Source organism: Callithrix jacchus, chromosome 7 (genome assembly GCF_049354715.1).
Source record: "Callithrix jacchus isolate 240 chromosome 7, calJac240_pri, whole genome shotgun sequence".
Classification (NCBI taxonomy): domain Eukaryota; kingdom Metazoa; phylum Chordata; class Mammalia; order Primates; family Cebidae; genus Callithrix; species Callithrix jacchus.
In genome coordinates this window covers 93,340,091-93,484,269 of record NC_133508.1, presented here as the reverse complement: position 1 = coordinate 93,484,269, position 144,179 = coordinate 93,340,091, and the positions used below count along the sequence as shown (strand labels likewise).

At 40.2% G+C, this 144,179-nt stretch overlaps 1 long non-coding RNA gene across 2 annotated transcripts; it reads left to right on the top strand.

Moving 5' to 3' along the window:
* The first annotated feature begins 26,302 nt into the window (after positions 1-26,302).
* Positions 26,303-136,236, top strand: LOC118142952 (uncharacterized). 2 transcript variants are annotated; one of them, XR_013520397.1, is made up of 4 exons: positions 26,303-26,385; positions 63,188-63,280; positions 125,623-125,754; positions 136,093-136,236. It is a non-coding gene; the product is annotated as an uncharacterized LOC118142952 (long non-coding RNA). The 2 variants fall into 2 exon arrangements; XR_004726942.3 differs by lacking the exon at positions 136,093-136,236 and adding an exon at positions 125,858-127,550.
* The last annotated feature ends 7,943 nt before the right edge of the window (positions 136,237-144,179 follow it).

Sequence of the window (144,179 nt, the reverse complement as noted above, 5' to 3'; positions counted from 1 at the left end):
TTGATCCTACAACTTCTTGTTAAGATAAAGACCTGGCTGGTATATTAACTCTATCCAGCTGGGGTACAGATTCACAGAGAAATAATTAAACATTCCCTGCCTAAGAAAGTCAGGGTCTCAGAGAAAACATGGCCTGGATCTGATGGGAAAGGGGAGAAGGATGATCCCTTAACCCTGTACCAAGAATCGTTTCCTGAGACCCTAAAGCTGGTGGGCCTTTTCCTGTCCAGAAGAACTTTCTTCCTCTCCTCTCCACATATCTGGATCTAATCTGAAAGTGCATCCTAGAATATTAGATTTGATTTATTCAACAAATATTTATTGCATACCTACTGTGTGCCAGAGACTTTGCTGGGCTTGGGGTGGGGATGGGAGTACTTAGAGGACCTCCTGGTCATTAATACCAAGTTATATAGGAAGAGACTGGGGCCCCAAGGAAAGAAGTCACATATCTGGGACAACAGGTTTAGCGAGGATGTGGACCCACTCTCACTCCCATAAAATGCTTCCCCCTCCCCTTCCCGGTTCTCTCCTAGGAGTTTGACTCTCCTTAGGGCACCTCTGAGTTTTAGCTGCAGGATTGCCAGTCTCCTGAAGGTGGAACATGCCTGTCACCTCTTGATTGGCCTTTCAAGCCACTCGGGAATCTCAGTATCTGCATTGACTCATTCAAAAATATTCAAATACATATTCAAACACAAATTTTAGTTCAAAGGCTCAATGCCTGGAAGTCAGTAATAATTTAATGACTGAATAATTCATAGTAATTGATATTAATAACAATAACTAATCTTTAGTCAGCCTTCTAGTATGAAAAATATTTTCACACATATCTGCACATTCACTCTCATGATTGCCCTGGCATTATTATTATTTCCTTTTTTTTTTAAGGTGAGGAACTTGAGACTCAGAAAGGACTTCCTTAAATTCTTTTAGCAAATAGTGGAATGGAGACTTGAATACTGAGTGTCAACCTTGTGACCATCCTACTGTATTACACTACTGTGCACAAATAAAATCCAAAAAGTGTGATGCAGGTGTGCAGGTAAACCATCTATTAAAATAGTTGGAATTTGATGAAAGACCTCAGGCAAGAGGCAGGATTTAAATTGTCTTAGAGATTCCTGCACTCATGTTTATGATAGCACTAGTCACAATAGCAAAGATATGGAATCAACCTAAGTGTCCACCTGTGGATGACTGTATACAGAAAATGTGGTTTACATACATAGTAGAACACTATTCAACCATAAAAATGAACAAAATTACATCTTTTGCAGCAAAAGATGGATGGAACTGGAAGCCATTATCTTAAGTGAGACAAATCAGACACAGAAAGCCAGATACCTTATGTTCTCATTTGTAAATGGGAGATAAATAATGTAGACACATGGACATAGACTGTGGAATGATGGACATTGGAAACTGGAAGGATCTGAAGGTGGGAGTGGGGTGGATGATGAGAAATTACTTAATGGGTACTGATATGGTTTGGCTCTCGGTCCCCACCCAAATCTTACCTTGAATTGTAATAATTGTGCACAGTAGTGTAATACAGTAGGATGGTCACAAGGTTGACGTGGTGGGAGGTAATTGAATCATGAATCATGGGGGTGGTTTCCCCCATGCTGTTCTTGTGGTATTGAATAAGTCTCATGAGATCTGATGGTTTTATAAAGGGGAATTCCTCTGCACATGCCCTCTTGCCTGCCGCCATGTAAGATGTGACTTTGCTTCTCCTTTGCTTTCTGCCATGATTGTGAGGCTTCCCTAACCCTGTGGAACTGTGAGTCAATAAACCTCTTTCTTTTATAAATTACCCAGTGTTGAGTATGTCTTTATTAGCAGTGTGAGAACAGGCTAATAAATGTACAATTTACATTACTCGGGTGATGAATGGCCTGAAGGCCTCGACTTGACCACACTACATGATCTATGCATGTAACAAAATTGCACTTGTACTCCATAAATTTATACAAATAAAAAATAAAATAAAACACAATGAGATACCATTGTACCTTAGCATGGTTAAAAATAAAAAGACTAATAATACCAAGTGTTGGCAGAAATGTAGAACCTGGAATTTCCATGCATTGCTAGTGCTAATGGAGAATGGTACAGCACTTTGGAAACTATTTGTCGGTTTCTTTGAAAATTAAACATACCTTACCATATGACCTAGCAAGCCTAGTCCTGAGCTTTTACTCAGAGAAAAATGAAAGCATAGAAAAATAACACCTGTGTATGAGTGCTCATGGCAGCTTTACTCACAACAGCTCAAAAGTGGAAACAACTCAAATCCCCATCACCTGGTGAATGGTTAAATAAATTGTAGTGCATCCATACAATGGGGAAGATGGCCTTTTAATTAAATGGTGCTGGAACAACTGAATAACAATTTTAATGCGATAAAAAGGAAGGAACTGCTGCTACTTGTAACAGCATTGGTGAATCACAAAAACATTATGTTAGGTGAAGGCAACCAGATATAAAATGATTCCAATGACAGTGAACTTCTGGAAAAGGAAAAACTATAGCAGCTGAAATTGGCCAATGGTTGCCCAGGGCAGGCTTTGGTAGGGAATTGAATGTAAGAGAGTATCGATGTTAGTTTGGAGGAAGAGGAAAGCGTGCTATATCTTATTTGTGTTGGTGGTTGTGTTATTGTACATATTTGTCAAAGCTCATTGAATTGTATATAAAATCGGTGAATTTTATTGCATTAAATTATATATCATAAAGCTAATTTAAAAATAAATAAATGTCTTAGAAGGAGGAACAGTGTTCAGAATAGAGGTTAATTAAATATGGGTATGTATATGTGTGTGTGGGTGCACATGCATGTGTGTAGAGAGGAAAGGTGTGTGTGTGTGCCTGTGTGTGTGTTTAGGCCATTCAAAAGGAGATAATAACCAAAGTGGGTCTTGGGTGAAGCATGGTATGTTTATCGAATGGTGGGTTGAAGTCCTAAGCTGGAAGGTGTATTCATGAGGCTGACCAGTGAACAGGAAGGAGGAAAGAGATGGGCCCAGGGGTGGTTTGTGTGGGGAGCATAGAATCCAAATCTTCATTCAGTAATTTACTAGCTGTTTAATTTTGGGCAAGTTATTTATCTCAGCTTGTTTCCTCTTCTTTAAAATGAGCATAATACTTAGGAAGGTGGTTGCAAGGATTAAATGTAACTCTGCATGTCAACAGCATAGTTGGCCCATTCCCAGATTATTTTAGGTGTTCAAGATAAATTAGTACTCACTTTTCAACCATAAAAGGGGCTTTGTGATGCAAAATCTATAAGGAAGCTTAGCGTCCGATATGAAGCATAAAGGCATGTCAATAGTGTCCCTGAATCAGGACAGGTTGGTTGGTTGCCAGACGTAAACAAGTAATTTTCATGTTTACTTTCGTTTGTCAATTTGTTTTAGAAAATTGTGGTCAGGATAGGTAATAAATCAGAGTCTGGAGGCAGACCAGATTGGAGTACTTGAAGGACATACATGAGAAGAGAAATTATTGTGATGTAGTAGGAGAAGAATGAAGGGGAAAGGTGGAGACAGGGCATGAAACAACAACCATCAGCATTTATTATTTCTTATGTGCCAGGCATTGTTCTAAGTGCATTACGTGTCAGATGAATTAACTTGTCCAGTATTCACATCGCACCTGAGGTGGAAGCTGCTTTTACCTGTATTTGGAAGTAAGAAAACTGAAGCACAGCTTGGTGAAGGTGCAAACAATGCATGCATCTATCCCAATTTACTTTTAAAATGAATTAAAATCATTCTTAAAGAAACATGCTCACAATATAGAAAATTAAAAAAGATTTCCATCTCTGCCGCTCTCCTCCATTTGATGTATCTTGGTGTGCTTTCTTTGAGAATGTTTTAGATAATTTTACTCTACTTACATGTAATTGCTATCATGGTGTGCATTTATGTATGCCAGGTGCATATTGCTTCTCATCTTCATGACTCTAGTTTTAAATGGTGGTTTAATATTTCATTGAGTGGGTATACTAGAACTATTTTTTTTTCTGCTAATATGATCACCTTGGGACACAAATCTTTGACAGCAACTCTTATGTTTTGAAGATACATTTCCTGAAGTTGAATAACTGAGTGAAATAGAGCGGCCAATTTCATGGCTCTTCATTCATATTGCCAATGCTTTTCCCACAGGGTTGAATGTATTTATAATATCTTGAACAACATAGGAGGCTATCAATTTAATTACATCCTTGCCAGCATTGTGTGATTTTATTTTTATTTTTTGATAAATTTATGAGGGAAATATGACATCCTGTGTGAATTTTATTTGCATCTTTTTACTTATTAGTGGAATTGGTAATTTTCTCTCACATGTGGTCTCTCTTTAATGATTTAAAAAACTTTTTGGTGAGGGTAATTTTTTCAAAGCAAACATTTGCATGTTAGGCTAAGTGAAGTACATAATGGGGCGAAGAGGTGGGTAAAGGTGCAGAACCAGGAGATTTTGAGCCTAGAAAATTGGAAGAAAGGCCACCCCCAGCCTTAACAAGCAGAGAAGAGGCAGGAGTCATTGGTAGAATATGTCATCCCTGTTTCAGTGCTGTCCAGAATGTGGTGAGTCTGGCTATCCTCTGGTTAATATATTCTTTTTCCTTTTTATTACAGAAATAAAATATGTTCATCATAGAAAAAATGAAAACGAGGACAAAGAAATAAAAATCAGTCATGTTTCCACCATTCAAAGACAATCCTTGAACATTTCATTATATACTGTCTCCCTCTTTGTATAGAAAACATAACACACACACACCGCTGTGTAATAATGTTCCTTCTGAGCTCTCTGCTCTTAAGCGTGTATTCCTTGCTCTTTCTTCCTTCCCTTTCCCTGCCACTCTCTCTCGCAGCTCAGATGCCTTTGATCTTGCAGTTGTTTGCACTTCCTTATTCAGAATTGCTTAAGAGACTTGAGACCTCGGGTCATATCTTCAAGGTCCTGTCGGAGTCCATATGGAATCTGAACCAAGCCACACAGTTGGCCACAGTTATTTCTGTGTCTTTTTAAAAACTTGAATCTGTTTGTTATCGTGTGCTTCTAACTGGCAGAGGGCAACTTGGCTAGATCCAGAAGGACAAACACAAGATAAATCTCATGCGTGTGCTCATAGTCATCGTGACTTCTTTGAAGAAAATCTATGTAATCTAGAAGATATTCTCCAAAAGTTGATGAAAAAGTTCATGTCATACTGATCTCAACACTTTTATTATTGACTTTCATTATTGAAAAATTAAAATTTCAAGGACAGCTCTCTTCATAGGCTCAATTTATGAAAGGGGAACCCCCATTCTGTTCTTACGGCTCCTTCATTTCTTCTTAGCTTTTAAAAAGTTTGGTCTCTAGGGGTAGATGGGTTCTAACGAGGCTCAGCAGTCCACCAGCCCCTAAATTCCCTGCCAGGGCCAGAACTTTGGATGGAACACTTATGTGCTTATTATGTCATAAACTCTTTTATATACATTTAATCTATCTAGATTCTCCAATGTTTCCAAACTTCAGTTACTGCATCTGTAAAATTAGAAACAATAATGACTATTTTGTAGCTTTGCCATCGGAGTAAATGGTGCAGAAAACGTAAAAGCTTAGTTCAGGAGCTGGCTCAAAGAAGGCACCTTATATATGGCAGCTCTTATTACATAAGGGGCTGCAGTGGTGATTTCACCTTAGCGCTGATCATGATCTGCAGCTGTGTTGGAAGCGCCTGGGAGAAGGATAGCCTACAGAAAGCATGCAAGATCATTTACACAAGCCATCCCGTCTAATCAGTCCGCCATCCTATTAGATAAACTATTACCCTCCATTTTATGGATTAATTTATTCATTCAACAAATATTTATAAAGCACCTCCTATGTGCCAGGCACTATTTTAGAATGTTAGAGACACAGATGTTGGTGAAACGAACAGAACCCCTCTTCTCATGGAGCTTACATTCAAATTAAAGGAGATAGCCAACAAGTAAGTGAATGACTATTTCAGAGGGTAGTAAGATTATGAGGGAGGAGAGAGCAGGATATGGAGGAGAGCAGTGCAGAGCAAGGGGAGTTTGCTATTATATAGGGAGATCAGAGAAGGCCTCCAGTAGTGTGAATCTGAGTAGAGACATGAAACAAGTGAGAGAGTGAGCCATGCTGCTAACCCGTGGAGGCACGCTCCAGGCTGCAGGCCCTGCACAGGCAGGAGCTCGGAGGTGGGCACGCACTGCTTGCAGGCATAAGAAGGAGGCAGTGTGGTTGGGATTAAGTGAGTGAGATGGAGTGTGGTGGGAGAACAGGTGAGGGAAGAAGTACTGGCTGTGGGAGAAAAACTTTAGTAGGGCCCTGCAGAGCATTGTGAGTACTTTAGCTTTCACTGAGGAAAACAGGAAGTAGGGAAGTGACACGTGATCTGACGTTGCAAAGTATCACTATGGTAGCTGCATGAGAAAAGTCTTTAAGGGTGAGATTGTGGAAGAAGGGAGACCAGTGAGGTAACTGTTGTAGTAATCCAAGCAAGGAATAATGGGAATGTGGATCTCAGTGCTAATGGGGCAGGTGGCATGAAGACATCAGGTTGGGCAAGGTAGAGCTGGCAGGCTTGGCTGATGATCTGGAAGGTGGGGTTGTAAGTAAAACATGATGGTTTTAGACCTGAGTAACTGGTGGCATAGGAAAGATGGGGAACACAGCGTGGAGCAGGAATCAAGAGGTTGGTTGGGGCGTGTTAAATTTGAGATGTCTTTTAGATGGTCTGGTTGGGATGTTAGGCATGTACTTAAATGTTAGAGCCTAGGGTTTTGCGGAGAGGTCTGGGCTAGATAAACATTTGAAAGCCTTTGGCATATAACTAGTATTTGTCATCTAAGCAATATCTAAGGCCATGGGTAAGATCGCCAAGGAAATGACTACAGACAGAACAAAGAAGTGACCCGAAGACTAGACTGGCAGCATTTCAACATGGCACAGGTAAGGAAAACCTTTGACAGATGAGAAAATCAATGCAAGGGGAGTCAAGCCACCTGCTTCACAGCGAGTAGCAGAGCTGGAAATCCAAGCTCTATGGGCCTGACTCAGAAGTTTGTGTTATTAACCTCTCAGCAACACTACAAATGCTGCAGCAAAGAGGTCTTTTCCTGGAGACATAAAACATAGGTGGCTTGCCACTCTCACCTCTCAATATGCCGGGATTGCAAGCCAAGCCCTCAGGTTTGAGCAAATAAGATACTTCATTTGCTGATAGAACCAGACTACATCCATCAGCTCCACCTGGTGCAGTACTCAGGGATCTCCAGGGAGCAAGAAAGGTCAGTAATTAAGAAAGATTCCTTTCCTGAGCTGCACTGGGTCACAGTGACTGTCAGGGTTAAAAGATTGATGTCTTAATAAAGACCACCTGAAAAGGCAATTGACCAGCAAGGGAAAAACAATCATTGCCACCCACCCACTACCGGCAGAGTCTCCGTTGAGTCCCACCATGAAAGCAGAGCTGCTTGGAACTATCTGCACTTGATATCAGGATTGTTTGTATCATCCTCAAGCAGGTATCAGATGCATTCCTTCATTAACTGGTAATTTACTCTCTGCCCAAATCTTTGACTAAATATGTTGAGATAAATAAGCAGTTTCTCTGTTCTTAGGAGTTCAGAATATTGCAGAGGTCATGATTATATTCAAGATTCTGGATAAGCCAAGCCCTCTATTTAAAAATCCTGCATGTGTGGATGTTTTAATCTTTTAAAACTTCAGTTTTATAATGGTGTGGTGATTTAGAACCCAGTATGTAGTAAATATGCAATAGGTTATTCACTGAATTTGAAGCACGTGGGGTTATAAAGAAAGGGCCCAGAATCAAGAATTAGGAAACCTGGCTGGGTGTGGTGGCTCACGCCTGTAATCCCAACATTTTGGGAGGCTGAGGTAGGTGGATCACTTGAGATCAGGAGTTGGAGATCAGCCTGGCCAACATGGTAAAAACCCTTTTCTACTAAAAACACAAAAATTAGCTGGGTGTGGTGGTTCACGCCTATAGTCCCGGTTACTCTGGAGGATGAGGCAGGAGAACTGCTTTAACCTGGGAGGCAGATATTGCAGTAAGCAGAGATGGTGCCACTGCACTCCAGCCTGGATGACAGAGTGAGACTCCATCTCAAAAAAAAGAAAAAAGAAAAAGAAAAATTATGAGACCAGCATTGCAGCTATAGCTTTGCTAAAAAATGGCCTTGTTACTTTAGATAGATCCATCCCTCTTTCTTCTTCTCTGGATCTTAGTTTGTCCATGTGTCAAAAATGGGGTTAAATTATCCTTGGAAATATTTTAGATCTAAGATTAGAATTTGTCTAAAAGGCCTCAGGTTAAAAAATAATCCCTTTCCTTAAATGCTACTAAATGTCAAGATGTGCTTTTCGTAGCACAGGTGTTGCAGAGGATTTAGGAAACTGAAAGAGAGGCATGCCTGCTGTGTGAAACCTGCCATCTTCTGTGTGGAACCGGCCCCTAGCCTAATATTCCACAGATTCTAATTGCTCAGCAGTTCAGCTTGATGGAACACTTGGCTGGGCAGTTTCCAGGAAACTTAGCCCAAGTCATTCTCTATGGCAGCCCGGCAGCAGCAAGGTGGAAAATACGTGAGCTACCTTTGCTCATTTCAGTGCCTGCCAGAAGCAGTGCATATGTTGGCCAGGAATATGGATGGCAACTGTAGAGCTTCCTCATGCTTTGACCCAGATGAAGGATGGATCTGTGGGTGCCCTGACGCAGGATTTGGGCAGCTGGTATGCACATTGCAAAAAGAAAAGGTGCTTTTCTTCACTGGATACCTCTTGAAAGAGAAATTGCTGTGTATTTGCTTTAAGTTTAGGAAGTCCCTTTTGGGGAGCTTCCAGGGCAGAATTTTCCGAAGGGAGAGAGTCCTGTGAATTTGCATCCTCAGTACCACCATATTAGTTATAGTCCTGGCTTTTTTCTCAACAGAACCATTATATAGCCTCCTTTTTAAGTGTGGACCTGCCTTCAGTCTCCTTCCAATCCATTTTCTATAAAGGAACTATTAATAGAGTTACCTTTCAGAAAAAATAAATAAATAAAAGGGACATGAAAATGCCAAACAAATTAGGTTACGCTACTGCTTTGCTGATGGGGCCTCCAAATGCTCCCATGGCAACTTAGCATCCATGCAGAAATGCAACATGGTCTGCAAGCCCAAGTGGTTTCACCTGTCTCCCTTTCTGATCTCTTGTCAAATTGTGTGATTTTCATTTGACTCATTAATTTCAACTACTTTGGGTTTTCTGAGTTTGCTGCATTCTCTCTCATCTCAGAGATTTTTATTGCCCAATCTTTTCTCACTGCTGGGTATTCTCTTCTCTCTTTCATTCCTTTCTCCTTCCTCTGATTAAGTTTGCCTTTGAAAGCGTTTCCCTGGCCACTTTATCTAAAGGTAAAACACTCACTATTTTTCTGGCTCAGCTCCTTATACATCAAAATGTGCACATGTTTTATTTATGTGTTTTTTTTTCCCTGTCGCCCCTACCAGGCTGTAAACTCTCAACTTCAGGAAAGCAGAAAGCATTTCAATGCTATTTATTGTTGTCTGTATCACCAGGGACTCCCTCAGTGCCAAGCACATAGTAGATACTCAGTGAATGTTTGCTAAATGACTGATCTGGTTCTGCTCAAGTTCCTAACATCAACCCCCATCCCAACCCACATTCCAACTCACATACATCCAACTATGTCCGAGTCTTGCAGCTTCTACAAGGTGCAGCACTCTTCCTGGCTGCCACTCATTTGCCTGTAGTGTGCCTTTGCCAGAAGTATCCTTCTCCCCTATTTTCCTCCTGAAAAACAAGCTCATCTTTCAAGACTCAGTTCAAATATTGTCTTCTCTTTGGTGCTTGTTCCCAGGTCTCCTGGCAAAATTAAAAGCGTCTGCTCCATGATCTGTGCACACCCAAATTGCAATCTTTGCCATTTTGCATGGTCCTCATCCGTTTCCATATCTACTTCCCCCACTGCACTGACCACTTAGAAACAAGAACAATATCCAATTTACCATATATCCCTATTTCTTAACAGTGTTTGTCGCATAGTCAACATTTGATGAATGTTTGTGAGGGAATACATACGCTAATAAATAAAGGAGGTTTTTTTTTTTTTTTTTTTTTTTTTTTTGGTGAAATTTCAGTATGTAAAGTCTTCCCATCTGAGAAACCCATATATGCATAACTGCTGTTTGGATATTTCCTCTTAGAAATTTTCTCTGGGGTTCCTTGTTCAGGGAGATCATCTCTCTGTTTTGTGTCTTCTAGGATTAGGCAGTTGGTTTGACTTAGAAAACAGAATTTGCTGTTCCCTGCCTTAAAAGCAACCTAGCAGTTAGTAAAAGTCCCGTGGGAGAAATCAGGTTGCTACTGAGGGCACAGCTCCACTTACAAATACTTTGTTTGCTAGTCTATCCACCTATAGAACTGTTAAGGATTCATTCATTCATAGACTCATTAATTCATTCACTCACTGTCCATTGTTCCCCTGCCATGTGCCAGTCACTGTGTTGGTGCTGTGGTTACAAAGATGCAAGAGGTAGAGTGATGGTCCTGTTCCTTGTGGATAAGGAAGCACAGATAGACAAATAGTGTAGTGGGATCAGTGCTCTGGTTGGGGGTGTGTGGGCAAAGTCATGTGGCAGCATAGGGAGGTTAAGGAAGCATGAAGGGGCTCTTTATGCTGACTTCTGATAGATGATAGAATTATTTGATGGATAAGGTAGGTGAGAAAGAGAAGACAGAAAGAAAATGGAGGGAACAAGATCCACAAAGGCATGGAGCAAGAAGTAGCAGGTATGCTTGGGAAATGTCAAGGAATTTGTAATTAATTGTCTTCAGAGCTTTGTTACTGAAGGTTCAATGAGTGGGCCAGCAGCATTGACTTTGCCTGGAAACTGGCAGAAACAGCAGAATCTGCTGTTCTCCTCTGGCCCAACTAAATCAGAATCTACATTGTACTAAGATCCCCACGCACTTTCTGTCTACCTTAATGTTTCAGAAAAACTGTGCAAGGGGCACTTTTCAAACTCCAGCACATATCAGATTACCTGCAAGGTTTGTTAAAAAACAACATCAACATTTACAATAAAAACAGATCATTGGGGCTCATGTCAGAGTTTCTGAATCAGTAGGTCTGGATGGGGCCTGAGAGTACACACATCTCTAAAGTTCACAGGTGCTGCGCTGCTGCTGCTGGTACAAGCATCACACTTTGAGAACAACTGTGGCAAACTATAGTAGAATGGGTAATTTCTGGAAAATGAACGTGGGCAGGTGGCAAGATTCCAATCCTGAAGAACCTTGAGTGTGGAAGAGTTTGGACTTTGCCCTAGAGTGCTGAGGACCTCTGTGGAGTTTTCACATAGGAGAGTGACATGGTCACTCCTTTATGCTGGGAAGATCTCCCTGGCAGCATGTGGAGGATGGATGGGATGACAGTCACTAGATTCCAGGTGAAGCTGATGGATTTCCAACCAAGTCCGTGGCAATACAGATGGCTTCAAAATAAATTAGGGGGTCAGAATCTACCAGAGTCAGATTGATTGAATGTGAGGGTGGGAGGCACACCCCTTCTCTCTGGGGACCTGGGTGCTGGAGGACATCCTGTTGCTCTTTCCCTCCTGTGGCTGTCCCCCTTTCAGGTCCAGAAAGTCATCCCACTTTATTTGCCTTCTCTGCACAGGTCTGCCTCTGGCTCCATCTGACAGGTTTCAGCCTGCAGTATTTGCAGAAAGGGGTGCAGTAAACCATTCAGAAATAGGATTTATTAATGGGAGGCATGTAATTACTGCCAGACATCGCAATCTGAAGAGTTTATGGCTTAAATGTTTGGTGTCATTCATTAAAACAAAGTGGGCTCTTGGAATGGACACCCTGTGACCAGATCCGTCTGTTTCGGTGAAAGCCCCTCCTCCTAGATCTGCTAGTTGAGCCTGGCTAAAGGGGCAGAGCCAGATAAATCACCAGGGCAGAGTGTTTGGTTCTGGGAGTGGGACTTGCTGGGAGTCCTTTAAGGAGCAGGTCCTGGTTTCAGGGCAGGGTTCCCAGAGGGGATCATGGCCTGTCTGCATTTGTCTCCTGAACCTCTGATTCCACGTTGGCAAACCTATTATTAACAATGATCTCTCATATTTATGACTTCTTCAAAGTCTTTCTCTCTTTTATTTTGCATCTCACCAGCCCCTCACAGAACCTATGATACAGATGGCAGAGGTTAGCATGGCTTCTTAACAAATGAAAAACTGAGGCCCAGTGAAGCTGGGTGAGTCCCCGAAAGTTATACAGGGAAAGGAGCGTGCTTGTACTGAGGTCCTACAAAGCCATGCTCGAAATCCCAGTTCAGTGATGAGAGTGCTGGTTGTCTCAAGGACAGACCCAGCTGTCAGAGGCACTGGCTGCTGCAGGACTTGAGTTCAAGCAAAGGATTTCTTTTGACCAGGGCTATGAACTTGGGAGAGCTGCTGTGAGCATCAGTTTTCTCAAGTATAAAATGGGGAGAGGGAAATATGCAAACTCCTTTACAGGGCGTTGTGAGGGTTAAATGCCCTTGCAGGGTTGGTGCTGGTTGTCTGCTTTCCCCTGACTCGTAGCCTTCTCTGGGCCTCCCAGAAAACTCTGCACTTCTCAGGATGAAGATGTTGGTGCTCAGATGAGATAATGGAGGGCTACGCTTTGGAAAATCCTTGTACACCTTTCAAATGTGAGGTAATAATAAGAAAATGGATCTGCTACCATTCTGCCAAGAAACCAGCAACTTTTGAGACAAAAAGCAGACCTGAAGTCTAGATTCCTCATCATCATGATTGGTTTTGGGCAGAGAAATTTTTCTGCCCTTTCAAACATTTATCTCAAAAGTTATTTTATTTGAGGACTAAAGAGAATGACTGTGAAGCACACTGTGAAACCCACAGTAGGCTATGATATCTGGCAGGTTGTGTTAGGTGGGTGCAAAAGTAATTGCTGGGTTTTGCCATTATTTTCAATGGAAAAAAGCCTCAATTACTTTTGCACTGACCTAATAAAACCTGCCAGATATCCTGCTTGGTATACTAATGAGGACACTGTTCCATTCAGGGGAAGCTCTTCCCAGGGCACTGACATCTTATTTGTCTTACTCTTCTCTAGTGTCTAGCACAGGGTCTGGCATTTGGTAGGTACTTATCAATTATTTAAACTGAACCAAATTAGATTCTGTCATATTCCATAGATTCTTTGAAAGCAGAGCCTATGTTTTATCCATTTTTCTCTTTCCAGAACTAAGATTAGTGTCTGGCACAGAGTAGGTGCTTAGCAAATTCAGGTTGGGTTGAAATAAAGCACTGTGAACAATAAGGTAGACTTGTCTAATGTCTGTCCTGAACCATGGGGGACCCATGGCTCCAGGTAGGAAAGGAGCCTGGAATTTGTAGCCTGAGTAGGTACCGTCAAATGACACGCTCACTTCAAAGGCGCGCAGTGGGGAGGGAAGGGGATGTGGTTTCCCAAATGCCTTTTTGGCTGGGTGAAAGCCTCAGTTGGCGGCAAGAGTCAGGTCGGGGGAGGTTGGCAGCAAAGAGAAGACGGCAGCCAGGACTGCCAAGACAGGAACGAGTCAGAGGAGAGGAAGCAGCTCGGATGGAGACGAAAGGTGCTTAAAATCTCCTTTCCCTTTCTGCATCTGCAGGAACAGACGTGGCAGCAGTGTGCACGCTGGAAGGAAAACAGGCTTTGCAGTCAAATAAATTTTCAGATCCTCTCAGTGCAAGCCAGGGCTGGGGGGTCTTGAATGTCATGTTTTATTTTTCTGAATCTCCTTTTCTTCATCTAAAAAAAAAATGGGGTCAGGGATTCTTACCTTACAGGGTTGTTGTGGCTATCAAAAGAGTGTTTTGTAAGTAATAAAACAGCCATTTATGAAGCACTTGCTTTCTACTAGGCACTGAGCCTAGTAGCTGTATGGGTTTAATTAGTAATCCCCTAATCATCATGCAAGGTAGTGATTATCATCTCTGGTCTCCACTTCAGAGCGGAGGAAACTAAAGTTCAGAGACATCGGGCAATTTGCTCAAGTGATACAGCCAGAATTCCAACCAGGACTTTTCAGTAAAGGCTACCATATGAATATGGATATGATGATTGCATTTTATAAATCTTTGTCAAGTCTAAAATTCTCCCAGAGCAGCAGGGTTTCTTCGTTATCAATGCTTTTTATTTCACAACTTCCCCCAACCTTTTTTTTTTTTAACTAAACCTTTGGCTAACCTGGCCATCTATGAAAGAAGGGTCCCACTAAGTGAGTTAAACATGATTTGATTCTCTTTGTCCTGTTGCTCTTTGGCTTCCATGAGACATGGATCAGGAAATTATTTCTAGGTGTTTATATGAGGAAAGAGGAAAAGCTGCTGAGAGTTAAACTTTTAGACGATCCAACAGAATCTGAAATATCCAAAACTATCCTTTTAAAAGAAGACTATCAACTCTTTCAATATTTTTTGAATCTTTCTTGGAAGCTTTAGCCAAATGGAAGATAAATGTAAAAGGTAAGGAAAGCAAATTAACTTTAATTGAAATCCACCATGTGCCTGTGTCCTGATGTATTGTCTTCTCAATTCCTCTCAGTAACCCTGTGTGGTAGGTATCATTAGATCCATTCTTCCACATAGGGATGCTCAGAAAGGTAAACATTTGTCTAAGATCACACAATGATTTGGTGGCAAAGACAAGAATCAAACCTCAGTCTGGTTGGTCCTAAAGCCCAGGCTTTTCTTTTTCCTTCTTCTTCTTCTCTCTGCTTCTGAGTCTGCATCTACTGAGGGGAACAGTTCTTTGTTTTTTCTTTAAAGGAGTCCATCCTTTTGTCCTGGCTAGCCCCAGAGAGATCCTACATCTTCAGAAGAAAAAGGTCTTTAAGTTTTAAGACTGCTTGGGACCACCAAAGGTCTAGCAGAGAATGCAAGTGAACACACTATTGGAAGCTGCTTTTAGTGAAATGTGCACTGGCTGGATGGTTCTATATTTGGATGTGGGCTCAGACATTAGGAGCAGGCAGTCTCTTTCCTTTTCTTTTCCTTTTTCTTTTTGGTGGGATGGGCTGGGGTTGGAGGAGGAGGAAGCAAGAATTAAGCAGAGAAGGGGAGCTCCTTTCTGTTCATCGAACTCAAAGTGAGCACTATGGATTTAAATAACCCATGTGCAGTTCCTGTTACTTAGTGGTTTTACTCAGATCCAGGCTACTACAGGTGAAAGATGTTCTATCTGTCTCATGTTTAAGTTTTAATACAGTCTTGAATTGCTTTTGTAGAAAAATCCAAACAAGCCGCCAAACACGTAGTTTGCATGTCATCCTCAAGGTTCTCCTTCTGGGGTAATGGAAAGCTCACAGGCTTTGAAGATCATGAGGTGTAAGTTTGACCTTCAGCCATACCACTAATCTGTGTGGCTTTGGGTAAGCCATCTAACATCTCTGACCTGAGGTCCCTCATCTGTAAAATGAGTACAATTATGCCTGCTTTTTAAGGTTGTCATCATTGTAAAGTGTTTGATGCTTGGCAGACACTCATTAAACATTAGTTACTTCTCCCTCCCTCTATCTCAAAGTACAAATTCTTTATTCTCCTAGGTTGAGAAGGGCATGAGTGATGACCTATATTTTTAGGACAGTTGGATCCACCCAGATTGTTGGCAGGGATCCTATTGGCTGTGGTTTAAGACTTAAGCCAATGCCCATTATGTCATTATGGAGCCTGCAAAAGTGATTACTAATGTTACTTTTCCAGTTCACTGCAGAGCAGAGGGGAGAGTTTTTCACATGGCTGGCGTTTTGTTGGAGCACGAAGATACGAATCACAGATGGCTTCCTCAGCAGATGTGGCCCTGTAGAACTGCAGTGCTGGTTTATAAGGGGTTTAATGAAAATTTGGCACCCTTCCATGCTTGAATCAATTCTCTGGGGTCTCAGCTTATGCATGTACAGACCAATCTGCAAATGTGCACCATTATTGATGGCGTGGGGAATGCTGGGGTGAAAAGTTTTTACCTGAGAAACAAAGCCAAACCTATCTGGCCAAGTTCACAGGCTTGGGCCTGGGAGATGGAACAGTGCTGTGGAAGGGAAGTTGGTAGGAGGAGAGTGGATGAAGCTGGAGGATGTCCAGATGGCTCCTGCCCAGCTGGGGGTGATCTGGGCTCAGGGTAGAACGATGGTTTTACCAGCTGCTTGGGGCTCACAGTATTTTCCTCCTTGCCATGGGTTAGGCTAAAAAGAGTGAGCAGGGCTCGCAAGTGGGAGATATGGAATATCAAAATAGTTTCTATTTAGTTCCTATTATAGACCAGAACTGAATTTGCCTATTGTTGCTTCTGCTTGAAATGTTCTTACTCTTCAAATGGTCAGCTTGCTATTTCTCATCTGTTTTATTTTGGCTTCAATGTCATTCCTTGGCAAGCATTCTTTTGATCACCTCCCTGAAAGTCTCCAAGCTCTTTGCCATACTCTGTCTTAGTTGTGCATCTGTTCATAATATATCACAATTTATTTGCCTGTTTGCTTGCTGTTTTGGTCCTTTACTGAAATATAAACTCTTTGAGGGTAGGAACTCTGTTCATCTTGTTGACCAATGCAGCCAAGTGCCTAGTGGAGTGCCTGAGCGTAGCAGACATTCAATAAATATTGTTGGATGGATGAATAAATTGTGTTGCAAGAATAAGGTAAACCGGTCTTTGTAGCTTGAAGCCACCACTTATAAGCTATATAACTGTCCAAATTACTTAATCTTTCTTAGTCTCAGATTCTTTATCTGTAAAAAAGATAAAAATATAATAGAGGGTAGCTGTTTGTGTAGAATAGTGTCTAGAAAAAAGAAATGGTCAATACTTTGAAGCTATTATTGAGCAGTTATTGAAGAATTAAATTAACCACCAACAAATATTTATCCATATTTCTATTCTAATATCTATTGAGTATCTAGTACATGCTATGCCCACACCACACACTTTTATATGCGCTATTTTATGTTATTCTTCACAACAACCTTGTGAGATATTCTTCCCCTTTTAGAACAAAGGAAATAGAGAGATTATGTGGTTGAACAAGCTTACATAGCTACTCAGTGGCAGAGGCAGTATTAACTCCATTTCTATTTTTAAAGCCATAATGTTCCCCCATAATTCCAGGCTGCTTCCTATTAACACTCACTCTGGATAAATAAACATAAGGAAGCCACATTCTCTGTCCTCTGTGGGCTCTGGTTTAGGTGATAAGACATATGTAAGAGTAAAATGAACACTAATAAAAACCAGTTTTTTGTGCTGCTTTGAAGTTTACAAAGCTTGTCCCAATATTTACAATACATTCAAGTTTTAAAAGATTATTATCCACGATATATAAATAATTCATGCAAGTCAACAAGAAAAAGAAAAACAGTGGAAAAATCTACAGATTATGAGCAGGCAATTGGAAGGACCAATAATCACGTAAAAAGATGTTTGACATTATGAGCTGATGGGGAAATTCAAATGAGAACAGTAAGACACTATTTCCCATTGTTGGATAGGCAAAAATAATAGTCAGAGATACCCAATGTTGAGGATAAGGAGAAATGAGAGCTATCATACCATGCTGGAGGGACTATAAAACTGGTAAAATAGTTTGGGGAGCAAGTGGCAATACGCAGTAGCAGTCATTATGAATATGCAACCAGGGTTTCCTCTATGAGGTAATAGCTTAGAGAAACTTCTGCAAATGTGCAGAAGGAGATGTGCAATAATATCCAGTGTTAGCATTGTATATAATAGTGAAATATTGAAAATCATCTAAAAGTGCATTAATAGAGGAATGGATAAATAAATGGGTCATTTGTAGATGGCACATAAAATAGCAACTAAAGAATAAATTAGAGCTCCATTTAGCCATTTGATAACTCACTAAAACATTATTGAATAAAAAAGAGGCCCGGCACAGTGGGTGGCTCACATCTGTAATCCCAGCACTTTGGAAGGCTGAGGCGGACAGACCACCTGAGGTCAAGAGATCAAGACCATCCTGGCCAACATGATGAAACCCCATCTCTACTAAAAAATACAAAAATTCTCAGGCCTGTAATCCCAGCACTTTGGGAGGCTGGGGTGGGCGGACCATGAGGTCAGGAGATTGAGAGCATCCTGGCCAACATGGTGAAACCCTGTCTCTATTAAAAATACAAAAAATTAGCTGGCCATGGTGGTTGGCGCCTGTAACCCCAGCTACTCAGGAGGCTGAGGCAGGAGAATCGCTTGAACCCAGGAGGCAGAGGTTGCAGGGAGCTGAGATTGTGCCATTGCACTCCAGCCTGGTGACAGGGCAAGACTCCCATCTTAAAAAAAAATGCAAAACATGTTTTCATTTATAAGTGGGAGCTGAACAATGAGAGCACATGGATACAGGGAGGAAAACAGGCACACTGGAGCCTGTTGGGAGAGCAGGGAGGTTGGGGAGCTTCAGGAAACACAGCTAATGTGTACCGGGCTTAATACCTATGTGATGGGTTGGTAGGTGCAGCAAACCACCATGGCACATGTTTACCTATGTAACCAGCACATCCTGCACACATATCCTCGAACTTAAAATGTTTAAAAAATGCAAAACAATGCCACTTGAAAATGAACTCTTTGTACCATAAAGATCTGGTAAGGAGGAATGCTTGCTTCTAGATGGTAATAATTACTTCTGGGGAAGAAGCAGGGAAAGCTTGTAGAGAGAACTTTTAGGAAATCTTCAACTAAATGTTTTGATTTACAAAACTCTGAAGTAAACATGGCAAAATATTAACATTGTTAGATTCAAGTGGTACATTCAGGGCATTTGTTATACTTGTCTTTGAACTTTTCTGTGTGGGGGGGATATTTTCTGTGTGTACGGGATATACACAGACAAACACCTAACTAACCAGGAGCTTCTTCCCCAAACTTACCTAATTTGATCCTCATTAATGCCTTGGAGGCAGCAATGAAAGAGAAGATGTTAAACTCTGCAGTTTGAATCCGTGCCTCTCCTGACACCTGCTTTCATTTTGCTGCCTGAAAATGCTGGTCAGGTGGAATAGAGATGAACTGATTTTCGTTAGAAAGGGTCTGTACCTTTGGTGGGGCAGGGTGGGGGGGTCAGGGAAAAGTGGGAGAGAATCAAGAGGGCAAAGTTGCCAAAGTTCTGAGAAAAGGCTGAAGAAACCAATCTTCAGAGGAGACCAATAAATCCAATGTTCTATAGAAATAGAGCTGGATTCTTCTCCCAGTTACCTAGCCCTATATTTAGGTCAAGGGCAAGTGTATGCTAGGGACAGGAGCATCGGCACTAAATTTGGATGTACTGTGGTCAGATCACAGCTCTTTAGTGTCTGTGTGGCCTCACCTACCTAACTCTCTGAGCTTGGGTCACTATTGCCTCTCTTGGAGTGTCACTGGGAGAACAAATAACATAACAGGTACAAAGGGACTAGTGGGACTGGTACTCTTGGCATTCCACTCCATCATAAATAATAGTTATTATCATTAACAGCGGCATCATTCCAATTTGTTTCAGCCATTTCTCAATAACTTGTTCTTTTAACCTCTTTCCTTCTTTTCCCAGCCCAAATTGGGACAGTTTCCTATGGTTGAGGATTCAGTTTATTTCTGTCCAATCATTGGTCTCAGCATTTCAGTAAAATCTACCAAACCCAGAGACAAGCAGAAAGATCACCTCCTTTTCTCTGGAGTCCTTCCTCCTATGAGTGCACTCTGAGGTCTCATTAATTTTGGGAGCAGCCAAATCATATATTACTATTCCTGTCGACTAAGGCCTTTGAAACTTTTAATATAACTTAAAATTTGCCCATCCTATACAGTTAGATTTTCTAATTCAAATGAAGAATCTTGATTAGAAAAATGAGAAAATACCAAGGTATTTAAAAAGAACTTAGTACTATGGAGGAAGTAAAATTGCTCTTATTTGTGAGAATTCAAGGCAGGCCTAGTTTTGCTCCTTTTGAAGTTCTGTGACACTAAAACTTGAAGATCATAGGCTGCTTGCTTAGGGAGTAGCCATTCTTTTATTCTTTTACTTTCTTAATAAACTTGCCTTCACTTAAAAAAAAAAAAAGCTTGAAGTTCATAGAGTCGAACCCCATATTCCTCTTTTTCCTAGTAGCAACTATTTCAAAGAACAACTTTCTTCTTTCCTGCTTTTAATTTTATATTTACTATCATGATCTTATGAGTTCTTTCTTTCTTCATGTTAAGTGTACTATGAATTATTATCATCATTATTCTTTTTGATTTCCTGATTGATTTGACCAGTGGGAATTCCTTCAGACCAATTCCTATTTCCTTTTGATATTTCGCCATCAATCTGAGTACCTCTTTGTCTTCTCACAAGAAAATACTCTCAACTTACCTTATATTTTCTTCACCCCAGAGCCAGAATCAACTATTTCTCTAAGGAGCAGTAGTTCTTTTTAGTGGAGAATGGTATTTAGAAATCAAGATTTAGACACAATATGTGCTCTCTGCTATGGGGGTATTATTGCTTCTGGGTCTTTTCATTACAGAGCTAATAAATAAATGTATGTGTGTGTATTTCTATCTCTGTCTTTATCTATTGGAGTCTCTGATGGTTAGTTTTATGTGTCAGCTTGGCTGGATCACAGTGCCCAAATATTTGGTTAAATGTTATTCTGGAGGTTTCTGTGAGGATGTTTTTGGATGAGATTAATATTTAAATCTGTAGACTTTAAGTAAAGCAGATTACCCTCCTTAATGTGAATAGGCCTCATCCAATCATCTGAAGGCCTGAATGTAACAAATGACTAATGTCCCCCAAGTAAGAGGGAGCTCTTCAGCAGATGGCCTTCAACCTTGAACTGCAACATCGGCTCCTCTCTCGATCTCTATCCTGCTAGCCAATCCTTGAGATTTGGACTTGGGGGCCTCCATCATCCTATATGCCAATTCCTTGTGTGTGTACAAATCCTATTGGCCTGTTTCTAATTAAGAATCCTGATTAATACAGAGTCTGATCACTTCAATTACAATACAATACTGTAGTGTTCTTGCTCACCTTCCTCACTGATATTTATATCCCCCATCTTTTACAGTGTGAATAATGGTTTCCAATTAAAGTCAATATATTTACTCATTTTTTTGTCCTAGTCCAAATATACATGACAACTATCTTAGAATCTTCAAAAGTGTCAATATCATGAAAGAAAGTAAAAAGGCAGGAGAAATGTTCTACATTACATAAAACTAAGGAGATCTGGCAGTCAAATGCAGTGTGCGATACTCGTTTGGGTTCTGAACATTACTGGAGAAATTTGAATGTGGACTGTTTATTAAATAATATTTTATAAAATTAAATTTCTTGTGTCTGATAATGATATTGTGAGAAAGAATATCATTGTAAGAGATGAGAGATTCATGTTGAATGATTTAGGAATGCAGTGTCTTAATGTTAGCAAGTTATTCTTAAATGGTCCACTAAAAGCATATATATGTAAATACATATAGATAGATAGAGATAGATTGATTAATGGAGGAGAGAAAGACTGTGTGTGTGATGAGGGGAGAACACATGAAGACATGAAAAAATGCTAACAATTAAGTAAATCTAAGTTTAGGAAAAATAGGAGTTACTTAGGTTATTCTTTCAACTTTTCTGCTTGAATCTTTTCAAAATAAAAAGATGGGGGAAATAGCAGCAAGTATTATATATCAAGTATTTGTATGTCCTTGAGCAGGTATTATACACCAAGTGTTGACTTTGTTTTAGGCATGTGTTAAATGCTTATGTACATCATTAACTTGTTTAATCCTTATCACAATCCTCTGAGGTAGGTAACATTATCAGCCTACTACACATCTGAGGAATCTGAGGCTCAGAGAAGTACAGAAGCTGGCCTAAATTCACCCAGCTAGCAGGATAGGGAATTGAGACCCAGAGAGAGGAGTGACCTGCCAAGACTGTCAACTAGTTGGTGACCACAGCAGGACCACGACTACAACATCTGAGTCTAAGTCTGGGGCTCAATCGCTTGCATCAGAAACGTTTTTACTCTTTGTTTTCTTGCCCACTTTGGTTCCATTTAGAGAAAGGTTTCTGCTAGCTCTAATAGACTCATTCTGAAGCGAAAAGAATGTTTCCCTATTCCCCATTAAAAGAAGATAAGCATCCAGCTTCCTGTCCTCTGGCTTGTACCCAGACCTTTTATACTCATTATTCTCAGCAATGCATGCTCTCTCTAGTTATTGGGTCACAATTTATCAGATTCCAGAGATGTGAAAACCCAAGCAGGCAGCAGAAGCTTCAGACTAAGGGCAAACATTCCCATTCATTAACAGAGGGACAGTGATTCTTTGTCTGCTTCTAGCTATTTGCACGCTATTCACTTTAAACACAAGCATAGAGTTGGACTAGTACAGTGTTCTGCACACTGGGGGTTATGACCCATTAGTGAGTCTTGAAATCAGTGAAGATGGTGGCTGTCAGCATTTAAAAAATGATTTATAATAAAATTGGATAGAGTAGAAAATATCTGCATGCATGCTCATTATAAAGGTACGTATTGTTTTGTGAGTGCACAGACAGACACATATACATGTCTATTCTGGGTGATGGAATAAAATTTATTTCTTATGAGTCACAGTTAAAATGATTCTAAAGCTACTGATCTCAGACAGGGGTTGGCAAATGCCTGTTTTTGTGAACAAAGTTTATTGAGACATAGCCATACCCACTTGTGTATGTATTATCTTTGGCTGCTTCTATAGAACAATGGCAGAGCTGAGTAGTTGTGACACACTGTAGTGCCTGCAAAACCCAAAGTATTTGGTTCTTGGTCCTTTGTAGAAAAATTTGCTTGTCCCCTTGTAGCGTAGGACACTGAAGCAACAATTTCTAATTCAAGGTCAAATAAAGCCCCCATTGTAAATAATCTCCAGAATTTCTATCTGTACTATTTCTCCCCCAATAACTGTTTAAGTTGTGATATTCACATATAGACTTACATAAATGCATACATAAGTACAGAAATACAGGTACAACAAAAGCAATTACTGCTTAGGAAACTAGGAGTATTCAGATGCCATGAGCTTTTAGCACATAGCAAACAGGATGACCTTTCCATCCTAGGAAAATATTTTAATGTTTAACCTCATTGCACTCAACCAGACGTTTCCTTGCACAGATTTTCAAGTGAAATATTTCAATCCTGCATTCATCTTGGGGGCCACGTGTCTTATCCAAGTTAAATATTTCCAGAAAATAAATGTCTAGACACCATCTCATATAAATTAAGCACCCGGTTTTTAAAAGATTCCTAGCAGACCTCCTTTTGGTGTGTGGGTGAATATAATTTTACTCCTGTGAAAAATGCTAGGTAAAATCTGATGTGCCTAAGTCAGTGCACCTGCAGGTGGCTAATGAGTGCTGCTCCATCATTAGTGGACAAGGCATGTGTGTGCCTGTGTGTGTGTGTGTGTGTGTGTGTGTGTGTGTGTGTTAGGGAAGGGGAGGCCAGATGGGGAAGACAAGACTCAAGGAGTATATTTCATGGAAGATCACCCTTTTCTTTGAGATTATCATTTATAAGAATCTTGGATGAAAGAGTACATGTATGTTGACTATGTCACGAAGGCTCCGTTTTTGTTGAATCCTTTCTTCAGAGAATAAGAACCATGTGAGTGATATACATGAAGATGAGATTCTGTTGTACCTCTTTGACTTTTCATTTTATTTGTGTTTGATGTTTTTCAAGCTGATGAGTTGTATTTAATTCAAGTGAGCCATTTTTAGTGTTTTTGCTATTTATAATTTCTTTAATATGTACTCCTGTATTACTGTGATATAAATTACAGTATTTTTCATTAAAAGTTAACTTTTGGCTGGATGTGATGATGCATGCCTGTAAGCCCAGCTACGCGGGAGGCTGAGGCGGGAGAATTGCTTATCCCAGGAGGAGGAGGTTGCAGTGAGCCGAGATCGCGCCACTGTGCTCCAGCCTGGGTGACAGATCGAGACCCTGTCTCAAAAAAAAAAGTGAATTCTTTAAGAAAAACCAAATACTTAAAAGAATGAGCAAGCATTTTCAGCTACTTTTACTACATTTCATTACATATTTATATTTTATATACATGTTACATAGATATTCATACACAATTTATGTTTATACATGTAAATATAAATTAATATAAATATTGAAATCATGTGTATATTATATAAATATAATAAATGTAAAAGATATATGACAATAAGTATATAAATAAAATATGACATATATTGTGTAAATTCTTATTATATATTTTTAGTTATGCTTAAGATAAAAGAATTCCATATGAGGTAATTTATAACAAAATGCATTAAATCATCTGAAATTCTCTGGAGAGATAATTTAAGAAGTAGTAGTTTTCTTTTCTAGATTTTTTGAAAAAAATCACACACAGTATTCTGTGTATCGTACTTTTTTTTTTTTTTGATATGGAGTCTCGCTCTTTCACCTAGGCTGAGTGCAGTGGCATGATCTTGGCTCACTGTAACCTCCGTGTCCCAGGTTCAAGTGATTTGCCTGACTCAGCCTTCCAAGTAGCTGGGATTACAGGCACGTGCCACCACACCCAGCGAATTTTTTATATTTACAGTAGAGATTTACCTTTTGGCCAGGCTGGGCATGGACTCCTGCCCTCAGGTGATTCACGCACCTCGGCCTCCCAAAGTGCTGGGATTATGGTGTGAGCCATGACGCCTGGCCTCTGGCATTTCTTAGCAAGCTCCATTGTAGTGGAGCTTGCTGGCCTCAACTGTTATGAATTCTGAATGTGGGAGTCTGTATTTTCCAAATATGTCCACAGAAATATCTCCTATCCCACATTTCCTTTCTACAAAATGGCCTTGGCAATTTCATTTGTGGGAGTCTAGTTTCTTTCTCTTGAATCTGAGTGGGTTTGTGAACACAGTAGATGTAACTCTGTGGGACTTTAGAGACCAGGACATAAAAGGCAATACAGCTTCCATCTGCATCTGTTGGGATGGTAACTCTTGGAACCCAGCTGCCACGCTGTGAGGAAGCACAGGCAGCCATATGAGGTGGCTTTTTGTGGGTGTTCTAATTGACAGCCCTAGCTGAGGTTCTCACCAACAGGTAGCATCAACTCCAGATGTGTGAGTAAAGCAGCCTTCATAAGATTCTGCGTCTACCATCAATTTATCCCAGCCTGAGTCTCTCAGCTGAGGCCTGAGACACTGTGGAACAGAGACAAACCGTACCTGCTATCCCCTTTCCCAATTCCTGACCCAGAGTCTGTGAGCACAATAAGGCGGTTGCTGTTTTACACTATCACATTTTGGGTAGTTTATTTCTTAGAAGTAGGCAACTGAGACAGGTACTTAGTGTCTTCATTGTCATCTGTGAGCACTGCTTGTCTCTTCAGGCACAGGAGGCTGTTACTCAAGTTCTAGCACTATTGAGTTAAACACGTCAACCTAATGAGATCCCAGAGACATGTCCTTGACCACCAAGATCAACAGGCAGGCTAGACTGTTTAAACAGCCAAGCTGGGTGAAAAAGAGGCAGATGATTCCACTCCTGTGTGGGCCTTACTGGGAGATAATCGGTGAGCCAGTCTCTATGTGCCTGTACTGTCTACCCACTGGCCTTCATGATGCCTTTCACAAGGTGACCATCTTCCTTATGACCCCTTCACAGAGCTGAAGACAGGCATCATCTTCTTATGTCCAGTATTAGGTCATTCTCACATTGCTATAAAGATATACCTGGGCCTGAGTAATTTATAAGAAAAGAGGTTTGATTGGCTCATGGCTCTGTATAGATGATACAGGAAGCATGCTAGCACCTGCTTCTGGGGAGGCCTTAGGGAGGTTTTATTCAAGGCAAAGTAGCAACAGCCATATCACATGGCCAGAGCAGGAGGAAATGAGCGACAGGGAGGTGCCGCACACTTTTAAATGACCAGACCTCACACAAACTCACTCATTATTGTGGAGACAGTATCAAGGAGGATCGTGCAATTCGTCAGAAATCTACCTCTCACCAGGCCCCACCCCCAACATTGGGGATTATATTTCAATATAAAATATCAGTGGGAACACACATCCAAACTACATCATGATCAAACCAGGCTATTTTACCTGCCAGTCATAGAGTCTGCACAAACCCCAGCTCAAAGGATTTGTTCAAGCTATTTCTGCCCATGCCTTAATACCTACACACAAGTACAGCCTCCCCAGCTATTAATCCCCTTTGCAGTTTATAGCACAGAGATTAATAACATAGCTATGGGAGATATTCTACCTGATTCAAATCTTTACCAACAACTTAACTGATCGTGAGTACTTTACTTAAAATATCTAAGCTTCAAGTTTCCATTATTTATAAAATGGAAATGATAATAATATGTATTTCATGGCAATATTGTGAGAATTTAAAAATAAATTAATTTGTAAAAACATTCAAAATAGGATCTGGCTTATAGAAAGCACTATAGTAAATAAATAAGAAAATATACATTTATATATAATATATAGGAAACATGTAGAGTAGGTATATATGGTTATGTATACCTATATAACTATATATGAGATATATATAACATATGTGTATATATAGTAAATATGAAGTGTGTGTGTATATATTTTGTTTTTCTTAAAGCCCTTGCTACCCTCAATATTAATTGTACCATAGTAGCCATGTGGTTATACATATTCTTTATCTACCCACCCTGCAAATTTTTGATGTGACTGAAGCAGGTCTTAGTCATGGTTGTTTTAACTTGGAAACAGTGAAATACTCTGCCTCCTCTCACACCTCTGTGACTACAGAATCCAGCACAGTTCACTGTAAGAATTCTATAAATATTGCTTGAACTGATGAATGGCTAAGGGATTCATCGGGGTTGTGTCAGGAGATGTGCAGCCTAATGCTATGATGTTGAAAAATCAACCCCTTCTTCCATAAGCTCTCTGAATGTGCATTGTCTCAAGCGGCAGAAGGTCTGAGGCAAGCCCCAGTAATGTGGCATATCAGCCTCCAGGAGGGAGCCAAAGTCAGAGAAATTTGAGGCCGTCGTTAAACACGAAGGGAGGGCTAAAGCAACAAGAGCTTCTCCTGTGCTGTGACATCATCTTCTATCCACTTATATGGGTGAAAACGGTTTGCCAGTGTTCCAGGGAATTTTTTATAAAAAACACCTCAACCTCTCCATACATTTGAGAATATTAATGGCCTCAGGAAATGACTTGGGTACTGAGGTCATTTCCTAGATGGGCTTGCAAATTTCATTTGTCGTCCATTTCAAGGCAAGGGCAAAGAAACTGGAAACTGGATGTGGATGGTTCTGGGAAGTAAGGGGGACACAGAGACCATGAATACCACCCAGGGTCCAAGGAGGAACTTTTGAAACATGACATCATAGGCCTGGGACCAGGTCAGGCTTTGGTGATAAGGCACTTGAATGTGGAATATAAAAACAGAAAATCTCCCCCAAGTGGAATGGAGACCAGCTGCTATGGCATGTGGTTGTGTAATAGATTCACATTCATTTAAATATTTTTTGATATACACTCTTTGCCAGACAATTCTGAGGACACAGAGATCAACAGAATCTCCGTCCTCAAGAAATTCACTCTATTGTGAGATACCAGCATACAAGCAAATTATCACCAAACGTGTTCTAAGTGTGATGAAAAAGGGAAGGGGAGGTGCTGAGGAAGCACAGAGGAGAAGCTGGATCAAATCTGCCAGCATGCATAGTTACTGCCAGTGTGGAAAAGGGGGCTTTGCTCATGAGATCCCACACATCTGCCAGGGTGATTTTTTAAAATTGCAAATGTGGCCATCTTATTTCCCTCTTACAATGTCCTTTTTAAATAATAATTTCTTTGCACTAAATGTTTGTGTCTCACCATAATTTACGTTGAAACCATAATCCCTAATGGGGTGGTATTTGGAGGTGGAACCTGTGGGAGGCGATTAGAATGAGGTCAAGAGGGTGGATCCCCTGTAATGGGATTAGTGTCCTTGTAAGAAAAGACACGGCAGACCTTGCACTTTCTCTCTCTCTGTGTCTTTGACTCTGGCTCCTCACCATGTGAGGACACAGTTAGAGGGTGGCTGTCTATAAACCAGGAAGAAGGCCCTCACCATAACCCAAGCATGTTGGCACTCTCTCTCAAACTTCCAGGTTCCAGAACTGTGTGAATTAAATTTCTGTGGTTTGTAAGTCTCCGGGATTTATTATAGCAGCCCAAGCTGACTAAGACAATCATTTAAAATAATAATTCCTACCTCTAGTTGTCCCCCACTTCTGGATTTACATTTACCAATGTAAATCTTACATGTATTGATTGATGTAATGTTATGTCTCTCTAAAATGTATAGCAGCAAGCTTTTATACATTTATACATATAAATGCCGACCATTTTGAGCACATGTTGCCAGGACCTTCTGAGGCTGTGTCACTGGCCTATCCTTAACAATGGCAAAATAAACTTTCTAAACTGACTGAGACCTGTTTCAGATATTTGGAGTTCACAGGTGTATCAGTTTCCTTTACAAACCATTCAAGGTTCTTCATTGTGCACCTCTGGCCATTGTTCTCCTGTTTTCTTTTCTGGCACTTGCCCATGTGAACGTTGCTCCACAGGCGTGCTCAACTGCTTGCAGTTTCCCTGAAGAGGGCTGCATGCTTTGGCATCTGCTGTTCTGTCTGCTCTCATGGTGACTTTCTGCACATTGTCAGCTAGATCTGTTCTTAGTCATCCTCCAAGTCTCAGTGGACTGGAGCTTCCTCTGGGAGGCTTTCCCTGCTCTCCAAGACAGAATTCACAACCCTACCCTCCGAGCCTTTGCTTATGCCAATCTAGTGGTTTGAAATGCTCTCCTTCTGGTTGTCATCAACTTCTCTTTCAAAACCCATCTCCAAAATTATCCCAGGTATGAAGTTTGTGCTGACTCCTCTGAGAGAACTGGCCATGCTTTCGTTAATGTTCCCATTCGATCAACTTCCCTTGTTCCACCTGTGACATGGAGCTCTGAGCTCCTTGAAGGCAGATGCTGTGATTCTGTCTCCAAATCCTCAGCCCTTAATATATGTTTGGGAAATGAATGGATGGATGCCTTTATCACCTCACATTGTAGTTAGCCTGCCTATGCATCCTTGCATACCACTGGGAAATGAATGGATGGATGCCTTTATCACCTCACATTGTAGTTAGCCTGCCTATGCATCCTTGCATACCACTGGGAAATGAATGGATGGATGCCTTTATCACCTCACATTGTAGTTAGCCTGACTATGCATCCTTGCATACCACTGTATATCGTGAGCCCCTGATGGCAGGTATTTGTTTCTCTAATTTATCCTATCTTTTCTTTTTTTGTATTTTTTCTCTCTAGCACTGCTATCCATGCACACTAGAAGGCAATATTTGTTAGATGGATGAGTCAGGGCACAGGCAACTCATCTGCCTGCATTTGTATTATTTTTAAACCTTACACTAAATGAAGTGACATAATTAAGAGCCCATGCTGGAGTCAAAAGAACACCTTATAAAAAGCCCTAAGCTCTGACCTTTATACTTTTATATCCAGAATCTTTACTGTGACTTTGGCCAGTCACTTCAGTCTATTTTCTTAGAATGACTTGTCAGCTAGACTAACAATATCTAATACACACGGTGGTTCTGAAGGTCGAACAAGGCAGTTTAATACACAAAATGCTTGGCACTCGAAAGTGCTCAAGGCTCATTTCCTCTTACTTGATTCATGTCATAATATGGATTCAATTCGATTAGTTCCTTAAAAGCAAAATTGTGTAGGTCTTTGAGAACTATAGACACTGTCTGGGTTCTGTGCCCCAGTCAGCTGAATGTTAAATGGTGCCCTTGAAACCTGACCCTGGGCTTTGCCAGGAATATATTAACCTCCTCGCAACTCATGCTATTTTGGGATTTGATGTCTTTGGAAAGAAGATAACAGCTGACTTTTTGCAGATAGAGGATGGCTGTGCTCTGAAAGAAAGTGCCAAAACCTCAACTAATGCCACTTGGAAAGAACTCAGCACACTCTGAAGTTGGGCATTCAAAGGCTATTATTTGTATGCCAACATAAGAGTATATTCAGGAAGTTGCAAAAAAAAAAAAATCAAATCTCATAGCGGTGGACTCCAAGGGAAGTGGAAAATTCTTTAGCCCTGCTGCTTGTATGTGTTCAACAGTCATAAAGATGGAAATAAGGGTATGTTTGTTAGAATAGTCTAGGTTATGTTGTAGTTACAAGTAACTTCAAATTTCCAGTGACTTGAAACAGCAAACATTTTATTTTATTTATGCTACATGCTCCTTGTGTGCAAGCAGCGTTCTGCTCCATGTTGTTCTCACTCAGGAGTAGAGGCTGATGGAGGCCCCAGGAGATGTAAAGCCGTATTCATTGTAGTTGAGGGTATAGGCCATGGTGAAGCGCATACTCAGTCTTAACTGCTGCTCCATAGTGACATCTATCCTATTAACAGAGGTTTCTTTGTCCAAGCAAGTCCAGGGTGATGTCTTGATTCTTCATTCTGATGATGAGGGTAAAGATGGTACAATCCACTGAAAAAGATATGCTCAGTGTGATATGTGTTATATTTGCTCTGTCTGAAGACACACAGGAGCAGATATCAAATAGGCAGTTGAACCTATGGATGTGGAGCATAAGAGAAAGATACAAGCTTGAGATAAACATTTAGTGGTCGTCAGCTCAGAAGTGGTAGACAGAGCTAAAGGAGAAGGGTTAGAGTCAAAAACAAATAAGAAAATTATGATAGTGTCGTGTTGGTAAGGATGTCAGTAACTGGAATGTTTATGCAGTGATGATGAAGTACAAATTGATACAACTGATTTTCAAACAATTTTCAGTTAACTGGTAAAGATGTGCAAACTGTTTCATCCAGCAATACCAGTTCTGGATATATAGCCTAGAAAATTTCAGAGAAGATACAGAAAAGACGTTCATAGCAGTTAAAAAAAATTGGAAACAACCCAAATATTCACCAACAATAGAAAAGCTAAAGAAATTGTGGAAATAATGGAATGATCCAGCAATAAAAAATTGTAAGGCAGAGCTGTAGAAACAACATGAATGAACCTGACGAACATAATGGTGGTTAAGTGGAAAAATAAATTGCAGAAGAGAATATCCAGGATGATTCTTTTTGTGTAACATTCAAAAGCTTGTGAAACTAAATGTGGTAAAACTCATAAGTGAGGAAGTGATAAAATCAGGATAGTAGTTGTCTCTGTTAGGAAAGGGTTGGGGATAGGATCCCAACAGTACACAGAGGTTTCAAAGATGAATGTAACATTCTGTTTCTCCAAAAGGGTGGTAGGAACAGGGGTATAAGTTGTACTTGTTTCCTGTATATTCTACATGTGTTTCATAAGTGTTATTGCGCTTCTACTCAATACTTACTACTTTATTTTTTAAGTCACAATCTAAAATGTAAAAACAAAGAAACAAAATAAAGGAGGATCGAACCCTCAGGCATAATATACTTTAAAGGGTAATCAGAGGAAAAGGAACTTTTAAAAGGGACTCGCCCAATGGCCAGAGAGACAGCCAGGAGGGAAAAATGAAATGGAACTTAAAAGAAGGGTAATCATCATCGCTATCATTTATGAAGTATCTTGGCTAAGCACATTATAAATATATTTCATTTAATCTCTCAATAGTACTATGACATTATTATGTTCTCTTAACATATGAGGAAAATGAGAAACAAGAAAGTAATTTGGCCAAGGTCTTGTATCTGTGTAAGTGGCAGAACTTGGATTGGAACAAGGTCTTTGACTAAAAGTCTGTACTCTTAACCACATGTTATGTCCATGGGAATGAGGATTTTGAGAAAAAGGAAGGGGTCAGAAACATCAAATGTTGCAGAGAATCCAAAATAATTGGAGCAGAAACGCTGCCACTGGATTTGAAAGAGAAGAGATTATTGGTTTCTGTCCATGATCAGCAGTGATCGTGGAATGGTTAGTGAAATTCAAGTTGTTTTAGATCAAAAGCATGAATTGGAAGTGAGAAAGTAAAAATAAAGCATATAGAATATTCCTCAAAGGAGAAAAATAACCCTAAGCAAAGATCATCTTATAATGATAATAACTAGAAATTGGGGTAAGAGGGAAACTTATAAGTGGTTTGCAGAATGAGGGACCTGATTTGAATCAGGAAAGTAAAGGAGGGGAATATGTGAGCCAGAGGGCCAGAGAGTAAAAGACCAGGGTAGAGTGTTCTCACTTTCAACCCTGATGAGGTAACAAGAAATGAACTTAACCTCCTCATAAACAACAAACAACAGGATAAATTATGTGAAAGAACTGATTTCCAACATTAAACAATAGGTAGTGCAGGGCTATGATTCTTTTTTTAAAATTTTTTTTTTAGACGGAGTTTTGCTCTTGTTACCCAGGCTGGAGTGCAATGGCGCGATCTCGGCTCAGTGCAACCTCCGCCTCCTGGGTTCAGGCAATTCTCCTGCCTCAGCCTCCAGAGTAGCTGGGATTACAGGCATGCACCACCATGCCCAGCTCATTTTTTGTATTTTTAGTAGAGACGGGGTTTCACCTTGTTGACCAGGATGGTCTCGATCTCTTGACCTCGTGATCCACCCGCCTCGGCCTCCCAAAGTGCTGGGATTACAGGGGGCTATGATTCTTAAGAAGTAAACCAATAAGGTGAGCCCTAAAACAGCTCCAGCTTTCCACCTGTGGGTAACTTCTGAACTGTGAACTTAGGGAGAACCTGAAAGGAGCCTGGAGACCCCACCTGAGAACCATAAGAGAGATGAGGAAATTGAGGTATTCAAAGTTTCCATGTTAGAGCTAGAGAAGAGGGGATCTAGGTTAAAAAAAAAGATCCCCAGAAATCTGCATAGGGCCCCCTTAAGTCTTTGCTGAGTAAAAAATCACATTTGTATAGAGTGAGGTGGCACAAAGCCAGGCGAAGAATGACTAGGAGTTGTAATCAGGACAATTCTCAGAGGTTACAGAAGGCAGAGAAACATTCAAGCTTCCACTAGTGAAATTGCAAAAGCCTTAATGATCCTCTGGGACATTCAGTGAAAACCCCAGAGAAATCACACTGCAGTCATTGGCTGAACAACCTCTGTACTAAAGCCTGTTCTGGAACTGCACTAGAAAATATTACAAACAGGTCTCTGGGGAATCAAACTGATCCACAAATAATTTAACTGCCTGTCAAAATAAAGCACAACACTCTTTCAAGGAAAACAGAAAACTCCAGAACCTTGTTGACATAATAGTCAAAATGTCTAGAATCTAATAAAATATTTATAAGAAATAACAAGAAAGAGGAAAATATGACTTTCAGCTGGAAGAAAAAAAACAAATGAACACTAATTCATTAATAGAAACAGGCCCAGAAATAACAGAGACAATTATGAGCTATTAGAGAAGGACATTAAAATAGCTATTATAAGGGCCAGGCATGGTGGCTTATGCCTGTAATCCCAGGACTTTGGGAGGCTGAGGCCGGCAGATCACCTGAGATCAGGAGTTCAAGACCACCTTGGCGAATATGGCAAAACCCGCGTCTCTACTATAAAAATACAAAAATTAGCCTGGTGTGGTGGCAGGCACCTGTACTCCCAGCTACCTGGGAGGCTAAGGCATGAGAATCACCAGAACCTGGGAGGCTGAGCTTCAGTGAGCCGAGATAGTGCCGCTGCAATCCAGCCTGGATGACAAAGCAAGACTCAGTCTTGAAAGAAAAAAGCTATTATATCTCTGTACAGGTATTAAAAGGAAAACATGGAGTAAGGCGAAAAAGGGAAGATTAAAAAAAAAAAGACCCAAATGAAGCTTCTAAAACTTAGAACAAAAAATCCCAATATCTAAAATGTAAATGTCAGTGAACAAGATTAATAGCAGATTAAATATTAGACAAAAAAGATGTGAACTTGAAAAGAAGTGAACTTGAAGACGTAGCAGTAGAATCTAAGTTGAAGCACAGAGAGAAAACTTCTCTGGAGAACAAAAACCAGAGTGTTAGTAAATTGTGGGATAATATCAAGCAGGCTAATAAATGTGTAATTTATTAGGTAATAAATGTGAAAAATAAAAGGTGGGGGAGGGACAAAAAACATAAGGAATAATGGTCAAATTTTTCCAAATTGGATGAAAACTCTAGATGTTCAAATTCAAGAAGGTCAAAGAATCCCAGTGCATGCACACACACATACTCACACACGCAATCACACCAAGGTATGTAATAATCAAATTGCTCAAAACCAGTGAGAAAAAAAATCTTAAAAGCACTGACACGAAAAAGATTCTATGTATGCAGGAACAAAGATAAGAATGGCAGGATACTTCTTTTTGACACCAAAATACAGTGTTCTGTATTTTTAAGTGTTAAACAACCTTTTTTAAGTGCTAAAAGAGAAAACATGTAAATCTAGAATTCTATGTTGAAAGTGAAGATACATTTCTTTTTCTTTTATTTTTGAAAGAGAGTCTCACTCTGTCACCCAGGCTGGAGTGCTGTGACACTGTCTTGCCTCACTGTAACCTCTGTCTCCTGGGTTCAAGTGATTGTCCTGCTTCAGCCTCCCAAGTAGCTGGTATTACAGGCTTGTGCCACTACGCCTGGGAATTTTTGTATTTTAGTAGAGACAGGGTTAACCAGGTTGGTCAGGCTGGTCTCGATCTCCCGACCTTAAGCAATCTGCTCGCCTTGGCCTCCCCAAAGTGCTGGAATTATAGGCTTGAGCCACCATGCCCCTCCCTGAAAATATCTTTCAAAAATCGAGATAAAATTTTAAAAGTTTTCAAAAACAAAAGCTGAGAGAATTTATTAGCAGTAGATCTGCACTAAAAAGAGTCCAAGGAAGTTCTTCAGGGAAAAAAAGTATCAGGTAGTAGGTAACATAGATCTACAAAATGAAATGAAGGACACCAGAAATAGTACATACATGGATATATATTAAATAATTGTTTTCTTATTTTAAAAAAGTTTTAAAGGGAAATGGAATATGAAGAACAACATGAATGACAATAGTGCCATAGAGGGCTAAGGGTGGGAAATGAAACCAAAGGTTTGAATGGTCTCTACATTATATACGAGGTGGTATATTACTTATGTGGAGACTATACTATGTTCAAGAAGTATATTGGAAACCCTAGTTAAAACATTAAAAGTTAAACAGGTATAGCTAAGAAGCTAATATTGAATATAAAATACTTTAAAAATCCTGAAATTATTCAAAGAAGCCAAGAAAAGAGGGAAAATAGACACAAAAACAGAGAAGAAAAGTAGAAAGGACGTAGCAAGATAGTAGATTGAAATCCAACCATATCAATATATGTAAGTAATATAAACACTACAATCAAAAGGCAGAGATTGCCATACTGGATTAAAAAACAAGACATAACTATATGCTGTTCACAGAAATCCACTTTAAATATCAAGACACAGATATTTAAAGAATCGATAAAGATATAGCATGCCAACACTGAGCATAAGAAAGCTGGAGTGGCTCTTTAATATAACATAAAGAAGACTCCAAAACAAATACTATTCCTGGAGAAAAGAGGCATATTATGGACCACATGTTTGTGTCTGCCCCAAGTTCGTATATTGAAATCTAATTCCCAGTGTAATAATATTTAGAGGTGGAGCCTTTAGGAAATCATTAGGTCATGACAGTGGGACTCTCATGATTAAGTGCCATTATAAGAAGAGCCTGGAGAGCTAACTTCATCTCTTTATCATATTAGTAAACAATGGAAAGTCAGCAGCGTGTAACTTGAAAGAGAGCCTTCACAGAACCTGACCCTGCTGGCATGCTGACCTCAAAGTTTTCAGCCTTCAGAAGTGAGGGAATTAAGTTTCTGTTCGTTATAAGCCACTCAGTCTACTGCACTTTGTTACAGCAGCTTGAACTGACTAAGACAGGGCATTTATAAAAAATTGCAGCTAGCATCATATGTGAAGGTGAAAGGCAATGCTTTCCAACTAAGATTGGAAATGAACAGTGAATATCCAGTCTCACCACTTTCGTTCAGCCTTGAAGTTCCTGTACAATGTAATAACATAAGGAAAAGAAAAGAAAAGAAATAAGAGGCATACAAATTGTATAGTGAAAAGTAACCTGTCTTTATTCATATAGTATATGATTGTCTGTGTAGAAAATCATAAAGGATTTACAGAACCAAAAGGTTTATTCAAGAATAAAAAATCAATATAAAAATTATGGGTTTCTATATGCTAGCAATGAATTATTGGAAGCAGATCATTAGAAAGGAAATTCTTGATTCACGACTGCATCAAGAAAAGATGAAATACCTATGAAGAAATTGAGCAAAATATGCATAAGACATGGACAGTAAAAAATATAAGATATTACTGAGAAAAATTAAATAAGACCTAAATAAATAGGAACTTACATTTATGGAATGGAAAACCCAATATTGTTAAGATATACATTTTTTCCCAGATTGACCTATGGATTTAGCACAATCAATTACCCTAGCAGGCTTTTTATTAAGATTGACAAGCTGTTTTTAAAGTATGTATGGGAATGCAAAGGACCTAGAATAGACTCATATTTTTTTTAAAAAGGCAAGCAAAGCTGGAAGATGTTACTCAATTTTGTAATTTTTTTTACATTCATGGGGTCCATATGCAGGTTTGTACATGAGCATATTGCATGACACTGAGGTGAGTAGTAAATGGGGTACCTGACAGGTAGTTTTTCAGCCCTTGCCTTCCTCCTTTTCCCCCCTCTTTTGGAATCCCCCATATTTATTGTTCCATATTTGTGTCCCTATATTCCCAATGTTTAGATCCTACTTATAACTGAGAACATGTAGTATTTAGCTTTCTGTTTCTTCATTAATTTGCTTAGGATAATGGCCTCTAGCTCCATTCATGTTGCTGCAAAGAACATGATTTTATTCTTTTTTTGTGGCTGCATAATATTTCATAGTGTATATATACCACATTAAAAAATTCAAATCACTGTTGATGAATACCTTTGTTGATGCCATGTCTTTGCTATTATGGATAGTGCTGCCTGGAATAAACGAATGAATGCAGGCCCCTTTTTGATAGACAATTTGTTTTCCTTTGTAAACATACCCAATAATGGATTGCTGGGTTGAACGGTAGTTCTATTTTTAGTTCTTTGAGAAATGTCCAAACTGCCTTCCACAGGGGCTGAACCAATTTGCATTCCCACCAAAAGTGTATAAACTTTCCACTTTTCTCTTCAACCTCACCAAAATCTGTTATTTTTTGGCTTTTTAATACTAGCCATTCTGTCTGGTAGGAGATGGTATCTCATCGTGGTTTTAATTTGCATCTCTCTGATGATTAGTTATGTTGAACATTTTTTCATGTGTTTTCTGGCTACTTGTATATCTTTTGAGAAATGTCTGTTCACTTTGCCCACTTTTTAATGGGGTTGTTTTTTTCTTATTGATTTATTTAAGTTTCCTATAGATTCTGGATACTAGACCTTTGTCAGATGCATAGTTTGCTAATATTTTCTTCCATTCTGTAGGCTGTCTGTTTACTCTGTTGTTAGTTTCTTTTGCTGTGCAGAAGTTCTTTGATTTAATTCAATCCTTGTTTTTGTTGTAATTGATTTTGAGGACTTAGTTATAAATTTCTTGTCCTAGGCCAAGCTCTAGAACAGTATTTCTTATGTTTTCTTCTAGAATTTTTATAATTTGAAGTAATTAAGTAATTAAAAGCTTATATTTAAGGCTTTAATCCAGCTTGAGTTAATTTTTGTATACAGTAAGAGGTTGTGGGGGGTGGGGAGGGGGACCTGGTTTCATTCTTATGCATATGGTTAGCCATTTATCCCAGCACTATTTATTTAATAGGATATCCTTTTCCTATTTTTTATTTTTGTTGACTTTTTTGAAGATCAGCTGGTTGTAGGTGTGCAGCTTTATTTTAGGGGTCTCTATGCTGTTTCATTGGTCTATGTGTCTTTTTTTCTGCAGTACCATGCTGTTTTGGTTATTGTAGCCTTGTAGTATAGTATGAGTCAGATAATGTGATACCTCTGGCTTTACTGTTTTTGCTTAGGATTGCTATTCAGGCTCTTTTTTTGATTCCATATAAATTTTAGAATAGTTTTCTTCTAGTTCTGTGAAAAATGATGATAATTTGATAAAATAGCTTTAAATCAGTAGACTGCTTTGGGCAGTATAAACATCTTTTTTTTTTTTTTTTAAGAGATGGAGTCTTGCTCTGTCACCCAACTGGAGTGCAGTGGTGTGATCTCAGCTCACTGCAATCTCCGCTGCCTGGGTTCAAGTGATTCTCCTGCCTCAGCCTCCTGAGTGGCTGGGCTACAGGTGTGTGCCACCATGCCCAGCTAATTTTTTTTTTTTTCTTTTCATAGAGACGGCATTTCACCATATTTTCCAGGATGGTCTTGATCTCCTGACCTCGTGATCCACTCACTTCAGCCTCCCAAAATGCTGGGATTACAGGTGTGAGCCACTGTGCCTGGCTAGGCAGTATTAACATCTTAATGATATTAATTCCCCCAATCCATGAACATGGAATGCTTTTTTATTTGTTTGTGACATCTATGATTTCTTTCAGCAGTGTTTTGCAGTTCGCCTTGTAGAGCTCTTTGACCTCCTTGGTTAGATGTATTACTAATATTTTATTTTATGTTCTTGTGTTTATTGCAAATGTTGTGGTTTTGATTTGACTCTCAGCTTGAATGTTATTAGTGTATAAAAATGCTACTGATTTTTGCTTATTGATTTTGTATCCCAAGTCTTTGATGAAGTTGAAGTTGTAGGAGTCTTGGCAGAATATTTAGTGTATTCTAGGTCTATAATCATATTGTCAGTGAGGAGAGATAATTTGATGTCCTCTTTTCCTCTTCGGATGTCTTTTATTTATTTCTCTTGCTGGATTCCTCTAGCTAGGACTTCCAGTACTATATTGAATAGGAGTGGTGAGACTAGGCATCCTTGTCTTTCTCCAATTCTTAAGGGGAATTCAGTATGTCTCCAATTCCCATTCAGTATGATGTTGGCTGTGGGTTTGTCATAAACGGCTTTTATTATTTTGAGGTATGTTCCTTTGATGCCTATTTTATTGAGCCTTTTTTTTTCAGAAAGGGATGTTGGATTTTATTAAATGCTTTTATTCTATACCAATGGAGATGGTCATATGGCTTTTGTTTTTAATTATTTTTAAGTGGTAAATCACATGTATTGATGTGTGTATGTTGAACCATCCTTGCATCCCAGAAATAAAGCCCACTTGATCATGGTGAATTAACTTTTCTATGTGCTGCTGGATTTGATTTACCAGTGTTTTGTTGAGGGTTTTTGCATCTGTCTTCATGAGGGATACTGGCCTGTAGTTTCCTTTTGATGTGTCTTTGCCAGGTTTTGGTATCAGGTTGATACTGGTTTTATAGAATGAATTAGGGAGGAGTCCTTCCTCCTTGATTTTTTGGAATAGTTTTTGAAGAATTGATATGAGCTCTTCTTTGTATGTCTGATAGAATTCAGCTGTGTATCCATTTTGTTCAGGGTCTTTTTTTTTTAGACAGTAGATATATTTTAAATTATGATAATTCAATTTCATTGCTCATTATTGGTCTGTTCAGGATTTCTGTTTTTTCCTGTTTTAATCTGGGAAGCTCCTTTGTTTCCAGGAACTTACCCATTTCATCTAGATTTTCTCATTTGTATACATAGAAATGTTCATACTAGTCCCTGAGGATCATTTTTATTTTGGTGGGATCAGTTGTGATATCATATTTGTCATTTCTGATTGTGCTTATTTGGGTCTTCTCCCTTTGTTTCTTTGTTACTCTTGCTAGTTGTCAATCAATCTCGTTTATTATTTCAAAAACCCAACTTTTCATTTTGTTGATTCTTTGTATAGTTTTCAGGATCTCAATTTAATTTAGTTCTGCTCTGGTTTTAGTTATTTCTTTTCTTCCATTAGCTTTGGGATTAGTTTGCTCTTATTTTTCTAGTTCCTTTAGGTATGAGGTTAGGTGGTTAATTTGAGATCTTTATATCTTCTTGATGTATGTGTTTAGCACTATAAACTTTCCTCTTAACACTGCTTTCTCTACATCCCAAAAGTTTGATAAGTGGCATCTCTATTTTCATTTGCTTCAAATAATTTTTTATTTCTGCCTTAATTTTATTGTTTACCTGAAAGCCATTCAGGAGAAGTTGTTTAGTTTCCATGTAGTTTTGTGGTTTTGAGGATTTTTCTTATTATTGATTTCTATTTTTACTCCACCATGGCCTGAGAAACGTTTTTTTTTTTTTTAATTATTGAAACTTGCTTTATGACCAAACATATGGCCAGTCTTGGAGTATGTTCTATGTGCAGATAAGATGAATATATATTCTGTGGTTGTTAGTTGGAGTATTCTGTATTCTAGGAGGTCTAATCAGTCAAGTGTTAAATTTAAGTCTAGAATTTCTTTTTTAGTTTTCTGCCTTGATGATCCAATGCTGTCATGGGGTGTTGAAGCTTCCTATTATTATTATGTGACTGCCAAATTGTTTTCTTAAATCTAGAAGTAATTGTTTTATACATATGGGTGCTTTAATGTTGTATGTGTATATATTTAGGATAGTAAAGTCTTCTTGTTGAATTAAACCCTTTGTTATTATTTAATAATAAAAAGTAAAATTCTTTGTCTTTTTTACTGTTGTTGGTTTAAAGTTCATTTTATCTGATACAAGAACAGTGACCCCTGCTCTTTTTCCATTTTTCATTTGTATAATAGATCTTTCTCCATCCCTTTGCTTTGAGTGCATCAGTGTTGTTATATGTGAGATTGGTCTCTTGAAGATAAAAGAATGGATCTTGTTTTTTTGTTTGTTTGTTTGTTTTTTAAATCCAATTGGCCACTCTGTGTCTTTTAAATGGAACGATTAGGCCATTTATGTTCAAGTTTAATATTGCTGTGTGAAGTTTTGTAATGTTAGCTAGTTGCTTTGTAGTCTTGATTGTGTAGTTGCTTTATATAATTTTTGGGTTATACACTTGCATGTGCTTTTGTGGTAGCAAGTATTTACTTTTGTTTCCATGTTTAAAACTCCCTTAAGCATCTCTTATAGGGCCAGTCCAGTGGCAATTAATTCTCTTAGTGATTGCTTGTCCGAGAAACACTAATTTTCCTTTGTTTATGAAGCTTGATTTGGTGAGATATGAAGTTCTTGTCTGGCATCTCTTTTCTTCAAGAATGCTAAAATGGGCCCTCAATTTCTTCTGGCTTGTAAGGTTTCTGGTGAGAAGTCTACCATTAGTCTGAATGGTTTCTTTTTATAAGTAATATGACCCTTTTTCTAGCTGCCTTTAAGGTTTTTTTCTTTCACATTGACCTTGGATAGTCTGATAACTTTGTGCCCTCAGGATGGTCATACTGTACAGTATCTCATAGGAGTTCTTCAGATTTTACAAGAAAGCCTTACTTAGCAAGGTTGGAGACTTTTTCCTGAATGATGGCTCTGAATATGTCTTCCAAGTTATTTACTTTCTTTTATTCTCTCTTAAGCATGCCAATCAATCATAGCTTTGGTCACTTTACATAATCCTATATTTCTTGAAGGCTTTGTTTATTTTCTTTAATTATTTTTTCTTTATTTTTTTTTTCTGATTGGGTTGATTTCAAGGACAGTCCTTTGAGCTCTGAAATTCTCCTTCCTTTAGTCTGTTATTAAGGATCACAAGTGTATTTAAAAATTCCTGTAGTGAATTTTTCAATTCCAGAAGTTCTGTTTGTTTTTTTTCTTAATATAACTATGTCATCTTTCAAATCTTGATTTGTTTTTTGGCTTCTTTGTGTTGGATTTCAACTTCATTTTGCATTGTGTTTTCTCCACTATCTATATTCTGAATTCTATATCTGTCATTTCAGACATTTTGTTCTGGTTAGCATCCATTGTTTGGGAACTACTGAGATCCTTTGGAGGCAGTGAAATACTAAAAAGATTTTCTTTTTTCTTTTTTTGAGATGGAGTTTCACTCTTGTTACCCAGGCTGGAGTGCAATGGCACGATCTCAGCTCACTGCAACCTCCACCTCCTGGGTTCAGGCAATTCTCCTGCCTCAGCCTCCTGAGTAGCTGGGATTACAGGCACACACCACCATGCCCAGATAATTTTTTGTATTTTTAGTAGAGACGGAGTTTCACCATGTTGACCAGGATGGTCTCGATCTCTCGACCTCGTGATCCACCCGCCTCGGCCTCCCAAAGTGCTGGGATTACAGCCTTTTCTTATTGCTGAAGTTCTTGTGCTATTTTCTTCTCATTTGAGAAATCTGACACTTTAAAAAACTCTTCTGTTGTTTGGTTGGGGTTTCTTAATTTTTTTAATCTTTTTTTTTTTTCACTCGTGGGAGTATGGCTATGGTATATATTGTGTAGGATTGATTGGCTTCGTTTATGGGTGCTTTCAAGGTACCAGTGCTCTGCACAGGTTCCTTGATTGCAAATAGGGTGCAATGGCTTTCTCTAATGTTGGTTATAGGAATGCAAATTTTTTTAGTGGTATAATTCAGGCTGCAGTCCAGTAGGTTGTGCTTAAGAGTTAGAGCCACATGGTTAGGAAGAATCAATATTATGAAAATGACCATACTCTCCAAAGCAATTTATAGACTCAATGCTATCCCTATCAAGTTATAATTGACTTTCTTCACAGAAGTAGAAATAACCACTTTAAACTTCATATGGAACCAAAAGAGAGCCCACATAGCCAAGAAAATCCTAAACAAAAAGAACAAAGCTGGAGGTATCATGCTACCTGATTTCAAACTATACTACAAGGCTACAGTAATCAAAACAGCATGGTACTGGTACCAAAACAGAGATATAGACCAATGGAACAGAACAGAGGCCTTGGAAGCAATGCCACATATCTACAACCATCTGATCTTTGACAAACCAGACAAAAACAAGCAATGGGGAAAGGATTCCCTGTTTAATAAATGGTGTTGGGAAAACTGGCTAGCCATATGCAGGAAGCTGAAACTGGACCCCTTCTTTGTACCTTATACAAAAATTAAGTCCAGATGGATTAAAGATTTAAACATAAAAAGTAACACCATAAAAACCCTAGAAGGAAACCTAGGCAACACCATTCAGGACATAGGTGCAGGCAAGGACTTCATGACTAAAACAGCAAAAGCACCGGCAACAAAAGTCAGAATAGACAAATGGGATCTAATTTAACTCCACAGCTTCTGCACAGCAAAAGAAACAATCATTAGAGTGAATCGACAACAACAGAATGGGAAAAAATTTTTGCAATCTACCCATCTGACAAAGGGCTAATATCCAGAATCTACAAAGAACTAAAGCAGATTTACAAGAAACAAACAAACAAACAAACAAACCCATTCAAAAGTGAGCAAAGGCTATCAACAGACACTTTTCAAATGAAGACAAATATGTGGCCAATGAACATATGAAAAAATGCTCATCATCACTGGTCATTAGAGAAGTGCAAATCAAATCCACATTGAGATACAATCTCACGCCAGTTAAAATGGAGATTATTAAAAAATCTGGAAACAACAGATGCTGGAGAGGATGTGGAGAAAAAGGAACACTCTTACACAGTTGGTGGGAGTGTAAATTAGTTCAACCATTATGGAAGACAGCGTGGCAATTCCTCAAGGATCTAGAAATAGCAATTCCATTTGACCCAGAAATCACATTACTGGGTATATACCCAAAGGATTATAAATTGTTCTATTATAAAGACACATGCACATTTATGTTTATTGCAGCACTGTTTATGATAGCAAAGACCTGGAACCAACTCAAATGCCCATTGATGATAGACTAGACAATAAAAACGTGGCACATATACACCATGGAATACCATGCAGCCATACAAAACAATGAATTTGTGTCCTGTGTAGAGACATGGATGAATCTGGAAAGCATCATTCTCAGCAAACTGACACAAGAACAGAAAACCAAACACCACATGTTTTCACTCATAAGCAGGTGATGAACAATAATGCTTGGGCACAGGGAAGGGAGCAACACTCACAGGGCTAGGTGAGGGAGTGGAGGGGATGGGAGGGGAGGGACAGCGAGAAGGGGCAGGGAGGATGAGGAGGTAACACCAGGAGAAATGCCTGATGTAGGCAATGAGGTAGGGGGGATGGAGATAGCAAACCACCATGACATGTAGGTACCTATGCAACAATACTGCAGGATGCAGGATGTATACATGTACCCCAGAGCCCAAATACAATTAAAAAAAAAAAGGTTAGAACTAGCATGTAAGGGTGGGGGCAGACGCAATGGAGAAGGGGAAAAAGTACCTCCCCACACACAGGTATGCATTTGCCTTCAGTGGTAGTGGAGCCACTGGAGAAGTCTGAAAAGTCGTATCTTTCAGCCTACACTCCCTAGGGCCCGACAGGAAGAGCCACTGCCAAGTCTGCAACAGTGTACTGAGGAGGGAGCCAGGAGTTGAGATATGACCCCTCTCCACATTTGCTCCTGGGCTTTGGTGGTGCTGCCTTCAGTGGCTGATGCCATGCTAGCATTTCCTTTGACCCACGGAGGGCTTTGGTGGGTTATGTTCCCCTGTCCCTTAGGGGCAGACTGCATGGAAGGTTGGATCTCCAGGGGAGTGGGATCCCTCCTGCTTCTCAGAGCTGGTGGGGCCCTGTCCCTCAAAAGAGCTAGGGAGCAGGCCAAGGCCCCCAATAATGACACCCACAGATGGGTTCCAGGTTATAAAGCTGTCGCTGGTTGCAAGTCTTATTGCCCAGGAGAAACTCAGCTTCAGCAACTCTCCTCTTGTTCCAGTCCTGTGATGGGAGAGGACCTAATTCCAGCACCTACTGCTGGGTGAATGTTCACATTCCCCACTCAATTCCAGCTATGGGGGCCCTCCCACCATTCCAGAGCATGTTCTCCAATCTTTGGCCCAAGACTAAAATGTCTGTTGTTGGCTGCTGCTGCCAGATGGCCAAACAATAACTCTAAATTCTCAAAACAGTGCCATATGTGGGCTTGTGACTGGAGAGAGTGGGGCCCTTCTCAGGTGAAAACAGCATGGGTAAGAAACGGTATGGAGTGTGGTCTGTTTAAGTCTCAGTCTCACAGCAGCTCCTAGGAGGATGTTGGATATTGTCCTATATATGCATAGGAGAACTTGGCTGCCCTGTCCCTCCTTGGCTGGGTGGTAATGGCAGCCACATCAGCCTAAATTTAGGCTGAGGATGGGGCTCAGCCCAGCATTACACTCTCAGTGTGGTGCCATGAACCTGGGACTGGAGAGGGTGGGGCACCACACAGACAAGCAATGTGAACAAGAAGTTGTGGGGAGTGTGGTACATTAGCGTCTCGTCAACAGCAGGTCATAGCAGGATGGCAGCACCTTTTAGGGTTGTGTGGAAGTGCACGTTCTCTTCTCCCTCTCCTTGGAGAAGCACAGTGGCTGCAGCTATGTCTGTAGGTCACTGGTATGTGAGGACTCTCAAAATGGCACCTGGCTGAGGCTGCTCTAGGCTTGAATACCTGTGGAATTTTGTGTGAGTTCTCTTTCTGGAGCAATACCTCTGTGCAATCTTTGGGTCACTCCATATGTCAGAAACAAGGTCCTCTTGGGTTTAGGGTCTCTCCTATAGGCAAGATGGTTAAAGCCCATATCAGAGATTGGGGATTTCTCTCCTACTGTTTTCCCGTGTCCAGGAATACATATCTACATTGTAGAATAATCCAATAGGGTGATTAGCATATTCATTACCTCATGCATTTATCATTTCTTTGTGATGATACTATTCAAAAGCCTCTCCTCTAGCTATTTTATAATACACAGCATCTTACTGTTAATCATAGTCACCCTACTGTGCAATAGAACACCAGAATGTATTCATCCTATCTAATTGTAACTTAGTACTCACTTACCGAGCTCTCCATATCCTCCCTCCCCTCACCACTACCCATTCTCTGGCAACTACTGCTCTACTCTGCTCCTATGATATCAACTTTTTAAAAAAATTCCACATATGAGTGAGATTATGCAGTATTTGTCTTTCTGTGTCTAGATTATTTCCTTAACATGATGTCCTTGAAGTTTGTAAGTGTTGTTGCAAATGACAGAATCTTATTCTTTTTTTATGGCTGAATAGTATTCCACTGGACACGTGCACGCACACACACACACACACACACACACACACACACGTATATAAAACTTTTTTTAATCCATTCATTTGTTGTTAGACACTTAGGTTGATTCCATATCTTAGCTATTGTGAATAGTGTTGCTCAGAGACATGGTAGCGCAGATATCTCTTTGACATACTGATTTCATTTGCTTTGGATATATACCCAGTAGTGGGATTACTGGATCATATGGTAGTTCTGTTTTTAATTTTTGGGGGAATCTCTGTACTGTTTTCTGTACTGACCATACACGCCTACGCCCCCATCAACAATATCCCTTTTCTCTACATCCTTTCCAATGCTGATTTTCTTTTGTCTTTTTGGTGATAGCCATTCTAATTGGATTGAGGTGGTATCTCACTGTGGTTTTGGTTTGCATTTTGCTGATTATTAGTGATGAGCATTATTTTGTATACCTCTTGGTCATCTGTATGTCTTTTTTTTTTTTTTTTTTGAGAGATACCTATTAAAGCCTTTTGTCTAGTTCTTAATTGGGTTATTTTGGGTATTTTTGCTATTGAATTGTTTAAGTTTCTTGTCAAACTACGCTTGGGTGCACAAGGACACAGCCAGCCTGGAAGCTGTGGTGCTGTCTCTCTGGGGAGGCAGGGCCGCCACCAAGTTGGATGTGGATGTGCATGGATGTGTGATGCTGGGTAGCCCAGGGGTGGTCTGTCAAGAAAGGCAAGGCTGCTGCTGGTTAGCTGTTGTGCCATTGTGGTGTGGCAGAGCTGGGTGGCCCTGTGACAGTCTGTCCCGAGGGTGAGGGTCATGGCTGGACTGGCATTCTGGCTAGTCATGGGCACACATGGGCTGGGTGGCTGTGTGTTGGTTTTTCTGCTGTGCAGGTCTGCCTGGTCCCTGGAGTGGTGGTGTGCTGCATGGTTTTAGACACCTGAGTCTTGGTTATTACATCTGGCCTAGGCTCTGGGCAGCCAGCAGGCAATGATATGAATGTGATGGGATGACAGTGGGGCCTCAGGGATGGAGAGAGCTAGTTGCTACTAACCCCCATGGAAGGACTGTTGCTAGCAGTGGTTCCAGTTTCAAGATGGTGCCAAGCTGTTTGTGGCAGCTTAGCTCGCAGGGTGGGAGATGCCCAAGGTGGGCTTCTACTATGATGCAAGGCTGTTGCTTGAACTCCTGGCTACTCTCCAGATTGAATTTGGTGCCCGCAAGGACTGGAGGACTCTCCTGTTGTAAGGATGGCTGGTATTGGTAGTGACAAGGAAGACTACTGGGGATCTCCAGCTTACCTTTCCCTGTAAGAAGTCCCCTTAGCTCTGAGCCTATCCCAGTGGAGGAGGCAGTGTGGCAGAGGCAGAACGCCTTGCTCCCATCTCCGTGGCACTGTCCTGGGTTTCCTGTGCTCCATAGTGATTCCACCTTTCCCACGGTGTTCTCCAGCAGGCTTTCTTAGTCACTCCAGTCGAAATATAGTTGTTTATTTGTTATTTTGGTCTCGTGAAGGGGATGGGCACCAGGTAACCCTAATGAACTATCTTACTGAAGTCACTGTTCTTTCGGTTAATTGACCTTTTATAAAGGTGCTAAGGTAATTCAATGGGAGAAAATATAGTCTTTTTTTAAATAAATGGTGTTGAAATAATTTTTCCTCGTATATTACCTATATGAGGAAAAATTCACCTTGATCTTTTCATTATACCATGCATAATAACAAATTGAAATGGATAGAAAGCCTAAATGTAAAACCTAAAACTACAAAACTTCTAGAAGAAAAGAGAACGGTTTTATAATCGGGATGGCCATGGTTTCTCAGGACACAAAAAGCATGACACTTAAAGGGAGAAATTAGGTCAGGTGCAGTGGCTCATGCCTGTAATCCCAGAACTTTGGGAGGTTGAGGAAGGAGAGTTCCAGACCAGCTTGGGCAACATAGGGAGATCCTGTCTCTACAAAAAATTTTAAAAATCAGTTACACATGGTGGCAAGTACCTACCCAGGAAGCTGAAGTGGGAGTATCGCTTGAGCTTGGGAGGTCAAGGCCACGGTGAACCATGATTGCACAACTGCACTGCAGTCTGGGTGACACAGCAAAACTCTATCTCAAAAAAGAAAAGACAAGACAAGACAAGAAAAGAAATTAATGGATTTAATTTCGCCAAAACACTCAAAAACACTTAAGAGTATCTCTAAAAACACTGTTAAGAAATGAAAAGGCAAGCCATAGACTGAGAGAAAATTATTACAAAACATATATTTAACAGAGGCCTTGTATCCGGAACAAAAACATGTGCAATTCAGTAATATTATTACCAATTTAATAAAAAAGGTGAGCAAAAGCTTAGAGAAGTTTTTCATAAAACAAGATTACGAATGAGTGATAAGCATAGGAAAGGGTGCTCTGCTTCAGAATCACTTTTCACACCATCCCTCATGTGTTATTCCAAGATTTCTTTGCAAGCGCTCCCAAGTTTTCTAGTCTACACCACGGCGTCTTGCAAAAACACAACATGAGTAAAGCAATATCATATGATTGTTGAGCTACAGTTGTGGATCTTATCTATTCAGTCAGTAAAAATTTTTTTTGTCCCATGTGGTTGTTAAAACAGGCAAACTCATTAATAATTAGGAAAACATAAAATGACAATTGGAATGATAGCACAGCCCACCAATTGGAATGCCTGATGTTGGTAAGGAAGTGGAGCACTGGAACAGTTGCATAGTACTGGTGGGAATGTAAAATGGAACGCCCACATCAAAAATGATTTGACAGTTTCTCATAATCTTAGACATATGCTTGCCAACTAGGCAGTTCCACTACTGAGTATTTACCTAAAAAAAAAAAAAAAAAAAAAATGAAATCAGGACGGGGAGGCGAGTGGATTACCTGAGGTCAGGAGTTTGAGATCAGCCTGACCAACATGGTGAAACCCTGTCTCTACTAAATACAAAAAATTAGCCGGGCATGATAGTACACGCCTGTAATCCCAGTTACTTGGGAGGCTGAGGTAGGAGAATAACTTGAACCTGGGAGGTGGAGGTTGTGGTGAGCTGGGATTGCACCATTGCTCTCCAGCCTGGGCAAAAAGAGAGACACTCTGCCTCAAAAAAAAAAAAAGAAAGAAAGAAATCATAGCTCAAAGATTTGTATGCAAATGTTCATAACATCTTTATTCAGAATACCCCAGACCTAGAAACAATCCAAATATCCATCAACATATGAATGCATAAACAAATTGTAAATTCATGCAATGAAATATTAGTTAGCAATAAAAAGGAAGGGACTATGGAGGTATTCAGCTCAACATGGAAGAATCTAAATATCATGCTAAGTGAAAGATAATGAACACGAAGGACACATACCACCTCATTCCATTGATAGGGGCAGAAGGATCATTGGCAGTCTCATGGCATGTGGGAGCGGGGCAGGTGGAGGGAACAGGGAGGGAAATTTTCTAATCTTGAGAGCATGGATTACAAGGGAAAGTTGGAAAGGGCACAGGTCAACTGTTTGGGATTATGAAAATATTTTATACCTTGATTGTGGTGACGGTTATATGAGTTTATACATTTGTCAAAATTCATCAAATTGGGTTATTCAAATGGGTGTGTTTCCTAGTATGTAAATAACATTTCAATGAAGTTTATCAGTTTTTTTTTTAAAGGCCAGAGTCTAGACTCCAGGGACTTGCATGATGGATAGGTGACAAGGCAGATACTATGAATTAAATTCTCCTCCTTCACTTCAGCCCAGGTTCCTCTTCTTCCAGGATCTGTATTTTCCCAGGTAAGGGCAAAACTCTAAAACTCTGTGTGCCCTCCTGCCAGTACAGGGCTCACAGTAGCTCAGGATGTATTAACAAATTCAGAGCAATGCTGAGAGACCAGCCATTAGCTCCAATTTTGCTTTCTGGCAATTGTTTCTTGGTTTATTAAGTAGCTTTAATTGTTAAAACTTCAAAATTTTTCCTCTGACAGAACAATTTAACTTGGGATCCACCGTGAGTATCAGCCATTTTTAGAAACACATTATGACTGCAGAAAAAAAACTATCTCAGATCAAAACATTGTGCATTTCTGAGTCTCTGTGAACATAATTATATACTAAAATAATAAAAAATAATTCACTTCTCAGGTTAAGCAATTTAACTCAGTGGCTTAAAACCCTCCTGTGGTTTCCCATTGTCTTTGAGATGAAGTCCAGACTCCATGGCCTGGCTCCTTAGGTCCTTTGTGATCCAACCTTGCCATTATGTTCCATCTTGTCACTTGCCACTTCTCTCATCAGGCTTTAAGCTTGTGGCTTTCTACACATAGCACTCTGTCAGCTCTATTCCTACTCCCTAGAATATCCCTTTCTCATTTGTTAATCTGGCAAAGGCATACTTGACTTTTGAGACTTAAGTCACATGAGAGCTTGTTCCAGAAGCCTTTCTGACCTCACCCTCCTGCATTCCCTGCTTTCTAGGTCTGGGAAACATAAGGCTTAGTCAGTGCTCTCATTATACTCTGTCAGATGTGTTCAATTTTTTTGCTTCCCTGGGCCACATTGGAAGAAGAATTATCTTGGGCCATACGTAAAATACACTAACACTTACAATAGCTGATGAGCTAATTTCAGGCAGAAATCTCATAATGTTTTAAGAAAGTTAGCCAATTTGTGCTGGGCTGAATTCAAAGCCATCCTGGGCCACATGTGGACCACGGACCACAGATTGCTCTTTGTAGAAATTGATTGCTGCATTTATTTAACTATGTGAAATGATTTCCTTCTAATCTTTCTTCTTCGTCTTGTGCACATGGATTATTCATCTCTGGATTTGCAAAAGGATAATTATAATGATGTATTATCTAACCCAGAGTATTGGTTGGCATCTAGTGGATACCATTAAATACTTGTTGAATGAGCAGACCCAAGAATTACATAGTTTATAGCTTGTAAAAAGAAACCTCTCCCCAAACTCTTCTTCAATAGAGTGAAATACTCATCTGTACCCTCATCTTGTCTCCAATACTTCATGTAGTCTTGAACAGAGAAGGAATTTAATTGATGTTGGCATCTTTGTTGAGATATACATTTATGAGAAGTTGCCTTTAAAAATTATTTTTATTTTGAAGTGAAAAGACTTTAGTTTTAGCTTTGGTTTTCCTATCCTTGTGAACTTGAATAAGCACTTTCACCTGTCTTAGCTTCACTTTCCACATCTAAATAAAGGAAATGATAAAACTTACCACAGAGGACTATTTTGAGACTGAAATGATGTATCATCTAGATCAAAAACTGTGGCCTTTGAAATGGTCAGGGAGGTCTTTCTTAAAAGGTGATATTCACAATTATTCAGAGTTGGTCAAATCTGGAAAGCCTGGGGATGCTGGCTCAGAAAGGCTTCCTGAGATATCTAGTCAGTTTGGGGGCCTATGGCTGAAAAATAATCTTGAAAAATCAGAATAGGTTGTGGTGCAGCAGAGAGAGGCCATAATCTTTTCTCCCCCTCTTTCTTGCCTCTGGAGACTTCTATCCACATCTGGCTTAGGTCATCAGGCAAAATTAATGTGTCGATTTCACCCTGCTGACATCTGTTTCTGTCAATGCATGCCCCCGGCAGCTTGGGTGCAAATCAGCACAAGTGTCAGCCCTTTCCCTAGAGAGACCTAAACAGTATGCCTGAATTGGGAAGGACATTTGGGCATGAGTGAGAAACCATTTCATGATGCTGTCTCAAAATATATAGGGTCCACTAAATGACAAAATTTGGGCAAGGGTTACTTCTGAATTTTATGGCAAATGTCAAACTTCTTGCCTTGCAAATAGTAACAAAACAAAACAAAGACAGCTGTTTTGGTTCCTTTATCATTTAAAGTGGAAAAAGTTGGATAAGAGATTATCAATAATGGTAAGGTGTGGTGGCTTATGCCTGCAATCCCAGCACTTTGGGAAGCTGAGACGGGCAGATCACCTGAGGTCAGGAGTTTGAGACCAGACTGGCCAACATGGTAAAACCCATCTCTAAAAGAAAAAAAATTAGCCAGGCATGGTATGGTGGCTTATGCCTGTAATCCCAGCTACTCGGGAGGCTGAGGCATGAGAATCACTTGAACCTAGGAGGCAGAGGTTGCAGTGAGCTGAGATTGCGTCACTGCATTCCAGCCTGGATGGCAGAGTGAGACTCTGTCTCAAAAACAAACAAACAAACGAAAAACTATCTGTGGTAATAACTATCCTGTTACACATGTATACACTTTCTCATTCCATCCTCACAGCAAGTTCTTGAGGGTAGATAGGGCAGTTATTAACCCTATTTCATAGCTAAGAAAATAAATATTTAAATTCACTAGGGTTAAATTCCTGTCCAATGTCACCAGCTAAGAAGTAGGAGATATGGATCTTGACCCTAGTCTCCTGATTCCAAATCCTCATTGAATGACACAAGCAGTTTTCTCCTCCACGTCTTTGTTCATTTTGTCCCTCCTGCCTGAAACAATTTAAAACAAAGAAAGAACTTTCTAACAGCCACATTATCCAAAAAAGGAATGAAGTAATGAGCTTCTCATTGCTGGAGAAGGGTAAGCAGACAGAAAACCAATTGGCAGGGATGTGGTAGGTGAGATCCAACTATTGAACTGGAGATTGGACTTGACAGTCCTAAAGTGCCTTCCAAAGCTGTGATTCAGTATCATTAACCTAGAAGTACTAAAGCATGTGAACTCTGGACATGGAAGCCAGGCTGAGAGAGTAGAAGTGTGGAATATGGATTCCGAACCAGAGGGGACCCTTCAATTTACAGAATCTCAAACGTATTAGCTAGAGGAGGCCTTGGCCCAGGCCCCCTGCACTAACTATCCAACTCCCCTCCCAATACTTACATTGTGCTAATTAGGGCAGCCCCAGCAATCTGAAAAAGAAGAAGTTCAAGGTCTATTCTGGCTCTGAAAAATCTGGAAAAAGGTGTATCTTAATGGCCCCTGGAGTAGAACAGTCTGGAAGGAGGTTCTAGGAGGGACTTTACAGAGACAGCTGGATTGGAGCTTCTCATAACACCAAAGACACTTGACCTCAAATTTAGCTTGTTCACTTAAGACTGTTGGGAGAAACAATTCACTTCAAAACTTAACCAGTGAAACACATGTACGTGATATCCACCAGTGTGCAATGTGCCAAACCAACTTTTGCTGTTGATTCTTGGAGCAGAGGTAAAGTGGGCAGGGTGTGGACTGATACACTTTAGAGTTGCATAGCTTTGAGTTGAAATTCTGGAGTGCAATGGCACATTCATAGCTCACTTCAGCCTTCAACTCCTGGACTCAAGTGATCCTCTTGCATCAGCCTCCCAAGTAGCTGAGATTACAGGCATCTGCCAACACACCTGGCTAACTTTTTAATTGTTACTTTTTGTAGAGATGGGGACTTGGTGTTTCCCAGGCTGGTCTCAAACTTCTGGTCTCAACCAATCCTCCTGCCTGAGCCTCCCAAAATGCTGGGATTACAGATATGGGCCACTGCATTCAGCCTCTGTCTCTGTCTTGTAAAGTGACTCGGCAAATTAGTCATCTGTCTTTCCCTGTTGTCTTATCTGTAATTTGGGAAATATGTAGGCAGCACTCTCAGAGAATTGAGTAAAATAACAATATACATGTATTCACATGGTACAAAATAAGTGTCTAAAAAATCCCAATTTGTTGGCCAGGCACCATGACTCATACCTATAATCCCACCACTTTGGAAGTCTGAAGCGGGTGAATCACTTGAGGCTAGGAGTTAGAGACCAGCCTGGCCAATATAGAAAAACCCCATCTCTACATAAAATACAAAAAATATCTGGGTGTGGTGGTACATGCCTGTAATCTCAGCTACTTGGGAGGCTGAAACACAAGAATCTTTGAACCTGGGGGATGGAGATTGCAGTGAACCGAGATCGCACCACTGCACTCCAGCCTGGGTGACAGTGAGACTACTTCTCAAAAAAAAAAAAAAAAAAAAAAAAAAGAAATTCCAATTGCTTGCTCCCATCCCAGATAATAACAGCATGTCCAATTTTTGAAATATAAATGTTGTATAGCATTTAAAGATACATGAAAACACTAGGAAAAAAATTAAGAAATTACCTACTGTTTTCTTAGACTGTTTGAGTGAGAACCAAGGGCTAATATTTATTATCCATCATTCAGTACAATTTGAAACAAAACAATGGGAGCCTGTGAGTCATTAATTTGGCTCAAGGGGTCATCGTGCCCAAGTCTAACCCAGTGTTCTTCACAGATTTGCCCCACACTGGGTTTTCCCCTGTGCTCTGGGAGATCCTTCCTCCACCCCACACCCCCTTGTCAACATAACTGATGAATTCAATATCCCCTTCTTCCCAAATGAGGAGTCATTGAGCTGACTCCAATCAGCAGGATCGCCTGACTCAGGCCTCCCCAATCAGAGGTGGAGTCTGCCGTGGGGCTGGTAAGTAAGAACTCCCCGAGTGCCTCCACCAAGTACCAATTTGATGAGGCTGCCATTCACTCTGTCAGGCCACGTGTGGGATTCATCAGGACCCAGCCCCACTCCCTTTCACCCCCATCAATGTGCCCTAAAGGACTTTTCTTTAAACCTGATTGCTTGAAGGCATTGTAAACCCACTGGTTTGTGATTCATCAATCCATGACAGCTCGTTATTCCAGAAGCGTTTAAGCCCCAAACCAGGAAAGAGGGAAAGGTTTCTTGGTGCCATAATGGGACAAAGTTTCACTGTCTTATTGATTCATGCCACAAATATTTAATCAGCCTGTTATTTAATTATGGAGATGAACTAAAATGTTTGCTGGTGGGCCTTGCTACAAAGAAATCTCACTCAGCGAAGTGGAAGTCCAGAAATTCTGACTTAAGTACTATTAATATTGAACTTATGAGAGAGGCATTTTATATCCATCACCTGACTGCCTCTATGATGTCTTTGTATGTAATACAGTAATCTTTATTTTACACAAGAGAAAACTGAGACTCACATGGGCTCAGTGGCTTATTCAAGTTCCATAGCTAGAAGGTAGCAGAGATGGGATTCAACCTGTCTGACTCCAAATCCCATGCACTTAACCATTTTTTACTGCATTACTTTTTCCCACATTTTTCTTAGTTGTTGATAGATTAAAAGAAAGCTGTTTATGGAAGTGTTTGAAAAATATAATGCTCTCGGCTGTAAGAGAATACTGTAGTACTGAGTTATCTGGAATTGCACCGGGTGTAACATTCAGTGGACAATGGAGCATTTGGTGGACTGACCTCTCTTCCAAGTTCAGGAGGCCTCTCAAATTTCAGTCATCAAGGCTCCCTTGGAGCACTGGGATTCTGAACTATCTCTTTATGTACTTCTCCTGGGCTGAAGCTCCTGAGTGTGGGCTGAACCTGGTGGCACTCTTCTGCCTCATAGACGAGGTTGGCTTAGACACTGCCCTGGGGTTTTAATCTAAATAACCACTGGATTAGGCTGCATTCAAGCTAGCAAGAATGTTTATTTCTTGTATCTACTTGAAGTAAGCTTCCTTTCCAAGAGCCCCGCACTAAAAGAGAAGGGGTAGAGGGCTTGTCTATGTTCAGAGAAATCTCTTTTGTACTCATTAGCTGCTAATGATAGAGGTTGAGTTTTTCAGATCCAAAAGACATGGAGATAGGATATTAAGAGACAATATGGAGTAGCAGAAAATGTACTGAACTGGATGGGAGTCCCGTGTATTCAGTATTTCACTCACTGTGTCATTTTGGGCAAGTTGCTTAACTTCTCTGTTTCCATTTCTCCATCTATAAAATAGAGATGATAATACTTGTTCATCTTATAGAGTTACTGTATAAGTCATATATAATAATAATTTTACTGATTCATTTATTCATTCAGTAACTGTGAGAAACTTGATATAATGATGAATAAGACACTCATAGTCTATGCTCATGAAGCCTGTAGTCTAGTGGGAGAGATAGACATAAATCAACCTTGATGGAGATATAGTTGTTCAAAAAAGTTATGAAAAGTATTATAAGAAAGGGATATAGGGTGCTATGAGGCTCTGTGGCTGAAAGTGTCATTGAAAGTGAAACTAAATGGGTGAGTCATAGGTGGTGAAATTAAAGGGGAGGGGAAGGGCATTTTGCTTAAGTAAAGCAGCATGCAGGAAGTTGCCAAAGAGTTTTGCACAAGCCAAGAATGGAGAGAAAGTCAGTATGTAAGGTGACCATATGGTCCTGTTTTCTGTGGATAGTCCCTATTTAGACCCAGAGTACTCATTAATAGGGGTTCTTTGCACTCTCTAAAGCATCTCTACTGGATGGAGAAATAATACAGTCATCTCATTAATGTGGCTGGTGTGTAGTGAGCAAAGTAGAATGTTAAACTACAAGCTTTGTTCAAAGAGGGCATCATACCATAAATGGCTCTGAACCATTTATCCTGAGACCTTAAGAGCCCCAAGGATGAGGATGTTCGAGAAGAGAAGAGGTGTAAGTCAGAGAGACACTGGCTTGTGAGAGTCTGTTTAGGGAGAAAAACTGACTTCAGATTAAGGCTCCCTCACAGGGCATTGAGGGAGTACTGAGATGGCCAGGAATGGCCAGAGAGGAATTGCTGATGAGACGTGAATTTGTTAGGACACAAATGATGGGTTTTATTTGGAAGAAAGATCTCTTTTTTTGCTCCGAATAGCATGGTAAATGAAAATATGACTGCCATTCTGTTGAATCCTCAAGCGGATTATATTGGGGATGATACAGCATTGCCATGTGTCTTCTCTCATCAATACAGTCAAACACTCCCCAAACCAAGACTCAACTAGCACGATAAGTGCCATATTTTGAGAATTTATTATCTATCAACCACCATTCCATATTTTTTATGCACATTATTCCAATAAACCTTTAAATCAGATCCTGTTTTACAAATACGGAAACAGCACAGAAAGTGAAATTCTAAGCTGAAGGTCCCACAGCTGGTAAATGGGTTTGAACCCAGGTTGCTCCACTTCAGAGTTTGTGTTCTTAATCACTGAACAAGGTCACCTCCATTGACATATACCAAGTAGAGTGGTCTCAACTCATATTTATAAAATGCCTGCTCTGTCCTGGGCCCTATGGGTTGTTTTTATATACCTTTATTTAATTTGGCTTTGCTGTATGACCCTGGACATGGCACTTAATACTTCTGGTCTATTTCCTCATCTGTAAAATGAGGTTATTAATAGTTCTCCCCTCAGAGGGCTGATATGAGGATTAAGTAAGATAAGCACTTAGTAGAGAACCTGGCAAGCAGCAAGCACTGGAAAAGCATTTGCCAAATCAATATTCTTGACAACTGCCTTGTTCTGTAGTTACTTTATCTATTATTTTCATTTTCGCCTGGAGCTGAAAGCCTTATGGCTTTATAGAAGGCAGAAGACACTATCTGCTTGCTTCTAGATGATGCAGAAGAGCTACTCTTAGCATTATAGGTATGATTGCTTCTTCTTCCTGATCCTCTGCCTCCTTCTTTTTCTTCTTCTTCACATACAATAAACTGCACATATTGAAAGCATACAGTCTGATACCTGTACATATACACCTATGAATCTATCAAAAATAATTAAAATAGTGAACATATCCATCACTCCCATATGCTTTCCTGTACCCCTTGATGGTTCTCTCCTGTCCTTCTCTACCTGCTTTCTCCAACCTCATTCCCATTCCCAACCACATCCCCATTTTAATCTCCATTCCCAGCCCAATCCACATTTCCACCCTATCTCCATCTCCACTTGCATCTCCATTTGCATCCCAGTTCCCATCCCCATCCCCACCCCACTGATTCCCATCTCTATCCCATCCCCTTCCCCAGTCCAGCCCCATTTTCATCCCCATCCCATCACCATCCTCATCCCCAGCCCCATCCCCATCTCCTTCTTCAGACAACCACGGATCTGCCTTCTGTTACTGCAGATTAGTTTGCATTTCTAGCATTTTACATAAACAAAATCAAACGGTAAGTATTCTTTCTAAATTTTGTTCTTTTTAATCAGCCTAATTATTTGGAGGTTTACCATGTTATTCTATGTATGAATAGTTCATTCTTTTTATTGCTGAATACTATTTCATTGTACAGATATACCATATTCACATATCCGTTTACCTGCTGATGAAGATTTGGGTTATTTCTAAATTTTAGACATTACAAATAAAGCTGTCAGAAACAATAGTGTTTGTATGGACATATGCTTTTAGTTCTCTTTGTTAAATTCCTAGAAGTAGAATGGCTGGGCCATATGACAGAGGTGAGTTTAACTTTACAAAGCTGTCAAACTGTTTTCCAAACTGATAGTAACATTTTGCACCTCTCCCAACAGTGTATGAGAGCTCTACTTGCTCCATAGTTTCTCCAGCACTTGGTATGTTAGTCTTTAAACATTTAGATATTCTAGTAGGTCATCAGCACATCTTACTATGCTTTCATTTGCCTTTTTCCAATTACTAATGCTGTTGAGGATCTTTTCATATGCTTATTCACCATTTGTATATCTTGCTTTTGATAGAGTGTTCACATATAATGTTTATTTTAAAAATCGAATGATTTTGTTTTTTTGTTGTTGTTTTTTTGAGACAGGGTCTTTCTCTGTCACCCAGGCTGGACTGGAATAATGTAGTCATGTCTCACTGCAGCCTCAACCTGGGATTGAGCCATCCTCCCACTTCCGCCTCCCAAGTATCTGGGACTACAGGCATATGCCACCATTGCCAGCTAAGTTTTGTATTTTTTTGTAGAGGCAAGATTTTTCCATGTTGTCCAGCCTGGTTGAAACCCTTGGGCTCAAGTGATCCACCCACTTCGGCCTTCCAAAATGCTGAAATTATAGGTGTGAGCCACTGCACCTGGCCTGGTTTGTTTTTTTCATTATTGAGTTTTGAGAATGCTTTGTAAATTATGAAGATATTTTCTCCTAGTCAGTGGTTTGTTTTTCCATTTTCTAAATAGTCTTCTCAATAACAGTGACGATTCATTCATTTTTTCTTTTTTTAGTTTTTTTCTTCTGTGTTTTGTTTTGGATAATCTGCATATTCACTGTCTTTTTCAGTGTTGGATTTGCCATTAAACCATACAGTTCATTTTTTCTCTCAGATGTTGTAGTTCAGTTTGGGTCTTTTACATCTTTCACATCTCTGCTTAACATGTTCAACCTTTCCTCTAGCTTCTTGAGCATACAGAATACCCTTCCAATAGCGGTTTTAATGCCCTCATCTGTTTATTTAATCATCTGGGTTACTGTCATTTGACTGATTTTTTTTCCTCATAATAAATTGAGGTCTCTTTCTCCTGTCTCAGGTGGTTTTCTTTACATGCACATGCTGCTTGTAAAGAAAAATTAAGTTGTAAAGAACTTCATCACAGAAAAGCTTTTATTTGTTAATGTTCTCCAATGTTGGCAATGTTTTGTAGAGGCTGTCTTCATGGCCTAAGATGCAGTATCAGCTTAATACTGAAGGGGAACTGTCAGCACATCTCAGGAGTTCCCTCTCTCATTGGCCTTTCTTTCTAGAATATACCCCTCGAACTCCAGCCACCTTGGTCTCCCTGGATCACCAGCTTTGTCTCCTCAAATCAAGGAGTCCACTAGGTTCCATCTAGGTGCCACATCCTATGTTGTGGCCTAGAAATGTACTCAAGGCTGTAAGCTGGGGCAGTCAAAAGATGTACCCTGTTTTCCTGTTGATACAGTTTGGATATTTACCCCACCCAAGTCTCATATTGAAATATAATTCCCAATGTTGGAGGTCAGGGCTGGTGGGAGTGATTGGATCTTCAGGGTAGATGTCTCATGGATGGTTTAGCATCATCCCTTTGATGCTGTCCTCCTGACAGTGAGTGAGTTCTCATGAGGTCTGGTTATTTAAAAGTGTGTGACACCTTCCTGTCCATGCTCTCTCTTGCTCTTTCTCCTGCCAGGTAATGTGCCTGCTTCCCCTTTGCTTTCCACTGTGCTTGGAAGCCTCCCAAGGCCTCCTCAGAAGCAGACGGTGCTATGCTTCCTGTATAGCCTGCAGAATCATGAGCCAATTAAACCTCTTTTCATAGAAATTACCTAGTCTCAGGTATTTCTTTATATCAGTGCAAGAACAACTTAATGTAGCTGTCTTGCAGGAATCATAGTCCTACATTGCCTAAGCGTCCAATGTCTTGAGAACCATTGCTTTTGTTGTTGTCATTGTTGTTTAATTTTTCAGTTGTTTCAGGTAAGAGAATAAAGCTGGCCCCAGTCACTCCATTTTGGCCAGAAGTAGATATCCCATAGTTTCCTTAGGATGTGCAATATTCGGTGTTGAGGTTGGGGGATGAATGTTACTAAGGTTGAAGGGGTAGAAAGAAGAGAAAGAATAAAGAATGTTGAATGCCACGTAAGTAGAAGGGATTTTATTTTGTGGTTGGTGAAGGAGGAACTGAGGAAGCATTTTAAGTCTAGAAACAGCAGAGTAAGGCTTGATAGCCTAATTAATGTTAACACATCCTTTTTGAAATGCAGTTGAATTGTATTTACCTCTGATACTAGAAGGGAGTTGATAGAGAGTAAGGAATTGTGATTGCTGAGCTCTGGACCATATTCTGATCCTATCTGCGTGGCTCTGAACAGATCAGTTTATCACTCTTAGGCCTCAGTTTCCGTGTCTGTGAAATAAGAATTGTAATACTTACATCCATACCTATTGATTGTAGTGAATACTTGCTGAGAGAATGTATGTTAAGTGCCCAGTATGCTGTCTGGCAAACAGTAAGTTTTCAACAAAAAGGAGCAATTATTAATTGATAAAACCAAGGCTCAATGAGTTTGTTTTGAAGAGCAAAAAGGAGCAGCACTGAGGCTCCAACTCAGCTGTCAGATAGTTTTCCATGCCTATGATCCTTGAAAGCAGTATTTCATCCAAGAGAGAGGGTAATGACTGGTTGAGGCAAATCGCCACAGGGCCACAAAGATATGCATAGTGGTGGTGGAGAAGTTGCCCCTGCCCACCAGCACTTCTTTACCCAGCAGTTATATACCAGCCCGACATGATTTTCTAACAATGAATGTTGAAAGCTGTTGAATTTCATACACAAAGAGTTACATTTAACCACCTGTCTGTCAAATATAGATTCAGCGGTAGACTGTGGTGTGCAAAGGTTTATAGTCATATGTTTTAACATAATGCTTTGGGAAAAATTAAATTGTAAAGAACTTCAACACACACACACACACACACACGCACACACACACACACAAGCTTTTATTTGTTTATGTTCTCCCATGTTGGCAAGATTCTGTATAGATCATGCTCGTGGCCTAAGATGCAGTATCTAGTATCCACAGTATTCCCTATATGTCTGATTGGAGAACAGGTACTCTTCCATCAATTCTCAGATCAGATACAAAATCTGATCTGAGAACTGATCAGATTAAACTTTTAACTGACTTCCCCAGATAGATTATATATTTTTTCTTTTCTTGATTTCTCTGCATTTTGCAAATATCATCGTTTTCATTATTGACTGGTTTATTTTATTTTTCTGTTTCTCTGTGTCACCTACCTTACTGCGAACTCTATAATGGTAGCTATTTCTCATTTGTTCACTGTAGTATCCCTGGAACCTAGGACAATTTCTGGATTCTAGGGATACCACTGTTTATGCTCAATAAAATTTTTAGATAAATGAATGAGTAAATAGACATTAGGAAAAGTAGGTGAAGTGATATACATACAGAGCCCTGCACATAGTAGGCATTCCCCTTTTCATTTTCCTCCCTTGTGCCAGTCTGAGCTTTCAGGGAGTATATATGATGTCTTGCTTATTTCTACATATTTACCTTGATAGGTTGTTGCAGTACATAGCAAGTGCTCATCAGAGGCTGAATGAACAAACACACAAGCCAGAAGCCTTAGCTGTTTCATCTGTTGCATGAAATGGTTGAATTAGATTTCATAGTCACTCAACCAGTATCTTCTGCACCTCTACCATGTGTCAAACACTGAGCCAGGCCTGGCGCAGTGGCTCACGCCTGTAATCCCAGCACTTAAGAAGGCCGAGGCAGGTGGATCACCTGAGATCTGGAGTTTGAGACCAGCCTTGCCAACATGGTGAAACCCTGTCTCTACTAAAAATACACAATTATCTGGGCATGGTGGCGCGTGCCTGTACTTCAGCTACTTGAGTGCCTGAGACAGGAGAATCACTTGAACCCAGGAGGCGGAGATTGCAGTGAGCCAAGATCACGCCATTGCACTCCAGCCTGGGCAAAAAAGAATAAAACTGTCTCAAAACAAAACAAAACACACAGAGCCTCCATCAGTTATGGAGAAAGTAGCATCAAGACTACAGACTAGTAGAATTGAGACAGGGACAATAATGCAAAGTAAGAAGTGAGGGAGTCACATGGTGAGATGCAGCTGAGACTGACAAGGAGTGAATGAAACTTAAGCCCAGACCTTTCCTATAGGATGGGCAGGTTCTTGGTAACTGGTGCAGCTACAATCATGAAAAAAAGGAAAAAAAGACTCAGATATCAACTCCTCTACACTACTCAGCCAAAAGTAACCTTTTTCATTCAAATGCTCTAGGTCTCTCTGAATCCCGTTTAGAATACCAATTTCTTTCTTGGAAGTTGTGATATTTTATGTGTTGACTTGACCAGTACAGGTATTTGGACAGACATTATGCTGGGCATGTCTGTGAGGGTGTTTCTGGATGAAATTACCATTGGAATTGGTAGGCCTGAGTAAAGCAGGTGGCCCTCCGTAATGTGGATAGAACACATCCAATCAATTGAAGACCTGAATAGAACAGAAAGGCTGAGTGAGGGAACTGTTCCTGCTGACACTTGAGCTGAGACACTGACCATTTCCTGCCTTCGAACTCCAACTGAAAAACTGGCTCGTCTTGGGTCGTGAGTTGGCTTTCAGATTGGAACTAACGCCATTCACTTTCCTATTCCTCAGGTCTACAGAGTCAGACTAGAACCATACCATTGACTTTCCTGGGAATCCAGCTGGCTGACTTCAGATCTTGGGATTTCTCAGTTTTCAAATCATGTGAGCCAATTTCTTATAAGTCTCTTTACACACACACACACACACACACACACACACACACACACACTCTATCTGTTTGTCTATCTATCATCAATCATCTGATCTATCAATCAATCATCCTATCTATCTATCATCTCCTATTGGAGAACCCAGACTAGTATAGAAGGTAAGAAAAAAACCTACCCTTTCTTGAGCTGAAACATGATAGGTACTGGGCTAGGTGCTTTGTAGCCATAACCTTATTTGGTCCACATAACACTCCTCTGAGGGTGGATGTAATTTCTAGCTTGTAGATGAAACCCTTGAGGCTAAGAGGAGAGACACACCATTCCCAAGGTCACACAACAAGCAAATGACCAAGTCAGGTTAAAACCCCATTTCCTCTAGTTCAATACTCCATGCAGTTTCTCCTCCACTCAACCACATCTTTCTGAATGTGTTTTGTTTCCCTATTAGGCAGTAAGTTATTTATGGGTAAAAACTATTTCTAATTATTATTATTTTTATCTATTCACCTTTAATTCTTGTGCCTAACATGGTATCTGGCACACAAAGGAGAGGAGGGGATGGTGGCCTCAGGAATTATTATATGATCTACCTGGGTCATGAGGCTTCTCTGCAGTGGAAGACTTCAGAAACCACCCAGTCCTTTCCACCCCTCCCTTTATCCTTATTTCTAGTCTGATTCCCTTTCTTCTCCATGCTGTTAGTAATTATTATATGGCATGTATTCCCCCAGGAATTTCAGGGCATCCTAAAGTTTGCACCAAAAGGTTGGGGAGCACACCTCCTCAGGATACACTTCCACAAGCCCATTTTGGCACCTTGGTTTTCCTGCCACCTAGGCCTGGAGCCAGATCTGCAGTTGGGCTGGAGCAGGGAGGAGAGAGTGTGAGCTGAAGAACACACGAAGACCCTGACAGGCTCCTGGGGCCCCCAGTGGTTGAACTCTGGCTATAAATAGAAGGAATATGAAGCAAAATGTCTTTTTAATATGCACATGGAATTCATTTATTTAATGAAGAATTTTCCTGGAACAGAGAGCTTGCTGTCAGAGCTCAGCTATTTTTGAGTAGGATGTGAAGGAAAAACTCCAGAGAATTATTTGCTGTTTGGATTTATGCTTTTAAAATAGGTTGTAATAAAAAAGCAAACCTATAGAAGCAGAATTAAGATCAGTGTTTGCCAAGGGCCAGAGGTAGGTGCAAGCAATTGACTGGAAAGAGGTGTGAAGGGCTTTCTGTGGTGATGGCGCATTCTGTGTCTGCTGTGGTAGTGGTTACAGGGCTGCATATGTTTGTCAAAACTTACAGAACAGTTCACCTAAAGTGAATGAATTTTACTATATGTAAATTATGCCTGACTTACAAACGATGTATCACCATGTCCTTTCTAAGGGAGAAAAGGACTGGGGAATTAATGCTTTCAAACACCTTTTTTGAGTGGGATTCTCTGTAGCTTCTTTACATTATTTATTCTCTTTAATACCTGCCAAGCACTATGAGACAGACATTATTCTCCACATTTTACAGTTGAAACACCTGAGGTTTTGAGAGCCTAAATTAATTGTCCAAGGTCACACATCAGCTTCTCGTGAGAAGTAAGGAAGTTTCAGAATTTCACAATGACTACCCCCTACTTACCTGATGTTCCTGGAGATGGAGCTTAGAATTAAAGCCTTGAAAATGAACTGAGTTTTTGCTCCTTGAAAAAAATGCTTCAGACAGCTCCATGCTTTCTCTCCAAAATGTTCCCCCGTTCTGTGTTCTTTGGCCGTTTCTGGCTGCATCTGGGAAAAGGTCTTAATAAGGTGCTAATGGTCTTTAACAGCTTTATTTAGTACCCTTGGATCTCCCTTTTTATCAAACATGCTTGGCTTTGGGCATACTTTAAAATCCTGAAGGGGTGGGATGTGTTCTGAAGGACCTGCTGTCATTCCTGGATCCCACTCCCATGGCTGGCGTCATTAATCAATCATGATGCTCTATGAACCCTGACTTGCCCTTGTGATGCTTCCTAACATGGCCCTAGCAGTAATTACTAACAGATTTGTGTTGGCATTCAATATATCAAAGCCTAGTTTGCGTTCTACCTGTGTTGCTAGGCCTAACCTAGGTACATTTATAAGTTGAGGGTGAAATCTTATCCTTTTCACTCCTTGGACCTGGAACCCTGATAAAATTTTATGTCTGGATCTAGAGTCAAAAGTAGAAAGAAAGAACAGGGATTAGAAAATTACAATTGGGTTTGGAGATCAGCCCCGTACCCCTTCCCTCTATCTCACCTCACCATTCATTTTCTTCTTGTTTATTGGGGATAATAAAATAATAGCTATCTAAAGGTGTTGAGGTGAAGCTTAAACTGAAGGACAGAGCACCCAGGAAACAGAAGCTCATTATGTGCTCAAAACTTTCACATGCATTATCTTGTTCAACCTTACCACAAAGTTATGCATAGGAAACTGAAATCTACGTTATGTAGATATACTTAATTTGTTCGTGTCACACTATAAAAGGTAAAGTGGAGACCTGAACTCAGGCCTGACTCCAAAGCTCATATTGTTAATGACAAGCTATACTGTCTCTTGTTCAAGGCATGGAACAAAGAGTATTTGGGATTGTCCGTCCTTTATTCCCGGCCTGAGAGGATGCGCAAGGACTCAGATCAGGGACTACCTCCACATTAGACTGGTACAGCCACTGAAGAGGTGGAAGAAGTCCAGCGTGGCAGGAACATCTGGCAGTGGTGGCAGGTACAGGTAGCAGCACATGCCTGTTTAAGAACCTTATATCTGGAAATGGTTCTTTCAGGGTTCTGCTAGTCTATTTGGTGCCTTTGTATGAAGTAGACAGAAGTGCTTCCTTTGGGGAGATGAATCATATAGAGTTACTCCCTCTGGAAGAACACAGCTCAAAAGAATCAAGGCTGAGTGTTCGGTTTAAAAAAGTGGGGCTCTTTCCTCTGAGCAGAGGAATTAGTACAGTGTGGACTGGATCTCGGCAAGCATTCAGTCTCTCAGCTAATGTGTCTGTGCTGAACATAACTTATACAGCAGTACAAAGTGGTCCTGGGTCTCGATGGGAGGGAGAGGTGTAGTCTTAAGGAATCCAGGAACAGGAAAACGATCAATGTCTAAGGAGAAATTTTGTTGGGGAGTTAACATCCTTGGCCTGAGCCAGAATTGAAATCCAGCTCTAAACAATTCCAAAGCCAGTGTGACTGATCATGAGAATCACTTGAGGGCTTGGGGAAGTGGTCTTGGTAAAAATGCAGATTACCTGCTCCTTCTCCTCAATAATCTAACTCAGTAATTCTGGGGTGGGTAATTCTAATGATCAGAAAAGTTTAGGAAATACTGCTCTATCTCATGCTTATCACACTGTATTGTAACTGTCTCTATTAGCAACCTGGTTACCATCTGGTCAGTTGGACTGTGAGGGTTTCAAGGGCAAGGCCATGTCTGATTCAATTCCACATCTATCGCACGTAAAGCAAAGTCTGGCAGAGCAAAGAACTGATCCATCGACTGAATGACGCCATGGCCAGTCTACGAATTCTGGCTTACTTGTCATGCTATTATCATATCTGCCAAGGCGATTAAAACTGTGTATTTCTTCCTGCCTCCTCACTTCTTCCTATTCCCCTAACTGCCATCTATTACTCAACCTGCCCTGCAAAAGGACAGGCCTGCTGCTATAGAAGATGCTTCCAGACTTAAATCTAGAACTTGGCATGTTTCCTGATATCCACACCTATGTTTGGATCTGGGCTCCATCATGGTGCGTATTTGGGCCTCATTTCACCCTTTATAAAACAAAACAGTTTTACAACATGATTTCTGAGGTCTCTTCCAACTTTGATGTGCCAGAGTCCTCTGACAGGAATTTAGAGTTTCTAGCAAATTCTGTGAGATGTGACGGCCTTCTTCAAGGCCTCCATATTGGCATCCATCAACTTGTTGGTTGGAGACCAGGTGACGAACAGCTGCAGTCTGGGATTTTCCTGCAGTCGGCTTCAGTGGGTAGGCTTTGATTACGGGGCATGTTCCAGCAGGCTCAGGGCACCCCTGTGGGCAGGTCAGTAAATACTGGCGGCCTGATGATGTCTTGGATGGGAAGCCAGTTGGATGAGGGATGTCTGTGAAGCCCTGGAAAACGCAGCAGTTCAAAGGCTGTGCTGAGTAGGTTTCCAAATAGACTCACCCTCCCAGACTTTGAATTCAAGCTCCATCGGAAAAACACAAGTGTTTGATTCCAAGGGAATGGCTTCTAGTAATAATAATAATAATAAAAAGGGCTTTGATGTCTTCTTGGAAATCAGTTTCTATAAAATAGTGTTTTGAGAATTTGAGTGCAAGTCAAGCAGAAACATGGATTAAAACTCTTCCTTTTCATATGCATTCTTTTAAATATTTTATTTTTAAATGTGAAAATAATGTGTGTATATGATTAAAGAATGCAAACAGTACAAAAAGTACAAAATAAAAAGTGTAAGTCTTTCTTCCTCCCTCCCTTCTCATCCTGTCTGATATGATAACAATTTGTTTCTTTGTGTGCATGTGATGAGTATGTGAGTTAAAAATTTTTTTTAATTTTATTGTGGTAAAATATACATGACATAAAATTTACCATTTTGACCACTTTTAAGTGTACAGTTCAGTGGCATTAAGTATATTCACATTATTGTACCTATGACCACATTCACCTCTACGACTTTTGTCATTTTCACAAACTGAAACTTTGCATCCACTGTAAAAAAACTTCCCATTCTCCCCTGGACTAGCCCCTGGTAACCACCACTCTAATTTCTGTCTCTATGAGTTTGACTGTTTAAGGTATATCAGATAAATAGAATCATACAATATCTGTCCTTTTGTCACTGACTTATTTCACTTAGCACAAACAATTTTTTCAACTATTTTTTATTTAGGTGTTAACTTTTTTAAAAATTATTTTTGACTATCTTTTTATTTATGTACTAACATATTATTACCATAACTCCAATTATATGCTTATATCATGTCACTTAACCTCTTAAACTCAAACAGCATTTATTAATTCCTTGCAATGAAAGATTTAGCATAATTACCCCATGTCCAAAATTCCTTCACACTCTTCATCTCTCATGCTATTATTTCTAGATCTTCAATAGGTGTTCCTTTCTACTGAACTCCAGACTCACACCCAACTGCCTGTTTGCTATCTCCACCTGGCAGTCTAATTAACATCTCAAACTTAAAGTGTCCCCAGCTAAGTAAATGCATGGTCTTTGGCCTCATCCCACTTGCCATCTCCAATCTTTTCTCCCTTTAGTCTTCCCCACTCAGTGAATGCCAACTTCATCTGTGTTGCTGCTCAGCTCTCAAATCTTGTAATCATCTTCCAGTCCTTTTTGTCCCCTTCACATCTCACATCCACAGTGATGAAAACTCCTGCTGATTTTACCTCAAAATATATCCAAGACTCTGACCATTTCATATTAACTTGCCCTAGATTAAATCCTCGTCACCTCTCACATGGGTTATTCAAATAGTCCAGCTTGTCTTCTGCATTCTCCTTTGCTGTTCTGTGGTCTGATTACAAAACAGTAACCCAAGTGGTTCTTTAAAAATGAGAGTCAGATCATGTCACTCGTCTGCTCAGAATCAGTCAGCGGCTCTCTATCTCATTCAAATAAAAGTCAAAGTCTTTATAATGGCACAGGGGGCTCCATACCAGTGATTTTCAAACTTTAATGGGCATAGGATTCAACTAGGGATCTTGTTAAAGTGCAGATTCTACTCCCAGGGGATCTGATGCTGCTGGTTGGAGGACCACACTTGTTGCAAAATGACAATCTCTTGTCCAGACCTGCAAAATCCTACCTTGCATCCGGCCTGCCCCCTGTTGCTCTCCTCCTCCCTCTTCTTGCTCCAGCCTCAGTCTTTGCACTTGCCATTCTCTCTGCCCAGAACATTCTTCCTCACAGACATGAGATCTAAGGCTTGTTCAGGTATCTATTTCTCCAATGACATTCTCTCATTTCCCTGTTTAAAATGGCCACCTCTCTTTATGGTTCTCCCTAGTCCTCATCCCTGCTTATTATCATTATTATTATTTTATAGCAAGAGTGTACAAACTATGGCTCGTGGACTGTGGGTCAATTCAAGCCCACTGCTTGTTTTTGTAAGTAAAGTTTTATTAAAACAAATTCACACACATTTGTTTATATATTGTTTATGGCTGCTTTCCTGCTACAGTGGCAAAGTTAAGTGTGTGACAGAGGACCAATGGCCTGCAAATTCTAAAATATTTTCTATTTATCTACTTTTTACAGATCAAGCTTGCTGACCCCTGCTTTGTACCATTGATCACCATCTGACTTCCTATTAATAGATAAGTCAGTCATTTATTTGTTTTCTGTATGTTCCACCTCACTAAAATGTAAACTCCATGATTCAACGGGCTTTGTCTGTTTACTGTCATATTACTAATACCTAGAAAAGTGCCTAGCATACTCAATCAGTATTTATTTGTTAAATAAATAAATGATTATTATTACAAGTTAAAAATATATACCTAAACTTTTTTTTTCACCAGCGGTTTAGACAGCATCATACATCCCACCAAGTGAGAGGACACTCTTGGACTGCACTTTCTTCCCCTCTCCTTCCACTTTTCCTAACTCTTCATGGCCAACATCACTTTTATGTTGTCAGTGTTGATACCAACTACATTCTGTACTATCGTTATTAATAAACCTCAATCATCTGTCTATAGATTGATTCCAAACATACCAAAGAAGCCATTTCAAATATTGTAATTGGGCAAGCAATATTTACTAGAGAATCTGGGTGTGTGATTGAACCCATGGAGAAGAAATGAACTCTAAGCTATAAGCATAAAGGGTAATATGTTTATTATCAGGGTAAATGGATTCTCTTTTCTAACTCTCTGTCAATTGCTGAAAATCATACATATTTGGGGCATGACTTTTGTGCACACTTTCTAATCTTTCCCAAAGTTCCTAATTAATATTTTTTAATTCATAGAAGATATAGATGTCTTTATTAAATATTTAAGGTCCTGTGCTTCTCAGACCTACGATGTTTGAAATAGAATTTACTTTCTCCTTTAAGATTTTCTCAAAACATTTAGCTTTTTAATTTTGGTGGAATGTTTGCATCCCCATCACCCTGCTCTTTACATTTGCTTCTGGATTTCTTCCATTGTAACTTGTATCATATATGTTTCTCTTTCTTAGCTTCCACTTTCATTTAGCTAGATTATATCTTTAAGTAATTGTTTTTAGAAGTGGAGTTTGGGAGATAACTGTAGTTGCCACAAATTTAGTGGCTTAAAACAACACAAATTTATTATCTACAGTTCCGTAGATTAGACAGCTGACATACATCCCACTGGGCTAAAATTGAGTTATTCGCAGGGATGAGCTCTTTTCTCAAGGCTCTTGGAGTGAGTATGTTTCCCTGCCTTTTTCAGCTTCTAGAGGTCACTGGCATCCCTTGACTTCTGGCCCCTTCCTCCATCTTCAACGCCAGTAATATTACATGTCCCTGACCATGCTTCGGTAGTAACCTTTCTCTCTAACCACAGTGTTAAAGATTTATTGGTTTTTAAAGAAGACATTGTTTTTTTTAATTGACTAATCAAAATGGTCTACATTTGTGGTGTATAAAATGATGTGTTGAAATACGTGTATACTGGGGAATGGCTAAATCGAGCTAATTAACAAATGTATTAAAGTATTCTGCTTTTATTTGATTGTACTTTGGGCTCTGGGGTACATGCCTTGGTGGTTTGCTGTCTCCATCCCCTCCTACCCCTTGCTGCCTACATCAGACATTTCTCCCAATGTTATCCCTCCCCATCTTCCCTGCCCCCTGCTGCCCCTCTCCACCTCCCCACCTAGCCCAGTGAGTGTTGTTTCCTTCCCAAGTGCCCAAGTGTTCGCAGTGTTCATCACCTGCCTATGAGTGAAAACCTGTGGTGTTTGGTTTTCTGTTCTTGTGTCAGTTTGCTGAGAATGATGGTTTCTAGATTCATCCATGTCTCTACAAAGAACATGAACTCGTCATTTTTTATGGCTGCGTAGTATTCCATGGTGTATATGTGCCACATATTCTTTGTCCAGTCTATCATTGATGGGCATTTGGGTTGGTTCCAGGTTTTTCCTATTGTAAACAGCACTGCAAGGAACATACGTATGCATGTGTCTTTAAAAGTATCCTGCTTTTAATGACTCATGTCAAGGTCTTTGATTGCATCTGCAAAGTTTCTTTTGTTATGAAAGGTAACATATTCAACAGTTACTTTTCATAACAAAAGATATATAAAGTACAATCCTGGATATAGGATGTGGAGACATTTGTCAGTGGTGGAGGGCTAAGAGGAGCCTTGTTTTTTTCTCCCATGTAATGTTTCAAAGTCCTCCCAAATACTGGAATTTATTTCATTTAGCTTTACACAGCTTATAGAACTCTAGGTTCAAAAACATGTTTCCTCAGAACTTTGGAGACACTTTTTCTCTGTCATTTGGAGTCTAGAATTGTTGAAAAAAGATCTGCGCACAGTCTGATTGTTTTGGCTTTTGTAAGTACATTTACTCTCACATCCTTTGACCGCTTCTAGGACTGTCTCCTTGAAATTTTATCAGATTATGACCAGAAGTGGGACTTAAATGCAATAGTACCGGTGAAATGAGGGATTGTCCAGGGAAGTATGGGCTGGGATGCAGAGAGAGAAAGAGAGACATATTTAAGTGATGGCAAGAGGATAGAATGGGCAGGGTTTGGTGGCTGCTTGGTGTCAGGGGTTGCTGGAGAGGAAAGGGAGTAAGCTTTCTGAGGGCCCTTCCAGTGCTGGGCTTCCAGGATCCAATGACTACAGGAAGGACATGAGCTATGTTGGTTTTTAGTCAATGTAAAGTGAATGGCAGAAAGGCTGTGGCTGGAATAATTTGTGAGATTCCACTGGGCTGTTTACATCTTTTCTGAAGCTGCAGATCTTAGCTGAAATGAGAAAAAGGTGCATCTTCAGTTCTGTTTTGACAGCCCATCTACCCACTTCCTTCCCAGGAGGATGTCCTGGTAAGATGCATAATATCAGCTTCTGGTCAATTTGGTTTGATTTTTAAAAATTGGATTAGCATCCAGCTGAAATGAATGTCAACTGCTTGGAATGCATCTTTGAATCAGAGTGATTTTTATATGAACCAAATGTTATTGCCTAATACAGGTTTTATCTGTGCACAACCATCTTGATGTTTCAGCCATATCCCTAGTTTAACTCTTAGGAACCCAACAAAGAAATAGATACATTTCATCTGTTTTGCCTCTGGATTTATACTTTATCATGGTGATTATTTGCTGTTCCTAACAATGACAACACAACACAAAAATGTTCATGAGAAGGGAGGGAATATAAAGTGCAATAAAGTATATATATTAAAAAATTAAAGAAAAGGTGTCAGTTTTCTAGTTAAAGGTCAGTCATAATAAAACCCTAAGTGAGGCTAAAAAAAAAAAAAATAAAAGGAAGAGGGAGGGAATAGGTTTTACCATATATGGAGTGCCTTCTGTATGTTAGGCATGTCCACTAATATTATTGCATAGATTCTCATGAGTTAGGAGGCGGGACTCAACTTTGTAAGTGGGTCTTCAACACCCAACCATATTGAGGACTAGCTAAATCAGGGCCAGGGTGGAAGCAGCTTTGCAATCAGTCACACCCACCGGTGTGTCATGTCACTTTATCACTGCCACAGCAACACCTGGGGTTACTGCTTCTCTCCACGGCATGACCCAATGACCCCAAAATTACTACCCTTTCCCTGGAAACTTCTGATTAAACTACCCCTTAATCTGCATACAATTAAAAGTGGGTATAAATATGACTGTAAAACTGTCCTGAGCTGCTAATCTCTGTCTATTGGGTAGCCCTGCTCTGCAGGGCAGTCATGGAGCTGTGACACTGCCTCTTCAATAAAGCTGTTTTCTTTTACCTCTGGTTCACCCTTGAATTCTTTTCTGGGCAAAGCCAAGAACTCTTGTGGGCTAAGCTCCACTTTCCCTACCCTGCATCACTCACAACCACAGTAAAGATAAGTATTATGTCTATGTGATGGATGTGGGAATTAGATCTCAAAGGGGTCTCTAAGTTAGTAAATGGGAGAGGGGAATTCAAACTCAGAACCAAGTGATCTATGGAGCACCTATTATAGCCTGACATTATACTGCTATTTCTTCATTTAATCTTCAAAGCAATGTAAAATATAAAGGCTTAGAGAAGCTAAATAAAAAGAGGCTTAGCAAGATTAAATAACTCCCCCCAGGTCACTCACCGGAGACCTATGCTTTCTTTTTCCCTCTTTATTTGCAGGCCAAAGATAATTATTCTATAAATAAAGATGGGTTAACAAATACATGGGCAATATTAGGTCATTGCTAGGAAAACTCCCTCTGATGCTTTTGAGATAAAGAGAAAGAAACCTTTTTAAGAAGCAAAAACCTCTGTTTGCTAGAGAGCCATTCATAGAGCCTTTAGAGAGGGGGCCAGGGACCGAGAGTAGATTGCTCTAGGTCCTGTATTAGACTGCTCCACATGCCACATGTAATTCTAATACCCTAAACAAACCTTTGGAGTGGATGTAATTATTCCTGCTTCCCAAATAGAAAAAAAACTGAAGTTCAGAGAGGTTATATAAAGGTTAAGTAATTTGCCCAAGGTTCCTACCCAGGTTCTCTCTGACTGAAAGCTGCAGGTTTTCAGGAGAATGCTAGCCCACTTTGAGGGCAGTAATTTAAAGAAATGTGAAAAGGAAGAAGGTGATCAGAATGCAAGCTCTGCCATTGCTATTTCATTTGGCCCCTGATGTTTCCCTGGGTAGGTGGTGAATAAACGCCCTTTGATGAAATTTGCAGATGATTCTAAATCAGGCCCTGGGTAAACATGAGCAGCACAAGACAGCAATACAAATGATCCCAAATGAGGGAGGTTAGAAGTGCAGACAGGAAACAACATGATGAGACTGATCACCACATGGGAAATTCTGAATTAAAACCCCTGGGTAGGCCAGTGTGAAATAGACCACTAACGTAAGCACCTTTCAGTGGCTCCAGCTCTGCAGTTGGAAGGGCCGGAGTCAGTCCTCTCAAACCCTGTCACTGCTTTATTAGCTGAGTTTATGTAATATTCTAAATCCTTTGTTGTCATTTCAATCATGTTCTCAGGATGTGCACCAGGATTCCATTTTATCTTAATGAACCACTTTCTTTGCTCATTCATAAGAAGCAACTTCTCATCTGTTCAAATTTTAACATGAGATTACAGCAATTTAGTCACTTCTTTAGGTTCTACTTCTAGTTCTCTTGCTATTTTCACTATATTCGCTATTACTTCCTCCACTGAAGTTTTGAATTCCTCAAAGTCATCCATGAGGGTTAGAGTCAATTTCTTTCAGATTCCCATTAATTATTGACCTCTTTCCATGAACCAAAAATGTTCTTTATGGCATCTAGAACGGTGAATTTTTTCCAGAAGGCTGTTAGTTTACTTTGCCTAGATGCATCAGAGGAATCACCAACAAGGGCAGCTATAGCCTTATTAAATGTGTTTCTTAAATAGTCTTGAAAGTCAAAATTACTTCTTGATCCAAGGGCTACAGAATGAATGTTGTGTTAGCAGGCACAAAAACAACAATAATCTTGTGGTAGAGCAATATCAGAGCCCTTGGGTGACTAGGTATGTTGTCAATGAGCAGGAACATTTTGAAAGAAATCTTTTTATTTGAGCCGTAGGTCTCAACAGTAAGCTTAAACTATTCAGTACATTATTCTGTAAATAAATTGTGCTGTCATCCAGGCTTTGTTGTTGCACTTCTACAACATAGGTAGAGTAGATTTAGCATAGTTCTGAAGAGACCTAGGAGTTTCCTAATGGTAAATGAGCATTACCATCAGGAAACAGTAATGCTCAACTTGTGCATTAGCCTCTAACAAGAGAGTCAGCCTGTCCTTTGAAGGTTTAGAGCCAGGCATTGACTTCTCCTCTCTAGCTATGAAAGTCCTAGAGGGCATCTTCTTCCAATAGAAGGTTGTTTACATTTACTTCTACATTGAAAATCTTTTGTTTAGTGTAGCCACCGTCATCGATGATCTTAACCAGATCTTCTGAATAACTTTCTGCAGCATTTACTGCTTCACCTGATGGCAGCGTCTTTACTTAAACCTCATGAACCAACCTCTGCTAGCTTCCTACTTTTCTTTTGCAGCTTCTTCACCTCTCTCAGTCTTCATAAAATTGAAGAGAGTTAGGGCTTTGCTCTGGATTAGGCTTGCACTTACTGTTAAGGCTGGTTTGATTATCTACCCAAACCACTGAAACTTTCTTCATGTGAGCAAGAAGGCTGTTTCTCTTTCTGATCACCTATGTGTTCACTGGAGTAGCATTTTTAGTTTCCTTTAAGAACATTTCTTTTGCATTCATAACTTGGCTAACTCTTTGACACAAGAGACCTAGATTTTGGCTCCATGTTGGTTTTTGACATTCCTTCCTCACTAAGCTTAATCGTTTCTAGCCTTTGATTTAAAATGAGATGTGATTTGTGAATTTTCTTTTCCTTGAACACTTAGAGGCCATTGTAGAGTTATTAATTGGCCTAATTTTAATATTGTTGCATCTCAAGGAATAGGGAGGCCTGAGGAGAGGGAAAGAGATGGGAGAAAGGCCAGTGGGTGGAGTAGTCAGAACATGCACATTTATCAATTAAGTTCACCGTCTCAAATGGCTCCGGTTTGCAGTGCCCCCAAATAACCACAACAGTAGCATCTGATCACAGAGCACTGATCACAGGTCACCACAAAACATATAATACTAATGTAAATGTTTGAAATCTTGTGCAGATTATCAAAATGTGACATACAAAATGCTGACAGGTTTGCTTTAGGCAGTGGTGCCCCAAACTTGCAATTTGTAAAGAATGCACTAAAGCAAAGTGCAATAAAATGAGGTATGTCTATAAATCAGAATACATGATCCTCCCCTAAACATTTGAATTTTTTAATTCACTCAGTTGGTTTTTTTTTAAATTAAAATAATTAAAAACAAACCTCGCTTCTTCCTCATTGGCCGAAGCTGGGGGGCCCAGTGCAGACCGAACCCCCTACTCAATTGTTATAGCAATGCTCTGAGATAGGTACCCTTAAGTTTTTTTTTTTTTTTTTTTTTTGAGACAGAGTCTCACTCTGTCACCAGGCACCAGGCTGGAGTGCAGTGGTGCAATCTTGGCTCAGTGAAACCTCTGCCTCCTGGGTTCAAGCAATTCTTGTGCCTCAGCCTCCCAAGTAGCTGGTACTACAGGTGCGCACTACCACGCCCAGCTAAGTTTTATATTTTAGTAGAGATGGGATTTCACGACGTTGGCCAGGATCGTCTTGATCTCTTGACCTTGTGATCCACCCGCCTTGGACTCCCAAAGGGCTAGGATTACAGATGTGAGCCACCTCACCTGGGATACCCTTAAGTTTTAACAAGTACTTGGGGAACACAGGGTACTAACCTCCCAGTAAATCAAATCAAAAGTGAAATGTCAAGCAAAAGTAATTTGTAAACTTCAAGTACCATTAAGTTAGCATTTTAGTTCTTCTGTTTTTCTACTTTGATTTAGGAGGCACACTGCTCAGGGTTATTAAAAAAGGGAGGAGAATAATTTGTAGAGAATTCACAAACATTGTTCTTCACTTACGTGATTTCATTTAATCTTTACTACAGCTTTTTGAGGAAGATATAACTATCCCATTTTATAAATTTGGAAACTGAAGCTCAGAGAAATTAAGTAATTTAGTCGCTTGCTCAATAGCTACCCAATTACGAAGTAGCCAAGTTATGATCCCAACCTAAGTTAGCTGTCTCTAAAGCCCTGGTGCTTCCGGAAATGGCTAGGGAAGAGGAGGAGGCTGGGAAATGGAGAGCAGAAAAATAGGATTCCAATGGGTTTGCAGTCTCCATAAACAGGATTGGATTACAACAGGGATTAAAAATATCAAGGCCAGGCGAGGTTGCTCATGCCTATAATCCCAGCTCTTTGGGAGGCTGAGTCAGGCAGATCAATTTAGGCCAGGAGTTCCAGACCATCCTGTCCAACATGGTGAAACCCCATCTCTCTTAAAAATACAAAAGTTAGCTGTGTGTAATGGCAGGTGCCTGTGATCCCAGCTACCCAGGAGGTTGAGACAGGAGAATCACTTTAACCGGGGAGGCAAATGTTGTAGTAAGCCAAGATTGTGCCCCTGCACTCCAGCCTGGGCAACAGAGCAAGACTCCATCTCAAAATAAAAATTATATATATATACAGTGCTTTCAGCACTGTCTCAAATGTTTTTCTTATTCTGAGAGTCAGAAGCACATGTCCCTGAAATACCTCTGTTCTCAAGGAAAGGCTGATGCACACTGCAGGGGCTCTGGTAGGCAGACTCTCTTATGTCCAGAGAAATCTGGGAAGGTGGAAGGAGGGCCAAAAGTTGAGATGTGTGCCTGCGGGCTCTATGAAATGTAAACACAATGATTACTGTAACTGTGTTATACTTTAAAATTTTTTTTCCCCAAGCATCAGCAAGAAAGCATAGTGCAAGTGGTATGAATGCTGGATCAAAACTTAGGAACCTCGCTAACTTGCTTTCTGACCTTCGGCTCTCCCAAGTGCCCCACTCTAGAGGATCTCCTTCCTAACTGAGTAAGAGTGGGCTGGATCAGCTGGCTTGCAAAGGCCCTTCCTGATCTATATCCTATGGTCTTAATTTATTGTTTCTTACTCTAACTTCCCACGTCTTAGGAGGATGATTCAGGTCTAACTTTGGGAGAAGAGGGGTCATTCTGGACTGGTATTTCTAAGGCATACCTTTATTAATGTCACATCTATGCTTAGATCTCTAGTGCAATATGTTTGCAAGTTTCTCACACTATGCATTTCAGGCTCTGTACTCAATACTTGAAATGCTTATATTTTAATTAGATGGTGCGGAGTGGTAGTGACGGAAGTGGGGGAGAAATGCCTGAAACGTAGATTTCCTGTTTGCAACCCCAGGTTCGTGGTACTAACTGTGAAACGTTGAACGAATTACTAACCTCGATGGCTTCAGTTTATCCTCTGTAAAAGAGGATAATAATAGCACCTACCTGATTGGGTTGTTGTGAGGAGCAAATGAGTCTATTTTTGTAAAGCACTTGGAAGAGTGTCTGGCCCATACTAAACTCTCAATGGTATGCTATTTTTTAAATAAATTCTTACCAACACTCTCATTTACACATGAAAAAATGGACCTTCAGAAAGTTTAAACAACTTACTCGAGGCCTTAGAATAAGCAGATGTCAGGAATAGTGATTGGCAGTTTTAGGATATTTTGATTGTATTTCAACCAGGAACTCAGAAGTGCTTGTATCATAACTGACATTCTCTTATCTGTGATACTCTACAGCCAGTGATTTCTAAACCACAAAGCAGGCCAGGTCATTCCCAGATTAAACCCTGCACTAGCTCTTCCTCGTGAAGAGGAAATAAGTCTGAGCCCCTTAGCATGACACATGGACTTTTATTATTTATTTATTTATTATTTTTAATTTCAATAGGTCTTTGGGGAACAGGTGGTGTTTGGTTACGTGAACAAATTCTTTAGTGGTGATTTCTGCGATTTTGGGGCACCCATTACTTGAGTGGTGTATTCTGTGCCCAATGTGTCAGACTTCTTTCTACCTCCCCAACTTCACTGCAGCACCCCCATTCCAATCCACACAGAGATCTTTGCTTCCAGGCCTTTGCTTAGGACTTTCCCTGTGCTTAGAATGGTGTCTCTCCCTCTGAACTGACCAACTCCTTCTTGGCCTTCAGTTTTCACTTAGATGTTAGCACTTCTAAGAAGCTATGGCCCAAGAATCCCTTCCAATGCCCACTTGGAGCCTTCTGTCTTATCACTTCCCCTGGCCTGCTTATTTGTCCTTGTAACCTCTTTTGCTGAATCCTATTTAGACTGATGTTCACATTTCATTGCGGGGTGAATCAGCCTCCAATTTGGAACTTTTAGAAGATGTCATTCTCATCTTTCTAGGCCATTCTTGCTTAGCCAGGGAAGATGAATGAACAGTCAGCACTCAGTTTGTAATACCAGCATGATGAACTGATACAACTCCAGCCAAAAATGGTGGCAAGAAAAATCCTTTTCAGTTCATTTAGCATGGTGGCCTTATTATGGGTATAATATGATTTCCTTGAAGTCCTGTAAAATTTTGACAGGATCCCTTAAGCTGGTCTCAGGGGGATTTTCTCTAGGACTTTGTTCACAAGGCTGAACCTCAAGGCTCTTAATTATGCCACAGGACAGCAGGGAAGCAGTTGAGGAGGAGAAATTAATGAAAAGGATTCTTATCATAAGCTCCCTCTCTAATTTGGGGAAACAGAAACCTCTGCATGTTTTCTCAATAAGCACTCTATCAGAAGCCTTCTTATCCTGACAGACTTCACTCTTTCATAAACACAGCAAGAATAACCTCTGGACACCGGCTTGCCATAGTCAAGTATGAAAATGTGAATTCCATGGGTCACTGTTTTTGCAGCCGCCAGATGTGGATGAAAGGGGAAGGGTGTTTTATTGTGTTTTCTCAAGAAACAGAGAAAGGTCTGTCCTGAGATGGGCCTACTTTCCTCCCACACAAGTGGCCACCATGTGGCCAGAGGACAGCTAGCTAATTTGCAAGATGAAGCTTTTCCAAATATTTGGAATTGGTCTATTCTGTCTTCAGCTAATAAAATAGATTTTTGCTCCAAAATGGATTTAGGAAGCAGACACAAGAGCTCCTAAGGGCTTGTTGGCAAGATACCTGTTAACAGGGTATCCATCTGTCAAATGGATATACAACGGGTAGTCTCTGTGTGGACTGTCTCCAACTTGACCTCTCTTAGTATGGCTGCCTGCATGCAGGAGTTCTGCCAAGAGCAGATGGTACCCAGTGCCAACTGATGCTGAGATGCACAGGATAAGCTTCTGTTCTCTGTCTTTCACTCATACCTAAGAAGTGAAAACATTAAACAAGCATACATTAGAAAACAAACACATGTGCAAATGAGGAATCTACATTAATTGCAAATATCTGATTTAATGATTTATTCAACAGTTTAATATTGGGTGTGTATTATGTGCCAGAGACTTTGCTAGGTATTAGGGAAATAGATGAAGTAAGACATGGTCCCTCTCATAAAGGAGGCTTATGGTTAATTTGGGGAGACAGAGTTATAAACATCTGTAATATAAAGTGCTATAAGCTGCAAAAGAGCTTTGGAGAAGGAGGCCCAGGGTCTGTCTGGGAGAGGGAGGGTAAGTTTATAGTGGAAGTAGTCCTTACGTTGAATCTTAAAGAATGAGTAGGCGGTTTTCAGTGGGGGAAGTATGTTCAGGACAGAAGCATAAACCCTGTAGAGAACATTCTGTGTTTGGGGAGTGACCAGTTATTCATGTGGCTGGATTATAAAGTGGGCGGAAAGGCAGAGGTGGCTTGGGGGAAGACAAGGGCAAAGTCATCTGGGCATTAGTCAGGGTTATTAATTTATATTTGGCTCTGTAGGCAATGGGGGGACATGGCAGAGCACTGCATAATCACTGGAAGAGCAACATGGTCATGCTACAGTGTAGAAAGTGGTTTAGAGATGAGTGAGGCAATAAATATTTAGTCCAGAGAATGAAGCACAGTTGCCTACAACTATCTATAATACAGGGTAATGAGCTTCAATACTAGTTGGGGCTCTTCCTTTTGCTCCTCAAATCTTTCTCTTTACTCTTCACCATACTCTGTGCCCCAGGGGTAAGATCTGTATGGACTGTTCCAGTAGGCTTCCCATCCCTCTGGGTCTAGTTGGGTTCTGCTCATAGAAGCACAGTAAGGAGATGGAAAGGAGAGAGGAGAGTGAAGTCAAGTTATTTACTCCTTTGGGTACTTCCCTGAGGAGTTACCTTGGGCTGATTTTGTTCCTTGATGGAACTCATAGCTCCTCTTAAGGTGGCCCTCTCCTCAAAACTCTTCCCTTTTGCGTTCCCGTAACCCCTCCTGTTCTTACTCCTTTAGGTGTAGGGATGTTCGAAACCTTGCTAGCATTTGAGTATGATGCTATTCCTTGTGGTTTCTCTATATTCTGCACACATCTTCCTGAATCATCCTTTATTAAATACTGTTTGCCTTGTCCAGCTTTGAGTAGGTTGTCATTTCATGGTGGGGCCCTGACTATGCTGTGGGCACAGGAGTAGAGGGCGCAGAAAAGTTAGTTCTGCCTGGGGCAGTGAAGAAGGGATCAAGAAGAGGCAGCACTGGAGCCCTGTCCTGAAAGATGAGATTGAGTTTCCTAGGCATCAAGTGTACGAAAGGCATCCTAGACTGAAGGAACAGAGTCAATAAGTGAATGGCAGAGTGACGAAATGAGGTGTTTGTAGGGAGCAATGACTGAGAGGTGAGGAGGAGGCTGGTGAGGGAGGTGAGGTGCTACAGGAGATGAAGGGGCAAAAATGAAGTTGGGTCAGAGTGGAAGAGCTTTGAATGCCAGTTTAGGAGTTTGTGCTTTCTTCCAGAGGAGTGGGGCAAGAATGGTGACCACACTGGGAAATGCATCATATGAGGAGTGATAAAGGACATGTTGCTGTTTATCTTGGAGAAAACACTTGAGAGTCTAATTGTCGTTCTTCAAAAATATGGAGGATCTGGATAATGATATGGCACTATGTATCATGAGTTCATATTTTTTTGGCCTGGGAATCCTATGTCTAGGAATTTAGCTGAAGGAAATAATCCAAAATGCTGACAAAACCTTCAGGCCAAAAAGGATCCATTGCTGCATTATTTATAATAACCAAAAATTGGAAACAACCTAAATGCCCAGTAACAAGACAGTTGTTAAATGAATTATGGCAGGTCTATACAATAGAATATCAATGTGGTTGTTAACATGAAGTGTACAGAAAGTTTAAAGGTGCAGGAACATACTTTTAATATGTTAAGTTTAAAAACAGGATATAAAGTATCTATACAAAATGATTCAATAATAATTTAAAATAATATGAACTAAATAAAGATGCCAAAATCTTATTTATAGCTATCACTGTTGATGACTTTGTGGGTGACTGATACTTTCAGGCTGTTCCAAAGATCATTTGTAAATAGGAGTTGAGAGCTGGTAGTATCATTCAGATAAGTACACAACCTCCAAAGTGAAAAGTATTGAATGGGACTCCTACCATTTAAATATGTATTTTATGCTGTTTGTTTATCACCATCATTCTCACCACCACCTCTGAATTCATTGAACGGATACCATCTATTAGGCATATACTGTTTTTTCCTACTTATTATGTCTCTTAACCCTTTTGACTTTGTAAAGTTTTATTTATTTATTTATTTACTTATTTTTATTGTACTTTAGGTTCTGGGGTACATGTGCAGATTACACAGGATTGTTGCATAGGTACGTACATGGCAAGGTGGTTTGCTGCCTCCATACCCCTGTCACCTATATTTGGCATTTCTCCCCAGGTTACCTCTCCCAAACCTCCCCACCCTCTACTGTCCCTTCCCTAACCCCCACCAACAGACCCCAGTGTGTGATGCTCACCTTCCTGTGTTCGTATGTTCTCATTGTTCAACACCCACCTATGAGTGAGAACACGCAGTATTTGATTTTCTGTTCTTGTGTCAGTTTACTGAGAATGATGCTTTCCAGATTCATCCATGTACCTATGAAGGACATAAACTCATCGTTTTTTTCTGGCTGCATAGTATTTCATGGTGTATATGTGCCACATTTTCCTTGTTCAGTCTATCATCGATGGGCATTTGACTTGGCTCCAGGTCTTTGCTATTGTAAACAGTGCCACAATGAACATACGTGTGCATGTGTCTTTATGATAGAGTTATTTATAATCATTTGGGTATATACCCAGTAATGGGATTGCTGGGTCAAATGGAATTTCTATTTCTAGATTCCTGAGGAATTGCCATACTGTCTTCCACAATGGCTGAACTAATTTACACTCTCACCAATAGTATAAAAATGTTCCTATTTCTCCACATCCTCTCCAGATTCTGTTGTCTCCAGATTTTTTAATGATTGCCATTCTAACTGGCCTGAGGTAGTATCTCAATGTGGTTTTCATTTGCATTTCTCTAATGACCAGTGGTGATGAGCATTTTATCATATGTTTCTTGGCCTCATATATGTCTTCTTTTGAAAAGTGTCTGTTCAGATCCTTCACCCACTTTTGAATGAGTTTGTTTTTTTCTTGTACATCTGTTTTAGTTCTTTTTAGATTCTGTATAGCCCTTTGTCAGATGGGTAGATTTAAAAAATTTTTTCCCATTCTGTTGGGTGCCAGTTCACTCTAATGATTGTTTCTTTTGCTGTACAGAAGCTCTGGAGTTATATTAGGTCACATTTGTCTATTTTGGCTTTTGTTGCCAATGCTTTTGGTGTTTTAGTCATGAAGTCCTTGCTTATGCCTATATCCTGAATGGTGTTGCCTAGGTTTTCTTCTGGGTTTTTATGGTGTTAGTTCTTATGTTTAAGTCTTTAATCCATATGGAGTTAATTTTAGTGTAAGGTTTAAGGAAGGGTTCCAGCTTCTGCTTTTTGCACGTGGCTAGCCAGTTTTCCCAACACCATTTATTAAACAGGGAATCATTTCCCCATTGCTTGTTTTTGTCAGGTTTGTTAAAGATCAGATGGTTGTAGATGTGTGGCATTGTTTCTGAGGCCTCTGTTCTGTTCCATTGATCTATATCTCTGTTTTGTTACCAGTACCATGCTGTTTTGATTACTGTAGCCTTGTAGTATAGTTTGAAGTCAGGTAGTGTGATGCCTCCAGCTTTGTTCTTTTTGCTTAGGATTGTCTTGGCTATTCAGGCTCTCTTTTGGTTCCATATTAAGTTTAAGATCTTTTTTTCCAGTTTTGTGAAGGTCATTAGTATCTTGATGGAGACAGCATTGAATCTATAAATTACTTTGGGCCATATGGCCATTTTCATGATATTGATTCTTCCTAACCATGAGTATGGAATGTTTCTCCATCTGTTTTTGTCCTCTCTTATTTCGTTGAGCAGTAGTTTGTAGTTCTCCTGGAAGAGGTCCTTTACATCCTTTTTTAGTTGTATTCTTAGGTATTTTATTCTCTTTGTAGCAATTGTGAATGGGAATTTGCTTTTGATTTGTTTCTCTGTTTGTTATTGGTATATAAGAATGCTTGTGTTTCTGCACATAGATTCCATATCCTGAGAGTTCGCTGAAGTTGCTTATCAGTTTAAGGAGATTTTGGGTTGAGACGATGGGTTCTTCTAAATATACAATCATGTCATCTGAAAAAAGAGACAATTTGACTTCCTCCTTTCCTGATTTAATACCCTTTATTCCTTGTTCTTGCCTGATTGCTCTGGCTAGAACTTCCAATACTATATTAAATAGGAGTGGTGAGAGAGGGCATCCTTGTCTATATGTACAATAAGAAGTACCCCTGGAATTTGTAGAAACATGTATGTGTGTGTGTAGAGGCATGTTTAGACTTTCAGAGTCTGTAACTGGGGGCTCCAGGAAATGTTTTTTTATTTTTTATGGTGAAAAGATATACATACATTTAGAATGAACCAGCTGGACTCAGTGTAGATGATCCCAATTTTTTTTGGCAATATTCGAAGCATCGTAATTAGAGGCAAGTCATAAAATGCCTTCCTTTCTCCATCAGTCCGAATCAGTGTGTTGACCTTGGCCACATCAATGTCATAGAGTGTCTTCACAGCTGCTTTGATCTGGTGCCATCTGCTGCTACTTCATAGCCATTTGATCTGGAAACATCAAGTTTCCACTGATCACTGAGTCTGCCACGAAGAAGAGAGGAAAGCTTTTTTAGATGTCTCCAGGAACAGAGGCCCTAGCCAACACCTCAGTTACCTACTTTATCTGGTTTAAATCTCCTGGCCATCCTGTTGTCTCTTGCTCTGGTCATTCTTTTTTCGAAAGAAAGCAACCATGTTCAGAGAAGGTACAGAACTTCTTCAGGTCCATGACAGGGAAGAGGAATAGCTGGGATTCAAAGCTGGGCTGATCCAGTGGATTACAAAGCCCATGGCTCCCCGAGATCCTGGCTGCCTCCTTGTCTTGGTTTTGCTTTTCTGTTGAATGTCTCAAGGAGACCATTGCAACTTCAATGGTAGAGATTCTGTATCTCTGGATACTGGGATGGTCCAGGTCTTAGTCCATAGGCCAGGCCTTCATACTAAGTCAGCAACCAGGGGTGGACCTCCTCATCTGGTCCACCAAATGAGGAACAGGTGAAGAATGGGTGACCCTAGACCCCTGTGAGGGTGAACCAATGGGCGAATTTGGGAGAGCGAAAAGTTATTGGTAAAGATTTTAAAAGTAAGTTTCCCAGTCTTACAAATGTAAAAGACACATTTTCCCAGTTTTAAACCTACAAATTCTTATTAAGATGTGCTCGGCCTTATAACTGAATTTCCGTAATTTTCAAGTATTTTTCACGTTAAAAATGAATAGTAGTAGAACATTTGAGAAACACAAAAAAGAGTAAAGGAGACAAAACCTTAGGAATTTCATCATGTCATTATCAGTAAAAAATATCTTTGACAATTTGGTTCATAAAAACCATCACTTATTGTTTTAATTTGCATTGCTTTGAATATTCAGGGAGACTCCCACACCTTTCCATACATCAACTGACAATTTGTTTCTTCTTTCCTAAGTGCCTTTTTATTCCTTTGGCCCCTTCTTTTCTGGATAACATTTTTGTTTACAGTGAAAATAGAGTTCTCTTACAAGCCATGAAAAGAAGCGATTGTCCAAATATCTTTAGCACTTCACCTATATAATAACTGTCTTTCTTTGGCTTCCCCATGTATAAAGATGAGGGGAAGTGAGTTAGCATAATCATGACCGAGAGCAGTGTTTCCCTAATTGTGTTTTCTAGAACAATAATTCCAGGGGAAGTTAGTGGGTGTAACAGGGGAAAGGGCTCAAATGAGTTGGAAAATGCTTTATAAAATAAGAATATGTGGTTTCCAAATTGCAGTAAAACTATAGAATTTGCTATAGGCTTTTGGTGTTCATAGAGACAGAGGCTTCTCTAGAAAGGGGTAGAAGATAACATTTCCCACTCAGCACTTCATGCACTTTGGACAGCCCTGGTGTGGAGGAATGAATATAGGAGAGGGTGGTGGCCAAAGGCTTGTTTTTCAATAGGTTTGACACTAATGTGTTTTATGACCTTAGGCAAATTCCAACATCCTATCACTGGTAAAATAAACAAGGATATGTTTGAGATGAGGCTTGTAGTATGCACAGGATTTTGATAGGAGGAAAAAGGTTTCAGGTGGAGTCAATTGAATGGGCAAAGTCCAAGATGCCTTTCTACCCAGAGTAATACCAAACCAAATACTGTAATTCTGGTCCCTGTTTTGTAACAACTCCACCCTGTTAGTAGAAAACAGATGTGTTTTCTTTGGAGAAACAGTTTCACCAAGTCACCAAATTTTTCTTAGTTCTGTTTCAGTGCTCAGAAACCCACCTGCCTTTTCCTAAGTGTTCCTGCCCACCTAGATAGACCACATCATAAAAATTCATATTTGAAACAAGAAACCTCACTGCTTCAGTCACTTTGACAGCCAGACTTAGGGCTTATGGAGAACTTACAGATGAATGTCTTTAAAATCCAGTGAAAGACTTTTATGATCCATTACTTGAATAGCAGGTCTAGAATTTTTATACATGGTTTATTTATACTAATTGTATAATATATCCATGCAAACTCATTAGAAAAGCATCTGTTTTGTTAAGGGGTGCTGTGGGGCGGGGAGCATGAACCAGAAGATTATCTGGATTGCTGATTGTGAAATAAGTTACTCATTTTTTAAAAAATCTTGAATTTGCAGTTGTTGTATTACATGTATAACATAATACATTTCAATTCATACAAGTTTCTGAAACATCTCTTTTGCATCTGGCACAGTGCTGGAGCATTCTTGCTATCCAGGAGCTCAGAGTTTATGGGAAGATAGACTAGAACACAGCTAAAAATAATGATGTAGTGCTCACAAAGCCAAGTTAGTGTTCATAACAAAAAATCCTACAGATCCCAGAGAAAAGAGTGACGGTCTTGCTTGGGGAGATAGAGACAATTCCACGGAGATAATATTTAAGCTGCCTCATAAAGCTTAATAGGATTTTCTCCTTAAAAAGAAGGACATAAAAGCATTCCTTCCTCCAAGAAGCCTTCACTGATCTCCATAAGCAAGTCAACTTCTTCTACTATTACTGTCATAAACAGTGTTCCTCCCCGGTGAAGCATGTACCATCCCCAAAGTTCCCATTTCTTTGTACCATTTCCTAGTTGATGTCTGCTTAGCTAATCTAGTTAATGTTAGACTTTATGTCCAACGGGGGCAGGGGTCATATCCTTCCTTTCTTCCCTAACCAGAACTCAGGTCACAGAAGGAGCTCAGCAAATGTTGAATGGATAAACAACATGAACAAAGACAAAGAAACAGGAGATAAGGGCATTTTAGGAAAACGCAGAGCAAGTCATTCAACACGTCTGGAGTAGGATGCAGAATGAGACCTGGAATTGGCAAAAATTTGAGCAAAAATATGTGCTAGCTCTTAGCTACCAATTTTGAACTATAGTAACCAGAGGAAAGTACAAGTTAGCCAAGCAGCATTTCTAAATGGCCAGGTTGACTCTCTCCAACACCCTGAGGTCCATCCATGGTTTCCTACGTCTTGTCTTGTGGTTGAAGCCCTTGTCTACTCTAAGGCTGCAGGTGGACAGACCTGTGAGTATTTTTGGTTTTTTAAATAACTCCTTTTTGTTCAAAGACATTCTATTCTGTCTACTCATTCCAAGTAAAGAAGAGCTTTGGAGGTAACAAAATCCTTCTCAACCTTCCAGGTGAGGTTCATGTTCTGCTTCATGGAGTCCTTGAGCCTCAGAGCTAGAAGGGACATTAGGAAGCTGAAGAAATTGGGGCTCAGATTGAGGAAGGGACTTGTAAGAGCCATGTAGCTAGGAAGCAGCCAAGCCAGGTTTAAATCCCAGGTGTGTCTGATTCCACTCCATCCCATCATCCACCACTTTTCTGAATCTGCTTGTCTTTCATTCAGCAAACTTTTGCATTTCCAGCCTTCCTGCCCTAGAAAAGTTTCCTGTTTCACCTCCAAAGCCATCAGCAGCCCTTAGGCCCCTGGCCAAACATCTGGCACTTGACAGGGATGTTCCCTGCTTCCCCATCTCTGCAGGGTGCTGAAGGGGTGGGTCATGAATTATGCCTTGATTCCATACAGCCAAACAGAGTGCAAATAAACAGGAGGTGAGAGCATATGTGCGAACGGAGAGTGGACAGCGTGTCCCCCCCGTGTCACTGTCTGCAAGACAGCCTTCAGTGGCTTCTCCCTGCTGCCTCAGACTTTGCCTTAGCAGGGGTTCCTTGAGACTAGGCCGTATCTGTGCCTTACATTTTGAGCCCTCAAACATCCTCTCTTTCCTCTCCTGTAATACAGAACGGTGTGTGCTTCCCATAGTGTGCCACGTTCTGTCATACTGCCGCGTTTTCAATTTTGTCATCTCTCTTGTTAGGAATTCTCTCTCCTGATCTTGGGACCTTTAAGAAAGTTCAGTTTAAGAGTTACTTCCTTTGTGATGCAGCCTTAATTCCTCCAAACTTAAAGGCTTCTTTACCCCTTTTTATTCCGCACTTTCAACTTGTTGTTAAGTCCATCACTGCATTACCTTATTGGATTATACTATCCATCTCCCCCACCAAAAATATAATAGCTATCATTAATAGCTGTAATTTATTAAGCACTGACAATGTGCTGGGAAATGCATGAAGAATTTCACTCATGTTACTATAGTTAATCTTTACCATAACCTTGTAAATTTGATGCCCTTAATTTGAATCTCCCTCAAATCAAACTTAATACGAGCGTTTAGAAACCTGTACAGGGGATCTCAAGAAGCAGGAGTGAAGGACAGGGAGAGAAAGACAGGGTAGGAGGAAAAGACAAAATAAGGTTTTTTTAATTTAAAAAAATTTTTATGTCACTGCTGTCGGCAGTGAGTGTTATATTCTGTCTCCTAGGAGAGTGGGAGGTGGTGCATTCACTCATCAGCCACCATGCTCCGTTGATCAGGAGCTATCCTGAGGGCTAGGAGTTGTTAATGCCCCTGCACTTCTGGGCTGAACTTACCTACACAGGTCAAGCAGATTATGGCAACACTGGACAAAGTCCTGGGACAGAATGCTGAAAGATGGGAGCTACTTGCTGAAAGATGGGTAGCTGATAGTACAAGGTGATTCTGAGCTGGCATGGAAATATCCATCACAGCTGCAGCTGGAACAAGGTGGAGGTCGACAGGATGTGATGAAGGTGCTACAGCAGATATCTCCTGCCATAACAGATAGCCCCATTTTACACATGAGTGAACCAATACCTCTGAGCCTGAGCTTGGGCTCTTATGTAGTATAATAGATTCTAAGTGCCCACAGGGTAAGGATCATGTCTCCTTAGTCTCTGCAGATTCAATGACTAGCAAAACCCTGGCACATTCTGGGTCCTTAGAAGACGATAGCTGAATAAATGAATGAGTTGCCAGAGTGGTCATTTGAGGCTCTCTAGGGTTGATTCTTACCTCAAACATTATCCAACGTATGCTAAGCAACCCAGGAAACTTGTAGCCAAGCAGGAAAGGCAGATAGCAGATAAGTGTGTTTTAAAAATCTTATGAGTGTTTTAAAAGGAAAACTCTGTATTATAGGAACATGCAGTGGGAGGGCTCATCCAGTTTGTGGCTCAGGAAGGCCTTTTTGAGGAAATGAAGTTTAAGCCAATACTCGAAGGATAAATAAGTTGTGGAGGATGGATGGCAGGAAGAAAAGCACATTGATAGTGCCTGGCGTGGAGGAGAGGTTGTGGAGCTTAGAGGAGATCAGTAGAGCTGTAGTGTGGTGGGGAGGGCCTGGTTGTGATAACTAAAGCTGGAGAAGTAGATGGGGCTGGATGATGGAGGACTTGTTTGTAAGCCAAGTTAGAAAAGAGCATTATTCCGGCTCTGATAAGAAAAAGGTATTGGAGAGAAATGAGAGTGGAAGTGGGAAGATCAATTAGGAGAGGGTAGCTGATGTCTAGAGGAAAGATGACAGTGTCTTAGTTTCCTGTCTAGGGGTGGGGAGGATTGGAGAAGTTGGTGAATTCTAGAGATATGTATGGAGTTGAGTGGTTATGAATTGTGGTCAACTGGAGGGAGAAGAGAATCATGTCTAGGATTCTGTTGGGTACAAACAGACAGGTGGTAAATGGTGATGTCATTCCCTGCAGTCGGGAGTATAAAAGGACAAGATTGGCAGGGGAAGGTGGTAGGATTCATTGTAATCATGATGAACTTGAGAGGCCTGTGGATCAGTGGCCAGTACACAGACTTGAGGGTTAAGGGTCAGGACTAGAGTTAGGTAAGCAGGCACACAGGGACCAACATTGGAGGAGGCACTTGCTCTCAGGGTCCCGTAAGCACAGGGTTAGCACGCAAGAATGAGTGTCTCCCTAAATCTTGTACTCTAGGGGCCTTGCTTACCTCACTGTCATCCCAGCCCCATCTGAGGCAAGGAAGAGAGGTTCTGGTTGGAATTATAAGTTGCGATGATAGCAGCATCAGTGATGGAGTGGACATTTGCCATTGTTTAGCTTCCCAGCATTGATTTCTACTTCCTAACAACACTCAATTTCATTGGGGAAGTTTCATGAGCTTACTCCATTGTGTGTCTTGGTGGGACATTGTGTGGGAAATAGGTGCCTTGCCTCCCACAATAGAAACCTGAGAGGGCCCTGGAAGGACACACTGAATATCAGAGCTTGAATCTAAAGTCCATTGTTGTACTCAGTGTAAATTTTGATATAATGGTTCTAGCTAAACAGTTAAGCAAGACATTCAAAGAAGAAAATGAACAACTACAGGCCATTTCAGTTTGCTGGCCATCATTCTGTCCTCTGGTCTCCCTAGTGCCATTTTTCATGCAATATTTTAATATATTTTTCAATAGGAGAAAATATCACCCTTTTCTCTTTTGTATTTTTTTTTTTTTTTTGGAGATGAAGTCTTGCTCTGTTGCCCAGGCTGGAGTACAGTGGTGTGATCTCAGCTCACTGCAGTGTCCACCTCCCTATTCTTCTGCCTTGGCCTCATGAGTAGCTGGGATTACAGGCACATATTACTAAGCCCAGCTAATTTCTGTATGTTTAGTAGAGATGGGGTTTTCCTATGTTGGTCAGGCTGGTCTCGAACTCCTGACCTCATGATCAGCCCACCTCAGCTTCCCAAAGTGCCGGGATTACAGGTGTGAGCCACTGTGCCCGACTAATATCACCCTTTTCTAAGAGTGTGATGTGTGAGGATTTGAGGTCTGTACCCACTGCAGCAATGTTTCTTACTATCAGTGGAGCCCCTGAAACTATTTTTAGACTGGGGTTAGGGTAAACTGGGGGCATACAGAGCAGCTGGAGGAAGAGGACATGTACAGTTTTGGAATAAGGCAGACACCATACAAGGCAGACCAGAAACAATGAAAGAAATTGCATCTTTGGTTACGTTGGAAACTTCTGGATCAAGTCCACTGAAAAGAATTGTGTTAGTAAGTTAGAGGTTATGCTGCTATAACAGACTCCTCAATAAAGGAACTTAAGTAACATAGAAGTTCGTTTCTCTCTTAACAGTCCAGAAGTCTGCCCTCTGCAACACAGGGCTTGGCATCTCTAGGATCGTAGTGATTGCTCCAGCTGACCCATTTCTCAGCTGGTAGGAAGAGCAAAAGAAGAATTGGAAAGCTATCAGCTTCTCTTTTAAGACAGTGGCTTGAGAATTGTACTTACCTTTTTTATTTACAATCCACAGCATGGTCGCACCTAGATGCAAGGGAGGCTGTGAAAGGTACACTCTGGAGGGTGTATGAAAGAGATGAGTACAACCTTTGGGTCATTTGGAGACACGCTGATCTATTACAAAAGGAAAGAAAATGAGACAAGGTTTTGAGGGTATTTATCAGTTTTTGTCAAACCAGTTATTTTGTTTTTCTTCCCTCAAGCCAATTGGAATTTAGGTTTCTGTTCTTTGCAACGAAAATTCCTCCAACATGAGACAGGATTTGTCACTGAGCATTTGCTCTTCCCGTCACACAGCCTCTCCATCATCTTTAAGGGACAGTTCAATGCCGTGCTTATTTGAATGCAATCAAATTTAATTAGTTAAGGAAAAAAGAGGGAAGGAAATAGCCTGAGATTATATTACATGCCAGCTACTGTTCTACAATGTTTATATATGTGATATCCTTTAATCCTCAACATAACTCTTTGCTTTATCTCTGGGTTGCAGGTGAGGAAAATGAGGTGGAGAAGAGTAACAGGTGGTATAATAGTTAATAGAGCTGTGATTCAACCCCTGTCGGTCTGATTTTATAACCCCTGCTTTGTGTACTCCATTCCCACTGTGTCGTTGTGTATTGAGGTGCATGATGGTGTCAGAATTAATGGGGACAGGGAGAGAGAGATTGGCAGTAGGAAGATAATGGTAAGAGCATAGGGGGCAGTAGTACCAGGTGTCACACACATGTGTGTATGTGTATGTCTCTGTGTGCTCATCCACAGAGATGAGGAGGTGGTCAGGAGCAAGATAGGTGCTGATAGGACTGGTGAGAAATCAGCCCACAGTCATCACTATCTCAAGGCCCCTTCTTTGTCTATGGCACTCTCAACTCCTCCTTGACAGGCATTTACTTATTGATTGGGTGTTTATTTGAATGAGGTAGACTGTGGACCTGGAGGCTTCTTTGCTCTGACACACTTGGGGAGGCTGGTTGCAAAAGGGCTGCAATACCCAGAAGTCTGGGATTTAGTGCAGAAAGTCATTTAGTGGCCCATCCTGGCTGAAAGCACCCTTGGGAAGCTGCTACATAAGCAGAGGAAGCAGCAGCTGGAAGTGCAGGGCAGTGAGCAGGGGCGGAAGAAGGGTGGGGAGGCAGTTTGTTAGTGAGATGAATTTCCAGGAAGGAAAGCCCGCCCTCTACCACCCCGCTGGATTAGGGCTGCTTCAGGACGTCTCATTCCTGAGAAAGCCCTCTCACAAAAATTCCATTGTCTGATCTTCAGGAATGCAAGGAAACTTGTTCCTTAGCAGGCACAATGAGGACACCAGCAGCCAAGGGAGGAAGTGGGGAGTCCTTGAATTCTCTAAGAACCTACCGCAGACTGCCTTTTGGCAAGTGTTCAAGGAGTGGTGCTGTAGGAAGAGCTCCTGGTGGAGCAGGCTGGCCTGGGAACAGTGGTGAAGCAGAGAAATCAGCCTTATGACCTCACCTAACCCTGTCTCCTTGCAACCTGGCTTATAACCGGGAGTAGTCTCTAGCCTTCCTTTTGCCCACAGCTTTCTTCTGAACCAGGCAAAATATCTTACCATCCCAGAAGAAACAGCCTACTTTCACTGTCCCAGGTTCACTGTCATGCCCTTTCTTTCTCCATGTCTGCTCATCCTTCAAAGGCCCAATCAAATGTCACTTCTTTTGGAAAGCCTACTTTCTGCTGAGCTCGTATTACTTTTACCTGCATATCTTCACGCTTCTTGTATCGTCATACGTTTTGTAGGTGCCCAGTAAGTATACTTTGGTAAAACAAATAGTCCTGATGCACTTTAATGTTGTTATTTTGGATAAAAGTCATACGTTAAATAAACAAATAGGATTACCCTATATATGTTTATGGATGAAATTCACAAGTCCTTTCGTTGAACTTTGTATTTTATTTTTTTGGTTCATGGTGTATGGTTAACCTGCATTCAAGTGACATGGTAAATGAATCACATGTCACACACTCATTTCTGACTGTGTGTTCTTCAACACAGCAACTCTCTTTATTTCCATCTCTAAATAAGAATTTGGAAACAGATGATGCTAAAGCTTCTTCTAGCTGAAAAATGTTATGTTCCAGGCCTGAAATATTTAAAATGTGACCTCCCAGAAACATTTGCATCTTAAAGGGTTCACTTAATTAGAGGCAAGAAGCCATACAGATGGGACTTTAAAGCAAGCAGCGTTCCAAGGGCAAAGATTTACAGAATTTTCTCCAGAATGATGAGGCAAAGACCTATTCAGCTTCCTTCGAGAATTCTTATTTGACTTGGTATGAATGTACCTATCCTTTTTAAAACGTAACAAAAGAAAAGACATAGAGACTACTTAAATGCAAATTGCTAAGTGAAAGAAGCCAGTCTGAAAAGATTACACCATGAAAAATTCCAACTATATTATTTTCTAGTAAAGGCAAAAGCATAGGGACAGTAAAGAGATCAGTGGTTGCCAGGGATTCAGGGAGAGGGAGGGATGATTGGGCAGAGCACAGGATTTTAAGTGCAGTGAAACTACTCTGTATAGTATCATAATGGTGGGTACATATCGTTATACATTTATCCAAGACCACAGGATACACAGCACTAAGAGTGCACCTTAATGTAAACTACAGATTTTAGTTGATAGTCATGTGTCAATATTAGCTCACCAATTGTAACAAACGCTCTACAGTAATGCCAGATGCTAACAATATGGCAAATTATGTGTGGAAGGAAAGAGGTCTACAGTGATTCTTTGTGGTTTTTGCTATATTTTTCACTAAACCTAAAACTCCTCAGAAAGTAAAGTGTATTAATAAAAAATGAACCACACATCTTCTTAATCATAACTAACATTTATATGGCACTTACCACATACTATTTACTGTTCTAAGCACTTTACACATATTAACTCATTGGAAAAATTCTCACATCAAACTTGTGAACTATGTAGTATTGTTAATCTCATTTTATAGAGAAGAAAATGGAAGCACAGTGAGGTAAAGTGAGTTTGCATCATGCTACACTATACTGTTTTATTCTGTACCATGCCATATGCCATATGTGTACTTTATATGCCCAGGTGTCACCTCACCTCTTCCAGGAAGCCTTTCCGACCTGCCACAGGCAGGGGTAGGCAACACCTCTCTATGCTTTTATAACATCCTGGCCCAACTCTACAGACATATGCCATTTAGCATCTGTTTGTTGAATGTGTATTAAGGATTTCTCAAGAAGTGTTTGGCACGTATCTTGTTGAATCCCAGAGAAGCTGAAAACGTCCACTAAACTGACAACCCATAACTGTTCACAAAAAGGGAGCAGGTGAGTGAGTTTGCTGTGGCATGCTGTGTGCACACTTATGCCATCTTCTGGTCACCTCTGTTTCCTTCTCTGATGTTCTCACACCTCCTCTTTGATCACTTCTGCATCATTGCTTGGTGCCAACGTCAAAGCCACTGCTGAAGTCTCCTGTGTCTACTACTTTTTTCTCATTCTTGGGAATGAAAATAATGTTGGCCAAATTTCTATCCTTTCATGCTATTCCCACTCTGTGTGTTTCCTCAAAGACCCATTTTTGGGATGGAGTTCAATACAAGCTAAAGAATGAGAACTCAGTTAGAAAAATGAAGGGTTCACTTATAGTACCACAATCTTCTATAGACAATTTTCCTGGCCAGAGAAGATAAAGGAGGGGGGTGATTTCGCTTCTCTTCACTATTTCCTAAGCATGACATCATGGGGCCCAATCAGCAGGCCAGCTTCACATTTCCAATTCACTCTGATTTTTCTATTCACAATAACTGGATTGTGGAGACATGGGTAAGTGTGGTCTGAATTCTTCAACCTGAACAAATGGGTTCCTGGGAAGTAGCTGTGCCTTGACTGGGACTCTGGAAGGGGGGTTAGTCCCTACACCAGGGACTGTAGGTTGCAAAGCATGGAGCTGAAGAAAGTATGAAAACTGAAAGAAAGTTGGAAGTGAGTGGAATGGCCAGCCCTTCACGCATAATCTGGCTCTGCCGCAGTCATGTCTCAACCTACTCATTCCCCGTGCTCTGGGGCCCAGTTACCTTGAGCTCCTTTTGTGCCCCTTTCTCCCTGCTCTCCCTTCCCTTGGATAACTCAGCTTCTATCCAGTCTCAGCTGAAAGGCCAATGTCTCCAAAGATCCTCTTCAAATTCCTGTTATAGGTTAGAATGCTGGCTATTTTCCTGGTAGAGTCCTGTCTTCTCTAAGCAATGCCCTTGTTACACATGATAGTCATGAGTATAAGCCATGGTTTGACTTTCCTACTAGTTTATAAGCTACATAAAGGAGAGAGAATTGCTCTGTCTTGCTTACCATTTTATCCCTCACTACAGTGCCTGAGATAGGAGAAGTGCTCATTAAATATTTGTTGAATAAATGAATGAACTCTAGAGCACCACTCTAAAGTGAATGTAAACAGAGATGGGCACTGCATACAAAGTCATGGGCCAGTAACCACTGTCACTAGGGCAGCAGCAATAGCCTATGCATTTGTTAGGTTTGATGCCCCAAAAATGTGTGTTTAATAAATGAAAGAATATTTATTTCACTGTGCTTGGAGTTTGAACCATCATACCCACTCTCCCAAATTAGGTAAGCCTATAATGGAGTAAAACTCCTTCTTCCCCAAGAATCAGAATAGCCTCTGCTAATAAATTTTGGCAAGTGCTGGATCACAGATAAAAAATTAGAGTTTTTCCCCCTGCAAAGCACTTCCTTGAGGATGCACTGAATCACAGTGAATGGCCAATTGAACCACTAGCAGGCCCAATAGAAAGCGGGTTGTCAGAGGCTCGTATTACGTAGGATTAATATTAGGCATCTCTGTCTCGGCCCAGTGAAAGGCCTCAAGTGTCCTTGGAATTTCAGCGACCTTTCCCCATCAATGATGACTTTGTTCTCCAGGCTCGAAGGCTTAATTCATAGCAAATGCAACACACTCCTCATCATGATTGCCCACCACATATGGGATGGGTCCGGGGGCCTGGGAAAACTGAGTTCCAGACACCAAAATGTTACATTTCCCTTGCATAAACTTCCCAGGCTTTGGGAGCCCCTGAGTGGTTTTTTTTTTTTTTTTTTTAAATATCTCTACAGTCTTCCCAGTAGTCTTAGCTGAGAATTAGGAGGTTATTGTGCAGGTTCTAGGAGCCTAGCAGATCTTAAACCTGTCATCAGCGTGCTCCTCTGATCCAACAGGGTGAAGCTGCAGAGGACAAAATCACCTAGAAGTTAGGCATTATTGGTAGGAGCTGAAGCCCATACATACCATTTTCATTTGGGGAAATAACAATGACACTAATGGGTTGTTAACACGTTTGTTTCTAAATCTTCTTTATGCCTTTAAGAGTTTTCTATTGGTTTGCTTTCATTTTACAGATGAGGTGGGTATAGTTCAGAACACACAGCAATTAAAGGGATTGCTGGGATTCAAATATAGTTCTGCCTGATTTCAAACAACAGAGTGAGTGGTGATGGCACCTATTGAACACCTAGTTGTATTACATAAGGTACTAGGGGTTTTAGATTCTTTTTCTCGTATATTTCTCATTGCAACCTTGTGATGTAGAAACTGAAGCTAAGGCAAGCTTGTTAATTTCGCTATGGTGCAATGCAGCATTGTTAGGCACAATTGGCAGCCAAAGCAGGGAAGATGAGTGACTGGGTGGAACAGACTGAGGGGTCTACAGGCTGGTGAGAGGATGGCCTAGGCAAGAAAGGGAGTGCGACCAGTCTGTGAAAGCAAGGATGGGCCTGATTTAAGGTGAGTCTTCCGCCTGGAGAATAACTGGCACTTAGAATGTGTCTTCCAAATAGATGTGTGAAGGCTAGCAGAAGGCTGATGGACAGGAAAGATGCTCCTGGAGGATCCAGTGGGGTCTAACAGAGAGTCTTCACTTGGCCACATTTTACTCAGGCTTCTAAACCTTCTAGACCTATCTATGCTCTTCTTTGTAAAATCTAGTTTTAGCAAGAATGCTACTGAGTGAGTTTTGTAAGAACTCCTTGCCCTCAATACCTGATACCTCTTGATATCTGGTAGGTTCCTCATCCTGCACCACCAGGTCATGACTGACCACTCTAGTCTACCTTCAGCAAGAATCCTATTAGGTCAGTTTCACCAGGAATCCTCCTTACCCTTGAGGTTTCTGCTTACTCTCCTGCTTCATGGCTACAAATTGCCACTTGCCCATGCTGCATTTGGAGCTGAGCCCAATCTCTCTACCCCACTGCAAAATCCCACTGCAGTGGTCCCTCTATGCCTATGGCAATGGCCCTGGATAAAGTCTGCCTTACCAATCTTTAACAAGTATCACTGAATAACTTTTCCTTAGTAGGTCTTAAAGCAGCAGTTTTGAGAGTGAGCTGCTAGGAGTTGGGGTCCTAGAATGGTGGACTTCACAGGATCTTGGAGGAGGAGCCATTTGCAATGATCATAAGAGCCAATGTGGGGTCATGAGCCGAGCAGCTGCAGAGACATGTGGCAATGGCCCCTGGCATTAAGGAGCAAGAGGCGGAAGAGGGGTGACTCCTTCCACTCATTTCCTGAGTATTTCACACTCTTCTGGGTGGTTGGTGAACATAGGGACAGGATGGATGTAAATCTTCATCACTTTGAAGAGTCAAGTGTCAGGTTTCTCCAAAGTTCAATTTCCAAAAGGGAGCCAGGTCTGTAAACATGTTTATATCAAGGTCCACTTTGCTCCTGTGACATCAGTGCTGCCTGTGGTGTGTAGCCAGGAAGCTCAGGTGTGGGTGGTGGTGCCTCCCACTGTGGCTTCTCTGGATTCGGTGGAAGGTAAAGGCAGAGTTTTTCTATGAGTACATTTTCTTTTTCATCCAGGCTCTACCTTTACCCAAGCAGCCCCGGCTTTCTGCAGCACAGATCTGGGCCGTAATAGAGCTGGCCTTATTTTATTTTTTATTAAGTTCATGAACTTTAGAGGAAGGAAGTTGAAAAAAACGGTCTCATTACCTCAGGAATGAAGGCTCAAACTTTTTTTAATGCCAAACGTTGGCGTGGCCTTGCTTGTTATAGCCACAAATAATCCTGGTGGAAAATTGCAACAGAGTGGCAAGGGACAAACAGGATGACTTCTTGGGGTGAAGCAGGTGGGGTGGAGGAAGCAGAGGTCAATGAAGGGTCAACCTAAAATGGAAAAGATCCTGAAGTTGAAGCTTGTAGATTTCAACTATGGCTATCCATTCAGACAGATTGGCTATGGGAGGGCCAAATCTACCATTGACTCTTCCAGACACTAGGATACTGGGAAGAGCTTGGGTCTGGATTTGGATGGGTCTGATTCAAATTCCAAAGTGGCTACTTATTTAAAGCTATGTGACAGTTTACAAGTTTCCTGAATCTCTTGTGCTTCAGTTTCCATGTCTGTAAAATGTAGAAACTACTTACCTTGCCGGATTGTTAAGGGGATTAGACGAGAACATAAGAAAGGTGTTGAGTCTATAAAGGAAAATGTGGTACAAGCAACATTCCCTAATAAAAGATCTCCTTGCCTAACCCAGGGCAGCAGTTCCCACGGTTTAATTGTTAACTGACCAGAAGGCTGACTGCAGTGCTGGAATCTCCCTCCTCTGCAAAGTGTTGTTGGAGGAGTGCTGAACATCAGGGCCCAAAGATCATTATTTGCCAAACTTCTCTGCTGAGGAGAATCTCCTGAGGGTATTTGTTAAATATTAGGGGTTTCTGGCTTCACCCCAGACCCATTGAATAAGAAATTCTAGGAGGGCCAGGAACCTGTGTTTTTAATAAGAGACCCTGACAATTCCTATCATCAGGGAATCTGGGGAAACAGTTATTGCTTACTGCATTTCTGAATGATCGGTGATAGCAATCTAGTTTTTGTCTCTGTAAGATTAAAATACATATTTAGTATACAGATGACCTCCAAGACTCAGATTTATTAAATTTCTTAAACCTCGTACTTGAGTGATATTTAGGGGAAGAGTACATCATGTTTTTAGGGGAAAGACACTCTGTCATTGCTCTCTGCCTTTGCCGTTGCTGTTCTCCCTGCTTGAAATTCTCTCCCTGTCCCGTATACCTGGCAAACCTTGCTCCTTCTTCAACAGCCGGATCATGACATTTCCTCTGCAAACGTTTTGTGACTCTCGCAGGCTGTATCAGGTGCTTCTTCCTCTATGTTCCCTTTGTGACTTTGTGATATGAGAAGTGACTATAAAATGAACCATTTCATATTATGTGTTTGTTTTTGTGTTTCTTCCCACACTAGCTTATGTGTATAGGGGTCAAAAAGAGTCACAGTACCTATATTTGAATCTTATGAGTCAGGTCAAGCAAAACACTTGAATATGGAGTTGAAAGAGTAAGAGTTGTCCAGAGTAAAAAAGGTGATTCCCAGTGAACAGCAGGTGCAAAAGTGTGAATGTAAAAGACAAATCCAGCTTTTTTTCCCTCATCTTGAACCATTTTTAATGAGAAAATCTTTTTTTTTTTTTTTTTTTTTCTGAGATGGGATCTTGCCCTGTCACCCAGGCTAGAGAACAATGGCATAATTATAGCTCACTGCAGCCTCAACCTCCCGGGCTCAAGCAATCCTCCCACCTCAGTCTCTGAAGTAGCTGAGACCACAGATGTGTGTCACCATGACTGGTTATTTTTTATTTTTTTGTAGAGATGGGGTTTCATCATGTTGCCCAGGCTGGTCTCGAACTCCTGGGCTCAAGCAGTCCTCTTACCTCAGCCTCTCAAAATGCTGGAATTACAAGCATGAGTCACTGCACCTGACCTGAGAAAATCATTTGCAATGATAATTTTTAAGTTCTTGAACATTTTTTAGTAAGGCCATGATTGATAGTTTTTCCTTAGGATTTAGTTACAAGGGCCAGAAAAGGGACTATTACAAGGGTCAGAAAAGGGACAATTCTAATTCTGAAAATAATGTTTTTAATTGTTAAAATTAAAAAGAGCCCAAATTAGTCCTCAGATAATCCATACACTGGATGGCTTTGCAAAGTGTAATATGTCTCTGGAAGTGTGTGAAAGACTCTGGCTTCAGATATACCTGGCCAATCATGCCTTTTCTACCTCTCACTGGGTGGTCTTGAGCAAGTTACTTAGATTCTTTATGCTTCAGGTTTCCATGTGTAAAATAGAAAATCAACATTCTTTCCCTTTCCTTCTATCCTTTCAAAGTTGAAAGAGGAAATTAAAAAATAAAAATAATAAAGATTTTAAAATAACCTCAATAGGCTGGAACACTGAACAAACACTATTTAGATAGAATTATTAAGAAGATAAATATTGGCCGGCGCAGTGGCTCATGCCTGTAATCCCAGCACTTTGAGAGGCCGAGGCAGGTGGATCACAAGGTCAGAAGATCAAGACCATCCTGGCCAACATGGTGAAACCTTGTCTCTACTAAAAATACAAAAATTAGCTGGGCATGCTGGCAGGCACCTGTGATCCCAGCTGCTCAGGAGGCTGAGGCAGGAGAATGGCTTGAACCTGGAAGGTGGAGATTGCAGTGAGCCGAGATTCCACCACTGTACTCCAGCCTGGCGACTGAGCGAGACTTCATCTCAAAAATCAAAAGATAAATATGAAGTCCAGAATTCACATACATAATAGAAATACTGGCTTGAAATGAATCAATTTGGTAGCAGCTCATGTCAGAAGCACTCTCCAAGATTATTAGAAATTAAGTTAAATCATCTCTAATGGGTTAATGGGACACTAAAAATGCACTTTTTCCTCTGGTATTATAACTAGGTTGGTAAAAAATTTAGCATGTGATGTGTTATCAGGGAAAGGGAATTGGGAATCCTCATGCATTGCTTGGGGGAGTAGTGCAATCATTCTGGAGAACCACCTGGTACTACTCAGCATGTGAAGTTTGTGTGTGTCCATCACTCATCAGTCTCACTCTTGGTTTCTATAAATTGCTTCACCCAGCTTCCTTCTGCCTCAACATAGAACATGGTTTCCCACACACTAGGGGGCACAAAGGTAAGAAGCAGTATTTTCCAGATGTCTTTATTGTTCAGGGTCCGTTTATTGAATTTTACTCCTTTATCCCCCAGTGTGCAGGAAACTGTCCTAAGGTTGCACAAATGCATGCATGTGATGTCTGGAAGGTGGAAGTGATTATCTTGAGGCAGAGACCTTGCCTTTGCTGCTTCTGCTGTTTTTGCTACTGTGCATACTCACAAAGACTTTAAATTGCTGCAATTGATTTTTTGGAAGATGTAGCAAAGGTCCCAGTGTCTGTTTCTAACATGGTGGCACTGAGAAAAGGGACAATTCAAATCCCTTTTGCTAGTTGTGATGCCAGTAGAGGTGGTGTTGGTTTCCAAGCCCCGTAGCCCTCCAGTGATGACAGAGGCCATTGCTTCTTGGTGCACCAGTTCAGTTGTATATTTCTGGGAGTTATTCTTGGAAGCTCAGCCAAGGTCTTACTTTATTTTGGCCATTTAAAAATGAATTCTTTTACACAACAGGGTAACTGTAGTCAGTAATAATGTGTTGTATACAGACATACCTCATTTTATTGCACTTTGCTTTAGTATACTTTGCAGATATTGTTTTTTGTACAAATTATCCAAATTACATATTTGTGGCAACCAAGTCTAATAGTTCCATTTTTCCAATAACATGTACTCACTTTGTGTCTGTATCACATTTTGATAATTCTCAAAATATTTCACACTTGTTCATTATTATATCTCTTATGGTAATCTGTGCTCAGTGATTTTTGCTGTTGCTGTTGTGGTTATTTTGGGGCACCATGAACCTCATCCATATAAAATGGTGAATTTAATCCATAAATTGGTGAGTTCTGATTGCTCCCCTGACCAGGATTTTCCCCATCTTTTTCCCTCTCCCCAGACCATCCTATTCCTTGAGACGCAACAATATTAAAGCTAGGCCAATTAATAACTCTACAATGGCCTCTAAGTGTTCAAGTGAAAGGAAGAGTCACACATCTCTCACTTTAAATTAAAGGCTTAAAATGATTAAGTTTAGTAAGAAAGAAATGTCAAAAACCAAGATGGGTCAATATCTTGGCCTCTTGTGCCAAGCAGGTAACCAAGTTTTGAATGCAAAGGAATAGTTCTTGAAGGAAATTAAAAGTGCTACCCCAGTGAACACATAAATGATAAGAAAAACAGCCATATTGCTCATATGGAGAAGGTTTTAGTGGTCTTGATAAATGATCAAACCAGCCTCAACATTCCTTTAAGCCCAAGCCTAATCCAGAGCAAAGCCCTAACTCTTTTCACTTCTATGAAGGCTGAGAGAAGGTGATGAAGCTGCAGAAGAAAAGTTGGAAGGTAGCAGAAGTTGGTTCATGAGGTTTAAAGAAAGAAGCTGTCTCCATACATAAAAGTGCAAGGTGAAGCAGCAACTGCTGGTGTAGAAGCTGCACGTAGGTATATAGAAGCCCTAGCTAAGATCATTGAAGAAGGTGTCTGCATTAAACAACATGTTTCCAATGTAGAAGAAACTGCCTTCTATTGGAAGAAGATGCCATCTGGGATATTCACAGCTAGAGAGAAGTCACTATTTAGCTTCAAAGTTTTAAAGGACAGGGTGATCCTCATATTAGGGGATAATACACCATCAACTTTAAGTTGAAGCCACCCATTTACCATTCTAAGAATCCCTCAGAATTATGTTAAATCTACTCAGCTTGTATTCTATAAATGCAGCCATAAAGCTTGGAAGATAGCACATTTGTTTACAGCATGGTTTACTGAATGTTTTAAGCTCACTATTGAGATCTGCTGCTCAGATGAAGATTCCTTTAAAAGTATTCCTGCTTATTGACCATGCACCTAGTCACACAGGAGATCTGATGGAAATGTACAAGGAGACGTATGTTGTTGTAATATCTGCTAACACAGTGTCCATTCCGCAGTTCATGGATGAAGGAGTAATTTCAACTTTTAAGTCTTATTATTTAAGAAACACATTTCATAATGCTTTAGCTGCCATAAACAGTGATTCTTCTCATGGATCTGGACAATGTAAATTGAAAACTTTTTGGGAGGATTTACCCTTTTAGATACCATTAAGAACATGCATGATTCATGGAAGAAGGTCAAAATATCAACATTAGCAGGAGTTTTGAAGAAATTGACTCCAATTCTCCTGGATGACTTTGAGGGGTTCAAGACTTCAGTGGAGGAAGGAACTGCCAGTGTAGTGCAAGAATCAAGAGAATTAGAATTAGAGCTGGAAGATGAGACTAAATTGCTGGAATCTCATGATAAAGCTTGAATGGGTGAGGAACTGCTTCTTATGGACAAGCAAAGAAATATAATCTACTCCTGGTGAAGCTGCTATATACGTTGTTGAAATGACAACAAAGGATTTAGAATGTTACATAAAGTTAGTTGATAAAGTAGCATCTGGATTTGAAGGGATTGGCTACAGTTTTGAGAGAAGTTTTACTGTGAGTAAAATGCTATCAAACAGCATTGTGTGCTATACAGAAATCTTTTATTAAAGGAAGAAGCAATTGATGCAGCAAATTTCATTGTTGTCTTATTTTAAGAAATTGCCACAGACATAAAAAAAGAATGAAATCATGTCATTTGCAGCACATGAATGCAGCCGGAGACCATTATTCTAAGGAAATTAACAAAGGAACAGAAAACCAAATGAGGCATGTTCTCACTTATAAGTGGAAACTAAACAATAAGTTCTCATAGACATAAAGATGGCAACAATAGACATGGAATCTCTAGAGGAGGATTGTGGAGAGGAAGTTAAGATTTGAAAAACTTTTGGGTACTATGCTTAGTTTCTGGATGACGGGCTCAATCATACTCCAAATCTTAGCATCATGAAATATACTCAGGTAACAAACCCTGCACACATAACCCTTGAATCTATAATAAAAGTTGAAATTATTTTTAAAAAATCTTTAAAAAATGTGCTGTCCAATAGAAATATTATGTGAATTGTATATTTTAGTTGATCTTTTCTAGCAGCCACATTTTAAAAAGCAAAAAGGAAATAGTTAAAATGAATTATAGCATTATATTTTAGTTTACCCAATATATCTAAAATGTCATCATTTCAATGTGTATCAATATAGACAATTATTAATGAAAAACAAGGAATTACCACAGCCACCTCACCTTTCAGCAACCACCACCCTAATCAGTCAACAACCATCAATGTCACGGAAAGACCCTTCACCAGCAAAACTACTACCAGTCGTTGAAGGCTCCGATCATTGTCAACATTTGTTTGCAATAAAGGATTTCTAAATTAAGAGATATACATTGTTTTCTAAGACATAATGCTATTTCACTCTTAATAGACCACAGTATAATATAAACATAACTTTTATATACACTAGGAAACCAAAAAATGTGTGACCCATTTTATTGGGATTTTATTTATTTATTTATTTTGCAATGATCTGGTACCAAAACTAACATCTCTGAAGTATGCCTGTGTTTCAAAAAAACAAAGACAGTACACTTCTTTTTCTTTTTCTTTCTTTTTGAGGTAGAGTCTCACTCTGTCCTCCAGGCTGGAGTGCAGTGGGATGATTTCTGCTCACTGCAACCTCCACCTCCTGGGTTCAAGTGATTCTCCTGCCTCAGCCTCCCAAATAGCTAGGACTACAGATATGGGCCACCATGCCCCACTAATTTTTGTATTTTTAGTAGAGATGGATTTTCACCATGTTGGCCAGGCTGGTCTCAAACTCCTGATCTCAAGTTATATACCCACCTCAGCCTCCTAAAGTACTGGAATTACAGGTGTGAGCCCCTGCACCCTGTCAACGATAGTAAATTTCTAATATGTCATTAAATCAAGCGAACGAACATATCTATTATCTCATTTACCAATTATGAAAAAAGATTGGTAAATGAGATAATAGATATGTTCATTAGCTTGATTGTATACATACATCAAAATATCACATTGTACACCAAAAATGTATATGGTTATGATTTGTTGATAAAAAATAATAGAAATTAAAAATAATGAATTCTCTTTATTAGATATCTTTTTGGTTATATTAGGTTGAGGAGATTCTGACAACTTCAAATGATTAAGGGGAACCTTTTTTAAAGGGGATATGAATGAGGATGTCTACTACTATGCTATGTGCCATAGCTGTGAGTTAGAGACTCCGGTTTACCAGCATTGAGGGGATGGTTTTATAAAATGAGATGGATGGACACACAAGAATCCTATGCAACAATGAGAAGCAAGGAGTCAAATGTCTACGTAGTAACATGAACAGATCTTAACAGCACTTAATTTTAAAAAACCAAAGATGATGTCTATAGCATAATGCCATTTATGCAATCTGAGAAACACATGCAAAAAGACAATGATATGACTTAAAATGACATACATCCTTATTTGATCTTTCCTGTAACAGAATGAGTGACTAATTGGGGAAGAGAAACAAAAGCAGTGAAGGCATAAACAAGGAACAATATGTGAAACATCAACAGTATGTGAAAGGGCTTCTATATTTATTCCTTGTTTATGCCTTCACTGCTTTTGTAAATCATAGGAGAATGATTTACAAAAGTCTTTGCACCAGGCATGGAGGAGGGAAAGAGAACCAATGTAATATATCACAAGATAAAATACTTCGAAATGTCTCTAACACCACATCCATAATGCAGCACAAACGTTTTCTCTGCAGTAAATAAGGAAAGACGTTGACAAAAAATAATACCCATGAAGAAGGAGAGTAGGATGCTGACAGGGTCATGAAATACATCACAAAAAAAGTTTTAAGACCTTCAGGCTGAGGATCTTCAGCCTGGAGACCAACAGAGAGGAAGGTAGGTGACCAACTCTTCTGGTTTTCCTGGAACTTTCCCAATCTTAGCACTAAAAGTCCTTTCTCCAAGCAAATCCTTATGTGCAAGGCAAACCAGGATGGTTGGTCAACGTAGGGAGACATATAATTGCTATCTTCAACTTTGTAAAGAACTTCCACACAGAAAGAGGAATTGAACTGGCTCTATGCAACTTCAGAGGGTAGATTTTAGACCACTGAAAAGACTAATGTTAGAGAAAAAAAAATTGGCTCAATACATGGAGCATTTTTGATTTTATTTTTTTAATATATAATGGACTTTTTAAAAAATTTTATTCTAAGTTATGGAATACATGTGCAAGACGTGCAGATTTGTTACATAGGTATACATGAGTCATGGTGGTTTGCTGCACTTATTAACTTGTCATCTAGGTTTTAAGCCCCGTGTACATTAGCTACTTGCCCTAATGCTCTCCCTTTCATTCCTCCCTACCTCTGACAGGCCCCAGTGTGTGTTGTTCCCCTCTTTGTGTCCATGTGTTTTCATAGTTTAACTCCCACTTATGAGTGAGAACTACGTGGAGCATTTTCTAATAACAAGCTGTGAATCAGTGAGCAGGCTATCTTTGTCTACTACAATTAGTAATATTAAGTATTACAAAAATTGGAGTTTGCCAATCATAAAACAAAATAATGTATGTGACCTGGTTTAACAGGTCTGTTAAAAAAAAGGCGTATCAACATACTCTCCCACTTACCACCTTCATGATGGTAGTACATTAAATACAGAGTATGACAGTAGCTGTCATACTATTGACCACTGCCATACAATGAGCAACTGCAAGGTTCATAATCTCATTAGCTCTTCACCATACTGTATTTAATTTATGACAAAACAAAATAACTTTCCCAAGGTCAGGCAATTAGGGATTTGAACATAGTGTTGTCTGACTCCAAAAGTCCATGCTCTTAGACACCATCTTTTAAGACAATTTAAAACTTTCAACACCAAGATGGTAAAATTAAGTGCTACATTGTATGTTACAGACTAACAATGCTCAGAAATTCAAAGGTGAAGAATTTCAGTGCAATTCATTGTACTTTCAGGGATAAATTGTGACTTGATATTGAAAATACTTGATTCTCCTAAGAAGTTTAGCAGCAGACACAATCCTTAAAGTCTGTCGCCAGATGGAAAGTTCAATGACAATCGATAAGGAAAGAGCTCTGAAGAGCGTCACTCTGTGCTAACTACAGTAGCCATGGTAGACTCTCCTACTGTTGAGCCGGCAGAAAAGCAGGTACAGTTTCTGTCTCTAAAGACAGAGTGGATAACAGGGTAGTTACTACTGCATTTAATAATAGTGGCTCTCTTTTTTTTGGTACATATACTATGTGCTAAGCATGATGCAAAGAGCTTTACATGCATTCAGAGCCAATCACAGGAATGTGACAGACTCTCCAGAAATATTTGACAAGCAAAGCATCTCATTTAGTTTTCTGCTGCACAGGCATTCCTAGAGACCCTACACCACTCTAAATGGCAGGTCCTGGTATTATGCAGTCACTGAGGATCAGAAACGAATGTCATCGCTACTGTCATCTTCTGTTTTTCCCTGCTACCGTTGTAAAAACGGTAAGTGGGAGAGTATATGGATATACCTTCCATTAACAGATTTAATGAACCGGGTTACATACATGATTTTCTTGTATAATTGGTAAACCCCAATTTTCGCAATATTTTAATATTACTAATCATTACACTTCTTCTTTTAGGTTTTTAATCTGTTTCTCTTGTAAAGTAGAGATACTTTACATTTTTGCTCTGATTTTCTTTTCATTAATTTTATTAACTTTTTTTTTGGATAGAGATATTTTAAAATTGATTTTGTCATTTATCATGGTTTCCAAAATCATGTCTGATGACAAGAATTACCCAGAGCTCTTATTTACAACAGTGATTGGTAGGCAGGCCTCTGGAGATCCTATCTCAGAATCTGTCTAAAGATCCATCTCATTGTATTGTGTTATAATGAGTTATTTACCATGCAGCCACTTTCTCAAGGGAAAGCGCACAATGCTTAGCCATAGTTTGTTGAATGAATAAATGTATTAGATAGACTTATCCTATAAATCTTCACCAAACAATTTGTTTGGTTGTTAAAGAGGAAAGGCAAAGAAGTGATGACAATGCTTTGTTCAAGAATAATTTTGATTCATTCATTAATACTATTCATTCATTTACAAATTTAATCAGCTACAAATGTGTCTTAATGGCATTATCTTCCTGCTAATTTTTTCTGTCTTTTCCACATGAACATGATGCAAGATTTGTCAAATATTTGAGCAGGAGAGAGAGTTTGGCAGCTTCTGTGATTTGAATCATGTATATCCCAAGATGACTTTATTTTTTAAATGCTCCTAAATTTTACTAGTACTCAGTGAATCTGTCCATAGTCTTTTAAATTCATCCTTAGTTTTCTTTTAAAAAACAAAACCTTTTTCCATCTCTTGTTTTGTGGCATTTCTCTAGCTCTCCAATATTTAAAAAATTCCTGAGAGTGTTTCTAATATCTCAACTCAGGGACAGACTTCACTTGAACTGGATTAGTTGAATTTAAATCTTCTAGTTAAGCATTCATTCATTCATTCAGTTTATTGCCTTTGTTGAATATCTACAATATGTCAGATTTTGTGCAAGATACTTGGGAAATGGCAATGAATAAGATGTGGTCCTCACAGTTTAGGCAGGGATAACAAAATTAAACAGTTGACTATATTATGAGGAAGTTAAGCTGAGGCTGCTTACAAGAGAACGGAGAAGGTGCCTTCTACATTAGCTTGGCAACAGAGAACCCTCAGGAGAGCTGATTCCTTGGCTATGGCTTAATGGATTCTCAGGCAGAGACATGTGAAAAGACATTTTAGGCAGAAGCAGAGCATTTGCCAAGCATGCAGGCAGGTTAGGACAAAGAGGAAACTGAGGAAGAGAACTGGCAGGAATTATGGCCCTTTCTCTCCGAGACCCAATGCAAGATCTCCTAGGAAGCGTGGTCATTAAAAAATCCTCTCCCTGTCCTCTACTTGAACTCCTCGGGTACTGGACAATTCTCGGCTCACGAGGTAACCACTTAATAATAACATATTGACATAGGATGAGGAATTGTATGGAAACAATATTGCCCCAGCCAATCATCTGAAAGACTAAAACAGATTCCAGTGGGACTGATGGAAAAGAATGAGAAATTTTATAAAGTGGATTCTGAAGAAGCCCATATTCATTTAAGTCTTATTGCAAGCACATGCCTTGTATAATCATTTTAGTTAGTGCTGTGTGCTCCTTATCCCACTCACAAAGCCCCTGGAAAGCTAGGATTTATATTTATCCATGGTTGCACTGTCTGCAATCAAGAAGCTTTGCCTTTGACTCTTGGAGCAATTTTTGTTTAAATAAAAATAAAAATTGAAATCAAATGCTGCATTTTGAGCTGCTCTGCTCTCTTTGCCATCTACTACTCAGCCCTTCTCATTACTTAACCTCAGAAATCAGAGCTGCTGAAACTGGTGAATGGAACTGCATACATGCCATCCATTTGTTTATTAGCTTTACTTATTCTTTAATTTCCCTGTGAAACTATTCCACATGTTAGTCTCATATAATCCAGCAAAACAAGTGTTTTTCAAGGTGTGGCTCCAACACATACACATCAGAATCACTGTAAAGTTTACACAAAATAATGATTCCCCAGACCCCACACAGACTTTCTGCATCAGCATGTCTGGAATTAATGCCCAGGTATCAGCATATTAATCTCTGGTTGATTCCTATGAATATTCACCTATTATGTACATCTACTCTGAGTACTATGAGTACTAGTGCTTGGGGTTCAAAGTTAAATAAGACACATTTAATTCTGGCTTCCAAGCCACAGTCTGGTTGGTGACAAGTGAACACACTCATTTTATCCAAAGTGATAAGTGTAGGGGTGAAGCACACACATGAGGTTAACAAGCATTATGTCAAGTCATGATGGTGGGTCATGAAACAAGAACTTTGTTGCTATTGATTAAAAACATCGAAGTTCATAAATTATTTTAAATAAAATCCACATTAAGTCAGATTCAAGCTTTGTTTCTTTTTTTTTCTTTTTTCGAGATGGAGTTTTGCTCTTGTTACCCAGGCTGGAGTGAAATGGCGAGATCTCGTCTCACTGCAACCTCCGCCTCCTGGGTTCAGGCAATTCTCCTGCCTCACCCTCCTGAGTAGCTGGGATTACAGGCATGTGCCACCATGCCCAGCAAATTTTTTGTATTTTTAGTAGAGACGGGGTTTCACCATGTTGACCAGGATGGTCTCGATCTCTTGACCTTGTGATCCACCTGCCTCGACCTCTCAAAGTGCTGGGATTACAGGCTCAAGCTTTCTTATGTTATTTTAACATATGTTTATTATGAGAAATTCCAGACATACACAAAAAGTAGTATGACTATAACAACAACAGTAGTAATGATATAGTATGAGAATAGTAGAGTGTTGTGTAATAATGTGTTGAACTCCACACACCCAATACATACATCATAACTTCATCTTCCTTGCTTTATCAATCTCTCAACCCCTAATTCTGCCCAATTATTCACCTTTTCAAATCCCAGATCGCATGTCCTTTCACCATACAGTGTCCAGGATATATCACTTAGGAATATCGACACTATCTTAGCTAACCATACGATTATAATCACATCTAAAGAAATTCACTATAGTGCCTTGGTGCAATATTCAAATTCCTCCAATTATCTCAAGAATGTGATGTTACTGTTGACTTATTCAAATCAGGATCTAAACAAGACCCACACATACTGCATTTAGTTGTGTTTCTTAAGTCTCTTGGAATCTAGAACAGCCTGTCTTCCTTGCCCTCTTTCCCTGACCCCTCCCTTTTTATTCTTTTTTTTTTATTGACAAAACCATGTGTTATAGAAAGACCCACATTCTGAATTTGTCTGTTTGCCTCTGTGGTTTAATTTAGCTGATTTCTCTATCTCTTTTATTTATAGCAAACTTTAGAAGTTTATTCTAAAGTCTTGATTTAAGAGCAAAGTCTATTTCCAAGAATATTTAATTGTCAGGGCTGTGTACTTCCTTGTTGCGTCATATTAGAAAGCACATAAAGTCTGGTTTCCCCATTTTTCAGGATGCTAATTTAATCAAGGGTTCAGATGGTAACAGTCTAATATTTCTATTCTAAAATTTCCCTTTAACCTTTCATCAAATGGTTTCATCTACGGGTAATCTTTGCTTGAGCAATTATTTCATTAGGGATTGAAAAGTGACAATCTTTCTAATTCTAATTCCTTTCCATTTATTGGCTACAATTCTTCTGTAAGAGCCATTATGCTCACAAGCTATGAATATCTGATTACCCGCAAACATATTTCATTCCGGAAAAATACGTTACATTTTCCCCCTTTAATTGCTGATTTTCACAGAGTTCGTGCTTAGTTAAAACCAATGATGGTTGAGTATGATGGCTCATGCCTGTAATCCCAGCAGGTTTGGAGGCCAAGGCAGTAGGATCGCTTGAGCCCAGGAGTTTGAGACCAGCCTGGGCAACATAGTGAAACACCATCTCTGCAAATAATACAAAAGTTAGCTGGGTGTGGTGGTGTTGCATGCCTGTAGTCTCAGCTACTGGGGAGGGTGAGGTAGGAGGACCACTTGAGCCTAGGATGATCACACTACCGCACTCCAGCCTGGGCAATAGAGAGAGGCCCTGTCTTAAAAATAAGAACCAAAAAAAGAACAACAACAAAAGAACTAAATCTAATGATAAACACTGAGAACATGGAGTTATTTTATTTTTCTGTTGTCATTTTGAGTGCATGGGTCTTATACGTAGTATTTCAATACATTGCAGTCATCATTATTTTGGCCCTGAGTGCTTTTATTACACCCTTGCTAGTCTTTGATAACTACCCTATCTTCTGATAAAAGAAGTCCCTGGAACTTTCTTACTCCAGACCCTCATCATCTTCTAGTTGTGAAGAAGTTCTTGTTTCTTTTGAACAGGAATAGCATTTGTAAGTCACAATGTGGGTCCTAGTTATGCTCACTACCAATGGGTTGTAATTGCTTTTAGGCCCTTTTGATGGGCAGAGCTAGAAAATATCTGTTTTTAAAAATTCATGAGTTTAAACTAATAATTTTCAACTCAAATATAGTTATATATGGTTTAACTTAAGTTTATTGAATTTATATTTGGATCTCTTTTCTCCCAAACTGAAAGTATTGGTTCTTGATAAAATTAGCATAAGTCCTTGTTTGTTGTGCTCATAATATATTCTTATACTCTTTTCACTCTCACTTACTTGCATTCCAAAATAATTTCTTCACTGGGACTCGAAGGGGAAAAGTTCCAGCTGCCATAATGCTTGCTAACACTTGTCAGATGCATATTAAGTGATGGGAAAATTTTAACTGGCCCATGTTTAAGTTGTTAAGTCATTTAATCCTCACACCAGTCTTCAGAGATGGGCACTGTTATTATTCCCATGTTAGAATTGAGGAAACCAATCAACCAAGAGGTTTAATAAGTTGCTCAAGATTACACAAATAGTAAGTGGTAGAGGTGGACTTTGCATAGACCAGTCAGGCTGTAGAGCTTCTATTCTCAACCAGGAAGAAACAGTGCCTGTATGAAACCATCTGCTCTAGGTTATAGAAAGAGGGTGAGAAGTCTAATATCCAAGGTTCTTCAGTCCACATCTACCACTTCTTTCTCCTTCAGTACCTACTAATGCTAATCCATTTTATTCTCTATGCTTTGCTATTGAAGATTGTACAAATTTAATAAATACTTTCAGATTTACTTATAATCATTCATTCAGTAAACCAATAACTGAAGACAATCTAATTTATATGTAGGCTACACTGGAAAGAAGGTTTATTTTTGTTGTATTTTTAGGAAACAAAAGTATTAAATATAAATTTTTTTAATGTTTTCCTAGTAATTTTATTCTGAGTATTTTCTTTGTCTATTTCTTTTTTTTTTCTCTTTTTTTTTAAATTGCATTTTAGGTTTTGGGTACATGTGCGGAACATGCAAGATAGTTGCATAGGTACACACTTGGCAGTGTGATTTGCTGCCTTCCTCCCCTTCACCCACATCTGGCATTTCTCCCCATGCAATCTTTCCCAAACTCCCCACCCCTCGCTGTTCCTCCCCTATTCCCCCAACAGACCCCGGTGTGTAGTGCTCCCATCCCTGTGTCCATGTGTTCTCATTGTTCAACACCCGCCTATGAGTGAGAACATGCGGTATTTCATTTTCTGTTCTTCTGTCAGTTTGCTGAGAATGACGGTCTCCAGGTTAATCCATGTCCCTACAAAGGACACGAACTCATCATTTTTGATGGCTGCATAATATTCCAGGGTGTATATGTGTGACATTTTCCCTGTCCACTCTATCATCGATGGGCATTTGAGTTGGTTCCAGGTCTTTGCTATTGTAAACAGTGCTGCAATGAACATTCGTGTGCATGTGTTCTTATAGTAGAACGGTTTATAATCCTTTGGATATTATACCTAGTATTGGGATTGCTGGGTCAAATGAAATTTCTATTTCTAGGTCCTTGAGGAATTGCCACACTGTCTTCCACAATGGTTGAACTAATTTACACTCCCACCAGCAGTGTAAAAGTGTTCCTATTTCTCCACATCCTCTCCAGCATCTGTTGTTTCCAGATTCTTTAATGATCGCCATTCTAACAGGCGTAAGATGGTATCTCAATGTAGTTTTGATTTGCATTTCTCTAATGACCAGTGACGATGAGCGTTTTTTCATATGTTTGTTGGCTTCATGTATGTCTTCTTTTGTAAAGTGTCTGTTCATATCCTTTGCCCACTTTTGAATGGGCTTGTTTGTTTTTTTTCTTGTAAATTTGTTTAAGTTCTTTGTAAATTCTGGATATCAACCCTTTGTCAGATGGGTAAACTGCAAAAATTTTTTCCCATTCTGTTGGTTGCTGATTCACTCTAATGACTGTTTCTTTTGCTGTGCAGAAGCTGTGGAGTTTGATTAGGTCCCATTTGTCTATTTTGGCTTTTGTTGCCAATGCTTTTGGTGTTTTGGTCATGAAGTCCTTGCCTACTCCTATGTCCTGAATGGTTTTGCCTAGATTTTCTTCTAGGATTTTTATGGTGTTAAGTCTTATGTTTAAGTCCTTAATCCATCTGCAGTTAATTTTAGTGTAAGGTGTCAGGAAGGGGTCCAGTTTCTGCTTTCTGAACATAGCTAGCCAGTTTTCCCAACACCATTTATTAAACAGGGAATCCTTTCCCCATTGCTTGTTTTTTGTCAGGTTTGTCAAAGAGTGGATGGTTATAGATATGTTGTGTTGCCTCTGATGCCTCTGTTCTGTTCCATTGGTCTATATCTCTGTTTTGGTACCAGTACCATGCTGTTTTGATTACCGTAGCCTTGTAGTATAGTTTGAAGTCTGGTAGTGTGATGCTTCCTGCTGTGTTCTTTTTGCTTAGAATTGACTTGGCTATGCGGGCTCTCTTTTGGTTCCATATGCAGTTTAAGGTGGTTTTTTTCCAGTTCTGTGAAGAAGGTCATTGGTAGCTTGATGGGGATAGCATTGAATCTGTAAGTTACTTTGGGCAGTATGGCCATTTTCACAATATTGATTCTTCCTAACCATGGACATGGAATGTTTCTCCATCTGTTTGTGTCCTCTCTTATTTCGTTAAGCAGTGGTTTGTAGTTCTCCTTGAAGAGGTTCTTTATGTTCCTTGTTATTTGTATTCCTAGGTATTTTATTCTCTTTGTAGCAATTGTGAATGGCAGCTCATTCTTGATTTGGCTCTCTTTAAGTCTGTTATTGGTGTATAGGAATGCTTGTGATTTTTGCACATTGATTTTGTATCCTGAGACTTTGCTGAAGTTGCTTATTAGTTTCAGGAGATTTGGGGCTGAGACCATGGGGTCTTCTAGATATACTATCATGTCATCTGCAAATAGAGACAATTTGACTTCCTCCTTTCCTATTTGAATACCCTTTATTTCTTTTTCTTGCCTGATTGCTCTGGCTAGAACTTCCAACACTATATTGAACGGGAGTGGTTGAGAGAGGGCATCCTTTTCTAGTGCCAGATTTCAAAGGGAATACTTCCAGTTTTTGCCCATTCAGTATGTTATTGGCTGTTGGTTTGTTGTAAATAGCTTTTATTATTTTGAGATACGTTCCGTCAATACCTAGTTTATTGAGGGTTTTTAGCATAAAGGGCTGTTGAATTTTGTCAAAGGCCTTCTCTGCATCAATTGAGATAATTATGTGGTTTTTGTCTTTGGTTCTGTTTATGTGGTGAATTACATTTATAGACTTGTGTATGTTGAACCAGCCTTGCATTCCCGGGATGAATCCTACTTGATCATGGTGGATAAGTTTTTTGATGTGCTGTTGCAGTCAGCTTGCCAGGATTTTATTGAAGATTTTTGCATCTGTGTTCATCATTGATATTGGCCTGAAGTTTTCTTTTTTTGTTGAGTCTCTGCCGGGTTTTGGTATCAGGATGATGTTGGTCTCATAAAATGAACTGGGAAGGATTCCCTCTTTTTGGGTTATTTGGAATAGTTTCAGAAGGAATGGCACCAGCTCCTCTTTGTGTGTCTGGTAGAATTCGGCTGTGAGCCCATCTGGACCCGGGCTTTTTTTTGTGTGGTAGGCTCTTAATTGCTGCCTCGACTTCAGACCTTGTTATTGGTCTGTTCAGGGTTTTGAGTTCTTCCTGGTTTAGGCTTGGGAGGAGGCAAGCGTTCAGGAATTTATCCATTTCTTCCAGGTTTACTAGTTTATGTGCATAGAGTTGTTTGTAATAATCTCTGATGATGGTTTGAATTTCTGTGGAATCTGTGGTGATATCCCCTTTATCGTTTTTTTATTGCATCTATTTGGTTATTCTCTCTTTTCTTTTTTATTAATCTAGCTAGTGGTCTATTTTGTTGATCTTTTCAAAAAACCAGCTCCTGAATTTACTGATTTTTGAAGGGTTTTTCTGTGTCTCTATCTCCTTCAGTTCTGCTCTGATCTTAGTTATTTCTTGTCTTCTGCTAGGTTTTGAGTTTTTTTGATCTTGCTCCTCTAGCTCTTTCAATTTTGATGATAGGGTGTCCATTTTGGATCTCTCCTTGCTTCTCATGTGGGCACTTATTGCTATATATTTTCCTCTAGAGACTGCTTTAAATGTGTCCCAGAGATTCTGGTATGTTGTGTCTTCATTCTCATTGGTTTTGAAGAACATCTTTATTTCTGACTTCATTTTATTGTTTATCCAGTCAACATTCAAGAGCCAGTTGTTCAGTTTCCATGAAGCTGTGTGGTTCTGAGTTAGTTTCTAAATTCTGAGTTCTAACTTGATTGCACTGTGGTCTGAGAGACTGTTTGTTATTATTTCCATTCTTTTGCCTTTGCTGAGGAGTGATTTACTTCCAATTATGTGGTCAATTTTAGAGTAGGTGTGATGTGGTGCTGAGAAGAATGTATATTCTGTGGATTTGTGGTGGAGAGTTCTGTACATGTCTATTAGGTTTGTTTCTTTCAGGTCTGAGTTCAAGTCCTGGATACCCTTGTTAATTTTCTGTCTGGTTGATCTGTCTAATATTGACAATGGGGTATTAAAGTCTCCCACTATTATTGTGTTGTAGTCTAAGTCTCTTCGTAAGTCGTTAAGAACTTGCTTTATGTATCTGGGTGCTCCTGTATTGGGTGTGTATATATTTAGGATCATTAGCTCTTCTTGTTGCATTGATCCTTTTACCATTATGTAATTCCTTCTTTGTCTCTTTTGATTTTTGTTGCTTTAAAGTCTATTTTATCAGAGATGAGAATTGCATCTCCTGCTTTTTTTTTCTCTCTCCATTTGCTTGTTAAGTTTTCCTCCATCCCTTTATTTTGAGCCTTTTTGTATCGTTGCATGTGAGATGGGTTTCCTGACTACAGCACACTGATAGGTTTTGGCTTTTTATCCAATTTGCCAGTCTGTGTCTTTTGATTTGGGCATACAGTCCATTTACATTTAGGGTTAATATTGTTATGTGTGAATTTGATACTGCCCTTTTGATGCTAGCTGGCTGTTTTGCCCATTAGTTGATGCGGATTCTTCATTTTGTTGATGCTCTTTACCATTTGTTATGTTTTTGGAGGGGCTAGTACTGGTTGTTCCTTTCTATGTATAGTGCCTCTTTCAGGAGCTCTTGTAAAGCAGGCCAGGTGGTGACGAAATCTCTGAGTACCTGCTTGTTCGCAAAGGATTTTATTTTTCCCTCACTTAGGAAGCTTACTTTGTCTGGATATGAAATTCTGGGTTGAAAGTTCTTTTCTTTAAGGATGCTTAATATTGGCCCCCACTCTCTTCTGGCTTGCAGGGTTTCTGCCAAGAGATCTGCTGTGAGTCTGATGGGCTTCCCTTTGTGGGTAACCCAACCTTTCTCTCTGGCTGCCATTAGCATTTTCTCCTTCATTTCAACCCTGGTAAAAGCAAGGATATTTACTCAAAACTTGAGGCAGCATAGCTTAAGATATACTGAGACTGTCCAGGGTAGCCAGTATATTAGCTAAGAAAGAAGAATGAAGCATTAACACATCCTCTTAAGGCAAAGTATGCAAAGAAAAAATAATGAGTCCGTAGAAGGACAGAATCAGGGCCAAGTGTTGGACAAGAACAATTCTGAACTATGGTGGCGGAGGAAAGAGAGAAGTATTCTGGAGTCTCATTTACATGATGCTTAGTGTGGATTTCCCAGTGGCTATGGCAGTTTAAAACCTTGCTGCACTACCTCTGTTTCATCTCAGGGCGACCAAATCTCCATTTTAACAAGACGGTGGGAGATTGAGGGACACATTAGAGTTTGAGGAGCACAGATATAATTGCAACTGTGTGATTTGGGGAAGTCCATTTCCCATTGTGGGCCTTCAATTCCTCATTTGTAAAATGTATGGGACACATATAAGTGTTAAAAGTACTTCTTAACATTGGAATCTCTCTTGGACTCTGCTACTGTTTCTGTCTCCTCCCTAGCACCAGGATAGAGCACAGCATGAAGGAGCCAAAGCATTTGGGTCCAGCCATGTTAGCAGAGCTCTCTGAGCTGCCTTAGGTCACGAAGGCAAGGCCAGCTTTGCCCAGATGGCCCACAAGCTAGGCTGAGCCACATGGAGGCACCTCTCCATTGAGAGAGATACAATCCTTCCTGGTCAGCTATCTAGGGGCTAAATGACACACCCAGAGATGTGGTGAGTTAGCTCCCTACTGAACTTGATGAATGGGAAAAAAGAGACCAGGATGAGCAAGGCAGATGCATTTCTCTCCTATCTCCCTTCTGTGTAGTACTGAGTTGTGTTGTCTACATGAAAATCTTCTGGAAAGTCATATCTCCTGAAGAACTGAACAAACCTTTGTAGAATGAGCATCTCTTTGCAGCTCATCATGCAGTGCTGAATCACAACCATGCATACCTCATGTTAATCCACACATTTCCCCCTCACTTATGCTTTCTTCCTCACACTGGCCTTGCCTGGCTTGCACCTCCAAAATGCATTTTTATTCCTAACTCAGACCATTTTCTAGGGCAAAGTCTAAATCAAATGTCAAATACACCATGTTGTTTAATTGGGGGAAGTACTGTCATACCATTTGATAGAATATAGACAAATGATGAGCATGAGTTGTCCAAGGCCACGTGATCAGCAAGTGCCAGAGCAGGATCCTTATCCTAAGCCTATTGGCTCTGAATCCATGTACTTCTTTACTCAGATATAAATCTGAGATTTCTGGAGCATCAGTTAACATGACAGTTTTCCTACTCAATCCTTACAACCACCCCAGAGGATAGGGATTATTACCCTCAACTTACAGACAAAGAAACTAAGGCTCAGTAAGTTATCAAATTTGCCACAGATCACACAGAAATTAAGTGGTTGAACTCAGCCCATTCAGAGGTCTGCATCATTACACAGCAGTTAACAAATCATTTATGACACCCGTGAGCCTGTGCAAGGGTTCTGTCCACATGTTGCTGTGACTTGCTCACAACCAAGCCTGATTAAATGATATAAAAATCACTGTAGCAGAAAGCATTCCAATACACAAATCTTAGAAGAAAGGTTCAAGGTAACTTTTAAACAAGTTTTATAGTGGCTATTATTCTCATTTCATCAAAATGTTTCCTGTGGAGTTCTTCATGGTAACAGTCTGTAGCAGTCTCAAATTGTCCCCACACTCACTTCTACCCCACTTAAAAAGATAAACAATTGGAACTGTCAAAATACAATAGTTTGGCTCCATGGAATATATTTTGATATCATGACTTCAGATAAATACCAATCTATCTGCAAAGTCTTCCCTACCCACCCCTGTCCCTGATCCTTTCTTTGTGGATAATATAGAATTATCCCCACAATCACTGGCTTTTCCTCATTGTCTCTTCTTTAGCCACATCATTTGTAGGGAAAAAATATAGGAGGAAACAATCTCCACCCCAGCTGGAGTGCTTGAAGAGCTGCAGGTTTTGAAGTTTGGCCTAGGCTGGAAGAAAAATAAGAGGAAAATGACTTTGAAATGGATTCAGAATACTTCATGAGAGCCATGCCTTCTACCATGATGGACCTGTGGAATAATTCCTTGTAGCCAATAGCTACAAATGAAACTGAAGCCTCAGCAGATGGTAGGAGGCCATGCTGATGGTCCCCTCACACTGACAACAAAAGTCCCCTTCCTATGCAGGTTGATAGAGAACTATATGTCAGCCTTTTGATTTGGGCTTTCCTCCATCTTTGTACTCAGCCTTATTGCCTGGACCAGCCCCCTGCTTATTTTCCCTGCTTCCAGGATGGCCCCTCAAATCTGATCATGTCATAAAATCCATTAACATTCCTTCAGGATAAAATCTAAATGCCTGAGTATCTCATAAAAGGCTAGCACTAACTGACTCCTGCCTCGCTTTGCAGCCTCCCTCAGTTTGCTTTATATTTTAGAATCATCAGGTATGTACAGGTGAGAAGAAGTTCAGCTGAAGTAACAAACATAAGTTCAGTGGATTATGTCTTGCTTATACTACATGTTCACTGGCTGTTGGCTGGGTCCCCTCCTCCATGTGTACTTCATTCGTGTGCCCAAGGTAGCAGGATCTCTACCTGCTACTCTTGTGCTGTCCAACACAGTAGCTCCCAGATACATATTGAAATAGGGCTAGTCCAAGCTGAGATGCTCTGTAAGTGTAATGACTCAGTACAAAAGAAAAGCTCATTGATAATTTGTATATTGGTTACTTAATGAAATATTTTGAATATATTGAGTTAATATATTTTATATATTATTAAATTAATTTCAAATTTTTCTCTTTACCTTTATAACTTTGTAACTACTGGGAAGTTTCAAATTATATGTATGGATTGCATTATATTTCCACTGGACAGTGCTAGCTTCTCTAGTCACGTACTGGGTGGCTACTGACTCCAAAAGTCTTCCTTGCAGAAATGACAGCCATCACTTCTATTCACATTTCATCAGGCAATGCCAGTCTCAGGCCCCACCTCACTTTAAAACAGCCAGACAGTGCTATCTTAACATGTGCTTGAAAGTAGAGGAGGTAAGGGATATTCGTGACCATCCCTACTGGTTACCCATTAACTCTTAGTGGCTTTCTGAATAGAACAAGGATGACTTTGACAGGCTATTGTTTTTGGCTAAAATGTCCTCCCTTCCCACATAACATTTGGCCAACTCCTACTCCTCTTTTAGGAGGCGGCTCAAATGTAACTTTTACTGGAAAGTTCTCCTGCACCCCATCTACCCACCCACCCCACCAACACACATACATTGTGAGGGGTTGCTTATGGTATTCTCCTCACTGAACAGGACCTTGAACACTTCATCTAGTTCCTGAGGCTTTAAACTGCCACAGCTACCTAGGAAATCCACACGAAGTATCATGTGGATTAGACTTGGCAGCGCACTTCCTTCTTTCATCCACCACCTTAGTTCGGAATTGTCTTCCTTGTCCAGCATGTGCTCCTTAGCAATGTGTTTCTGCAACCATTGCCATGACAAGCTCCCTGCTTCACCCACTGCTGTATCCCCAGCACCTCTCTTACTTCCTGGCAAGGGAAGGCACTCAGAAGATACTGAATGACCAAGTGCAGTGATGCATTGTAAAGCACCGTTACTCCTTTTCTATTTCTATGTCCCATGTGAACCTCCTGGCAGCTGTGAGAGGGAGGTTCTACCAGGTTTATCCCTTCTAGTTTACAGATGAGAAAACAGTATCTGAGTGGTGCAGAGATTGGTCTAAGTCACAGAGAAAGTAAATTGTAAAAGCAGGAGTAGAACACAGGCTGCCTGACTTCTGGTCCAGTTCTCTTTACTCAAATTGTCTCTTATTTCTCAGGTTTTCTTGAAATGGCAGATGTAGATTCTGTTTAATGAAACAAAAATGACAATTTATTTTTGTGGGGGAGGAGGTGGAGACAGGGTCTCCCTCTGTCACTGTCACGTAGGCTGGAGTACAGTGGCACAATCATGGCTCACTGTAGCCTCAACCTCCTGGGCTCAAGTGATTCTTCCACCTTAGCCTCATTGAGTAGCTGGAACTATAGGTGCACACCACCATGTCTGGCTAACTTTTAAAGTTTTTTGTAGAGACAAGGTCTCACTATATTGCTCAATCTGGTCTGGAACTCCTAGCCTCAGGTGATCTTCCAAATGCCTGAGCTTTCCAGGCTAGGTGTGGTGGGTGATGCCTGTAATCTCAGCACTTCAGAAGCTGAGGTGCTGAGATTACAGGCATCACCCACCATACCCAGCCTAAAAATCCTTTCTGTGTCCTTAATATTCTTAACATTTTCATTCGCAGCACTTCTCCATCCATTCACCCATTTATTTCACAAATATTTATTGAACACTTCCCATGAGCCTCCATGGACTCTTTACCAGAACAAAGGCTCTTGAGTCAGAATAGATCAAGAAACTCTCCCACTTACTAGCTGTAAGGTCATGGTGAATTTGACCATCCTTTGTCTTAATTTCTCAGTAAAATGGGAATTCTAATGATTCTTTGTTCACTGGGCTGTGTTGAGAATTTCCTATGTTCTACTGCTGCTCTAACAAATAACACAGACTTAGTACCTTACAAATAACACTCATGTATCACGTCACAGCTCTGTGGGTTAGCTGTGTGTCTGCCCAGGATTTACAAGGCTAAAATTGAGGTGTCAGTAGCCCTGTGCCCCATTTTGGAGGCTCTGGGGATGAATCTACCTCCAGGCTCATTTAAGTTGTTGACAGAATTTAGTTCCTTGTGGGTATAGGGTTGAAGCTGCTGTTTCCTTTCTGACTGTGGGCCAGGAGTTGTTCTCAGCCTCTAGGGGCCACTTGCATTCCGTGGCTTGTGGCCTCTTCCTCCATCTTCAAAGCCAGCAACATGTCAAGTCCTTCCCACACTTCAGCTTTCTCTGGCTTCCCCCTCTGCCTCATCTCTCCTACCTCCAGTTGGAGAAAGTTCTCCACTTTCAAGGTCTGATGTAATTAGATCAAGCCCATCCAGATAATCCCCCACCTCAAAATCTTTAACTTAATCACAACTGTATAGTCTTTTTTGCCATCTAAAGTAATACTTGCAGGTTCTAGGGATCAAGATATGAACATCTGTAGGGGCCATTATTCTGCCTGCCGTAAAGATTAAATGAAACAATGCATGTAATACACTTGGTAACATGCCTGGGCATATTGTAATTACTCAATATGTGTTAGGTATTATGATTGCTATTGTTGTATTGTTATTAATTTTATCATTGGTAAGGCAGGGAAGGGAGTGTTACCCTGCATTATGAATAAGGAAATAGAAAGGCTGAGATGTGACGTAACTAGTTCACTCTGATGGTGCAGTGCATTACTGAGTGTTCATCTTTGCATCCCCATTGCTTAGCATGCTATCTGGTAAACAATAGGAATCACTACTTTTTGAGCACTTGTTGTGTTTCAGATGCTTTGCAAAAATGTTTTTTTCACTGGCATAACAACGCTGGAAGGCAGGAATTCTTAACACATTTTGTAGTGGGGAAATGGAGGGTGACATGTGTTGAGTAAGATCTCAAGATCTGGAGCTCACAGGTAGTGAAATTAAGACTTGGACCCTAGTCAATTTAATTATAAACCCTGCCTCTTTCTGCTTCTGCGTGCTGACCCTCTGGTTTATCTTACTGCAATAGGAGATATTTCTTGACCAGCCCCATCCCTTCAGCATTCCTATATATACTTTTTGATACAGATCTGAGGTTCAAAAATGGTAAATGGCTCACTCAAGGTCACGGAGATACTAGATGGCAGAAAGGGGATTTGAATCCAGGTTTAGCTTAGTTCTGATGTCCTTGCTCCTTCTACCACTGTGCTGCGCAGGATATTTGTTGAGCTGGGGCTCAGCACATAAGTGTTAAATGAATTAATAGCCCATTACAGCCCTATTCCTGTCTTTGTATTTTGCAGGAAAAACAGCCAACAGGTGCTGTTGCTCTAGAGGACCTTATGACTTGGGACAGTAGCTGGTTTCTTGAGGGCTGAAAGTGATGGACGTTTTCCTCTGGGAATGAGAATTCTGTGAAGGACCCACACTGCCGGTGGTCTCATCCTGCTTTTTCTTAGGACTTGAGAGTGGGTGGTTGTGAAGTTGCCCATCATGGGTGCTGGCAAAACAATAACCACATTATTCTCTACTTTTTGGGATTATTTTTAAAAGGCCAACTAAAGATGAGAGGAGGAGGAGTTTGGGAGGCGGTGCAACCGCGGTGTTACCCATGGCTTGTCACCTTTTCTGTCTTATTTCTGTTCATGGAAATTCAGTCAGGCTGAGGCCTCTGGTGCTTGCACGCAGGACAATGGTTTCAGGGGACTTTAGCCCTCAAGGGGGCAAGAACAACTTTGTGTCAGTAACTGCTGATTGACCTAAAAACATGTTAGAAGGTTTGTTCTAGCAAAACATAAAAACATAAAGTCTTAAGTATTTCTGACAATGATGATTGACCCTGATGTTACTTTTAAAAAAATATTGTTACCCTTTGCAACCTCAGATGATCCTCAGGTACCTCAATGAGGTAAGAAGGACACTAGCTGAGTTAAGATTACAGGCCCTGGGATCATCCTGGTTTGGATACTGGCTCTATTATTTACCATGGGGTTACCCAACAGTAATCCCACTTTGCATGGGATTGCCCCTCTGATCCTCAGTTTTCTCATCTATAAATATGGATAATAATATCAAATGACTAGGGATATTTGGGCATCAAATGACAAAATGTAAGAACAGTGCATAAATCAGGGACTGGCAGAGAGTAAGTACTCAAAGTGGCACTGTGATGCTTGTACGGGTAAATCACCTGCTGCTGTGAGAGGACATGTGATGTGGGCAGGCTCACCCAGCAAATGAAAGGCAAACAGGTGCTGGCTGTGTTAATTCCAGAGGTTCTAACCCAGCCTCCTCCTGACTGAATCCTCTTCTCTGAGTCTGTTTATTCACTGTCTCTTACAGCCCTTTTCAAGTGTGAACCCAGTGGAGACCTTTGCAAACTGAAGTCATGAAGCAGGTTGCATGAGGCAGACCCATCTCCTAGCAGCTGTATCCATAGACACCGCCTGGTTTTGGTCTCCATCCCTTACCTAGGTAAGTATAACCCTTTCCTAACTGCTTTCCTCATTTCGTTTTGATCATACACTGCTGCTGGAGCAACATTGCTAAAAATATTTACTTTAAAACCCTTAATCAGCACTCAAGACCTCATCCACTCCAGGCCCACACTGCGAAGCAGGGTTTTCATTTCTCCTGACCTATCCTTGCCTCATAGTACTAGCTGAGGGACATGGTCTTTCCAAAGGATCTTGGAACGTGGACAGTACATTCATCTCTCTGGATGCTTGATGTTCCCTTTTGGAATCAAGCGGAGCCATCAGAAGGTCAACGGACCATGTTTTGCCACAGTCCTGTGCAGAATCAAGCTGGGTTATGCTCTCACTGCCTCTGTCCCACATTGAGACAGCCTTGTGAATATTGTTCACTATATCATACACTGCCTCCTGTATGAAGCCCATGGAAGAGATTCTTCTAGAACTATCCTGGGGAAATAAGTATGGATTGGCTCTCCTTTGTATTGTGGCTGCCAGGAAACTGAAAGCCACACTTGAAACTGTACCATAGCAGCCAGTGAGATTTTATGGTCTGGGTTTTGGGCTCTGTGTTCTTTCCCCATTATGTATAGTTTCTCTCATTCTTACTCTTTATGCTAATGAACTCAGTCATGGGATACGATTGAAATAAGAAAGTGTCTGGTATTGTAGAAGTTAATTTGTGAAGTAATAATAATAACAATAATAAATAACACTTACTGAGTAATTGCTGTGTGTGAAGCATTGTTACAAGTCCCTTATATGCATTTTTGTGTTAATTTTAACACAAACCTTAAGTGGTAGGTGATATTACTGTCCCATTTTTGTAAAGGAGAAAACAGAGGCATGAAATGATAAATGATTTGCCCAATGTTATGAAGCAAGTAATTGGCAAAGTCAAACTTTGAATATGGGATAATTTGACTCCAGAAACTAAGACCTGATCCATTAGGCATTAAGCTTCCCAAGAAACAAGAGAAATGAACATAGCCTAATCAAACCTTAGGTAGCTTGTCTTTGCTTATAAGAGAAATGAGATGTGGTGTAGGTGAGAGGTTGCTAAGGTTGCTGTGCACACAGGAGCAAATAGAAAAGTGAATAGATCTGAGTGAGACCGCAGGCTCTGGAGGAGCCCACTGTGTTTTAGTGTGTTCTGGAATGGGGACATCTGTGAGCAGAGCCAGCAGTTGTTTCAGCTTAGGTGACTTCATCATACATATCCTACCTGCCTTTATAACTTAAGTTTCAGACAGGCCAATTCCTTTCAGTTCCACAACCCTGCCAACCAGCACAGCCTCTTGCCCTGGGTGTGGATATGCTGCTCCTCCTTCACCCCCAGGCTTAGCCTTGTAAACCAGTCCATTTTTCAGGAAACAGCTCAGAAATCCCAGGGGTGCTTTCTTGGGTTAGATGTCCCGTCATGGTCCCCAAACTTGCAAGTTGCTGTGCTTTTCTTTTCTACAGTGCTGAATGCACTATTAAAAAGGCTTGTTTATTGCTCTGTTTTCTCTTGTTGACTCAGAGATTCTTGAGGGCAATGCAGTATGTTTTATTCTGCATTGCATGTTGGAATCATTATGTATGTTTGTGTGCAGAGTCTCTCCATGAAGATTTGTCAAGCAGCAAATTGTATCTGCTCTGTACTTCTATCTGCATAAATATTCAAATGATTATACAGTGTTATTTTACTGTGTGTGGTCTCATGTAGGTTTCATTGTGGAATGAAATAGGGTATAAACAAGCAAGCAAGCAAATAAACAAATACATGTAACTCAAATCTGCATAGAGCTTTATAGATGACGTCCTTTAATATCGCTCATCTCATTGGTTATACACTCTCATTTTGCATATGAGGAAAGAAATGGCTCAGGATTGCTCAGCTTATGAGGTAGTTTAAGGTGGGCTCAAATCCAGAACAGGGGCTTTGGATAACCCCGGTCCTGGGCATAAAGCCTGACCTGACCATTTGAGGCCCTCTTTGAAATTTAATTTTCTCATTTATAAAATGGAAATAATAATAGAACCAGGGTAGCAATGTAGATCCAGAAAGTTATGCTAAGCACAAAGGCTGCATAAATGCTTGGTGAATACATTAATATACAATCTAACTCTGTAGAAAACTTTGCAACAAATGCCAGGTTGTAAGAAAGCAGTGGAATTCCTTGTGTGTTCCCGACCACACTCATTCTTCCTCCTAACTTTCTGCTCATTCACTTCCCTCTAGATCTTGCAGTTATTACGATCCTTAGTTTTTGCCACGTGTACGTTATTTCATAATTCTTGGCCTTGCTTTGGATTCCCACTCTCCCTGAGCTCGTTCTCCAAGACTTGTTTTTTTGCTGAGTTGGAAAACTTCCTTCTCCTCTTGCACAACTTCTCTGATTCCACAGCTGTGACATTCTACCTGGCAGGGAGATCTGCTGTGGACACAGAGCTCACTTGGGGGCCTCAGCCGGGAACACAGAGACCTCACTGCCTTGACCCAGCAGAGAACACCTTCCTCTGATTCTAGGAAATGCATGAGAGGACCTGTATTATTTCAAAGCCAACATTTTTCAGGCATTGGACAATTTGATGGTGGAGTTCATTCCCTGCTTCCATCTGGACTGGTTCGTTTTGATCTGTCAAGTATCCTTGGGGCCAGACAGATTGCCAGATTGGGTAATTTTCTCAGAAAAGAGCTGTAAAGATGAGGGTTTCAGATGTGCTTTCAGCGTGAATCATGAGTTGCCGGCACCAGGGCCAATGCAGAGCATATGTCCATCAATGAGGGTGGGGTAAAGCAAAGTGGGAGCTACATGTGACATCCTTGGGGCTGCCACAGTTCAAAGGAGAGTTCTGCACCTGTGAACTTTTAGTACTTTTTAAAGGTATTTCTATAACCCTTTAGATTGAATTCACATTGTTGTTTGTTTAACAAAAAATTATTGAGTCTTGAAACAGATAGATATGGTCCTGGCAGTCTAGTTGGAAATGTCAGCCTGTAAGGGACAAGTAAAATATCATGTGATGAGGACTGCAGTGAAGGAAGCATGGAGAGTTATGAGATGCTGTGTAAAAGGCCCTCCATGCAGACTTGGTGGGGGTGGTCAAGATGGAGGTGACAGGTGGCAGGGAAAACTTGTCAGAGGAATTTATCACTTAGCTAAGATCTAAAGAATGAGCTGAAATTCGCTAGTTGAAGAATAATCCAGGGAAGAGTAATCCAGGGGCAAGAAATAATATGTGTAAAACCCTGGAGGTTAGGGAGCATAACATGTTTGAGAAACAAGCACCATTTCTGAGTGGGACTGTGGTGTAGGCAAAGACGGGGTGCAAACAAGAAAGAGATCCAGGCACTCCCTGCCTTTTCCCTGTTTTCACTTTACTACAACATTTGCCTGTACAAAATGTGCTCAGGAATATATGTGTTAAGTGAAAAATTCCTTACATTCATAGATTCAGAAATACTTAAAGTTCTAACGGAAATTTAAAAGCCACCCATTCAGAAAGGAGGTTATCTTAAAGGTGGGACCTCTACAAGTAAAGAAGCAACTCAGAACTTTCCTGGGTAGGGCAGGATTTTGCAGGATTTGGATCCCAGGATTTGGCCTTGTTACTAAGCTATCATATGGGCCCTAGTAGGGCCAGAGCATGAACTGCTGGGAGGGGTTTGCGTGTAATAAAACACACCTGTTGTTCTTATATTAACAATTGAGTTAGCTGAACTGCTAGTTCAAAGGATTTGCCAACAGACTATCTGGTTGCATAATTTCAACAACCCCAACTCCTCAAGTCATACTCCCCCAAAGGGTACCTACCAAATATAACATGATTCCTACCTTCCTGTGATCTTTAAGAGCTATCTTATTCCTACGAATCCTTGGTCCTTGTCTGTTTAGCTTCCTTGTAAAGTTTGCGTCTTCCAGGTTGCAACAGTTGCATGTCAACGTGATGATGATGCAAGGATTCCAATCATCTGCTGACTTGGAATTAGACTCTTCTGATGACTCGTCTGGGAACATTTAGACCAGGCAGCCAGAGATCTCCATGCCCTTACTAGGCAGGGCCATCACCCCTAAGCAGCAGGAAGTAGATACAGAAGACTGACATTCTTCCTCATTGACCCTTAAGAATAAAGGGATGGAATCTCTGCGGGGAGGTGGGGGGGGGAATGAGATGGGAATAATACAGGGTGGTCACAGGAGAACAGAAAATTCCAGGCAGCAGTTTCACATGACTAGCAAAAGGAAACTGTTAAAATGGCTGCAGAAGCTATAGGCTGATAAGACTGAAAAACCAGGGTGTGGACAAAGCTGGCTAAGACTGGCTAGACACAACATGACACTGGAATTGACCTAGTTTTCACCTAAGACCTCATTATATGCTCAGTAACATGTTAAATCACACACCCACCAGTGCCATGACAGTACAGGAACACCTATAATTGGTATAAACATGATGTCATCACAGTTCCAAGATATCGCCACCTTTTTTCCAGGAAACTTCCTGGTTAAAGAAACTCATAAAAGTGGAAACCTCAAGCTCCACAGTCCGCGTCTCTCTTGAGTATTTCTGAACTCCCCTTTCTTGAGTGTGTACTGATAAGACTTTGAATGGCAATTTAAGAAATTTAAATTTCAATCTGAAGCCATAAGGCCACATCAGAAGTTTTCAAAGGTGAGAGTCCATTGGGAAGAGAAGGTTTGCAATATAAGAAAAAATGGATTGGAGGAGGTGAGCACAGAAGCAGAGATATTATGTGAAGAGGAATTTCAATAGTCCAAGGTAGAGAAAATGACTGTATGAACCACAGCACTGACAATGGGATGGACAGGGAGGAAAATTCTGAAAAGACTGCTAAAGTGAGGTCTATAATAACCTCCACCAGACTGGCCTGTTGCTTTTTCATCAGTTAGGGCAGTGGTCCTATCCCTGGCTAAACACTAGAATTTACAGGAGGAGAAGCAGGCCTAGACTGCACCTTGGACCAACTGAATCAAAATCATTAAGTGCAGGGTCCTGATTCTCAGGTGATTCTCTTTGTCTAGCTCTGGTTGAGAACAGACCATCCTAGGCAGAGTTTCCCAGGTCTTTGCTCTTGGGGCTGGGAGAGATTTGACATTTACATACATCAGGAAAGCTAGAAATGGAAAAGTGCATGTTGCATGGATGAAAGAGTGCAGTATGTTAATAGAAATCTAGACAGAGCTATCTAGATGTAGAATTGTTATGTAATTCATCATTCAGGCAGAGACACTGTTCACTGGACAGAACACTGGACTGTGAGTGCAAACTGAGATTGCCATGGATGAACCAAAAGAAATGGCAACTCTCTATTTTGTCACCAATTCTACTGCCCCCATTCTTTCTAGAGCCTTTTCCCAACGAGGCTTTTATCCCATTATTCATAAGAACTTTCATTGTCCAGGTCACCAATTTCAACATGGCTGAACCTAAGGGTCAATTGTCTGTCCACTTTTTATTTGGCCCAACAGTTGATTTCGTTGATTCTTTTTTTACTTGGCTATATACCACACTCCTCTGTTTTTCCTCCCAGGTTGCTGGCTAGTTTTCCTTTGCGCTGGTTCCTTATAAGTCTCCGACCCTTTAATATCAAAGTGTACCTGGGTTCAGTCCCAGGCCCCGTCTTCTTTGTCTCTCTCCACCCTCTTTGACAATGTTATCCAGTTTCATTGATTGGAATATTATCGTTATGCTGAAAAGTCCCACATTTATGTTTCTAGCCCTGGACCTCTTCTGTGAATTCCAGACTCTTCCTTCCAATGCCAACTTGACATCTCACCTGAGTGATAAAAGAACCTGACTTCAGCTTTCCAGCAACTGAACTTCAGCATCCCCCTGCCCCTCCACGAGATCTATTTTTCTCACAGTCTTCCTCATTTTAATAAGCAATAATCCCTTTCATCTAGTTGCTCAGACCAGAAAACTGATTGCCTTTCCAATGTCCTCTCTTTTTCTTAATCCTCAAACTTTAATCGGTCAGCAAGTACCTTCAAAATACATCCAGAATTTGCCCACCTCTCATCCCACAACTGCCTTCATTCTGTGATAAGCTGCCATCGTTTAGTGCCTAAATCATTTCACCAATGGGTCTCTGTGCTTCTGTTCTGGCTCCCCTGCTGACTCTTCTCAACTCCACAACCAAATTAATGCTTTTAAAATACATGCCAGTTGATCTCACTTTGCTGTTCAAATGTCCAATGGTTTACCATCCCACACAAAGAAGAGGTCAATCTTTACAACAACCTTCAAAGCTCTGTATTCTCACCTCCCATCTCCTGTCTCATCTGCTCCCATCATCTCCTTCACTTAGACTGCTTTCCCCACACTTTTATCAGACTTGGTCCTAAAATACACCACACTGGGTGACTTAGACAGTTTGAGCTGCTATTAAAAAATTTCTCTGGAGTTCTGGACGCTGTAAGTCTAGGATCAAGGTGGCAATTTGATCAGGTTCTGGTAGGGGCCTTCTTCCAGGGTGCAGACAGCCAACTTCTTACATACTCCCATGGAGTGAGAGAGCTCTCTGGGGTCCCTTTTTTTTTGAGACAGAGTCTTGCTCTATCTCCAGGCTGGAGTACAGTGGTGTGATCTTGGCTCACTGCAACTTCTATTTTCCAGTTTCGAGCAATTCTCCTGCATCAGCCTCCTGAGTAGCTGGGACTACAGGCACACACCACCATGCCCAGCTAATTTTTTGTACTTTTAGTAGAGACGGGGTTTCACTATGTTGGCCAGGATGGTCTCGATCTTTTGACCTCGTGATCCGCCCGCCTGGGCCTTCCAAAGTGCTGTGATATTTTTTTTTTTCTGGCACCTCCCAAGGTGAGCCATCTCGCTTTAGGTTTACAGGGAACATGGAGACCACACCACCCCCACTCCCTGGAAGCTGGGATGGGACAGTGAGTCGGGTCAGCATGCCCCTCTGGTTAGTCTGGCCAGAGTTAGGTTAGGCACCTCCCAGGGCTCACTGACTCCAGGAGAAACTTGGGGAGGCAAGGGACTGACCAGCTGGCCTCCCAGGGTGCCTCGGGCCAAGCCCTGCTGAGTCTGGCTCTGGGTCCAGAGCTGCTGGTTTGACGAGCTGCCAGCCTGTGGTGCCTTCCCTGACAGGCACTCTCATCAGCAAGGGCATCCCTGGCTCTGCCCTCCTTTCCTCTCTCTTTGCTTTGAGGACAACATCCATCTCCCTGGCAGGCCCAGAGCTGCACTGTCTATATTTCACGCCACCCCCACTGGTGACCCAGCAACTTCAATGGGTCTCCGGTCTGTACCGCTCTGGGAGGGACCTCGGTGGCTTTTCCTCCTCTTCAGCTGCCAGGATCCCCCCGACCCGGCCCAGCCCAGCTCTGGGCAACAGGACTTTCATACACCCCACCTCTCTTGGCAGACTTCTCCCCAGCATGAGCTCGCTCTACCTCAGGGATTGCAAACTGGCATCCTCTTTCGCCTGTATTGGGTTTTTACGTTTTATGAACTGATCACCAGCATTTAAAAATCCTATTTCGAATAAAAGAGCAGAATTCTGGCCTCTGACACAGCAGACAATCTGGCAACACAGGGCTGGCACTGTAAGATCAGCTGAGCAGCTGCAGCCCCTTTAACAGGGTGCGCCCTCTTCAGGTAGCCACAGCCCCCACCCAGCCCTGCAGCCTCCTTCTCACAGGAGTGAGCCACTGCACCTGGCTGGGGGTCCCTTTTATAAGGACATTAATCCCATTTTTGCGGGTTCTCCCCATGACCTAATCACCATCCAAAGGCCCCACTCCTGATACCATCACACTGGGGTTATGTTTCCAACATATGTCTTTGAGGAGGACACATTCAGGCCATTGACTATAGCAGATAATCATTTTTAACTTGGACCCTTAACATTATTGCCACCTCTGGGCCTTCAACGTTGCTTCTGCCTTACTGCCTTACACCAGATATCCCTCTACTCACTCTTTTATTTCCTTCGAGTCTTTGCTCTAAAGGCAACTTCCATAAGAGGTCTTGGAGGAACACTCCTTAAAGTTTCACCTTCTTTCTCCCCCAGCACAAAATGTATACTCTATCTCCTTTTATGCTATTTCCCCATAGTATTTTTCATGACTTGATGTACTTTATAGTATACTAACTTACTTACTTACTATTTGTCTTTCACCTATTTAAATATAAATAAACATAGGAGCAAAGATTTCTTTTCTGCATCCCTAGTGCCTAGAAGAGTGTCTAAAATATGATATGTGCTCAATAACTCTCTTACAAAAAAATAAATAGAATTAGAGGAGTTGGAGTGAAGGTTGAAGGCTGGTTTTTAAGAGGACGCCATCATAATGCTTATGTAGGGGCCTATTGTGAGAAGCTCAGGGCAACAGAAGTGGATCTCCTGTGTGGATGGATCAGGGGTCATGAATTCAGCAAACATTTATTGAGTGCTTATTCTACATTAGGAGAGTTTCAGAGCTGCTTCTGACCTGGATGAGCTCACATGCTACTGAAAGACAGGAATGTAAACCATGATGTTAAGCAGAATCAGGTGTGCACAATAAGGAAGGATAAACATGGAGAGTAGAAGCAGAAAAGGAGGAGAGATTTGTACAGAGGAGGAGGGATATTTACCAGGGAAAGTTCCACAGAGAAGGTGGCAAGGCATTGCATTTGTATCATATGAAGAGAACTTCAATAGAGGTGGGATGTAGTACAAGGCACAGCATGGAAATAGGAGCAAATAGGATGTGTCTTGTCAATGGGCAAGAGAGCATCATGAGTGCATCTTGAAGTAAATGGGCAGAGTTTGTGATATACAGACAGGTAGGAGAAATCCAGACCATTTGGGTGAGGGGAGTGGTGTCCTGTTGGAGAATTTGGCTATTTTTCAGTAGAGAAGTGATTACATTTTGGAGACCTTAAGCAATGGGATGTCACTGACTTTGTAACATAACATAACTCAGTCTGAAGAAATGGAAGAGACAAGAAATTTCAAAATCAGTTAGGAGGCCATTTCTCAGATGAAAGGTCATAAACTTAAGGTGAGTGATGAACATCTGCTTGCTCGTTTCCTTCATTCTTCACCTAGCTAAATTCTTAGCACCCTTTAGATTGAATATTCTTCCAGGAAGCCTTCCTGAGCTCCCCAAGATCCCTTTTTGTGCTTTTAATCTGTTCATTTGTTCATTCATTCAGTCTACAAATATTGAGTAAACCATCTCTTTTCTACAACTATGACAAGTGTTTGGAGAATGCAATGATAACGAAATAGAAATGGATTACAAAAAGGGCTAGAAAGAAAAAGAATAGAGGGATATAAGGAAATAAATAACAGGAAAACTTAATTCAATTTAAGGCCAGGAAACTCCTCTCAAAGGAAGCCACATTTAGATTCTTTGACTGAAAAGTAGGAGCTGACCAAGTGAAGATAGAGGAAGACTTACCTAGGCAGAAGAGAAACATGTGCAGAGGCACCATGATGGTGAGAAGAATGTCTGTTTCCCTTTCTTGAATATGAGTACTATATTTATAGAATTCAGCAGAGTAGCTGGGGCATAATAAGTGCTTAGAAAATATTAGTTCAGTGAATGAGCGTAGGCATGAGTCAAGTCTAAATGTGATTGGTTTTTTAGCAGACACCTCGGAGCCTGTCTCTGTAAATCCAATATGGTTTCATTCCAGTGTGACTTGTATTTAATTCAATGATTGATATTGGCAATAACAGTGATCACCCCTAATCTTGGATACAACCTGGAAATAAACAGAAGAAATAAAACACTGGTGTGTGTGTGTGTGTGTGTATGTGTGTGTGTGTGTGTGTAACTGAATTGTACAGTTATTTGGTTGATTACAACACTAGTTCTCATACATGCTTTTTTACTGCAACATTTTTTGTGGGAGGAATCAGCTTAGGAGGGTTTCAGAGCTGAAAACAGTTCTGGAAATCAGGTTTCCTAACCTTTCGTTATAAACTGAGACCTAAAAAGGCTCACTGTCTTGTTTGTGGTTGGATGTATGGTTATGCAAAAATAATAAGGCAGGGATATTGGAGGTGAGAGGAAGTTTTCAAAGCCTGAACAATAGTTCCTCAATGCTCAACAGGCAGAAATAATTCTAATGGGTAGTAGGATGGGGAGCGGTCTGGGAGCAGGATTGTTGTTGGTAAATGTTAAAAAAAAAAACGTTCCGGATTTGCGCCTAAAAAAAAAGGAACTAGAAAAGAACTGTTTCTTTTATTTTTTTTCCCCCCAGAAATGCCCTTTAAGACTGTGAAATAACAGAAAACCCAAATGAATCTAGTTTACTTCAGAGAGCTGTAAAGATTTTACAGAGGAATTTTCATTAGTCTTCGCTTTTTCTCCAGGACCCAAGTGACCACCTGGTGATTACTTCACCAGCAGAGCGACTCCTACAGCCAGCAGTCCACTTTGTTCTTCTTTGTTCTCCTGCTTGTGGTGTTGGATCTAAAAACTTTTTCCCTGGCCTAGCATTATGAAGAAGTTCTCCTGTGTTGTCTTCTAAAAATTTTACATTTAGGTATGTCATCCATTCTGAGCTAATTCTTTTAAATAGTGCAAAGTATGGATTGAAGTTCTTTTTTTTTCAGATGCATGTCTAATTTTTCCACCACCATTTGTTGAAAAGACTAATGTACTTGTCCGAACAGCCTTTGCACTGTTGTTGAACATCATGTTCACACATGTATACATTCCATCGATCTATTTACTTCTTTATGCAAGTACTACTATTTTGATTAATATAGGTTTATAGGGAGTCTTAAAATCAGATCACAGAAGTTATTTAACCTTATTCTTGTTTTTAGAAGTTGTTTTGGATAATCTAGATTTTTGCATTTCCATACAAATTTTATAATCCGTTTGGAAGTGTATTTAAAATATTCTGCTGGGATTTTGATTGACATTACACTGAATCGATGCATCACTTTGGGTAGAACTGACATCTTAACAATATTGAGTCATCTAACATATGATCATAGTAATTGCTCCATTTATTTAGGTCTTCTTTAACATCTTGAAGCGATGTTTTGTAGTTTTCAGTGTATAGATATTTAATAGATTTTAAAATATGATCCCTAAATATTCAATGTTTTTGATGCTCTTAGAATTTTTAAAAATTAATTTCTGTTGTGAGGAAGAAAAATAAAGGTTAAACAACACATATAAAACAAAAAAAAAAGAACCAAAATAAAGGAGAATTTTTGACAACTACAATAAAACATAAAATGACTAAAATAAAATAAAAAATTAATTTCTTACTTTTTTTTGCTAGTATATGGATATGTAATTGGTCTTTGGATTATTGATTTTGTATCCTATAGGCTAACTAAACTCATTTAGTTCTAATATCTTTTTTGGGCAAAATTGATTGAATTTGCTATATAGATGATCATGTCATCTGTGAATAAAATCAGTTAGACATATTCCTTCCCAATCTCATGTCTTTTATTTCCTTTTCTTGTCTGAAAACTCTCTTAAGTAAGTAAACCAGGGCAATCATGGGATTCAACTTTTTTGTTCAACTATCTGTTTTTGCCTGATGTTCAGTGCTTTGAAAACCATTATTTCACATAGATAGTCTGGTTTTTGATTATATACAGCAGGAAGGTAAATCCAGCCTCTTTTACTCCATCTTGACCAGAAGCAGAAGTTTCCCCAATTTGCATTTAAGATAAAGACAAAAGATGAGATTTAAAAAATAATCTCATATCCTTTGGCAAATGCATATCCACTGCTTACGGAGCTTCTTGAGCCCACGTGTTTAATTTCTCATAGGAGGAGATCAAGCATAAAAAGATGCTCTTCCTAAGGGAGTCACAAGGGCCAAAAGATCTAAATTATTTTCAAGGTCATAGTGATAGTAACAAAGCAGTTTCTTCCATATGTGTAGCCCTTCATGGTGTATAGAATGCTTTTGCATTCATGAGTTCAGTTGAGCTTCACAGCATCATTAGACAATAATGGGTATGTGAGGGTGGGTGGGTATTGACAAAGAATTGGATGCTTGGCCGGGCGCGGTGGCTCAAGCCTGTAATCCCAGCACTTTGGGAGGCCGAGGCGGGTGGATCACGAGGTCAAGAGATCGAGACCATCCTGGTCAACATGGTGAAACCCCATCTCTACTAAAAATACAAAAAATTAGCTGGGTATGGTGGCGAGTGCCTATAATCCCAGCTACTCAGGAGGCTGAGGCAGGAGAATTGCTTGAACCCAGGAGATGGAGGTTGTGGTGAGCTGAGATCGTGCCATTGCACTCCAGCCTGGGTAACAAGAGTGAAACTCCATCTCAAAAAAAAAAAAAGAAAAAGAATTGGATGCTCAGAGAAATGAAGTGAATTTCCTGAGAATACACAGCTAAGGAGAGGAGATAGGGCCATGGGTTGTTTGACTCCTTGTCCAACTCTTTTGTTTTTCAAGACAATTTTTTAGAGAAGTTTTAGGTTCATAGCAAAATTGAGAGGAGGGTGCAAAGATTTCTCATATAGTCCCTGCATCAACACATGCATAGCCTCCTCCATTATCAACAACATCTCTCATTACAGTGGTACATGTGTTACAATTGATCTATAGGGGGAAAGCTAAAAAATCCACAGCTCATTAGATTTATACCTAAGTATTTCATTTTTAGGAGTGCTAATGAAAGTGGTGTTGTGGTTTTAATTTCAAATTCCACTTGTTCATTGCTGGTCTATTGGAAAGCAATTAACTTTTGCATTTGAATCCTGCAAACTTGCTATGATTTTTTACTAGCTCCAGTTTATTTTGCCTGTTCTTTCAGATTTTCTACATAGACAATGATGTTGTCTGCAAACAAAGCCAGTTTTATTTCTTCTTTCCAGACTGCCTTTTATTTCCTTTTTTTGTCTTACTGCATCAACTAGGGATTCCATTATGATTTTAAAAGGAGTGGTGAGAGGGAACATTCTTGTCTAGTTTCTGATCTTAGTGGAAAAAATTCTAGATTCTCACTATTAAGTATAATATTAGCTATAGTTTATTTTAATAAATATTATTTATCAAGTTGAGGAGGTTCTTCTCTGTTTCTAGTTTACTGAGCGTTTTTGTCATGAAATAGTGCTGGATTTTATCAAATGCTTTTTCTGCATCTATTGATTTGATCGTGTGACTTTTCTGTTGAGTCTTGATGTAATGACTACATTAATTATTATTATTATTTTCGAGACAGGATCTCACTTTGTCACCCAGGATGGAGTGTAGTGAGGCAACCATAGTTCACTACAGCCTTGATCTCCTGTGCTCAAGTGACCCTCCCGCCCCCACCTCCTTAGTAGCTAAGACTACAGGCACACACCACCACAACTAGCTAAGTAAAAAGATTTTTTGTAGAGACTGGATCTCATTTCGTTGTGCAGGTTGATCTGGCCTCAGGTAATCCTCCTGCCTCAGCCTCCCAATGTGTTGGAATTACAGGTATGAGTCACCATGCCTGGCCAATATTAATCGAATTTTGAATGTTGAATCAACCTTGCATTCCTGGGGAAAAGATCTCACTTGGTTACAGTGTATAATTCTTTTTATACGTTGTTGTATTCAATTTGCTAATATTTTGTTGAGTACTTTTGCATCTATGCTCATGAAAGCTTTTGTTCTGTAGTTTTCTTGTAACAGGTTGTTATCCTGTAGTGTTTCCCAGTCTGGATTTTACTGACTGTACCTCTGGGGTACAGTTTAACATGTTCTTCTGTCTTCTGAAGTTCCTAAAAATTAGTTTGATATTTCACTTTTTTTTGAAAAACAAAAACATACTTATTATGGAGAATTTCAAACAGACTAAAGTAGCTAAAATTGTGTAATGAATTCCCACATATTCGTCATGTGACTTGAATAGTTACCAACTCCCGGACACTCTTTCTCCATCTGCACCCCCATCTACTTACTGCCACTTCATGCTAATGCTGTATATGCATCTCAGCTGTAATATAATTATGCAGGTAAATATTTCAATATGTGCTCTAAAAGACAAGGAGTATTTAAAAATACATACTCATAATACCATTTCATGTCTAACATTAGCAATGATTCTTTAATATCATCAATTATCCAGGTTATCTAGAAATTTATAGTGGTCTCAGAACATCATAATTTTTTAATTACTTAATTTGAATCAAGATCCAGTAAGTTCCCTATGTAGTAATTTTAATGTATGTATTTTTTCTTTATCTTGTTTTCTTCCTTTTGTAATGTATTTGTTGAAAAAAAAAAAACAAACAAAAATAACAGGTTGTTTCCCTGTAGTGTTTCCCATTCTGGGTTTTGTTGATTGTACCTCTGTGGTACAGTTTAACATGTTCTTCTCCTGAAAATTAGCAGTTGTAACTAGAGGTTTGATCAGATTCAGGTTTAATTTTTGCATTTTAATAAGATAACTTTATAGGTGGCATTGTGTTCCTCCTCAGTAGGCACATAATCTCTAATTGGTTTTTTTTTTTTTAACGTTAGCAGCCATTGATGCTTAAAGCCTTGATTCACTGTGGGCGGAAAAGTGATAATGTTCTATCACTTGCCTGGAATTTTTTTCCTTTGTATTCCTCTCATATAGTCTATAAAGGGACTTTAATTGTATTGGCTTATCTGCTTGTAAATAACTCTTAAGGCAGGACAGGTGTGTATCAGGCTGCTACAAAATGGCCCTCCAGAGAATCATGTTTCTCTGTGACCGTGTTCCGTTTTGCAGTTGGACTTTGCCTTCCTCTCGTCAAAGGGTTGGAGTGGAGTCTCTTTCCCCATCCTTGATTCTGGGTTGGCTGTGGAACTTGTTTTGACCCATAGAATATGGAGGAATTGATACTGTGCGAGGCTATGCCATAAGAGACGATGTATTTTCTGGTTTCCCTCTCTTGGAACATCACTGTCATGTAAAAAGGCCCAGTCTAACTTCTTGAGTATGAAAGACAATATGCAAAAATAGAGGCTGAGTCTTAGCTGTGTCCCTTGAGCATAGATCTCAAATGACCCACTAGTGAAATGCTGCTCCATGAATGAGCCCAGGCAAAATCGCTAGAACCACCCAACCAACACAGAACTGTAAGAAATAAACTCCTGATGTTTCAAGTCACTAAGACTTGGAGTGATTTGCTGTGCAGCAAAGGCCAAAGGTTAATGAAATGGAAGAAGCTTATCCACATTTTACAGATGAGTAGAATAAGGCCCGATTAGGGATACATCCAAACTACAGGGCTGTAGAACAAGATTAGAGTTTAGGAATTTTAACTCCTAATTTAGTGTTCTTGCCATTTATATTTTCCTCTCTGTTTCCCAAATTTACCGGCTATCTTAATTTAAAGTCTCTATTATCCCACAGCAACCTCTGAGGCTTCCCAGCACATCAAGAAACCCTGTGAACTGGGCCGCTTTTAATAACTGGCTATTAGTGGGGGCTCTAAAAACTTCCTTAAGGAAAATAGAAACTGAACATCTTTAGTAAAGTATCAACCTGGGCTCTACTTTTAATTTCTATCATTATTCAGTCTTTCGAAACAAAAGCTTGAAAATTCTCAAATTGGGGGTGAAAATGAAGAAAGGCTTGCAATGTGCATAGCATTAAGGGCTTAAAAAAATACCCAGGCATAACAACTACTCTCTGTGTAAGTCAAGTAAGTGCTGACTGATTCTATCAATTTGTAAGTCCAAACAACTTCCAGATGGTTCAAATAATAATCAAAGTATCTTATATGTGATTAGTGCCTTTCAGTTTACAAAGCGGTTTCACATCTGTGTCTTCATTCCAACCTTACAATGGAGCCTGCCAGAAAGGTAGGCTAGGGGTCATGACTTCCGTTTTTCTAGATGAGGAAACTGAGTCCTAGAAGAAAAAGTGACTTGCACAAAGCCAATGACTAAGCAACTAGAAGAGGCAAGATTAAACCAAATCTTCTGATTTCAAGGTCAACAATTTTTCCACTACATTGCCTTTATTCTTGCCTGTAAAGTTTCCTGAGAAAATCCTCTATTCATTTCCATTTTAATAGCATAAAAGGAGTAAACAAAAGTGGTAAGAACACAAAAAGGAGGAGGTCACAGTCTGGCAGAGCAATAGATGTGGAGACACATCCCTACCACAACAACAGCAATGGTTAACATTAATGGAGTGCTATGTGTCTAAACCTGTTCTGAAAGTCTTACATATCTGTATTATCAAAACAATTGAATAAGGCCTGTACTGCTAGTATCCTTGTTTTATAGATGAGACAACTGAAGCATAAACACAGGAAGGAAGGAACTTCTCAAACACAACTTGTAAGTAGTAGAGTTGAGAAAGTAAGTTCCATAGTAAAGGTTTGGATTAGGTGAACAGGAACACAAAGAAAAGAGATGCTTAATTTCTCAGGAAAAGTCCAGAAGGGCTTCATTGAAGATAACTTGCATGGATTAGGACATGAAGGATCTTGGGTGTGTCAGGCCATAAGCAATGTGATGTACAGAGCCTAGATCCCAAATGACCTACCACAGAGAATGGCATGGTTGTGGAATCAGGAACAGTTCGATATGCTGAAGCTTACTAGCAAGGTGTTACTACACAGAGAGATACACAAACAGACAACCACAGGATGATGGCAACCCATATGCTTGTGTAATAATGGGTGGTTTGGTATTTATCAACCCTTTTGCCTCAGCACAGCAGAACTCTCAGCCCAGGAAAGGAAGGCTAATGTGTTTGTCTTGTTCAGTTTCGGCTAGGTTCATTATCCTTGGGCCAACTTTCATTTGGGATGTTTACTCTACAGTTTCACGCTAGTCCACGCTTGGTGGGCCACTTCTCAGTATCAGTGCTAATTATCATTATTATCAAGAATTTTAATTAGCATAATTACCACCAACATACATTTTGATTAATGCTAATTAACAGTAATTTCTAAGTTTCATTATTATAACTGAGATTTAATAATTTAATTAATATACCAATTAATAATAACATATTTATATGTGACTTAATTTGCAAAGTGGTTTCAAATATAAAATCCCACTTGATCCACCCCGAAACTCCAGAAGGTTGGCAGGGTGTGGGTTACTAACCCCATTTTATAGACGAGGAGGCTTAGGTAAGAGAAGTGCTGACACCCATTCAGTTTCCTGCCTCCCGGTCTAGTTCTGTTTCTTTCTCAATCTCTCCATCTACAATTACTTCAAGTTTCACCCCAAGGTGAAGACTTTCTGCCACTGTGGCATGTCTCATTCCTTGTCCTACCTACGGGAAGATAGCAAGAGATTTAAAAGGGGCAAAGGCCACAGATCTAACTTTGGTTTCAATTCTACTGTGCCGTGTATGAGCTGGGCGACTTTGAGAAAAATCACTTAATCTCTCTCAGCCACAGTTGTCCCTTCTGTAAAAAGATGATCATGTTGTCTACCCTGCATAGCTGTAGGATATGTAAGGATAATGTATTTAAAGCAGTAGTCAATAAATGGCAGCCACTATTATGGTCTCTTTTGGGTCCTAAATACTGGTGCCCATAAGGAGCATCTCTCCTGTAACTAACTGTCCTCAATTTAATGCTCATAAATGCAATAGGACTGCCTTCGTGATATTAAGTAAGGGCTAATGACCATCTGGGAGCCTGACTCCCAATTTCCTCAAATATCTACCTGCTTTGTGCCAATTTTTTTGATCTGACAGACTGTAGGTCTCTCTGTGAGGAATTCCTGATCTGGGGAAAAATGCTAAGACCATAAAGATTCTATAACTGCGTGGGTTTTGGTGAGTAAAAGGAAACAAACCACCATGTATTAATATCTGTGTGAATGATTCACGCATTTTGCTTATCTTGTTTAATTCTTAAAAAAAAACATACAAAGAAAAAATTATTGTTTATCCCATTTTCATATGGAGAAACAGACTGAGAGTAAGTTATTTCCCCACCCCTACAAAAAAATCCCAGGACTGACATCACTAAAGTTTGAACACAAGTTTCTCTGGCTCACAAAGCTGGTGCTCTTCTTCACATACCACCTGATAAAACCTTCTGCCCAACCCGCTTTCTGCAGTCCTGGGCTTTCTCTGCCAGAAGAGGCTGAATCTCTGGAACACGTAGAGAGGTGGTGAATGATCTCTTATCTCCCCTCTCCAGCCTGTGCTATGTATCTTGGTCCCAGCCACCTCTCCTATGTACTTTTCATTCTTTTGAGCTTTTCCAGATGCTGAGCTGAATGTAGATACTGGTTTGATGGCATCTAGTCTGTAGGAAAACATAGTTTGGTTTTGTCCAGCATCTGATAGACTCTTCTGCTCTTCTAAACTAGTCTTCTAGACACTAATTGCAGTGGAATTTGACACTCTTGTCTTCCTTTTATGTTTGCTAAAATAAATGAAGCCAGTAATCGCAACAGATAACCCAGTATTCCCACAACATGGCTCAGGACCGCCCCCATTTGAGGTCTGTGATCCTGAGCCTCCTTCACTGACAAATGTACTACT